Source organism: Lepeophtheirus salmonis, chromosome 13 (genome assembly GCF_016086655.4).
Source record: "Lepeophtheirus salmonis chromosome 13, UVic_Lsal_1.4, whole genome shotgun sequence".
In the NCBI taxonomy this organism is placed as follows: Eukaryota; Metazoa; Arthropoda; class Copepoda; order Siphonostomatoida; family Caligidae; genus Lepeophtheirus; species Lepeophtheirus salmonis.
Genome location: NC_052143.2, coordinates 7,132,212 through 7,276,390, shown reverse-complemented (window position 1 = coordinate 7,276,390; position 144,179 = coordinate 7,132,212). Strand labels below are relative to the sequence as shown.

General features: G+C 31.5%; 10 protein-coding genes across 14 annotated transcripts; 5 read left to right on the top strand and 5 right to left on the bottom strand.

The window, feature by feature from the left end:
* Positions 1 to 22,593: 22,593 nt before the first annotated feature.
* LOC121128056 (protein lifeguard 4) lies at positions 22,594 to 24,181 on the bottom strand. The gene is made up of 6 exons (XM_040723625.2): positions 23,946 to 24,181; positions 23,571 to 23,801; positions 23,253 to 23,467; positions 23,050 to 23,201; positions 22,885 to 22,994; positions 22,594 to 22,831 (listed from the first exon to the last, which is right to left on the bottom strand). Exons 2-6 carry the CDS (start codon positions 23,701 to 23,703, stop codon positions 22,695 to 22,697), a joined length of 747 nt encoding a protein of 248 aa, XP_040579559.1. The 5' UTR covers positions 23,704 to 23,801; positions 23,946 to 24,181; the 3' UTR covers positions 22,594 to 22,694.
* A 1,167-nt stretch (positions 24,182 to 25,348) lies between these two features.
* LOC121127892 (vacuolar protein sorting-associated protein 37B) lies at positions 25,349 to 26,621 on the top strand. Its single transcript, XM_040723459.2, has 3 exons — positions 25,349 to 25,635; positions 25,706 to 26,026; positions 26,093 to 26,621. The coding sequence occupies exons 1-3, from the start codon at positions 25,495 to 25,497 to the stop codon at positions 26,360 to 26,362; spliced, it is 732 nt and encodes a 243-aa protein (XP_040579393.1). The 5' UTR covers positions 25,349 to 25,494; the 3' UTR covers positions 26,363 to 26,621.
* Positions 26,622 to 32,794: 6,173 nt separating this feature from the next.
* Positions 32,795 to 38,399, bottom strand: LOC121127845 (protein obstructor-E). Its single transcript, XM_040723387.2, has 7 exons — positions 37,961 to 38,399; positions 36,237 to 36,543; positions 35,333 to 35,460; positions 33,538 to 33,633; positions 33,331 to 33,475; positions 33,102 to 33,266; positions 32,795 to 33,034 (listed from the first exon to the last, which is right to left on the bottom strand). The coding sequence occupies exons 1-7, from the start codon at positions 38,013 to 38,015 to the stop codon at positions 32,983 to 32,985; spliced, it is 948 nt and encodes a 315-aa protein (XP_040579321.1). The 5' UTR covers positions 38,016 to 38,399; the 3' UTR covers positions 32,795 to 32,982.
* A 2,346-nt stretch (positions 38,400 to 40,745) lies between these two features.
* LOC121127909 (nitric oxide-associated protein 1) lies at positions 40,746 to 43,233 on the bottom strand. 2 transcript variants are annotated; one of them, XM_040723484.2, is made up of 4 exons: positions 42,694 to 43,233; positions 42,272 to 42,620; positions 41,494 to 42,213; positions 40,746 to 41,428 (listed from the first exon to the last, which is right to left on the bottom strand). In XM_040723484.2, the coding sequence occupies exons 1-4, from the start codon at positions 43,114 to 43,116 to the stop codon at positions 40,854 to 40,856; spliced, it is 2,067 nt and encodes a 688-aa protein (XP_040579418.1). In that variant the 5' UTR covers positions 43,117 to 43,233; the 3' UTR covers positions 40,746 to 40,853. The 2 variants fall into 2 exon arrangements, with proteins under 2 accessions (XP_040579418.1, XP_040579419.1); XM_040723485.2 differs by having other exon boundaries at positions 42,272 to 42,624; positions 42,694 to 43,183.
* Positions 43,234 to 63,490: 20,257 nt separating this feature from the next.
* Positions 63,491 to 76,345, top strand: LOC121128638 (uncharacterized). Its single transcript, XM_040724226.2, has 6 exons — positions 63,491 to 63,562; positions 64,329 to 64,353; positions 71,874 to 71,951; positions 74,500 to 74,642; positions 74,698 to 75,037; positions 75,099 to 76,345. Exons 2-6 carry the CDS (start codon positions 64,341 to 64,343, stop codon positions 75,695 to 75,697), a joined length of 1,173 nt encoding a protein of 390 aa, XP_040580160.1. The 5' UTR covers positions 63,491 to 63,562; positions 64,329 to 64,340; the 3' UTR covers positions 75,698 to 76,345.
* A 4,641-nt stretch (positions 76,346 to 80,986) lies between these two features.
* Positions 80,987 to 82,973, top strand: LOC121127813 (uncharacterized). Its single transcript, XM_040723336.2, has 4 exons — positions 80,987 to 81,143; positions 81,410 to 81,484; positions 81,543 to 82,280; positions 82,336 to 82,973. The coding sequence occupies exons 1-4, from the start codon at positions 81,041 to 81,043 to the stop codon at positions 82,896 to 82,898; spliced, it is 1,479 nt and encodes a 492-aa protein (XP_040579270.1). The 5' UTR covers positions 80,987 to 81,040; the 3' UTR covers positions 82,899 to 82,973.
* On the bottom strand, positions 82,968 to 84,546 carry Tapdelta (Translocon-associated protein delta). The gene is made up of 3 exons (XM_040723338.2): positions 84,248 to 84,546; positions 83,799 to 84,166; positions 82,968 to 83,306 (listed from the first exon to the last, which is right to left on the bottom strand). The coding sequence occupies exons 1-3, from the start codon at positions 84,303 to 84,305 to the stop codon at positions 83,202 to 83,204; spliced, it is 531 nt and encodes a 176-aa protein (XP_040579272.1). The 5' UTR covers positions 84,306 to 84,546; the 3' UTR covers positions 82,968 to 83,201.
* A 3,119-nt stretch (positions 84,547 to 87,665) lies between these two features.
* Positions 87,666 to 94,866, top strand: LOC121127865 (SOSS complex subunit B2). 3 transcript variants are annotated; one of them, XM_040723422.2, is made up of 3 exons: positions 87,666 to 87,890; positions 87,952 to 88,450; positions 93,933 to 94,866. In XM_040723422.2, exons 1-3 carry the CDS (start codon positions 87,780 to 87,782, stop codon positions 93,956 to 93,958), a joined length of 636 nt encoding a protein of 211 aa, XP_040579356.1. In that variant the 5' UTR covers positions 87,666 to 87,779; the 3' UTR covers positions 93,959 to 94,866. The 3 variants fall into 3 exon arrangements, with proteins under 3 accessions (XP_040579356.1, XP_040579357.1, XP_040579358.1); XM_040723423.2 differs by lacking the exons at positions 87,666 to 87,890; positions 87,952 to 88,450 and adding an exon at positions 90,377 to 92,682; XM_040723424.2 differs by lacking the exons at positions 87,666 to 87,890; positions 87,952 to 88,450 and adding an exon at positions 92,011 to 92,678 and having other exon boundaries at positions 93,933 to 94,010.
* Positions 94,867 to 96,654: 1,788 nt separating this feature from the next.
* Positions 96,655 to 102,515, top strand: LOC121127870 (sodium/glucose cotransporter 4). 2 transcript variants are annotated; one of them, XM_040723437.2, is made up of 14 exons: positions 96,655 to 96,915; positions 98,522 to 98,637; positions 98,704 to 98,775; positions 98,831 to 98,935; positions 98,992 to 99,156; positions 99,213 to 99,411; positions 99,469 to 99,836; positions 99,905 to 100,158; positions 100,227 to 100,395; positions 100,452 to 100,552; positions 100,602 to 100,728; positions 101,846 to 101,906; positions 101,970 to 102,135; positions 102,196 to 102,515. In XM_040723437.2, exons 2-14 carry the CDS (start codon positions 98,542 to 98,544, stop codon positions 102,260 to 102,262), a joined length of 1,950 nt encoding a protein of 649 aa, XP_040579371.1. In that variant the 5' UTR covers positions 96,655 to 96,915; positions 98,522 to 98,541; the 3' UTR covers positions 102,263 to 102,515. The 2 variants fall into 2 exon arrangements, with proteins under 2 accessions (XP_040579371.1, XP_071748862.1); XM_071892761.1 differs by lacking the exon at positions 96,655 to 96,915 and adding an exon at positions 98,398 to 98,442.
* A 20,461-nt stretch (positions 102,516 to 122,976) lies between these two features.
* On the bottom strand, positions 122,977 to 125,363 carry LOC121127774 (GTP-binding protein 2). The gene is made up of 2 exons (XM_040723258.2): positions 123,670 to 125,363; positions 122,977 to 123,608 (listed from the first exon to the last, which is right to left on the bottom strand). The coding sequence occupies exons 1-2, from the start codon at positions 125,143 to 125,145 to the stop codon at positions 123,336 to 123,338; spliced, it is 1,749 nt and encodes a 582-aa protein (XP_040579192.1). The 5' UTR covers positions 125,146 to 125,363; the 3' UTR covers positions 122,977 to 123,335.
* Between the last annotated feature and the right edge of the window lie 18,816 nt (positions 125,364 to 144,179).

The window sequence follows — 144,179 nt, the reverse complement described above, 5'->3', positions numbered from 1 at the left end:
TTAATAAATATTTGAAGGAATATTTGGACAGAAGAATATTAATAAATTCAATTTACTTAAATATCAAATGTATTCTTGATATTTTATTATTAATACACTTTTTTTTTTTTTTAAACAAAATCCTCTGTAACAAAAGAAAAAAAAATCGATCATTTTATAAACCATTCTTTTTTTTAATGGAAAATTAAAAAAATATTACAAAACAGCTTTTGGGATCAATCAAATATTATATGGGTTAAAAGAGTTATTACTACGCTTAGGATTTTTGGATTTTTTTTTCTGCCAAAATGAACAACAAAAAAAGAGCACTAAATTTTGGAAAATGAGCACCTAAAATATCAAAAATGAGCGATTTGTATTTAAAGGAAAATACTTTCTTATAAGAATAAAGTTAAGTAATTAGTGTGTTTAATATTTATCATAATTCATTCATAAATTTTGCAATATTATAGCGAGAACTTAAGTTTTTTGAAAGATTTTCTTTCATAAATTTTTGTCTTCTATCGGTATTTGTAGTTTTAAACATACTAAAAGACCGTTCAACGTCCACATTAGTGATTGGAGCAAATTTGAAGTTTGCGAGATCTTCAGGAGTCTTGTTAGACAGAGGCATCTTACCATCACCATCACTGATATTAGGTACATCCTTTTACATAAATGGAAGAACAATTTGGCGTAGTTCTCATTTGTTGCAAAATTCAATAGGGATTATTCAAAACTCAATTTAGTGCCAAATTTGTCCTTCCTCTAATTGGTTGTTGTTGGAATATACGATTATTTAATCATAACCTTGATTTCATTTTATAGATATTTTAACTCCAAAAAGAGAGCCTAATGAAGGAGAATTTTGGAAGATTGATTTTTCCTTGGATAAATATGATAAAATAATCATCAAAAGCTGTTGTGTAATCTAATAAGAACCCAATTCCTTTATATTTATTTCATACTAGTTTATAAAAATGAGCCATTTTCCAGAAAAAAAAGTCAAATTTTTGAGCGATTGAGCGATCGTTCACAAATTTCAAGTTCTAATTATTACTCTATTGCGAAGTAAATCTTATGATTCAGCGATTTTAAGAAGTAAAGCTACATGTATTTATATTCCATAGACTGGATGGTAATTTTGTTATATTTTCATCGCCGTGTTTTTGTTTAATAATGTCCCTTTAATTGGTCAGATGGGGTTGCACTGATTGATTATAAGTATTACATTTACTTTATATGACGTAGGAATTGTATTTCGAAGTCCATATACATAAAGTAACGATCGGGCGCAAATCTACCCACATTGAGTTCAAGAGAATCCGTGTTTGTATGCATAATTTACCTTATTTCAATTCAAAGACTTTTTTTTTAAATCCAAATTATCATTAACCTACCAAAAGTATTGAATAAAATAAAATAAAATTTTCCTATTGAGTCCGGAAAGATATATTTTAGTTTATAAATTTAAGATAAAATTATAACTTAGCATAACCTTTTGTGGTTTTTTTTATATAACTTTTGTTAAAAATAGCTACCCTTTGCTCGGATTACATGGCGTAGACTTAGGTAAAGGTAGAAAGGTAAAAGTTGTTCACCGTCGAAGCCATCCACAACATCCAAAATGACCGTGTTTAAGGCAATACCTTAGACAGCATCCCTGTCAGCTGCTGGCACCAGGTGCCAGTATCCTCCCAGTGTCATGGTTTGGGCCGGAATTATGTATCATTTTCATTTAGGAGGGTGTAAACATAAACCAACACGTCTAAAAGACCACGTTGGTCGACAATATCTTTTCCTGGCTTAAAGATACATATGGTGATGCCCTTTACATCTTCAGCCAAGACGGGCACCCACTCACATTGAAAAAAGTGTCCAGGATTGGTAAAAAAAATTTAAGGCTTTTGGGAAAACAAGATGTGACCTCCTAGCACCCATTACCAAAATCCCATGGACTTTTCTATATAATCCATTCTTTAGGCCAGCACCGATTTTTTTTTTTTTTTTTTGGTTCAGTCTTAAATCATTTTTTCTAGACCGATCTGGACCGACTTTTCGGTCCAGACCGCGGTCTCAGATTGTGGACCGATTTTTTTGGTCTCACTTTGTACACCAATTTTGTTCGATCTCATATTATGAGAGACCATTTTTTTCTAGATCAACTGTCATTCATTTTTTTTTTAGAACAAATATTGTATAGATATAATCTGTTTAAACTTTGTATAACGTCATTGTACTTGAAAAAACATATGATGTAATGTTATAAACAAATTATCTGTAAAATCGATCTAGTCCGATTTTTGGGACCGAACTAGACCGAATTTTTCTTTGGAACCGATTTAGACAGGATTTTTATATGAGAGCGGTCCAAACCAAGCTTTTTAGTTGTACTGAACTAATTCGGTAGAACAAAAAATATAACGGTATCAGACCGATCTAGAATTTTCAAGACCAACCCCAATACTAATATACAGAGTGCTTTTTTTTTTTTAAATTTTAAATCTAGAACATTTAAGGATAATGTATAATATAATGGATAATTTATTTCCCAAAATTAATTCAGCAACTTACAAATATTAAATGGTATACATTCTTTCTAGAATTCATTTTTTAACGAAACTCTCTATTTGTAAAAGGATTGAGAGGTTTTAATTTTAAAGTTATGACAATTTTTCACTAAAGTTACTTTTGTAAATTGATTTAATTTAAAAAAAAAAAAAAATGTAGCCCAATGAAGTAATTCTGATTCCCAAACAATAATAACACTATACTGACTTACTAATGTAATAAAATAAGTATAAGAGGTGACTTAAATTTTATTGAATGTAGCTAAAGTAATCGAAATTATTGGAGTGTCAAAATCAAAGATGCATATACATAGTTGGACAACCGATCATACGATAAACTGCTGCAAATTCAAAACTATTTTTTATAGAATTAAGGACATGTTCTTTCGTTTGAAAATTTGATTTATAATTGCTATTGATTAATGTGCCGATTCAGTCTCTGTTCAAATTATCCGATAATTTTTGTATCACAAATTATTTTATTACAATAAAAACGGAAATATTGCATAATTATTTTTTATACTCTAAAAAAGTGATAAATAGTTATATAGCATTAATTAATAATCATATACAAGAATTGGACATTATAGCCAAGTTTCCCAACACCAATTCCGATTTTAGAAAATCACTCCATTCCCGATTTTGATTAATCGTTCCATCAGTAGTTTTTACTTTAAACTTGGATGTTCTGTCTTTAAGAATTAAATAATAATGATATCAGCTAAAAAAACCTTGCTCAGATTGCCAAATAGAAACGCTTGAAAGCGAAGTATTTTCTTAGCTAAAGATGTGAAAATTGTCGACATCCTGGCGAGTGGTTTTTTTTAATACTGATGTTAGTTTTCTGCAAGATATTAGTGCTTTTATTAAACTTGTTTGAATTCAAACGTATAGTGAGTAAGGAACAGTATATGTAATTTACTTGTATTCCGTTTGTCCTCTTTTCGAAAATATGACCTTAATTTGTTTTGGCAAATCTGCCAAAATATTCATTTTTCCAGTATATTTTTTTTCATTTTTCATTATATGGCCATGTATTTTTCCAACAAATGCATCATTTGATAAATTTACCAATAGGTACATACTTCTTTTTTTTTCAATTTAAACTGGTAAAGATTTTGAAAACTTTCACATATCCCCTCGTAACTAATTCAGTTTGAAAAAATGATTAACCCCGTGGTCATCGTTTGACATCTTAGTTTTATAACTTAAAGTGAAACTCTGACAAAATAGGTGAAATATTGAAGAAAGCAAAAAAAGAACATTTACCCAAATTAAGATCATCAACATCGATAAAAAAAAACATTGAATAAGGATGGAGCTTGTATAAGGCACAAGGTGAACACTGTAATTTTTCAGTTACGGGTAATTGATCTTGCAATTGTAATGGAGACTACAAACTATAATCCAAAATATTTCCCATTTATAAGTAATTGATTTATAATTAAAACGAATATTCTAAAGAAAACTCTAACAATCAAAACCCAAACTTATCGAATCCGGATTAAATGGAATATGCTTCATCATATTTTATCCAATAAATACAGTTCCTTGGAACGCAGTTTTTTTGTTTATTTTTTTTAAACATATTCCCAATTTTCCCTTTGAAATTACCTTAATTTGCCAAAATATTCATTTTTCCCATATTCTTTTTTTATTAAATTACAGATTTTGGGCTCTCATCGCACAAGATGATCTATTGATGGGAAGGGGGTAAAAATGTACATACACATGCAATCAAGGACATCCGCAGGATTATATTTTGGGAAAGGCTTGGTTTTTGGATTTTTTTTGCAAAAAAAAAATCAAATATATTTTTTTTTTGAAAAAAATTTGAGAAATTAAATTATTTTGGAATCCCTTTTTAAAAAATTAACTAAATATCAATTTTTTAATTTGGTATTAGTAAGCAATAATTTCTTAATTTGAGGTCTGCCCTCTGATAAAAAAAAATAAATAAGAAATTGTTCTCTTTAAAAGAAGATACGAAAAATATATCATTTTCAAAAATAAAGCCTCAAAATCAATTTGTCGCACCGTGATCCCTCACGTTCTGAACATTGTTGATTGCTCGAATTTGAATTAGCTTTTGTTAAGGTTCTGTTCAGAAATCCTTCAAGTCATTGAATAATAAATCTATAGCTCGGAGGAATGGGTTAACTATCAAACAATATCTGGCCTTTTTTTATGTTTTATTATGAAGGAAGGGTTGCAAGATACAATAAAGGCATTCTACATAATAATTTTTCCCCCCATTGATATATTAGTCTCCACTTTTTCTGAGTCTTTTTAGTTATTAATTAGGTGAAACAGCTGAAAAAAGAGAGGGTATATAAATAAAACGGGATTCAGAGGCCTTAAATATATAGTAACATAGAGTTTAACTATTGCATCATTACATTTTCATTAAAAAATGTTTTCTTCACAATTTCTAGTATAAATATAATCTTCATATAATTCCTATTTTTCTCTTTTTGTCCTATGACAACGTAGTTGTGCTTTCTTATTCTGGTCTTCTTATCAGGTATTTACCTTGATTGTATCTTGCAACCTTTCCTCCAAAAAGAAACAGAAAATGTCTTAGTTAGCTAATGGGTATGAGCGTTGTTTACTTATATTAGTTTTGTAAACGAAGAGACTTTGAGTGGTGCCGTCTTGTGATGAAATAATACAACTCATTAATAATAATATTATTTATCAAAAAAATAACATATACATCAAGGTTATCTAATCATGTAATCGGACTTACCAGAATTTTCAATTTGATATACCCTACCAACTAGGCGGCAAAACAGACAAATATGACGTTATAGCGTTACTCTAGCATTAACAGTCAAGGAAGGCGATATATAGCTACTCTTGATAACAGTTATACTCTTTGACGTCACTATTAAAAAGCGTGGTGGAAGTGGAACATTTGCAGGGAAAGCGTTATGGTAATACCTTGTATTTCTATTAAACTTAGGTATAAGCTACTCACATAGGTAGCGCTGTGAAAATTATTCTAAGCCTGCGCCATCTTTTTTCAAACAGCAATTTCCCTCACCACCTTGGTTAGACTATATATTTATTTTAGTTTGCTCATGCCCTATTTTTCCGTATAACTAATTATAATGGTTTGTTCACGGATAAATAAGAAATAATTATAATTCAACCAACAATGATATAGATAAAAGATGAAGAAACATCAACAGCAAACAATAGAATACAGTGTAAATTTTCGTGTTTGGTAGGTAACGTCATGTCTTAGATTATTTTGTATCTGGTCAATTAAGTGATTAAGTTATTTTGATCTCCACGTCAAAGAGTATTGCTTTGATTTATTTCCTTAATTACTAAAGATAAATTAGTTTCACGTCAAATCATGGAGTTCCTCCTATGCAAAAGATAAAACATTTATAGAAGCATGTATTTATGTGCATATAAATTATAATTTTTTCTTGTTAACATGAAATTATCTCTGTTTATAAAAGACTCTTTAAATCCTGTAATTTATCATTCAAAATAAAGATAGCTGGAGATTTATAAGTTTGAAGGAGTTTATAGATCCTAAGATCTCGATCTTTCCCTCGGTCTAATTGTACACCGTCAAGGTGAGACCATATTAATGAACATATGTATGCATTAAGGTGAAAAATGTGCTTAAATTCAATGCAAAATGCACTGCTTACAATCATTAAATTAAGTGTTAAAAATCAATTTTCCGTAAATTATTATTAAATAAATAGATTGTACCTACAAAAATAACCTTACAAAGATAATGCAATAGTTTAAAGCAATAGCGATACATCTTTCAGTCGATGATTCAACATCATTGTAAATCCTAGTTAACTTATTAACCCTTGGCGAATAAATACATATGTACTAACATATTTTGCCATTAATTTTATTACCTAGATAAATTGTTTGTTTTGACTCGCATAATCTAATTGCAATTAGATGCATCCTCACATAGACATTGAGTAATGTTGTTCCTCAGGCAAATCGATGTGCGTAGTTGATGAATGCATCCCTGGCCGGGATTCCCTAGATATTAACTCTTAATTATATTATTTTTAACAAATCAGGAAGAGTCTTAAAGTGTTTTAATTGTATATTTTAATGGTAGGATAGAAGGGGCTGAGAGAATGTATCCAATGCAGTTCTTAATACATCCATGAAATGAAACATATGTTTAAATCTTTACAAAAAGATTGAGTTATTAAAACTAAAGTTTTTCATATCAATCACTTTTTTTTCGTATCTAACAGGAAGTCATCTGCAACACAATCTATTCCAAATGGCCGTCAGTATATCATTTAAAGAATGAAGATATACGTTAGTGTGTACTTAAGTGTACTCTTAGATATGCAATATAAATGCAAATCATACGTATACACTTATTGAGTGTATGTGCTTTTATATCTTTAATATTGATTAATGGATACGAATATGAGTTTCTGCCTACAACTACATGGGCAACTTTAGCTTTTGATTCCAACGCATAAGATTTTTTTACAATCGTACTCATGTCAAATTTGTCAAGCAAAGTATAAATATAGATTATATTATTGAGGTATAGAAAAATAAAATAAAACCAAATATAAAATCCTGAAATTTTGAAGAATGTTTGGGAGGAAAGACGCTTAACTGTCATAACGTTTTATTAAATCAGCTGCAAGCAGTTGCAGGGCAAAGAAATAAACAGAAATCCTACTCTGTATCAAGGATAATATAAATACAAGATTAGGTCATAATATGGAATTTTAAATACAAGATTAACTGCTGGGTAAGACAGACATATATGACGTCATAGCGTATAATATCAGTACTCCAACAGTAACAGTCAAGGAAGGTGATATATGGCGACTCTTGGTAACAATTATACTCAGTGTTGAAAATACGGTGCATTCTCAGGTGGGCCGTTTTTTTTTTGGAATTGGTAGTCTGAAGAATGAATTTTCTTTTCCTGAGCAGTTGTCATTATTATTTAATTCCTGAGTAGTGAACATCCTTTCCTAAATAGTTTATATTATATTCCAAAGCTGAATGAACGTTCTTGTGTGCTCATAAATGATGGAGCATAATCCTGGGGATTTGTTGTGGAGTTATCATTTCAAGTCCTTGTTGGGCTCAGAGTAGAATTGGGGATCGTCATTGGAGTAATTATAATTTTAGCAAATATCCTTGTTTATATCTCTTTCTCCTTCCTTCCTTGACACAGCTGATTGTAGCTGATCTAATAGAACGTCATGAGTATTATTCTTTCTCTTCTCTAAAACATTCTTCAAATTGTGAAGGTTAACATGTAGATTTTCGGTTTCTTTTTTTTTTTTTTTACATGCCCATTCTACAGAGGACGTCACAATTAAAAAGCGTGGTGGAAGTCAGATATTTGTAGGAAAAGCGTTATACTAAATATAACCTTGTATTTCTATTAACCTTGATCCGTACATGGCAAGCCTGTAATTACTCGGACAATGAAATCGCAATCCTTGCTGACACCCCTGTATTAGTTACTATGCTATCCGTTGATATAATATTATTCAATTCAAAACTCATTCAGTAAGAAGAAAATTGAGATATTGTAACTCTCAGTACAAAAGGGAGAGTTGTAAAAAGTACTGTATCTGGCGGATGGAGCAAAGCTCACATTTGGAAACTTTTCCTTGAGAAAATTTGCCGTGGGATTACTTACCCTGGGAAAATTCGCTTTGGAAGGTGAATCATTTTTCTTTATTTAATGTAAATGAAGGTGATATATTTTATCAATTGTAATTCTTAAAAATTTACAGGAAAATTTTATTTTTTATGTACTAATTAAAATATTAAAGAATCGGCATCGGGAATTTTTACAAGAATCGCATCAGCATTTTTTTGTAATCGTCCCATCACTAGAATTTAACCAATTTATAGTATAAATTTGATTATTTATTTATACACTTTAATATATTGAAAGTTAATTATTCAATATCTTGAAAGGTTTACATAGTAATGTATTCATTAAAAAATATTTTTGACAGGTTGAGGACTCAAAAATTTGAAAATTTGAAAAACCACTTCTCCATAGCCTTCAGGGCATCGCCATTCCAGTGAGATATCTTGCTCTTCCTGCCTTCCAAGACGCACCAAACAGCGAAGTACAGGGGGTTCACGTTGGAAGAGTACAAAAGCCAGAAGTCTACCAGCCCGAAGGTAGCCATGTTCTCCCTGCAGAAATGATGCACCTTCTTGGACGTGTGTGCTGGAGCGCTGTCTTGGGTAAACCCATAGTTGTCCATACGGAACGTGTTCTTCAACCATTGGAATACATCGTACCTGAAGGTTCATTCGACCGGAGCTCTTGATTCAGACAAGAAGCAATCATTTCTCATTTTCAGAGGAATTTCATTGGGATCGACTTTGTGTGAGGAGGAGATTGCACCCCCTCTGTTGTTTTGCATGTTGCTTGTTCATTTTTGATCGCAAAAAAAAAAAAAAAAAAAAAAAATTTTAACTTTTTGTCATCTCTTTCGAATGAATTGAGGATACAAGGTCTCGAAGAAGATTTCAACTTTTGAGTCCTCATCCTGTAGTCAAAGGTTCTAAATTAATAACCCAAATCTGATGAAAGCAGTTGCAACGGTCCCTGGGCTAGGAGCTTAATTACAGCATTAGACAAGTGGCATTTAATTGCAATTGACAAATATAACCTTTAAATAGATTTAACAAATAACAGACGTATGTTAATGGGCTCTGTTACAATTTGGACATAATTAGTCATTTCACCTTTTGTCGTTACAATAAAAAACCGATAAGAATCGGTCCTAAGACTGACTAATCTTATTAGAACAGGACTGATAGTAGAATTGCAGTCTATTTAGCTTTTTTAGACCAATCCAACACTAATCTTGACTTTAGAATCAGTGTGGCCTTAAATGCAAGTTTATTTATTAATAAAACTAAATGATTTTCATATCTTAACATATATAAAAAAATATCCATATACGATAAATAAAATACTATAAATAAATTAAGAATAATAATTTCCTTCCCAGCTAGGTTGAGTGAGAAGAAAGAAATGGAAATAATTTCCGTAGATTTTTATAAAATATTTTACTCTATAAGGTATCTGCATAATATAAGAAATTATTTCGTTTGTCCGCTGCGTACAAATAAAATATATTTTTAAGCATTGGATGGATAAGGTGTAATTATATTTCAAACTGCAAATAATTTCACAATGTGGGGTAAAAGAAAATCTATTTTGACCTTTTTCATATTTGCAAATAATACATTCATATTTTTAAATCCATCTTATTATTATCTAACTGATTATACGTTTTGATGGTTTTAAAAGGCTATTTGTGTAACGTAATGAGTAATCTTAGATAATGTTGTCCAAGCAGAAGGATTTTAAAGAGAAGGCCTTTCTTACAGATTAAAATAAAAACATAAATATATTCAGAGATGGGTTTAATCAGGTTGACAAATGTATTTAATGATAAAAAAGGTTTATTAGAAGTACTAATAAACGTTTTTAAATCAATTTATTTGACTGAAAAATAGTTGTTTTTAAATATCCATGTAAAATATTCATACTGATTTATTTTTTTAATTACATAAACCAAAGGGCCATTTCAATCCCAATTGAATAAAAAGTTATCTAGATTAATAAAACAACTTTTGTCGATCAGTATATTTGCTTGATTGTTGTAAAAAGATAACTCAATTTAACAACGAGCCTATACTAAAAAAGATTGAAGTACATCTAGATTAATAAAAAAAAGTTTGTTTACATTTATAAATGTAAGAAAATAGTCACCGTGTGCACTGTATATATTGTGCTCCCTGATGTATAGCATATGACTATTTATGATATTATGAGAAATAATACTGCAGTCGTATTAATGAAATATTGCAGGCGTGTGTATGTATAAAATGTGCTCTATTTCTGTTTGTTATTGGTCTCTAATGTATGCATTCATAATTCATGTGGGTGTATGTAAAAATCTCAATAAAATATAAACGCTGGTATGTTAAAATAAATTTTGTTTGATTTTATTACTTAACGCTCTTTTAGACGAAAATACTCATCCGCCCGAACAACATATTATTTTTTTTCCTCAAACTTTTCTATTATTGTTTCATTTGGAGGACAGAACACATATTGATTGATATAAGTATTGAGTAGTTACGTGAGAGGGTGTTCATGAAATACGGATAATAACACTGAGGATATCTTGAGAGTTATCAAGGTTAATAGAAATAAAAAGTTAGACCATCAGGTCATTGGGCTTGCTAGAATTTTAAGTTTGATGTATCGTACCGACTGCTGGACAAGGTATACAGATTTTGACAATGCACGCGACCAATCATATTCTATGACGTTATTATTGCTAAAACTTTCAATTTGATGTATTGTAACAACTGCTGGGCAAGAAAGACAGATTTTGACAAAACATGCAACCACTCATACACTATGACGTCAATGTTAAAAGCGTGGTGGAAGCTGAAAATCAGTTATACACACGCCTTGTTATAATCTTGTATTGCTACTAACCTTTGGGAGTTATTTTCAATATTATAAAGCAAAAATTGTTTTATAGCCAATGCCTAATTACTCTGGGCAATACCGGGTACCACCATTAGTGATATATTCAATGAGGTTTAGCAAAGAGCGTGTGTAGGAAAAGCACAGCTTGTAAGCGCACTAGAGACTAAATTAGTGGCTGGCTCATCCTTTCATTTTTTTTTTCAAACTGTTATTATTATTCTTTCAATCTTGAGGGGAGAACATTCAAATATTAGGTAGCTCCGTATGACTGTTCTCATGAAAAACGGAGAATAATGAGGTTTGGAGAGTTGTTTGTCTCTTCTTTAACGCCTAATAACTCTGGCCAATGCGGGTACTCCGGCTGGTTTAGGGACAAACTTATCCCATTATTATTTCATGGGATATGCCCTTTTTGTTATTATGCTATGTACAATGTGCGTTCTCATGTTGGAGGAGGAAGGGGTTTGAAATTGCAAAATACATATATATATGGAAGGACATATTTCAATGGACAACGCGCTTGGAAGAAATTATTCTTTTGAACTCAATGTGTTCGCTTCTGAGTCGTTTCTAGAGAAGGAAATATACATTTATGTAAATAGACCTCAAAGAAGATTCCTAACTCAGACAGAGTAATTGTAATACTATAATATTTATAATTACTTTATCAGTGAAACACCATCTCACGAATTAAAAGAACATTATTGTTAAAATATATATATACATATATTACGGACAATGTGTCAGAGCGGTCAATGTGAAAAATACCCGGACAATCTATAAAATTTCCAATAGAGTTGTCAATGGTCATTTTAACTTCATTTTCATATACCTGGGTACACAGGTTGTGGAGGTGGACAGCTGGTCCCTTAGGGAGATCAACCCCTATAGAAACCACTATCCTGAGTATCAAGGACCCCTTCTAATATATTATAATACACCCAAGCCCACGGTTAATGCAGGTGAACCGCTTGTCGACAAGGGGGATCAAAACCTCTCACCGCGGCTATCCTGAGTATCAAGGACCCCTTCTAATATATTATAATACATCCCACCCACGGGTTGTGCAAGTGAACTACTGGTCCAAAAGTTGGATCATAAGCCACCACCACCGCTTCCCTGAGTATCAAGAACCCCCTTTGATATCCTATAATACACACCCCAATGGTTTACAGGAACCATTTGGCCACAAGACGGATCTAAACCTATCACTGCTACTATCATGAGCATCAAGGGCCCCTTTTGATATCCTATAATTCACCCTAACCACAGGTTGTGCAAAAGAACCATAGGTTTAAGAAGTGGATCATTAAACACCGCAACCACTTCCTTGAGCATCATGGATGCCTTTGAATAACTTAGAATACACCCCAGCCCAAGGGTTGTTCAAGTGAATCGCTGGTCATAAAGGTGGGTCATTAGCAGATTTGCATAAATAAAATGATATTTAAAAATACGGTCCGGCTTTTTGCAGTTGTTACCTGATTCAAGGAGAGCGTTCCCTACCTTAATATATGTTTCTGTTTACAAAAGCTGCCCTCGTTATTCTTTTTTATCTCCCCCAATCCAAAGCCAATGGAGTCCAAAAGTAAATTAGTGTCGTCAAAGATTAAGGAAAAACTTGTGGGATATGATATCTTGTCTTAGACAAGACTACAGGTAGATCCAGGCATTACTTATTATTCAATGGGCGCGGAGCATGAGGACTTGTACTTATAACTAGAAAAATCCGCAGTATGAGGACTTGGGACCAGAAAGACCCCGAGTGGGATGACTCGGACTTGACCTAAACACTGAAAAAATGGACTCAAATACAGCTTTGAATATTGGACCTTTTTTCTTTAATTATATTTAGTATTTACTATTTAGAAGGAGTAATTAATAATCATTTATGGAGTTTGGAGAGGACCTATAATGAAGATGCAAAATAACAAATGAGAATTATGAATATACGAGTATAATATTAAAAATATATCTTCATATTTGGTTTCGTATATTGATTGTACTATGTAGGTTTTATTGATGATAACCTCTACGAAAATTCAAAGTGATTCGAAGAGAGCGTTGCTATTCTGTTCATACCTTGAGCGAGCCAAGTGACATGCAATATTATTGGGAAATTTTGCTTATGGCTTTTGACTGATTTTATACAACAAGCTGTACCATCGATAATAAAAACTTTTAGTCTCATGCCACAGAAATCTGAGCAAGAACCATACACAAGACCAACCAATACTGCTGTCATTGATCATAGTTTCGTCCAAGAAAAGAGGACTATTACTGTCTACAAGTTATTTCGTAATATTTGACCACACAACTTAGCTCAGGCCATCACAATTAATTTGAATGACTTTGTCATTATAAAGTTTCATAAATTTTACAAGATTCAGATGGTTATCAATATGGAGTGAGGCATTAACGCATCTTGTTCCTATCAGATATAAAATTAGAAGCTTCAAGGGCTTGATTCAATTATATCCATTGAATAAAGCCTCAAATTATTAGCTCAATACAGTTTTTTATACTGCTGAAGTGCAAATTTTTGAAATCCCAAAACCACAAAGGCCACGTGAAAAAAAATCTTTAAGCCTTCACATAAATCTATACTTTTTCTCCTTCTTTATAGGAGAAAAAAGGAATTAAAATTATATATAATAATTATTCAATTAAAATTAATGTTTTTTAATGTTAAAAAATAAAATATAATGTTTCTTTTTTCTTGTTATATGCATAATATTAAATATAAAACATGTTAGAATTCTTCATAAGAAAAGTATGTAATATTGGAATTGTAGTTCTAATGCATGTCAGAATAAATACTTGGTGTATATATTTGAAAATATTCGGACTACCCGGTAGTAAATTTCATAGAAATTTTATTATTTTCTTCAAAATAGGCAATAACAAAAAAAAAAAAATATTTAAATATGCTTTTCCACATCAAATGTAATTATTTCAAATATCTATTTTTCAGCATAGCTAATATAACCTAATCTTTCACCTTCATATTTTTACTTACTCTATCCTAAACGTTAACACATTCAACAAATAGACTACTTTTGCAGCTTATGATATTTTCTATTTCAGAGGAGTCCCTTTCTTTGCAGATGAACTTATTTTCTTTCTTTTCTTTTCTTTTGAGTCTGTGTACTACTTAAAGCCCTGTTCATTTCCAGGATTGATGCGGTCAGTCGCAATGTAACTTCCTTCTCTCTGGGAACTTTATCAACACTGAGGAATAACTTCTTGCAAGGCTCAAACTGCTTTCTTACATTGAGCCGTTTTAAGACATCATTTAGTGTCCCTCATCTATAATATATGTTCACAATATCCAAGACATGGTGGGGATCTCTTTTTCCACGGTCGATACTTGGAACTTGGACATTTACTTACTGTCCTACCTCAGTCTCCTTAAGCTACCTTAAGGAGAGTTCCATGATCCTGTTTGCTGGTTTTCTTGCTTGTGATTAGCTCTTCTGTGTTGCAATTGGCCGTCCTGAGCAGATTGTCGATGTGAGCACTTCAGATATGTCCAATTATCCTCATTTTCCCCATAGGAACTCTGGAAGGTTCTGAAGCGTAGCATTTAAGGTCGCAGATGGAAAAAATTTGTTCTCCGGATACAGACTGTTGACGAAATACCCATTTCTTGTCATAAAGTGGTGTTCTCTCTATGCTTTCCACTTTGGGCCTTTTATGTTCTATATTTTGACACATCTCTATTAGATGCTACTCCGTGGTTATATCACACTCTTTGGATAAATGTTAGCCCTCAAGTTCCACCTTTATCAGATGAGCATACATTGATCGGTATAAAGTTCGCCAATACCAGAGTGAAACCTGTGAGTATTGACATACTGAACAAACCACTGTCCATTAGCCAACTTACTTGTCTTGTTTTGGCTTTGCCACATCATAAGAATGTCTTAAAATTCTCCATTTTATCTCTCATATGAGTCCTGAGATTGTGAGTGATGGGGATTAACATACACAAGTATAATTGCACAAACCGTAGGCCGATGTATTATTATAGACTATTAGAAGGGTCCTTAATGTTCAATGAAGCGGTGGCGATGGCTAATGACCCACCTTTTCAACCAGTGGTTCACTTGGAGAACCCATCAGCTAGGGTGCATTATATGATATTGAAAGGGGTCCTTGATCCTCAAGGAAGTGGTGCCGGTGGGTAATGAGCCACTTCTTAAACCTGTGGTTCTTTTGCACAACCCCTGGATAGGGTGGGGTGTATTATAGTATATCAAATGGAGTCCTTGATACTCAGGGAAGCGGTGTCAATGGATTTTGATCCCCTTTGTGGGCAAGTGGTTAAATAGCGTAACCCGTGGGCTGGGGCTTATTATCATATATTCGAAAAGATCCTTGATACTCAGGATAGTGGTGGCGTTAGGTTTTCATCCACCTGCATAACCTGTTGGCTGATGTATGTTTTGCAAAATAAAATGGAGTCGTTTGGACAATTTATTATAATTCTATAGTTTGATTTTCTGAATAAAATTTAAATTTTAATGTAAATGTAGTATCCTTTTAATGTAATGGCCTATATTGCCACTTGAAATATTAAGTTAAATTTCTTGAAAAATGGCTATATAAAACAAAACTATTAAACAGAAAATAATTTCAAATTTTGACCAAAAATAAATAAATGCCAAATTTAATTTTGAAGGCCAAACTGAATAAAAAAGCTAAACTGGCAACCCTTTCAGAGTCTCAGAAAATACGAGATATTGTCAAATATTTTCAATATTTGTACGTATTATAAGCGTTCTATTCATCTTGATGATATTGCGACAATTTTGCTATAAAATACTACTTGAAATAAGAATGAGCCACACACAAACATTCGGCAGGTCACTATGTTTCCCGTTATCCACAGGTTGGACATCTCTGCACAAGATTATCAAACTAATAGCAATGAAATATTCTCTTAATCAAACCCTTAATAATCAAATTGCTTTCAATGAATTGATTAGTAATCAAATTACTCACTATCATTTTACCTGAGAATGTAAATTAATTTAAAATGACCATTGACCACTCTATCGGAAATTGCATAGATTGCCAGAGTATTTTGCAAATTTTCCGTAACACATATCTATACAAGTTGTATACGTAATAAAGTACGCCCATTATTTGTACAAAATGTGAACATAAAATGCCAGAACTTACGTAAGAACTTTGTACAATGTACAGTACACATTAGGATATATTAATTTTAAATCAATCAAATTGCTGTTTAATGTTTATCCTATTGGTTTTGCCATAGAAGATAAAATAATGGCACTGACTTCATGGGATCTAATCAACTAATATTGTGACATTAAAAATATATGTAAAATTATCATGTATCTTAATCATTGGGTTATCTTCATTTACATTCAATTGTATTTATTTATCCTATTTAAGTTTTGCAGAATGAAACAAAAATGACTATATGTACTATCTAACAAAATTCATGTCTTGGAATGCTTCTATCGAAGTAAAAGTCTAGAAATGATTACCTCTAAGCTATTTAAATTTAAAGCTCACGCAAGATACAACATATCCTTATTAAATTAAATATATTGCAAGTACGAGTGTGGTGTACGATTTGTGAGAACCACACATTATTTGAAATAGCTTATAATAAACCAAATGACTGTTTTAATTAAAATAGGTGTTTCAAGAATTTTTGTTTGTCTTTTGGTGTGGAGTGGTTTACAAAAAGTTTGGGAACCATTCTCTTAGGGGCTTGTTTTTACGGGATTTCGTGCCCTATCATCCAATTAAAACTGATAATTAGCTTGAGCTTAGACAAATGTTTCTCAACTTTTTGAACTTAAGCTTCCATCATATTTTAAGATCTTATATCAATTTACTATATAAAAATATTAGAAAATTGGATTTCAGTTGGTAAAATTCGTTTACAAAATTAAAGATTTATTTTCCTATGCTATCTCCGCACACGAAGGAGTTGGCGTTGTCTCTGAGAGAACCAATGAGAACTGGCCTTAGAATGGCCAGCTACATGAGAGGCCAACTCGTCAACCGAAACAGCAGAGAGTCACAAATACAGCATAGAAAAAAAGGTTCTTGCTTATCTTGAGACATATCTTCAATCGTCTATTCTTTCAATCTTTAAAATTATTATTTATCTCTCAAATTTTTGATCTCATAAGAGGTAGAAACAGAAAAAATAATACGAACTTATGTAAATGAACGAAAATTTGAGCGATTTAATCGCTCTTCTAAAATGATCGCTCTCGCTAAATAATTTTGAGCGCCACTTAATAATGCTTTGAATATTTGTTTGGTTTTTAGAGCCTTTATTTAAAAAAAAAAATCATGTTTTAGAGTATAACCACTATTCAGAGTCATATTTCGAATTAAAAAAACTACTACATAGGTAAATGAAAATCAAAATGAATAAGAACTGATAAAAACATTGCAGTGATTGAAATATTAATGATTTATTACGTTATCTTGGTTAGAATTCCTAATAAATGTCTCTAATAAAAAAAATCAATTAAAATGAAGTGAACTTATAGCTTCTTCTTCTTTTTTTTTTTTTAAATTGCATTTGCTTTCATCGCTAAAATTAAAGAATAAATCTTCCATTACATGACAAGAGATAAAAAAAAATCCTCAAAAAAGGTCAATTTTGATTGATTTTTTAAGTTTAGTTCTTAACTTTCTTATGGAATATTTAACACATAACTTAGGACATGAATAGTTGAGAAATCCTTGCTCAGCAGCGCTCATAAAAGACTGGGATATAATATCCCAGTATAACATAAGAAATGCAAGTTTGGGTTGAATACAGTACCAAGATTTAAAATAATTAAGTCAATTATTTGTAGTGATTTAAATCGTGTGTATTTTTGGGGAGGGCCATTTTTTTGGAATTGGTAATCTGAAGCATTAATTTTACTTTCCGTAGCTTAGCTGTTGTCATTATTATTAAACTTTTGAGTAGTGAACTTCCTTTCCAACTACATTAAATTATTTTCCAAATCTGATTGACAAATTAGTGTGTGCTCCTAAAAGACGGAGAGTAACTTTGTCTGAGGACTTGTTGCGTAGTTATAAATGTAAGTATTTGTTGTACTCAAAGTAGAATTGAGGATCGATACGGAGCCATATGTGCCAATGTCCTTGTTTATTTCCTTAGGTCTTCCTCCTTTGTCAGAAACGTTATGACAGCTAAGCTGTATTCCTTGTCTTTCCCGAAACATTCTTGAAATTGTCAGGTTTACCATGTTAATTTTCGGGGTTTTTTAACATGGCCAAAATACAAGGCAAGATTTTCATCAATAGCATAAAGGGTGGTTCATCTAAACGTTCGCAAGCCCAGAAAAAGGAGTAAAACGCTGCTGTGCCTTGGTTTCTTAACCTATTTTATTAAAATTTTCATAAAAATCAATATTATAACATAAATTTGACATTCAATCAATAAAATAGCCGTTAGCTAGGACCACATGTTCACAACGTCCCTGGAAACGTCCAAATACCTTCTTTACCAACCCACTCGGTAAAGTCCAGTATGCTCTGTTTATACCAGCTCTCAGGGATCTTGTGGTATTGTGATGACCTTTATTAGAAATCTGTTCAAAATTGATAAAGGTAAAATAGTCTAAAGAGTTATATTCTCATGAGTTAGGAGGACAAGAACTCGGCTGAACATAAATCGCATTCTCATAATTGAGAAAATCGAGTGTTCCTATGCTGTTTTCCCATGTCGGTTTTCACTCAACCTTCATTAATTATTAAATTAGTAAGTGTTCAGGTTTCAATGGACTTCCGGTACAATACATCAAACTTGCTTTTTGATCAACTTTAATAATAAGTATTTTAATTAGTAGTATACTTGGTTGGAGCTACATATATATATGTAAAGATATTACACATACCCCTGTCCCCTATGTTCCTTGGCCCATGGGTACATACTAAGTCATACATATATATAAATCTGATCTCCTTACAAATAGGGCCTCTTAAATACCCATTCTTATATAATGTACTTAAGTATTATAACTATTTTATTATATAGAAGATAATTCCCTAAAAAATCTTCTGTGTTAATCTACATTTTGTATCGGCACACTCACACGTAGTTACTCAATTCATAGTTCTTCTCTAGTAAATAATTAGAAAATGATATTTTTTTAAATAAGAGGTGATGAGGTACATTAATCTAGAGACTAAATTACTCCCTGGCTGTGTTTTAGCTACAACCACTCGATGCTTAACCTCATTTAAAGTCATATATATTATTTTTAATGTTATATAATGTACTTCCCTATTTTTTCTTTTTTTAAATGAGCTTTAGCTATACAAGCTACTTGTTCAACATTAGTTTTCAATCCATATTTTAAAGTATAGAGTTTCATAAAATATAATTTGATCATAAATCCTATGAAATTTTATTTATTTTTAATTACTGTTTTTTACAACTCTATCGGGGGAATCAACACAGGAGGGAGGTCTGAAAGAGACTGTAGTATCTCCCCAAATATAACCCTGCACACTCCCTTTTCTATACATATATCATGTTACCTCGCTAACACAAAAATATATTATGTATTTAGTTGTCACCTCTCGATTCCCACGTCTTCCTTGATATGTCATGGCTATTTCATAATTGATTATTTTTGATAAATAACCCGAGTTATTTTTTACGATACGTTACATAATCCCGATTTATAGAGAGGGAAAACCTTGCAAAAGGCATGCGTGGAAGTACAGAAGGCCATGCAAGAGTTGATGACAAACTCATCTGACAGGTTGTCCCATGCAGACACTATGGAGGACTTCAGTGAGCCCAAATTTGGGTGTGAGGTCATCTTGGTTTCCCTCTCTAAAGTGTTCCATATAGAAAAGTACAGTGGGTTCAAATCTAGTGAGGAAGGTGGCCATATGTCTTTGAACTGTGAAAATGTTCTTGTTTGAGAAAATTTTCAGAATTGACCCATTTGCCTTGATCAATGTGAGGATTTTCTTGCACATCTCGAGCCTCTGGGCTTTCATGCCCTCTGCCAGAAGGTGGTGTTAGTCCTTGAAAAAGAAACTAATCCAAAGTTGTGCTTGATAGCCCATACTGATGGTCCTAGGAGCCACATAGAAGTCGTTGGTGAGGCAATTCATTGACTTATTGGGATCCATCTTTATGTTCATCTCCAAAACTTAACATATCTCTCTTTAAATTATGCCCTCCACTTCCTGACATCCCGGAAAGGTCTTCTACATTTTTTTTTTTCATTTTGTCCGTAATCTTTATCGCATCAACTCTAACATCTAGGATATCTTAAATGCGCTGCATTTTTGCTTGTTGCTGGTTTATGATGATGAAATGACTAAATGAATTGTATAGTTTGTTTATGCAAAAGGGACAGCAGAAACAGAATATCAAAAATAATCACTAAACCTTTTCATTGTAATGGGAAAATAAACATCAATTAACAGTTCACGTTTTGCTGCCCTACCCCTGTATATTGACTATTTTATTATTTTTATGAATAAAATTTGGCCACTATACACAAAACATATATATCACTACATTTTAAATAAAATATTACTAAGCAATATTATAATAAAGTATCGAGTTAAGAACTATGTAGGTTTTAATCATATGTCATATCATTAAAAGAAGAAATAATATGACGGTGATGGTCTGGATGTACATTAGAATTATATGGTAATTGGTATGATTGACTTATTTGGCTAACTACCAGATAATTTCGGCCCTTTTTTAATGAAAGGTTGCGTGATACAATAAAGGTAACGACGTGATATACTCCCTTGTCTTTTTTAATATGACGCGCACGCTATCTTGGATTGTTTTTTCTTTTAAAAAAATATGTACGGATTTCATACATACAGGCAGACTTTCCTTTATTAATATAAATGATTGGTATCTGATAATCACAACTTATGCACTCAAGTCATTTCTAGGGTTTCCTCTTTTAGGAAATTGTCATTCAGCTCTATCCCAGAAAACTAATTTTTCATTAGCAAAGAATCTATATATTATGAAATTTGCTAATTTATATTAAATTTTAAGGGGGAAACATACATTCTAAGCTAATATTATCCCTACATTCGTGAAATATTTGCAATTAATCTTGTTATCCTACATTAAAAGGTGAAGCTCTAATTAAATATTGATTTGTGGGTGTGTTAAAGTTGGTTCGTTGTACATCTTTTTTAAGCATTAATCATTAAATACTATATCTCGAATTAATCTTTAAAATGTAGGCATATAACTTTTTTTTATAAGTATTATTTACAAATGGCCTATTTTAGAAAATATCAATTATTTTTCCAAACTTACATTGTAAATAAATATCTCCAGAACATGGCCCCCAATCGAGAGCAAAGCTTGAGACAAATGCGCCATAAAATCGACTCCTATTGTATGAAATAGTTGCATACAAGATTTCCTAGAAAATATTTTTTTCTTAGATATTTCTCATTTCTCCTAATCTTCTGAGAGAACCCCTAGTATTCCTATTTATTAATCAACGTGCCCGGATAATGCCTGTTCTTAAGGAAATGGAAAGGTCAGTTGCCAAAAATGGGACCTCAGTCTAAAAATTTATTAAATTGTACTATATTGTACAAAAACAGCGGTTCTTGTCAAAATTGATAATCTTTTTTTAAGAAAAAATGTTGTTTATAATATTTAAACAAATATCATCTGGCTTTTTACAAAGACATTTTCTACCTCAGGACATGAATGCTAAATATAAATGCCAGTATTTATTGAGTAGCAGCATGTATATAAAACTATGTACTGTACGAGGTAGAAGAACAGTGGCGGCGATAGGGGGGTAGGGTGTGTTCAAGCCCCCCCCCGAATTGAAAAAGCACCCTTTCAAAAGAAAAACATTTCTTAACACGTTCGCAAAAAAGTCAATAAAATTTAATTATGAAGCATTATGGAATCAATGAAGAAATTTGGCTATGGAACTTCATCAAGTGCGACGGCTAATAGAAAGAACTCCCTTCGACAATGTATTCACAGTTCGAAAGATTTTTTCCATATCATACCCCCCTTACAGAGATGCTTTTATAGATTTATTTAACCTAATTGGCATTTCTCTAACCCTTCCTGTAACATCGATTAGCTTATTAAAGCAATGTTATATTGAAATAAAAACTTAATACGTTTATATATTTTCTTATTGTTGCTTTACTTGACAAATATAAAATGTTTATTAGCAAAACATCTCACTTATAATAAGAATCCCCAAATATTTCATAGCACCCCCATCAAAATTTCCTATCACCGCCACTGGTGAAGAAATTTCTACATTTCACATAGTATTAGTACAGTAAAAAATTTATATAATTTGGGGAAGAGATGCGAAAATACTTTCCCCCCAACTTATATAAATTTTTAATAAGGTACACCAATCTAAAATAAACATTACATTTTTTACTCAAATAATTATTTAAATGTATTTTAAAATCCAAAAAAAAAATAACAAAAAACATTAATTCTTCTTGTGACCTTCACATCACAAATATATGTCAATGGATATTTATATGTATTTAATCATACTTTATGATAGAACAATAATTAAAATATTTCAAGATTAGAGTAAAATAAATTACATTCATTTCTCTGATTTTTAATTTCCTCTATCCACCAATTTTAAAATTTCAATGAAAAGATTGATAATATCCAAGTATAGGTTGATGGTAGCGCTAATATATTCCTCAGGAGACACTTTAGTCATGATCATTTGAGTGTCAAAGACAATAAATGCTAAGAAATTATAAGTAATAACATTAAGAATATCTATGATTAATGATACCTACCTGAAAATAAAATAGTCCCGCCAATGGTCAGAAGAAGATCAAAGCCAGTTCCTCCCATAAATAAATTAAGTATTCCTCCAATAATCAAAACCCAAAGTCCAATAAAGAGTCTGTAAGATTCACACATGATACAATTGAAGCAAGATGTTAATGACAAATACTCACGCAGAGCCCCATTTGGTGAAATCCCTGCTCGTATTGAATGTAAAAATGGTCAATCCAACAACGACGGTAGCGGTGATGAAAAAAGCTTCAATGACGACCAATTTGTCAAAGAAAGACACTATGACACCAACCGTATATGCTTCAACCACAGTCTAAAACAAATACAACTAAGATAAAGATACAATAAAAGACATAGTACGTACGAAAGCAGCCAAAAGGATCAAATTGAGTGGTGTTTTATGTCTGTTGATGTGAAGAGCAAGAAGAATACCAATGCTCAGGATAAAAGCTACCATGACAAGCCATGAGTTTTCTTGAACAGCCACTTTGACAGCAGGAGTGAATAGACAGACGCTTGCAATCACAGTGGTGAGACATAGTTGCACAGCAAGAAGCCCATATACCTTCCTTAAAAATCCTGAAATGAAGAAAGGATTTAAAAATTCAAGTATTTTACGGGATGGGATCCTTATTATTGATTTATTTTGTATCATGTATATTATAATATGAATATTCAGTACCCATTCGGATCTTTTTGGGTGCTCCAGCAACATTGTTATGATACGCAAAATCATCCTTGATAGAAGCTGATCCTCCATCATCGACATCATCGCCGATTTCGATATCATCCATTAACGGAACTGTAGCAGTCATTTTTATAAGGAAATAGGATCCAATCCACTGAAAAGGGAGTGCAGTTCAATCAAGAGGTTCGGACCTCGGACTTGTGTGACGAATAAGTCAATAACAATCTGAAAGATTTAATGCACAATACATTACAAGTCAATTCTTTTTCAATCGTAGGAATAGTAGAGTACTACACCTAACCAAGGCTAATAATTAATTAACTAATTAATATATACAATAGACTAAGGTTGTTACTTCACTCCTCTTACTTTTCAATGTATTTTCCCTTCCTCTTCCCAGATGGAGTCTTATAGCACCTAATTTCGCTGCTTTATGTATAATTAATTTTGCTTCAACCAGAATTTATTGTAGAGAGATTGTCTCAATTTAGCCACAACATACAATGTACAACATGAAGAATTCTTCTCTTCTTTTCCCCCTCTTCTAGTAGCTAGGCTCTCTGCTCACTCGATCGTATTCAGTTTCTTCTGGTTTTTTGACGTTTCTTAAATATGACGTCATTATTCACGTCTATATAAATTTAGGGGGGACGGAGAAGAATAGGATTAACTATTGTTTTCGGCTCAATCAATGTAAGGCATCCCAAAATTGAACATACTCAGGGACTTTTCTCAGATCATTAATACTCAGTACATATCTAAGAATTATAATTTCACTTATAATGCGCTCACACTTTCACAATAGCCTCAGCCCTTCCTCAAGGCCGTTTTTATGGCCCTTTCCCCAGACATATTCCTTTGTCTGAGGGTCCTGCGTTGGATATAATTTTCATAAAAATTTTAATAGCAAGATGAATTTTTAATAAAACGACCATAAAAATAGAAAAAATATATTTTTAAAGTAGAAAGAAATATTATTGCGCTAAATAAAATAAGGATATAATTTATTTAAAAAGGCCATGAAAAATCTTTTCTTTTTCTAAAGTAGTACAGTAGTACAGTTTCAACAATTCTTTCAACTCACCCTCTACTGAGCGTACACAAAATCTCAAATTTCTCATCAATGAGTACGTTTTGAATTTTGATAAAATCCTATCGACGGATAGCAAAAATTAAAAAATTAAATTTTTTGGAGAAAAATTTCAAAAATGCTTAGTTATTTATACGAATTTAAATTTTTTGGAGAAAATTTTTATTTAAAATATTAAATTTTTAGTAGAAATGCGTAGTTGTTTACAGGAAATTAATTTTTTTCTGTTCTGGGTATCCCCTAAATTAATATTATCTCCCTTTTGAATATTATTTTTTATACTTAAAAAGCTGAGAAAAGCGTACTTCTAATTATTTTGTTTAATAATAATTACATCGATTGATTGGCCTGTGTGTATTTTGATAAGGTCAAATTCTTATCTAATCACTAAGAATATCAAGTCGAAATATTATACATGTTCAAATCTTTTTAAATGTATAACTCATATCATTCAATATGAAGAAGAAATTCTCGTAATAATTAAGAATAAATCAAAATATGCACAAATAAAATATTGCTGAACATTACATAAGATTTAAAATAATTATTAATGTTATAAGTAATACTAAAGTATAATAAAATATTCAAGATTTTATGCTTTTTTATCTAGCTGAACTTATGGCCAGAATGTTATTTGTACAAAATAGGGTTTGTACAAAAACACTCATTCTCTCATCAAACGGAAGAAAAGTGAAGAGAGATCATGCGGATATCCAATGAGTCATTTCATCCTGTAAATTGTCTTTTGCCCTTAGTATGAGGCAAATAAAGAAAAACTAGGAAGAATTAACTTTTGTAAATTCTGCAACGACATTGGATTGGTAACTCATGATGTATGGACCACATCGTCAACCTGACTATCCAGCTGCCATTGCACAGCTTGGATCTCTTTCATCTGAAGAATTGGAGGAGTATTTAAATGAGGAGGGAGATGAAAAGTTGGATGAATTTGTGAAGTCACTGAACCAGGTAAAAACTAAGAAGAAATGAAATGGACTCGGAACTCAATTGGGGAGTTATTTACGTGTTACAATTTTAGGTCAAAGAACTTTATCGTGAAAAGGAAATGCTGTTAGCGAGTAACAAGAGCCTGGCGGAATATAATTTATCGCAAAAGCCCATCCTTGAGAGTGAATATGAGGCTCTTGTTACTAAAAGGAATGAGGCCGTGGAATTAGCCAAAAATGTCAAAGTTGTACGATCTGAACTTGATGAAACATCCAAAAAAGTCCAACCTGATGTCCTTTTGTCACTCCTTGAAGCTGCTTATGCTGAAGCAGAAGAATTCTCAGAAAAACTCGCGGATGGATTCTTGGACGGAAGTGAAGAAAGTTTAGATGATTTTCTGGAAAAGTTTCAGGTTTGTATCTTTTGTGTAGTTGTCTGCATTGACAAAGTCCCAATTTTGACGGATGTCTTGATTTAGGAGGCAAGGAACCTCTCTCACAGTCGGAGAGTCAAAGTTGATAAAATGAAAGAAATCATAGCTAAGGAATCTTCAATGCCTTCTTCAAGGATTCCAGAGCCAGTTGGAGCTCTACCCCCACCTTCCATTCAAATTCCTTATCCACATTATAGCAATTGGAACGCTTCAAGTTGTAACCCGTCTGTTCCACCGTTATCTGCACTTCCTTATCCTACACAGCCTACTTCAATGATATATCCATTTATGCCTGCATACCCACCTATTCCTTAAGGACCTCGAAAAATGTTAACCATCTGGCATTAGTTGAATTGATCCCATCGTCAGGGAATGTGAATATATATATATAAATATTAATTTTTAATCGAATGATTCAGATGCTTTTTGAAGCATTCTTATTTTTTCTTAACTGCTTTGTTTCAATATGAACATAAGAAGTTATAGGTAAACAATTACAAAAACAAAGATTCTGGTGTAAGTCGATATTATGTGAATCTATGTATGTTTACTAATAAATATAATTTTACCATTACATTACAATAATCTTCTTTGTATTCAATACAAAGTGCTTGCATATTTATTTTCATACTAGAAACTTGTAAGTGTTGATTTGTCCATTGCATGCGCTATATCCACATTGAGGCTCTTTTCTTAAATTTAACGCCAATAAATTGTTAATTCATCATAATCCATATTATGGTATTATTTCTCTTGTTTGTATGTTGTGGCGTCACTAATGACTTAAATAAGTCACAATTTTAATTTTATGAACCAGTAGTTCAACAAATTTCGCTATTAGGGAGGGACACAGCTCCTTCAGCCAAAAAAATAGTTTCTGAAGCCCTACCCGGCTAAAATGTTTATATGTGTATATAATATTTATTTAAAAAATAACTATAGGGTAAGTCACGCATTGTCGGATACATCACGTTCATGTACTTTATACAGGATTGTTTTTATTCAGTGGTACACATTTTATTATTTTCAATCCGGAATGACATTGGTACAAAATCACGGAGGACAACATTTGCGCTATTCTGATGAAACATTTTTTACCGTCGATCCCAACGTGAATTAGCAGAATAAGCGCTACATCACCAAATATCCAGACAATGTCTCAAATTCAGTGAGACATACATGTCTTTAGAACAAAAATCCAACCGGAACCATGGTCTTGGGCGTTGTGGAGTCTGCCCTCCCATTTTTGTGGAGAGGAAGGAGCGGCTCAATGCAGATGGTGACATCGAACTTCTGGATAAGAAAGTCCTACCTGGGGCTAAAAAAAAGTTCGGGGACAACTCTGTTTTCACTCAAGATGGAGATAAAATCCAAGCATTCTTGGGAGACAACTTTAGGGAACACAACATGTGTGCCAACCTCTTCTCCAGACAAAAAACACTTAAATTTCCAGGTGCGTCTAGAGGAGAGGATGTGTGCTACTCCTCGCATGAGTGTCCAGTCTCTAGATGCTTTTACCATGAAGGAGTGGATCAAGCTCGAGCCTTACTACATACTCAAGATCTGCCAAGGGATTTAGGCAATTATTAGAGCTGAGAGCTCACATATTCAATAAAAGTTGTGTCGAGCACTATTTTCGAAAGATTTTCTTAATTCAATGTTCCCACAAAACCTCTCATTTAAATTTTACAATTAAAAAAATAATATGTGTACCACTAGATAAGATCAACCCTGTACATACATCGCGCGTTATATTAGATTGGGGAAAGTAATTTCATATTTCGCGCTTTATTTCAATGTTATCAGAGTGAACTGAAGCAACATAGTTTTACAAAAACATGCCATCAAAATAACACTCCAAACTCAAAAGCTGTGCCATCTGGGGTTCAGAGTCTTTTGAGAATAAAATATTATAGATAAGGAACCATAGTTTTGAACTTTGTAATTTCTAAATTTCGGCAAAAACATGACTTTAAACCACATAAAAATGGGATTTCCAATTTGTTGAAGCTTCAGTAGCCATATGATTATATATTTTTCCCATATCATAATCTTATCTTGTAGATATCAGCTCTCAGTATGTGAATAAAATCTCACATGTGTTGTGGGGTTATATAATAATTCCAAAAAATAAATAAAAAGGATACATTTAGTATCCTTCGTTCATTTATTATTACATTATCGATTAACAATGTCATCTCCAGCCATCCTATTGCGTAGTTGATGTGCATTGAAAGTAAAAGAACGTGACATTTTAAATGCATAGATAGGCGAATGACACGCCATGTTATTTGATTGTTTTTCGGGGAATGTAGTATGCACTCAAGGTTAATAGAAATATAAGGTTATAGCATAACACGTGTACGACTATGTTTAACTTATACCACACTTTTAAAAATAGACGTCATAGTGTATGAGTGATTGTGTGTTTTCTCAAAATTTGTTGCCCAGCAGGCGGTAGGACAGAGTAAGTTGAAAATTCTAGCAATAGTGACGTCGGAGACTATGAGTAGTTGCGTGTTTTCTCAAAATCTGCCTATCTTGTCCAGCAGCCGGTACGATACATCTAATTGAAAATTCTAGCAAGCCCGATTACATGATGGTTTATCTTGTATTTCTATTAACCTTGGTATGCACTAAACAACAAGATGCCTTCAAGAGGATGCTTCACGAGGCACATTGTGCCAACATTTGTATGGTGCGTTGGAGAAGAGCTAGTTTGAGGCCATTCTCAGAGGAGCAAAAGCTAAAAGTCAACGGTTTTCAATGTTTTCAGTGGGTACATGGACAATCAAAATTTCTCAAAATCAAAAAGGACTGTCTTCCATCTTAGATCTGTAATTCCTGCCGTTTCTTCCCGAGGAAACGTGATGAGTGGGGAAGGTTTACCTCAAAGCCACAATCAACGCAAGCGGCTTTTAAGGTCTTGGTAATTGTAGATTACTTCAACAACCTTCCCATCCCCACAAGGGCCAACCCTAACCCCAATGTTGACTATTACTGTTGCATTTGTAAGGTCGGTAAGTCGTGATATGTATTGATTCCCCTGTCCCTTTAGGCAGACCCAAAATACTCCCTAAAAAAACTCCCAAGGTTCTCCAGACCTGTCCTAAATGCAAACAGGAGGTCGGAAAAGGATAAGACATACATGCTATCTGATGGCAAGTTCTTCTAACATCTCACGAAAATGTCACCAAAAGGAAAATGCCAACTTCAAAATGCTGCACTGAGTGACCTGAGCCCATCTTGTTCTGGTGATGTTGTCCTGTCAAACGTCACCGGACGCCCATCCACCTTCAGATGTACGGAAGCTTACTTTAAGCTAACTCAAGCCATTTCTCTGCTCATACTTTCCTCTCCACTCTGCATTCTGCCAATCTGTCAAGGCCTCAGACCCTCCAGGTTGCCAAATCTTTGAGGGCAGATCTCAGTAGGCTTTTCGGTCAGTCAAATCTTCAGAGGATCTTGACAGAAAGAGGAGTTGAATGCCATGAGTTTTTTCACTTGAGAGAGCTGGAGTTCAGGAAAGAACAGAAGGATGAATCTACTGAGCTTGAGAAAAGGCTTGTTCCAACCCGCAAGGATGTCGAGAGCTTCATTCAGTTCATTGTCAGTAGTAGGAAAATTTGACCACATTTAGAAAATTCAAAGTTGACAACTATGGTTCCTTAACTGCAATATGTTATTCTCAACAGATTCTGAAACCCAGATGTCAGAGTTTTGTTATGAGTTTGGAGGGGGGCATTTTTTGATAGTATTTTTTTTTTTTTTTTGCAAAACTTTGCTGCTGCAGCTCACTGTGCTATAAGAAGTGATACAATTGTATGCATAAGAACATCTCATCCGAGCTCCCGGTGCTTCTGGCTCGTCAACAAAAATTTAATTGGCCTGGCATTGTCTTCAATATGTCTGGTTATCTCTTATTCACCAATGCTGACAGCTTTTGTTCTATCGCCAGCTTCAAACTGCCAAGTTTTTCACAGTATAGGGGATAATTGAGAGAAAAAAAGAAAGAAGAAAAATTGTTCTAGCCACTGCTGTACAACTCGAACAGAAAGAGTATCGGCCCAGTATACATCGCAAATTTTCTGGGTCGCTTTCTTCTTCCTTTGAGACCTCCATATTCGATGCATGATAATTCACGACTGAAGTGCAATACTGTTATGTATTTAATATCTCCTTACATGTTTTTATCTTCTTCGTCTATGTATTATAAGTACTGTGTTTTACGTGTTATAAATAGTATCGTCTTTTGTAAATATATTAGAGTATAGTTAAAATACACATGATCTAGTGTTACATTATTCCTCCACGTGAATTCTTCTCCTCATGTCTCTTGGTCATCCTGGATCTCTCCTATTATAAATAAGCTTGTGTCTCTCCCTCGTCAAGACGCAACAAATACTAAACGAAACTCATTTGCTGTTAAACTCTCACCTTTACAACTCCTTAACGTATGATCCGATGTGACCAATAATGAACAAGATTAGATATATATAACTGATATATTTGGGTGTTGATAATTTTAGGGGCTAAGCTTCCCCCTCCCCAGACGATAGCAAGCATTGTCCCCGTTTGTATCTACATATTTTGTATTATTTTACCAAAAAAAATGTCTCATTGGCCCAGATCAGCGATTTTTCCTTATGACGGTACGTAAATACCTTATACTTAACTCCCTTTCTAACGAGATCCTTTTTTTATATGACCTCAGAAAATTAATGTATAAAATTTGCTTACATATTGGCTATCAGTCTCACAAGCGATGGAAATATATTTATATGGAGATACCGGAGTTGTTCAATTACTTTAATTGAACAAATAAAATTAAGTTGGTCGGTTGTTAGTGTTTATGGGTACTCTCATTGTTATTATGTAACTTTTTTTTAAATGTTCCTTTAATTGAGATGCACTCATTGAATATATGTAAACATTATAGCATTACATTTACTACTTCTGACCTAGGAATCTTCTTTGAAGCCCATATACTTAGAATATATTACTTTCTCTAGGAACGACCGGGCTGCAAACCTAACCACAATCAAGGTTAATAGAAATACAAGGTTAGACTATCATGGAATCGGGATTGCTAGAATTTCCAATCTGATGTATTGTACTGACTGCTGGCAAGACAGACAGATTTTGAGAAAACACACAACCACTCATAGTCTATGACATCACCACTGATACAATTTTCAATTTATTGTATCGTACCGATTGCTGGGAAAGAAAAACAGATAATGAAGAAACACGCAACCACTCATCCACTATGACATCACTGTTAAAAGCGTGGTGAAAGTCAAACATCAGTCGTACCGGGCCGTGCAAAATTATTTACCGATGATGTAAATATACTTTTTAAGAGGTTTTGTGGCAGCCAATCTGATTGTTTCGTATTTTTACTGTTAAAATAAACAAAAATCCTTCCTGTGAGAGCGTAACAACTTCCACACGTGAGACTATGTCCAATCAGGAAACAAAGAGGATCGAAATTGCAGCCCTCCTCCGAGCGGGAGTGCCTCATAACAACATTAAGGAACAGGTTGGGGCCTCGTTGAAGACAATTTACAACGTTTCCAAGCGCTTGGAGGCTGGGGGTGATCTCAAGCATTCCCTGGGGCTGGCAGGAAGCCCACTGTCTCAACAAGGCAAGTAAAGGCAGTGTTCAAGAGGACTCCCAACAGGCCCATTGCCGACATTGCCAGAAAGATGGGAACGTCGAGATCTACTGTTTCAATGGCATTGAAAAGGGCTGGAGGAAAGCCCCTGAGGCGTACTGAACGCCCTCTACTAACTGAACGTCAGCGAGAAGTCAGACTTGAGTGTACCAAGAAAATCTTGAATGATATCAAGAGCTCATCTAGACGCATATTAATTTATTCAGATGAGAAAACTTTTTCAGTCGATCCTGTTTTCAACAGGCAAAATGACCGTGTTGTGAGCTTTGGACATGTGCAAGATAAGCACCGCCATGTGGCAACAACAAAGCACCCTGCTTCGGTGATGATGTTGGGTCTCGTGGCCTCCAACGGGAAGGCCATGAAACCGGTATGGTTCCCCACTGGCTACAGATTAACAGCGGAGGATTATGTGAAGATTCTGGCGTCCAAGGTCCTTCCGTGGATCAAATCCATAGTCAGCAACTCTCCTTCGGTTTTTCAACAAGATAGAGCACCCACCCACACTTCCAAGAAAGCTCAGGAGTGGCTCAAGGACAACATGAACTTTTGGCCCAAGGACTACTGGCCCCCTCAGAGCCCAGATCTGAACCCACTAGACTTCTCTATCTAGGCGCACGTGGAGACCAAGGCCTACAAAAACGACACAAGAACATAAATGCCTTAAAGGCTGCTGTCAACAAGGCCTGGGCCTCCATGGACGCCGATTACATCCAGCAAGTCTGTGGCAGCTTCAGACGTCGCCTGACCAGTGTGATTGAGTCAAATGGTGGCTACATTGATTAAATTTGATCACAAACTATTTTATTATTCTAAAAATGTATGAATAAATTGTTTCTCAAGTCATTCGAAATTTCATTATTGTCTGCGATATATTCTGAACAAAAATCGGTAAATAATTCTGCACGGCCCAGTAAACGCGTTATGGTATAACCTTGTATTTCTATTAACCTTGCGCACAATGATTTCTAGAGAATAATTTTTCCATAGCACGTTGTCCAATGAGCTACATCGTTCCATTAACTTAATTATAATTTTTTAAGATCATGAATAATGAAACATTCTTAAATAAAATAAAATGGATATGCTTGTATTTTTTTTATCGTTGTTATTGTCGGAATACATTAACTACGTACACTGTGTAACTTAAATTATGACAAAACTGTGCGTTTTTATAATGGATATACATATTTTTGAGTATGAACACCCAGATATACATATTACTATTTATTTATGTATATCAAATTAATAAGAACTTTAGTAATAATAATCATATTCGTCTTCACTCTTTTTCTTCCAAAAGTCTTCACTATAAAACAAGAAGAAATACTCTCATTTACATAAAATTATTTAAATAATGTCAAATAATAACTCACCATCCAGGAACACCAGCAGGCTCTCCACAATGACCAGTTTCATTATTAAATACAGTATTCTTGGGACATGCAGCTAAACGTGGACTTCCTTCTCGTAAGCAAGAGTAAAATTTTTGACAATCATCCGGATGAGCAAGACGATCATGATTACCAAACCTTAGTTTTCTACAATAAAAACAAACAAATGATTTTCATTATATTGAAGAAAATATAAAAAAAAAAAAATTACTGTTCGGGTGTGTAGGAAGGACAGTCATATCCAAAAAATTTCCCATTTGTACATTCCTTGCGTGCAGACTGATCTGGTGTGACACAAGCATCAATTTTAGGATCGAAAATGACTCCTTCAGGACAAGTTTGTAGATATCCTTTTCCTAAAATGCGATTAAGCAAATTTAAAAAAAAAATTCTGCATTTTTTTTTAAGTTTGGCTAACCTTCACGACAATCCCAAAATTTTTGGCAAGATAATTCAGATGGCCAAGGGAAGAAGCCATTTTGACGAGGGCAGTTTTCAGACGGTGTTGCTTCCTCTGTAAATAAAAATTTGGTAAAAATGGTATTTAAAGGACAATTTACATTAGCAATTATTGTTATTTCATTTGGAAAATATCTAAAGCAATCAACCGTTGACAAATGCTTCATAATCATTCCTTTATTTATAGTCTTTAGAAAAACCCTACTCCAATAGATCACGCATTTTAGAGGTATAAAAATACACTGTGTAACCTACAAATAGAGTAAGATGGATAAAAAAACTGGTCAATTGATTAATTCTTATCAAAATTAATGAAAACCTTCAGGAGCCTTCTTTGATATTTTTTATAGCTACATATTAGCTAAGTTAAATTAATAGATCGTCTTTGATCCAAGGTTGAAAGAATTGCTGTTAATTCGTTGAAATATAAATTTATAATTTTGTGTTATACTCTATAGTATATGTATATAATATTTCTTATAAATATTATATTTGTGCAAAAATAGACTTTTTCTAGGTATGGATTAACCATTGTAACAACGTTGGTATCAACGATACATTCATAAAAAATATTTTTATAAAAAACCTTGAATTTTTTTTATAAAGGTGATTGTTTATTGGAGAACCAACTCCAATAACTGGTTCTGTTGTTCCTCATTTTAATTGTAGTTATTATTATATTTTTTTTCATCCATGATTTTTTTTTTTTTTTAAATGTCAACTTGTCCAATATTAGAACGACAATGAAGTGTCGTCAATCACTATGCAAGTAAGAAGTTAGTTTGAAAATAGTTACAAATTCAAACTAAATTATGTGTATGCATATTTTACTTCCAAATCAAGAGTGAATAACTCAAGAGTATGAGTTATTCATTGAATTGAATCTTTGATGATAAACGCTCTGACCAAAGGATACTTATATTCATGTTGGTCGAACAAAGAGTCCAGTTTCATTTATTTGGTTAGTTGCATGGAACAAACAATCATACAAACTTACACAATGGCAGTAACTCAATTGAAAGGTGAGATAGTGACTTTTAAGAGAGTATTCCAGTTATTGGGATAACCGTTGTATTTTATATTAGTGCCTAGCATTTCTAGAAAATACAGAAAAGAAAGCCTACGCATTAATAATCAAAAAGTAATATTTTCTACACACAAACATCCATTCATTAAAATTATAACCATTGTTACCATACACTACTAAGAAGCTGTTTGTTTGTTTGTTTTAAAATGGTTTGTATTTATAAATAATGGTAGATAAATGGATAGCTATCCTATGGCCTGGAGCTGGGAGGCAAAGAAAGAGAGCTAGCAAACAAACAAAAAGTTATAATATATGAGAATCATGGGTCATTGACACTTATCAGTCACTCAATTTAATTAGCACTATTTTGTGGGCTCAAGATGCCTAAATATCTAGTCACCATGATCGAATAAAGACTTTCAATTCCATCAAATTGATGATGTGTAACAATAATTCCATGTAATTTAATTCAAAAATAAAACACAGAGGAGACGACGTTGCAGAGAGCAAATAACCTTTTTCATGGTCATGAGCTAGAGTGCTACTCTTTTTTCAAATATATAAATCTTGAAGCATATCATCAATCACTTATCAAAGTAGAGATGTTTCACATAATTTTGAAATAAGCATATTATGTGTACATAGTTGTATAAGATATATGCATAAGATAGTCTCACTTTCTAAACATACAAATTAGTTCAACTAAAGGTAATTGTGTCCAACTTACGTAATTCGGTTCTGTTTGCACAATCCACTTTGGCTGGATAATCACATCTTTCTTGTTTGAGATCAAAGACGAGACCATCAAGACACAGCTTCTCCTTGACTTCACCCTTAATATTACATTCATAGTATCTAGGGTCAAAAATGTATTCGTAAATTTAAATGAATTAAACTTTCAAAGGTCAGAGGGATTATCATTATTATTATTATTGCATAAAAAAATAAGGATAGTTAGTTGAGAGCTTCGAGGACTCCGCTCCAGGTATACTCTAATACAAGGGCGTCCACAGGGGGAGGAGATGTAGCCCCCCCCCAATATTAAGGAACTTTTGATTCTTACTAGAAAAGGTATTATTTGAAATTTTCTTCCGAAAAATTTAATTGTCTGTGAATAGCTATGAATTTTATATAATTTATTTTCCCCAAAAATTTTATAGAATTTTTTTTTTCCAAAAAATTTTACATAATTTATTTTTTCCCAAAAAAATTTATAAATAAAATTTAATTTTAGAATATTTTTTGGATAAAACTCTGTATGTTGGAATTTTTTTTTTAAATTTAACTTTTTGAGAATAGCTATAGATTTTTGATTTTTTCCCCGAAAAATTTAATTGTCTTTGAATAACTATGAATTTTTGAAAAAATTTAAAATTTTATAAAAGTTTTTATCTATGAAAAGTTTTATAACTTAAATTTAATTTAGAAATTTTTTTGTAAACAACTCTGGATTTCGGAATTTTTTTTTTGAAAATAGCTACAAAATTTTGAAATTTGTTTCCTACAAATTTTATGTTTATTTATTTTTATTTTTTTCAAAAATTGTAATTTTTCAAAAAAAAAAATCGAAAAACCAAGCCCCCAATACAATCCTGCTTACGCCCCTTTGATATCAATTATTATATACTCACTTATCACATTGTTTCTCATCAGGGGTATTGTAGGAGTTATCTCTTGGAACACAGGACTCCTTGTCATCCTCCTCTACAGGTTCTTCCTCAATTCGATGTTTTTTATTTTTAGATATGGAGGGATAGGATGCTTTATTTGAGGATGGGGATGGCTTTCGTGAAGGTCCTTTTTTATCTTTTACATAGTCTCTCCATGCTGATACCAAGGCCTCCAAATTGAAATCATTGTCTTTACTATTGTCACTATTCGATGATGTTTCATACTCATCATAGTCATAATAGTAGTCATCATCCGAGGGAAAACCGACTGAAACATAAATATTGCATATTATATTAATCATAGGTCACAAATGATGCAAATTAGTATTTTATTAATACACTAAGCAGAGTAACATTACTCAAAAGGATTACAAAGGATCTGATAGTTTGAAACATATATAAATTTACGTATCAAGGATATGCAAGAAGGAAAATACATATTGCATTTCTTTGCACTTGTCCACTATTCCGTACTTTTCTCACTTTCAAATGTATTGTAAATTATATATATATATATAAGTCTGTATAGTTAGGATACTACTACAAAGGTACATAATATTCCAATATATTATAAGCATTTATTGTACATACATATAAGTTAAAACAACTTGAAAAACGGCGGTTTGATTGAGGTTTATGAATTACGAGAATCTAATAACATTGGTTTTCAAAAATTATAAGAGCAAATAGAAATATTTCATTCGCTGATCATGAGTCATCCATCAATTTAGAAGGAATTCGCTCAAAAAAGAAGAACCATGCATATATATATATATCCCCTCTGATTAAAATTTTGGTCAACCATTAAAATATCCCCTCAATAATAACAATACATTAAAGTTGGGACTTATTTCCTATTGTGTTTGTACAGATATTAAAAAGTGCTAATGATTCATTTCATTTACGTAGAATTGAATCAATGTGTTTTTAAAGTAGTATAAATTACCACAACAAAACAAGTTTTTAAAGAATTAAAACATAACAAAGTGAATCTTTATAAAACAAAGACAAGGTTGTTTTTTGTTTTTGATAGGATTTGGCAATGACGTTATTTCATACATCTCATGAGTTAAAGAAAGTGTACGCATATAAATGTAGGTACATCTAAAAGTCTTTGCAATATGATTTCTACATTCTAAAAATATATATGTAGGATATTTCTTTATCTACAAAAAGATGAAGAAGAGATATGTGACGCTATGTCTTACAAGTTACAAGTCATTCCCTTGACAAATTGACATTTTTAAAGTTGGGATAAACTGATTCAAATGAATTCGGAAAAATATATTTTTTGAGCTAAAAATTTGTCAATAAAATGTTTGTTTTTTGTACTCATATAATAAAAATGGATCACAAAACTTTTTGAATAGCATTCTATGAATAAGCCGGTGGGGATATAATAAGCTAATTAGTAAAAACTTCTATGACACCACATATTTAGTTCATATTACAAATTCATAGCCCATCATGACTTAAATTTAAATGCGACTCTGAAAAAAATAATCATTAATTAACCATGAATAACATAAAAAGTTCAAGGTGCTTTCCTATTTTTAACGATGATATTGTACATATTAGAAGCATGTTCTTTTAATTTATATATTATGTACATAAAACACAGAATAAACTATTATAATAAGCAAAATGAAGCAATACCAATTAATTGATATCAAAATAAAACTCACCTGTGAAGGAAATTGATAAAATACTAATGACGAAGATGTATGTTTTGATATACATAATAAATGTTGAACGATCCGTACAACCAGCTCAATTTAATTAATAGCTCGAGAGTATGTATTTCAGGTGGCTTTTCAAATTTAGAATGATGATGATAAAGAATGGATCACATACATATGTAAATCATATTAATAATGGTTTGTTTAAATATTTATTGTGTTTTTATTCTTCAAAAGGGCGTTCCAAATGGTAATATCAGTTCGACTACTATGTCTTTCAAGAATCAAATATCAACTGACTTTAAATTTTAAAAAAACACTTATGATGTACTTTTTTTTTTTCTCTTCTCTCCAAGTAAGTACTATGTGTAGTCTATAATAAAATAATATTTCGATGCACTCGAGAAGAAGTACAAAAACCATCCATAGGATAAGTTTAATGTATACAGGTAAACATGTTCTGTCAAAAAAACATTGGTACTCTAAGTGTTTGCTTCTTTTGAAAAAAAGAGCGCACTCCTTTCCAAATTACCTTCCTTTCGACCTTTCGAACTTATCATCAGTCATCACTACTCAAAATAATGAAAAAGGATGTGTGTTGCTATGGGTATTTATATTTCATATTAGTTATTACTAACAATAAGTAAAACATCCTTTTTACTTATTGTAAATACCAATAATATATAATTCAAATTTGTCAAGAACAAGTCAATCCACACTACTAAAAACTATGGTACAGGTCATTCATCAAAAAGTAGTATTTATATAATAGCTGATAATTATATATATATCTCTTCAGGGGCGTCCGTAGGATATATATATATATATATATAGATTTTTGATTTTTTTTTTTCAAAAAATTTCAGATATTAAACTTTTTTGAAACAAATTTCAAAGATCACCAGATATTCAAAATGAAAGTTATATTTTTTTGTAACAAATTTCAAAGATCCATAGATTTTCACAAAAGATTAAACTTTAAGTATTAAATTTGAAAACTCTATACATATGCCAACTTGATCACAATTTAGGTTTCAAGATGCTTCTTCTCCAGTGATTGAGGAATTTATTTTATTTCACGATATTATTATAATTTGCCTTGGGTTAATTTTGGTGTCTCTGTAAGTGTGGGGGATTATACTAAGTGTTGCTTTTGTTGAAGGGCCGTATGTTGGAGAACTAATTGATGGGGGGGTTGTTTAAGTGGATTTGAACAGCTTGCCTGGTTTGGTTCTATTTGGCGTTGCTATATCCTCTTTGTCTTCATTATATATATATATGTATATGACGAAATAACACATTTTGATTTAGGCATGAAAGTAAACGGTTATCAGTGAAATGCTTCAACCCGAAGATCTAGTTCTAGATTGTTCTAAATTCCCTAGCAAAGATACGGCTTTTGGTCAAATACGTTTATTTATAGCGACATGTGGCTCATACTCTACCCATTAAAAGTATATTATGGCTGATAGTATCATCAAAAGATACTCTATCGGGCTATACCGAGGCTTGGGGTTAAAATAAATGCTGTCCCTGGGTCAATTAATACTCTATCCATGTATAGGTTCCATGAAAAATTCAAAAATCCACAGTAATACATAAAAAATTAAATGTTTCGAAAAAAAATTGAAGAATTAAATTTAATTTTATGAAAAAAAGTTTCAAATATTAAATTTTCTAGTAAAAAGCAAAATTTCCTTAATTAGGGGGCTACAATCCCTCTAGCCCACCCCCTCCGGAGGTGCCTGATATTTGAAATATTTCTAGTCTACGTTCTATGTAATATTAAGGTTGAATAACATCATTAATTATGATTTAAATAGTGTGTAGTTTATTTCTTTTCCTTAAAGACCTATAGGATTGTTCTTTCAATTCATTGCATTCTCAGCCTTGAATTTTTATTTTATTTTTAATATGGACTCTCCCAATATCATTGACTAACTGAATAATCTTTTTCTTTTTTTTTACTTCCGCAAAATGGTAAATATTCAAGACAGAGTCTTAGATAATATATGCGAATGGCATAGACGTATAGGCTATAGCTATACTTATAGGAAGACAAGTTTTTTTGTTTTTTTTAATATGACAGTCGAACGTGTCATATTTTTAGAAACATGACATTTTAGTACATTGAACGATTGCCTATGAACTACCAGAGGTGTCCACAGGTGTAAGATGGTGGGTTATGTAGCCCCCCCCCCCTCAAATGGATAAACTTAAAAAAATCCCTTCTATGGAGAAAAAAAAATTAGTCCTCCCAAAATCAATTTAAGGATTTGTTTTCTAAAAATTTATTTTCAAAACATTTAATTTTCTGTGAATAGCTATGGATTTTGAAATTTTTCTCCAAAAAATGTAATATTTGAAATTTTTTCCCAAAAATTTAACTTTCCGTGAATATCTATGATTTTCTCCAAAAAATGCTATATTAAATTTTTTTTTTTCTAAATTGTATATTTGATGTTTAAAGTTTTTTTCGAACAAATCTAATATTTAATTTTTCAAAAAATTTAATTTTCTGCAAATAGCTATAGATTTTTGAAATTTTTTGTGAACAGTTTTTTTGATTTTTTTTACAAGAAGTTTAATATTTGAAATTTTTTGAGAATCACTACGGATTTTTGAAATTTTTTTCCACAAAATTTAATATTTGTAATTAGTTTTTCTTTCAAAAAATTAATCTATATATATTAATATAGTATATTTATAATCCTGTGGACGTCTCCTTACTGCTATACATATACTGATCAAAATATATAAATTCATTTTATAAATGAAATAGACAGGGTAATTATTCTGTAATAATTGTATTTAAATTTTATTCATCATAGTATAAGTAATACATATACTTCAATGAATGAACTTTGAATAAAAACTTTACTGGTAGAAATTATAAACATCATTTGGGTAGAAAGATATCTTCGTTTTTAAAGGTAGGCGTTCCATTAATCCGATTTCCTCGAAGATAATAAGCGTAAGGTAAAAGAGCTGGATTCCTTAAGTCAAGTCCTTTGGCACCAGGAGTCCATGCTTTTAAATCAAAAGCATATTGACGCATTGGAAAACAAGAGATCCATCCAATGGAACTGAGAACAATGTCCACACAAGTTTCTTGCTTTGATGAATCAGCAACAAACTCCTTAAAATCCATTTTGGGTAGCTTAGCCAAACGAGATTTGTTTGCAGAAGGTACTTTTAGCTGATGGGAATATTTTTGTATAAATTTTTCAACATAACATGTCTCAAGGATATTAATTGGTAAAGCTGATGAGCAAAATACAGTTATTCGAAGAGGATGACGAAACTTTGTAATATCAGGCCCTTGAACGACATCTAATCTCGCAATGCCTCCCAATAACACACTCTGGCCAATGCGTATAAGAAAAGAACGAGGTTGAATAGTATGTTGCGGTAAAATAGTTTGCAATTCTTCTTGAGTTAATAAATTAATGACTTGATCATGTGAGACTGTACCTATTTACACATTTAAAAAAAATATCAAATATAACATATATTTGATATAGGTGAATTGCACATACCTGGAGTATCATAGAACCATCTACCATCAGCAAAATCATGACTTTTTGGATTTAGTCTTTTCGGTAAAATTTCTTCCACTTTATTTCCACCAGTGAAGCTAAAGTCCATAACATTTATGCTTTTGTCCTGACCAAAAGTTCGTCCGACTAAACCTACAGGCGCAGCATATTTCAAGTCTTTGGATACAATTAATTCTTGCATTCGCTGTTTTTCAATTACTGAAAGAATACTAGCATCCCTTGCAAGACGAGAAGTCCTTTCATTCATTCTAGAAGGATCGGGTCTCGTAATGGGGAATTTGAGGAGATTTAGAGTAGTTCCTGGAACAGGAGTAACAGAAGCTTTCTCGACTTTATCATGAGCCTGTACTTTACAGAGATCCGAATCCATAAGCATATTAAAAATTGAGCTTTTCCCTACATTTGTTGAGCCTATCAAGTATATTTTTTTTATGCTGGCCTGTCTAGTCTCCTTAGATAATATTTTATTCCGTGGAGAATAAATATTTTTAAATATTTTATCAATTAGCGTCTCAACATTATATCCCGTCATTGCACTAATGAGTACTTTGTCAACAATATTAAAAGTAAGATCATTTTTACTACACTTTGTCCTAAAACCATTTACCATGCAATGTTCTACATGCTGTAGGTAATTTGTACTGTCTTGAGGGAGAAGATCAATCTTATTACCAACCAAAATAATAGGTTTATTCGAACCTAAAGCACAAGTAAATGTTTCATCATACAAAAAAAAAAAAAATATTGCGAGAGCTACCTATGATATCCAGAATCCCAGGCCATACGGATGATGGATAATCAGCCATGTCCACAACTAAAACAATAAGAGCCTCTTTTTCATTTTTTATGTGCTCTATCGTTTTTGGATAATCTTCCGGGCTTACATTTAGTTTTAATGCCACATTGTATCGTTTAAGAACATAGCATCTTTGACAAACAGTCAATATTCTTTTTTCAAATAACTCTGAGGGAAGATATCCTGGCATTTTAGAATCAGAACAGTGTAAGTGAGCTCCACATCCTCCACATGGGATTTTAGATGGACGAATAGAAGGATTAGGAGTTCCAAACCGAAACATTTCATCTTCCTTCAACAGATTTTCAGTCTGTCTAAGAAAATAAGATAGATTTTTCAATTCCTTCACTGTAGAATATATATATATATTAATATAAAATAACCTTCAAGCGATCAGAATTAGGATCGAATAAATCAAACTCTTGATCAGAATCGTTCTTCTCTAAATTATATATTTCATTGTGAGCATTAAAGGGCATAATAGAATCATCAACTTCTTCCTCAGAATCCATTTCCTTTCTGGATCCTACATCATCTTCCAATTCTCCTTGCCGAGTTCCCAGGCCATCATAGACATAACTTAGTGAAATTGGTACATTATTCAAATCATTCATTTGAATTTTTCTACTCCGAATTTCATTTTCATGGATCAAATTACGATGAAATACTTTTTGCTCCAGGGAACGGTATTTACCTATTGTTTCATTAATTGAACTATATAGGACTTTGTCGTCAAACTCAATACCGTACGAATAACGTCGTTTTATACTAAGTGATCCACGGAAATACCGTAACATTGAAAACATTTTATTTACAAATTAACTCGCATGAAGAATATTATAACTTTGTTTACGTTGAATATTTGTTTATTTTGAAATATAGCATCGACACAAGGTAATGAAGCACATCGTTATCCTTTTATTACCACGCAACCTTCCATCCAAAAAGAAGCCGAAAAAAGGCCAATTGTTATTTATCTCTTATATACTCCTAGACTAGCACTGTCATATTATTTATTATATTCTATTTTAAAATGAATTAAACATTACTAAAATCTACATTAGTATCTTATTCGATACTATATTATAATATTGCTTTATAATATTTTATTAAAAGTGAAGTTATACATTAGTAATTGTGCGTGATAGCCAAAATTTCTTCATAGAAATAATAAAATGGCCAAAATATATATTAAATTAACGACGAGGATTCAACAAGAGATTGTATTCCTGTTCTTTTGGAAACGGAGCATAAGTAAAGAATAACTTATTACTTTTTGTATTTATCAAAAATAATAAATTATGAAATAGCCATGATGTATCTTAGAAGATGGAAACGACAGTTGACAACAAAATACAAAGGGTACTTTTGTGTTAGCAAGATAACGCCGTAAATGTATACCCAATGAGTTCTACTAATATCTGGAGTGAACTTAAGGTGAATCAGAGCCCTATAAGACTTATTGGGCTCTGGAGGAATCACTTAGCCTCATGTAGGGGCAGAGGTATTTTTTATGGTTAAAAATCAAATGGCAAAACCCAATTGACTTTGTACAAGATTACTCCATTTTTATTTCATCAGCATCAGAGAATATATGGGAAGTCAAGTGCTACAGTCAATATATCTTCCACCAAGGCAACATTTTTGAACTGAAATAAAAATGTTTTTGATTAAAAAAAACTAGCTTAGAGTAAGTGTTTCAATCGGAAAGTGATACATATATTGCTTTGAAAATTTTTCTACAAGTTAGTTGCAAAAAAATTAACACAAGTAAAGTTTAAATCGAACATTCTATCTGTTAAAATTAGGAGTTTTTTTTTGTTTTGTTTTTTGCAAAGGATGTACAGTATATATAAAGTAAATCTTAATAGAGAATTAAGAAAGAGAGAGGGGATCAAAGGGTTAAATGACGATTAATAATATAAATATTATAGTAGACATTATTGTGTGCGTGCCATTTTCATTTAATCACTAACAATTATTATTAATTTTGTTTTATATAATAATAGCATAATTAGTAGTGTAGTTGCAAAAATACATTCTATTTGTGATAACTGTGAAAAAGTAATTTATAATTACCTATTCACACTAAGATGTAGCTAGTTTAATTGTTTTATATTGCTGAGGTTAATATAATTTATTAACCTTGGTTCTTACCTTATGATTTTGCTATTTTGTTCTAATACACTTAAAAAAATTTAAGGCAATAATCATTGAAATATTTGCATAAAAATTATATTTTAAGAAGTAAATCCTGGAAGATATTTTTGTTAGAAGATGTCCCCCATCATTTTGTATGGCGGTAATTGAATTGCAATTATTTTACATATAAAAACAACAAACCATTTTTGAAAACTTAATAAAATCTTTTTATTGCTTAGGTAATGATACTTATTAAAAAAATTTAATTTGTTAAATCATATGCAAAATGGAGTTGCACCTATAAAAAGTAATAAATTTTCCGGCATAAATATACAATGAATAATTGTAATGTAATTATTTTATTTTTTAAATGGCCTTTTGGTTTATCATATATTCAAAAAATATACAAAATACTGTGATGTTTACATTTCATAATTTAATTAGAAATACAAGTAATGATGAATATCTTACAATCAGCCCTAAAAAACACATTGAAAATATGCTATGAGGCAAAATTAATTCATAATATTAAATGAAAATGGCACGCTCAACATACTATCTAATATAATATTAATATTATTAAAATAATCATCGTTCAACCCTTAGATCCTCTCTTTGTTTCTTAATTATCTACTTAAGATTTACGATATATATTTTATACATCCTTCACCAAAAAGATTACTCCTAACTTTAACGGACAAAATGATCAATTTAAACTTGACTTTTGGTATTTTTTTTGTAATTGACTTGTACATAAATGTTAAAGGTTATATTTGTATCACTCTCCGATTGAAATCTTTACTCTACGCCAAGTTTTTTTTTAATCAAAACATTTATATTTCAGTTCGAAAATGTTGTCTGGGTGGAAGATACATTAATTGTACCCTGTGACTTTGCATATGTTCTCTGATGCTGATGAAATAAAAATGTATTAATATTGTACAAAGTCAATTAGGTTCTTTGGCATCCATTGCTCTCAATGACGGTCTTCAAGCGGGCACGGAAGGTGGAACTCACTCTGGTAATGTAGTTCCTTCTCAAGAGCTTCCACTCCTTCTCCATGGAGTACTTCAGGTTCAACAAAATTATTTCAAAGTATCAAGGATAATGGAATGAAATTCCTTTTGACCACTCATCTATATCAAGATTTTCTGGAGAATGTATTCTCATAGATTCGCCCCATCACAGGAAACAATACTCATCCATCCCCAGTGGAAGCCCTCAGAAGCCTAAAAGTAATTTTATTTGTAATAAATTATGAACTTGTCTTAAGAAATCCAGGTGTTGAAGAGGAGTTAAATGATGAGGATGATGGCAAAATAGTCATTAAATCCACAACGAGCCACTTCTTTTTGTCAGATATACAAGAAAATGAGCATGATAAAGATGCAATTGAATCATAGGAAACTTAAGAAGATTCTGGAGTTCTTGAAGCCGAAAAAGTAATTATAGCAGATACAGAAGAATCATCTCAAGTTTTCAATTATTGTTTAGATCAAGATCTGGCTTATATTGCAGGATTTTGGTAAAAAATTTAAAGAGCTTTATCCAAATCTAAGGGAAAAGACGTGTGACTTTGGATTTTATGGAGAAACGTCTAGCCCTTGGATTGAATTGGTCTCTAAGGGAGGCCTTGCGATCCCATCGTCTGAGTTTTTAAAATCTTTTCATTGACTGGAAAAATAGTTCAATACTTTTCATTGTAACTATGAAGACACAATTGACAAAAACCCATACGTATTTGAAAATAATCCTCCAATTGAATTATATCCTAACTGGCCTAAAGGAGTCGTCATATCCTTTGTGAAAACAAGAACAAGAACTAGAGTAAATAACCATAATAAAAAGCTCAAACTGAAAAATGCAAGTGATAATCTGAGAAAACTTAAGACAGATTGGTCAATTTAGAAATTAATATTTATCATTCATGTATGTATGTAAAAAATATGTATGCTATAATCTTTACTTATTGCTATTCTTTTATTCCCCACTCTTATATTATGTAATAAAATAGCAAATTAGATCATATACATAAAGCATACATACAGATAGTTCATCATTATTAATCTGCAAATTAATGTTTTTCTTTTTAAATAATTAGCTCTGAAATTGATTTTATTATTCTATAAAGTATCAAGCAAGGATATCGTAAGTATTGGAAAGGACTTACGTTTGTAGATAATAATATCAATATATGTTAAATATTTATGTTTTTTATACTTTTTCGCATGGTTCTAAGTTCACCATTTTGTACCATAAATGAATTGTAATTATATTTATTTACTTAATTTGTGTTGGTTTTCAATGAATTCAGTCTGGATTTTAAAATTATTACTTTACAAATATATAAGACAGAGTGATATGTGCCTCAACAGTGACGCCATTAAATTTTCCTTCTGCCCTTGCTAATGAAAAAAACACAAACGTAGAATTACCTTGCTGCCTCACCTTTTATATATAGTCACCTTGGATTTAGGACTCTCTCAATAACCAAGGATAATGAAATTAATGGATTGTATTACTCACTCTATAACAAAACAAAAGACAATAATAACACACGTGTAATGGTATATAGTCTATCTTTGAGTTATATATTTTGAATTAATAATATTATTAAAAAAACCAGAAAAATCCACCTTACTTTTTGAAGGGAAAAAACAGGTGAATATATTCAGGGTTGCGAGTAAGTGATTATATGGCCAGATATACGAAAGACTCAATTTCCAAAGGAAGTTGATACTTTATTTTTGAAGGATAAATTGATAAGTTAATATAATTAATTCAATAATTTTTTTTGAAAATTTATGCTAGAAAAACCTTTTTACATAAATCCATTTTGATTTTTGAGTTGTAAACCTTAACTCAATCCATATTTTTTGGGTCAAAAATAATTTTTTAGGATTTCAAATATTACCTCAAAATGGAAGAGTTTCTTGGAATAATATGTGTTTTTCAAATAAAATTACAGTGAGGACAAAATGTAATATAACATTATAATTGTATAAAGCTCATATGAGTTACCAAGTCGAATTTCTCGAAAAAAATGTTGTTTTTCACCACAATAGCTTGCATGGTTGGAGCTTGTACTCCTCCAGATAGTATTAGAAATTATTGGTTCAGCCATAAATAGTATAGTCATTCATGGTTGAGCTCAACGTAACTCAAATTTGTATCAATTTGCCAAGGTTACTTTGGAGGTTGTGTGATTTCTATCCAATATCTTTCCGCCATTTAAATAGAGTTCATAAATCATCATATAAACTATACTTTATAACTTCAGGTATAAGTAAGATTGTACCCTTATTGCTCTAGCAGTTCCAATAATTAAAACTGCTAGAACCGACAAAGTCGAACTGAGACTGCAATATATTGCTTTCGGTCTCGGATCTAGTGCTTATTTTCATTTGTTGCATTTTTTTGGTATATTTATAACCTTTTAATATAATTGCAGCGTTTTCAATGATTTTTTTACATTGCTAGGGTAATACAGTTGTATCTGAGCTCCAAATAGTTAAGGTCTTCTCATGGATGTAGAAAAGTGGTTTTAGGCATCAGACGTTGTAAATAAAAGATGGAAGGGTTGGGGTAGATTATAGATCCAGGTCCGCTACTAAGCATGTTTTGGAGGTAATTTTAAGTTATTAAATGAAGCTGTATTTTGCAATTTTTTTCTTGAATTTTTGTAATGCCAATATAGTTTAAACCATTTACAACATTATTAGGGTAATTTTTTTGTAATGCCTTTAAGAAAAAGTCATCAAATTTATGATTTAAAAGAGGTACATATTTATGGCATTTTATGTGTCACAAAACTTCTCATCGATCAGCTATTCGAGCAACTTAATACGTGGGGGAGATAACTCTCTCTTTTGTAAAATATCTATATAATATTTCTAAACACAGGTTTTGCCAAACTTAACTATGCCAAGGCCTCCCTACACTAATATATTTATAGCTGAAAGATACGAAATAAGAAATAAAGTACTTTTATACGAAGCATGTGTACTATGTATTTGTAGACTGAAATCTATCCCCCATTCTTCATCTTCTGCCCCCTAGCCTCCCCTTAGGGCCCCATTTTGAAAACCATTGTCTTAAGCAATCTTAGTTTTTGGGACCCTTCAAGAACTTGAAGAACCCTACACTCTGCGTATAAGGTAGCTGCTGCCCTGTTTGTATCTAATATAATTTCTTGGGATGAATTTTCAAGCGATACTCCTTGTTTTAAGTGCCTGTTTCCAAACTGAGCCTATATAAAAATAATCGAGACCGGAAGCAATACTGATGAATTTTTACTGAGACTGAAACCGTTGAAATGAAAGAAACGAGCCTGAACCGATAGAACAGCTGAACTTAAACCGGCCACAACCTTGTGTATAAGGTTGATAACTTTGGTAAGAATACAAAAGCGTGCGAGGAGAAGGGAAGAAATACTTATGGCATCATTGACTAAATAATGTACATCTTCTTCTATCTAGAATGTTATCATTCCTGAATAAAATACCTAAAATAACGTCTCCTTCTGTCTGGATTTCTGAAAATGGAGGCCCAGGAATTTGGAAAATACTCGGAGTTGCATTGGGTGTAGCATTATAATTAGGAATTGTGTGTATCCTTCATGATATGTTGTTATATAAGCTTAAATAACGGGGATTTTTTTTTATGCTCTTAATAAGGATTAATATCGCCAGACATTATTACATAATTAGCTGTTGCTCTAAATCTTTACGATGAATTTAATTCTAACATTTTTTTATTAGTATATTTATTGTCTAATTTTATGATTTTGACATTTACTTTCTTACTCATAATTATTTAGATCTCATCGGTAGAGATATGTCATAACTTTAGGTTGCAAAACACAAGCCAGACGTGGAGTTTAAACAATAAGATAATCACCCCCTTTTCTTCATGTGGAAGTTGTTATATACAATTTTGCACAGGATAGATATATCTCTACCGATGAGATTGACGAAGATTGTTTTAAGTGGGAGCTGCTACATTTTTTTCTCCTTCTGTGGAATGATTCATTGCTACAGGGATTTCGCTGGCAGGATTATGAACGTAATCCAAGGTATTGTATTGCACTGTGCACTGTGAAGTGTTGTTTGGGTTTTTTAAACTTTTTTAGTGAACCTGTCGTAGTCTTATTCAACTTATGTCCTGGGAGTTTAATTTGCAGCTTTTGCAAGGGATATATAATTTTTGCTTTGTGAAGCAGCGGTGGTAGTTTTTAACCTGCATGGTCTACCGGCTGTATTCTTAAACAACCCATGGGCTTGGGGTGCATTTTGAAGTATTTGGAGGAAGCTTAGATGCTTTGTGAAGTGGAGACAGTGGTTTGTAACCTGCAAAGTATTCCTCCCATTGCACAAATCAAGTTTTGGGGCGAGTTCTTGGGATTTTGTTAGTAAATGACGGGAAATTTTCCCCATGGCAATTTTCCAAACTGGTAATTTTCTCCAGGCCAATTTTTCAGAATGGCCATTTTCTCAACAGTAATTTTTTACTCGCAATTTTCCTAGACCCCATAAATATTGCAGGCGTGTTCGTATAACCTGCAATATTTCATTAATACAACTACATTTTTATTTCTTAGATAAAAATACGTTTATAATATACATCATGGAGCACTATTTTCAGACATAATGACAACACTCGTGTGTAAAATGAAAATTCAAACCCAAAACTTAAGCAATTAGGTTCATAGGCCCAATGAAGGGCTCCTCAGATTTTATCAGAGCAGGGGTATATCACATTTTATAAGTATTTACTTTGCCTTATATAATAAGATATATATTCACTATGACAATTTAAAATATCTTTTTAATAGCTTGAGTATTTTACTTTTTATCTTACCCATCTCAAAATTTAAATTATTTAATTTAAGTAAATAAAAAAGTTCAAATTTTTAAACGGTTTATTTTAATTTAAAAACAATGGAACAAAAAGTTTTTCCATTAAGAAAAAAACAGTAATTGACAGTAATGTTTACTTGGCTTACTCTTAGCTAAGCTGACAGTTAATAAATGCTCTGATCTTGAGAAGTTTTATACAGCTGTTAAATATTAGGTTAAAATCCGGAGAAAAAAAATAAGTCTATAGAAGAATGAGAAAAAAAAGAATATATTTTAAAGGACATATCTAGACACAATTTAGTTTCATAAGTCAAATATATGTTCTAATCCAGTGATACACAATTCTGGGCTAGCAAGCGGCATGCAGCTCTTTTAAGACTAGTTGAAGGCTCTTTATATCTCAGTTAGAAACAATCATAAAACATATTTAAAAAATGGGAAACAGGCAAACAACAGTTATAACTAGTGATGTGTACAATGGGCATTGTTAAAAAAAGACAGAAATAGAAAATCAACATGGTAAGCCTAACAATTTGAAGAATGTTTTGGAGGAGAGAAAGAATAATGCTCATGACGTTTTATGAGATCAGCTACAATCAACTGTTATGGACTGAAGGGAAAAAGGATATAAACAAAAACATTTGGTAGAATTACTCCCATGTGGATCTCCATTTCTACTATGAGTCCAACAAGGACTTACAATTATAATTCTGCAACAAATCCTTAAGGTTATGCTCCCTCTTTTATGAGTACTCACGAATGTTCAATCAAGTTTTGAATGTAATTGAATCTATTTAAGACAGAATGTTCACTACTCAGGAATTAAATTATAGTGACAACTGCTAATGGAAAGAAAATTCATAATCAGATTATCAATTAAAACAAAAAACAAACAAAAACGGGCCTGCAAAAAAAATCACCAGATTTACATCACTGGTTATAACTGAGGATGCCATTTTTGTAAAGAAAAAATACGCATGTGGAGAATGCGGGACAAGACTTATTAGTGAATTATGATCCTCTATACTATCAATTGCCTGTTTATGATTTTGGGGAGATAAAATGAATTACTGCTATGAAGGGAAGAGCCTTCTACATTTAAAAAGGTATAAGTGCAGATTAAGAATTATGTGTATACTTAAATTTAATGTGACATACATAACCTGGCTCCCATCTCTCTGAAGAACCAATTACAAATTATTTCAGGTTTTGCACTCGCTGGTGCACGAGAAAATTTATATGTCACACTAGGAAAACTAGCTTACAGTTACCAATTACCATGCAAAAATGTTAAAATCATATAAATTATAATATAAAGAGAAATATTGAACATTTAAAAAAGACTGAGAACTCGAGTTTTTCTTCGTCTCTACCGGTTCCAAAAAGTGTAAGTGTCTGCATTGTGACAACGTCATTTCACAATTTAAAAGGTCCAATTTTCAAAACTAACAAGTCATATATAGAAGCGTCCACAAGGAGTGTGCTGGAGGGACTGTTGCCCCCTCTTCCCCCCTCCCAAAAAAATAAAGAAATTTTTGCTTTTTACTAATTAATTTAATTTTTCAAATTATTTTTCCAAAAAATTTAATTTTTCAAAAAGATTTCAAAAAATTTTAATTTTATGTGAATGGCTATTGGTGTTTTTGAAATTTTTCTGAGAAAAACTTAATAATTAATTTTTTTTTAAATTTTGAATTAAAAAATTAATTTTAAAAAAAATTTCGATTTTTTTTTTTGTGAACAGCTGTATATTTAATTTGAAATTTTTGCCAAATAGCTTTAGATTTTTATAACTTTTTCTCAAAAAAAATTTAGTTTTTAAAATCTAATTTTTGAAATTTTTTCCAAAAACTTTATTTTCATTTTTTTAAAATAGTTTTTGTATTTCAAAAATTAAAATTCAAAAAATTAGCCCCCCTCCTCCTAAAAAAAAATATACAATTATATATATAATTCTGCGGACGCCCCTTGGCCCTAATATTAGCCCTACAGTTCAGTAACGACTTTTTGATATAAAAAAATAGAATGCACATCAATATAAAAGAATTGTATTTAATTTTTTGTGAAAATTGGTCAGTAAGGTAAAATGATCGATTAATTTATGTGCTTTTAACCATTTTTTGATTTTTTTATGTGGAATCCCTGCTTTTTAAGATAAAATTTGAAAGCTTAATTCAAAATTATATCGCTAAAAAATCGATAAAATGACTTTTTCATATGACTGGAAAAATATTGTTCTTGAACATATGAGATTATAATCTATAATTTTATTATGATAACATCCTAGATTATTGATTTAAACTATCATTAATTCGTGTCTCCCTCCAAACTCGTGACTATGAAGGGTTTGGGTTTTTTTAATGTATCAATTTCAATGATTTTTGTCAAATTTTATTAAAAAAAACTTTAAATTTCTGCGTTGGGTCCTTTCCAAAAAATAATCTTGGACACGGCTATTTCCCCTCCCCTGAGTGTCACTCCTTGGATAAGGCCAGGCTACGGGATCAGAAAGGAAGAATAATTAGTATAAAGGTGGAATTGTAACAATCAAAGTGCATGGATTGAGAACTGAGCCTGTATGTATACCTCAAAGAGGACATGATGGGATATGAGGTATGTCCCTCTGTTATACACTTTTTATGTAGTGAAATAACCTTGTGAGGGTAGAGAGGCCACATTTGACATCAGCAATGAAAGGAACCAATCTCCTCCTTTGCAAAACTCTTTTGCTCCCATCCCTATATCTCTGATACCAACCCCCAGGACATGCATCCAAAAGGTGCACGTCGAGGGGAAGTCCTACAGTGTCCGCCTTACAAACACCAAGGCCCTCAAAGTCACTGTCAGCCAGCACTGGGACGCCATGACAGAGGACCACATCCGCAGCGAGTGTCAGGACTTCCACCGCCGCCCGGAAGCCATCATCACCGCTAAAGGTGTTTACATTAATGATAAAGAGAGCTCAGACGCACAACTATTTATAGTATTAATTTTCTTGAAATTTTATTGTTAATGAATAAATTATTCTCGCATCTTGTTCAAACTGCAATGAACTACTCGTTATTGAGCTCTAAATACTTATTATACCTAATTATTCTATGAGCAAAATCAATATATCCTTAAGTTATTCAATGAAGAATAATCCAATAGTTGGATTGAGTGACGTAATTGGTTCACAAGCTATGAATTTGAAGGCTATTCTCTATCTTAATTAACGCAATCGTTAAGAAGTGTAATTGAAAATTACTTTGTATATGACATAGGTAGTTTATTATGTATCTCGTAAGTCATCAAGAGTATATCAAGAATAATATTTGTACTCACTTCCTTTTGTTAGTTTACAAACAATTGCTATTTGTTGCTACTTGCTGGTAGTTTGGATCATTTGGATGGAGTGAGGGTGATGATATGCAAAGATCTTCATTACAACGAATTGATCTACCCTTTTGCATTGATGTATGTAGTTAGAGTGTAGACGTAAACGATGGAGATAAGAAGAGTACTTGACGCTTCCAACTCTGTCCCCTTTTTTCTTCCCTAACCATCGCTTCTTTTTGACGTCTATAACAAAAAGGTTTACAAAGTTAAATAAAACGAAAGCATTCATGTGAAAATATCCAGCCATTTTCACTTACATATATGTGAGTGAGTACGTATATTTTTTTTATACTTTTTCTTTAAATGAATTAGTTGATGTTGGTATCAGCAACAACCATACTTTTTCTCGAGGGAATTCCTTTCTTTTCTATTTATATGATACGTACACATATTTTATTCTATTTCGTTTTTGATTTGAGGAAGGCTTTATCAATTTATAGTTGTTATAATTCTGTCTGTAGTTGACGAATATTTCCACTTCATTTTTAATATTTTTTTTTTTTGTACTCTATTATGAAATATTCAACAATGATAATTAAATTGTGCTAAATGAAATTATAGACAATAAATAATATTAGCTCATATTTAAGTCGTTGTGGGTGTCTTTACTCAGTAGACAAGTTTAACCTAACAACTCCAACGATTCCATTTTGGTCATCTGTTTATTTACTGTTTGTTTACCCATCCTAAATAATATGTGCATTGTCCCATGGTGTTTAAATGCAGACTCAAAGATAAATATATCATGTCTAAGTAATGAGAAAATGATATCAACTAGGACAAAAGTTCATTGTGACCATGAATAGGAGTCTGAATGAGTGACTATCTCTTCTTTGTAATCATGAGGGATCAAAAATTATACAGATGGTCAGATTATTATTATTATTGCTATTATCATTTTGAGGATTGACAAAGAGTTATTTGGAGGAAAGGTGCCTTATCTCATCGAAACATTCATTTCATTGTGTTTGTGTGTATCGTCAATATACGAATTCATAGTAGGAAGTCCATAAATTGCTTTTCATGAAAAAGAAAGGAATAAATGAGCCGGTTGTTTGGAAGGTAGGGATTTTTCAGATGCAAAACGTTTTGTCTTATAATTAGACTTATGATTTGTGAGCAATCACTCAATCGCACCAAAAATTGTTCATTTCCCCTGTTTTTGTCTGGAAAATGGTCATTTTTTTAAGTGGTACAAAATAAATAAAGGAAATTTGGAATCAAATTAGATTACACAACAGCTTTTGATGATTCTTTGATGATAATTTTCGAATAAAATCCCCCTCCAAATCCCCTCCTTCATTAGACTCTATTTTTTGGAGATAAATTATGTATATCAGACTACAGGTCGGATATGTGAGGGATTCCGACAACAGCCAATTAGAGTAAGGGGAAATTTGGCCCAAAATTGACTGTTGAATATACCCTTTGAATCTTACAACAAAGGATATATACTTTTGCACCAAATTACAAAGTCCTGATTTTCCATTTATGCAAAAGGTTGAACGTATAATTAGTAGTTGTGATGATCAAATGCCTCCATTTAACAAGAATCCTGAAGATCTCGCCAACTTCAAATTTCCTTCAACTACAAATGTGGACGTCTTTAACTATGTTTAAAACTATCAATACTCATCGAAGGCAAAAATTAACAGAAGAAAATCTTTTACAAAATCTTGATTTGTCCATAAAATGTAGCAAAATGTATGAATAGATTATGGTAAATTTAAAACAACACTCATTACCTTAAATTATCCTTATAAAACTGTATTTTTCTTTCATTACGAATTGCTCCATTTTGATATTCTGACTGCTCATTTTTCATAATTTAGCGCTCTTTTTATGCTCATTTTGAATAATAAAAATTCTCTAAAATAGTAAGTCTACTCAAAATAAATATTATACTATACATCTTTATATTTTTTAAAGACAAAATGAAAAGTTTCAAACATTGAGCAATAATTTGTCTATATAAGATACACCAGTGTTTCCCAAACTATGGTACGCAGTAGATTGAGTAAGGGGAGGAGAGTGAAAAAACAAAAAAAAAAAAAAAAAACAAACGAAAACAACAGCTATAAAAACACATTCAAAACTTTTTCAAAACAATCTTGCAACGAAGGAGATGGGTTTCTTTCATGGCTGGTGTCAAAAGTGGCCTCTTCACAGTCACGAGTCTCTTTCCACCGACTTTTTGATAGGTCTTTGGACAGTCTGGTGTAAAACCCTGAGATCCCTTGCATGGATCTCCATGGACTTGAGGGGATAGGCCTGGGCTGTTTTCTTTAACTCCACCGGCTCCAGTTTGGCCTTTTTAACATTTCCCTTCTTCCTCTCAATGTTTCGGATTTGCTAACGTTATAGACAGTGATCCAGAAGACGTCCAACTACTTTGAGTGTCGAATGGAAAATCGTGGATCACGTTCAAGTGTCATTTTCTTGACTTGTACGTAAGCTAGAGAGCTCAGGTTTGTTTTGTTTGGTAACTAATTGTTTATGCTTTAATATATTGATATTTAAACTCAACCTTTATTAATTATTGAAGGAGTAAGTGTTCAGATTTCAATGGATCCTTCGGTAGTCGGATGCCTAATGATGTCAGGCATTTGTTTGATTGACATATTTATGTAATAAAAGCTGGCTCAGATATATAAAATAGTACTTGCACCTGTTTTTTATTTCATAATGATCATATTTAATGATTTTTAACCGCCGTGTTTAAATTGTCGCTGATTTTCATTCCAAAAATCTATGTTGATAGGATGACGCAATCACAGTGGGAAACCACCATTTTATAGTAAATGTGGATATTTTATTTTGTAAAACTTTCATATAATAATTTTTTTTATAGATTTAATTGACTTTTAATTTGCATTCTTGGTTTTTTTAATACAAGGCATTTGGATTTTAGGACTGAGGGACAGAAAAACAGGGAACATGGAGGATGTAGGTTTTAGGGAATTGTGGATTTTTGCCCAATCAGACCGTATTTTTATTAAGCAAATTACAAATATACATTTATATAAATATACTGAGTCAATAATATATTTTTATGGCTGTACAATGGTTATATCTGGCCAAAGAAATATAATTTATGCTCTAATGTATACTATTTGTTGAAAATATGTACGTAGCCATAAAAACTTCAGTTGATAAATGTCAAATGAGTTTAAAAGCCTCCCATCAAAAAGAAAATAAGAAAAAATCTAGGTGATGCAATAATCCTCACTTTCCGATTGAATACTTTTGAGTAATCCGTTATGATATAAGTCTAATATTATTTAGAAAGAACTCTACTTATCACCTATTACACATGAATTAAACGATTAAACTCTTTGTTCCTTGTACAAGGTGCGTGGCTCGTCTTAACTTTGAGTGACAAGAGTCAAAAGGACTGAGTGTAATACGTACATAATATGTAGATTTGAAAATAAATGAAATGAATGGGAAAATCTCCTCATCCAGACAGAAACAAATACAAGTACAATTTTAAAGTTGTATAATTGGTTATCCTATGAGTTACAAGTACATCTATTCAGATTGAGTTTTTTTTTCTTTTTAAAGCCAAAATAGACATACCTTAACTTATCATTTGACAAACAAAAACAAACATTCTAACTGAATATAACACAATCCCTACACATAACTGATTTAGGTTAAAGACAAAACAATAATAAGTAAAACGACAAAAAAAAATCACAGCTTTTTTTTCATTTTTTATACAAGCATCTAAAAGTCCGAATTAATTACCATTGTTGGAGAAATTTGCTGTCTCGATTACACCTTTCAAGTTTGTTGGTATGGGTTTCTTGTTACATCTGCAATAATATATTATAACTTGAACTATACGGATGATGGCCTCCACCTTAAAAGCCCAGGGAAGATTCGGATCGGTCCCCACTACCCAATCAGTTTTTGACGTCGAGACTTGAGGTTTTTCCTTTAGTTTTACTTCACACTTTCTTACCAAAGGACTCACCCCCTATTACACTCGTAGAAAATATGTGCTGACGTTTTTATTTTTTCGCTAGAGAATGTGTAGTTCATACTCTCATCCTCGTTATTCGATTTATTTGTATAAATTGATGAGGTAGCGATACACAGATTCACTTTTAAATGCGGGTTACCTGCACGTAAAAGCTTTTGCATCCACTCGTAACCTCGGTTGACATTTTTGTGACTCAAGGAAAAGGAAAAAAGATGGAGAAAAAGCAAATGGAAAGGTCACTCCAAGCCAAATCAATCCCCCCAAAAAAAAAAAAAAAAAAAAAAAAAAAAAAAAAGTCAATCTTCGATTTTTTCCAAATTTGGCACATATTTTAATATTAGTTAATATGTCAAAAATCCAAAATTTTAGATTTTTTGTCCTCCAGTTTAGGATTTAGTGGTTTCTAAATTTTTGGGCTTGACCCCCCTACCCTATTTTTAAATCGCTGTAGGTAGAGCAAATTTCTAAATATAAATCATTAATTTACATATATTCACATTTTCATCTATAGTATTTAAGTGGAAGTGGAAATGCATCTCTAAAAATTCATTTAAATGGTTTTTAAAGTAGATCGATATCTTTAAAAACATTCAAAATACAGCGATTTAAAAATAAAGTAGGTGGCGTTGAGGCCGCCCAAACTTTGGAAGTTTCTAAATCCTGAACTGAAGGACAAAAAAGGCTGAAATTTTGTATTCTTGAGATTTTAACAAATATTAAAATATTGGCCAAATTTGAAAAAAATGAAGATGGTTCTAAGAAAAATGTCCTTTTTTTGATTGATTAAAAAAAAAAAAATTACACGGTAGTTAGTCTTCTATAGTGTTGTATCAGTTCTTATTTATTCGGGCCAGTTCAATGTTTAGGACCGATGCCATCATTCCGTGGCACCGGCCCTTAAGACTTTCGGATTGTCAGTAGGACAAGAATTGATTAGAAAAAAAAAGAAGATATAAAGTTGAGTTACATCATCAAAGATCGAACTTTATAAGTTTTATGAATTATATGCCGGACTGAACTGGACCAGGCCGAGACTGAGATGGACGGGGCTGCAGTTTTCAACCTAATTAAGGAAGGGCGTACCACTAGTCATCTATATTTTCCTTATAGTCAACTGTTCATTAATACGAGCGAATTTATTATGCAGATATAATCAAATACATTGTATTTGAAAAGTATGTAAAGCAAGAAATAATGTATTCGGCGCGTTTGTCTTATTTTCTACAGATAGTAGTCAAATTAGATATATACTGCGGGTCGATTGGGCCAGGTTACAGTTGCAGAACCCGCGACATCAAAAAAATCCTACTCGTATTTGACTAATTTCTATTATATAGAGGAACAATTAGAGGGTAAAAGCTTCTACCAATAAAATGAAGCCAAGAATATAATTTATCTTTAAGCGCAGATTCCAAAACTGATCTCAGTTTTTTTCTGGATTGTTAGGTTTCAAAAATATTTGAGATCATAGTAACCGGGGACTATTATCATTCAGAGTCATTTTTCATCATTAAGACAATTACCAAATTGAAGTAGAATGAATAAAACTGATGAAAAAGATTTTTTCATGATTATAAAAGTGTTTTTATTGATTCTGTATCTTGTTCTGGACTCGACGTATTTCCATTTTTAGTCTGGAAAATGACACTTATATTTAGACACCTATAATTTATTCATAATTCATAGTGATAAGGAATATCATAGCTTGCTTATATTATAGAAAAATATTACATATTTTATTTTAAAAAATCTGCATATCCAAGGATTTTGGTTCGATTTTGTTGATTTTGAGTGATCCTATTTTTTTATGAGGCTGTACAAGCAAATATGGAACATTCTCTTAATAATGTTTACCATTTCAATGTAACGATAACTACTTCATACCCATAATAAATAGTAATAATAATTAATATAAATATCACAATCAAACAATTTCATTACAGTACTAAACTTCCCACAAAATTTCAATAAAGGAATTACTAATTATCTTTGAAATATTGAAATTTCCTACTCATTATGAATGGATCTCCATATTGTTGTAAGCCAGGAATTTTCTTCCCAATAAAAAAAAATATATATTATGTAAAAGGAGATGAATTAATTTTCCTATATAACATACATAAGATATGAACTATACCTTTTTATCATAATAACATTTTAAATTGAACTCAAATATACCTATAATCGTATATTTATATCAATATTATAAATATTATCTTCGGCCAAATGTCCCGAATTTTTCTTTAGCCATATGTCCTTCGGCCCATGGTAATAATATATTTCTTAAGAAATATTAATTAAGTAAACAATTTAGGCCTTAAAAATCCATTAACAAAAATAAATAAATAAAAACATCATCTCAAGTTTGATTACAGGGCTGACAGGAGCCTCATGCCGTTCATTCTTTTCGTATAAAACACAACTTGCTACGAATGCTACGACAACTGTACAGACTTTTGGAACCTTAACATGTAGCCACACTCCTCTCCAGGTGCAAACCCCATTAACTACTCTGTCTAGGTGCGCCTGGAGGAGAGTTTGTGTTCTACTCATCAGAGGAGTGTCCAGTACCTAGAGTTTTTCATCATGTAAGAGTGGACCAAGCTTGAGTCTGACTGCATAGTCAAGGTTTAAAAGGGATTTAGTCCTCAATTTGAAGTAATTATTAGAGTGGAGGCCTCACATCATGAATAAAAGTTGTCCCGTTATACATTTTATTATTTAAAAGTAATATTTAAACAAGATGTATTGTGAGGAGATTTAATTTAACCAAATCATCTGAAAATAGTGTCTGCCTTAACTTTGTAGGTTTTTTTTACTCATGTGTTTTATAGGCAATATAAGTACATTCGAGTCTATATACTTTAAATATATATTTAATTTAAAGCTATAGGTAGTTAGTAGTTATATGTATTCTGACTCCACAAGTCCAACTTCGCAGCCATGATATCAACCCTCTAATATTACCCAAATGTACTATATAATGTAATTTCCCGATTATTAATAGTTTTCCCTCATTTGTGGGAGGGGGATTGAGAGGGTAATTGTCCCCCTCCCCCTCCCTCTGTATCTTAGGTGCATGCATTCTATAGGTTTATAGAGAATACCTACTATTTACTGCATAGTTCCCAACATTCACTGTAGGTACCAATGGCCAATATGTATGCAAATGGTTTTGATTTGAACTGAGCTTTTTAAGAACATACAATAAGTGGAGAAAAGAAAGGGAGAGAGAGAAACGCGAAATACTGTAAAGTGTAGAATGTATATACATAGGTAAGTACATACCTACATCTCATGACATGCTATTTATCGTGTAAGGATCACTTAATAATATTCTCCCGGAAATAAAGAGAAAAAGTTCAGCAGATGTTTGGTTTTTTTGTTTTTTGAAAAAAAAAAAAAAAAAGTTAGATTAAGTTTCCCCGCATGGTACATCAAAGAGTAGTTTATAAAACGCAGATATTGTTCATACTAACTACTGCTACCACTACAGTGGCGCCCCCCATTGAGAACCATTCATCATTATGCTTCATCACTTTTTCAAATCATTGTTGAAAAGTCAATATATTTACATTTGTGATGGATTCATTCTAACTCCCTGCTTTTGGAAGGACGATGGTGGATAGTAGGAATTCATCCCCGGGATCCTGTATTGCTAGTTCATAGTTTGAATAAAAGAAAGGAATAATAACAAAAATAATAATTGCAAGGGATCGAGAGAGTCAAATACATAAATGTTATTAATCTTCTATTTTGGGGCTTTCAAGTGGAAAAATATGCGGGGTAGACCACAACTCCTGTTTCATTGTATTATGCTCTTTTTTTTTCCTTCTTTTTAACTAGGATGGAGCTGAAATAACGACCGTATTTTTATTGCTTCTACACATAATAAATCCTTGAGGTTGAATACACACAACTGGATATGTGTTTAATGGGGTTCTAGATCCTTGTTATTACTCTTACAAACAATGAAGGGAGTTCATTGTGTTTGTGTCTCAATGGAACACTCACCACTGCTCCTAGGATATTCTTGTGTACATACATACATATCAATATGGAACACCCGTTTGTGAGAAACTGCAATCACTCAATCTACTTTGACTATTCCTTACTTCATATTATAATTGCTAGGAATGAAGAGTAGAGGATACATCTTTTAATAATGATTCTGTTTTTCTTGGGATTTGTCCTCAGGGCATTATTCCCAACAATAATTTAATAATTATTTCACAGTTGCTAAGAATTGGCTAACTACCAACTGATTTTGGGACTTTTCCCCCCGGTTTCTTAGCGGAAGAAAGGTCGCAATATCTAATAAATTGAGAAATACAAGATGTGTTCAAAAAGTAAGGTGACTTTGTATTTTGAGAAAAAACTATTAATTTATTCATCAACATTTACGTTGTCCTCTTCAAAGTAGTCCCCATGAGATACAATACACATGTCCCTACCCTTTTTCCAGTCCTGGAAGCACTTCTTAAAAGCTTTTTTCGCTATGGCCTTGAGCTGTTCCAGCGAGGAAGTCACTATGTCCTTAATTATTGCAATCTCCGAACTTTCATAGGTTGTTTTTTTAGTTTTTGGAGCATGAAAAAGTTATATGGGGCCAAATCCGGTGAATGTGGATTTGTTTTGGCAAAAAATCTCTTACAAGCAAATATGAGTGAGCAAAGGCGTTATCGTGGTGCAAAATCCATAATTGTTTGTTTTTTTCACAATTCCGGACGTTTTGTCGTATTGCTTCTTGCAAGTGGCATATAACTTCAAGATAATACTCTTTATTGAACCTACAAACAAATTGAAAAAAGTCCTTATGAACTACGCCACGGTAGTCCAAAAAAAAAAAAAAAAAAAAAACAGTGAGCAAAACTTTGGCATTTAAGGCTCTTGATTGTCATCTTCCCAGTCATTTTGGAAGAGTTTTCTCAGAACAGTTTCACAGTATGTTACTGTAAACATTTCAAGTGTTTTGGTGCAATATACTTTTTGATCACACCTCATATATTTAATAAAATTATTTTTTTAAAGTAGCCAAAAACAGACATTTATACAAAATGATCAATTAGAAAGTACATTTATATGTTAGATACAAGAACTGTCTTCATCATTAGGGACTTTCGTGATGACATTTAATCAACCCTTCACTATTGCTTTTGATGGGAAAGTAATGGTTTATATAAGATACTTACATACATACATATATCTGATCTACAAGATAAAATAAAATGTCAGTTTGAGATCAATATATATATATATATATATGTATAGATATACGACCAAAAAAACAAACATTTAATGAAAGCACCTGTTATAAGCAAGATTGATTAACGTTTAATTCAATTAAGAATGATCTGAGATAATACTTTGTGTCATGAGAACAACGTTCAGTAAGGTCCAGGAAATGAATTTGGTCATTAATTGGCATAATTTAATTTATTCAAAAGGCATTGGATAATTGATATATATATATATATATTCATTTTACGACATGGGTTGACGAATTTATTATATTTATTAAATTCACGATTAATTAGTCAAAATAATCAAATGAAAGACCAATTGTATGTATTCTTAGAATATAAGAAGGCTTTTTAAAGGACCTGCCTTTTGACTCCACCTCCTCCTCCAACTGAAAATAAAAACCATTCGTCGGAAAGTAAGGGAAATGGTTTTTAAAAGGACTTAACAGCCAATAGAAAACGTCCCCTTAGAGGGAGCATGTACATTGTACACACAAGAAGAGAGATTCACTCTACGCCCGTCATATTTAGTCCTTAGTGGTTGATCCTTTGCGATAACTTATTTGGAATCATTTCGTAGATATTTCTTGTTGTGAAAGTTTGTTCAGGAAGAAGGTTTTGTTTCTTTGGACTGGTTTGAAGAGTAAGTAGATTTTACTTCAGTAGTTAGTTCTAGGGTTCATATTGTAGATTGCCCACCATGTTTGAGTATCACTTTAAAAAATTAACCCATTTTTTAAAGAAATATTTCACATAATGATGATACAATCAGTGGAGTAGATTTGATGGGATATTTGACTCTCCTGAAGTGATTAATTATCCACTTAAAATGGAGAAGTAAACCATATGTAATGTTGATTATCATAAAATTCAATTAATGATGGATTTGTCATTAGTTTTATCTGCGTTTTATCCAATGTAAGACTTCAACTGTATTTTTATGAGGACACACATTTGTACAAAGCCATTTTTAATTTCTTTTATTTAATTTTTTCAAGATGGAGTTCAACCAAATTCAACTCTATACTAATAGATCCACTAATATTTGAAAAAAATATATATTATATCAGCAAAATATTGAAGACATGACTTTACGTCCATGAAATCAACCTTATTAAACTATTTTATTTTTGGATCATTTGCAAAAACAAAGGGAAAAAAAACCAAAAATAAGTTCTTAAATGATGATTATATTAAGGAGTATAGTTCTTCAATTGCAACTCTCAATTCCCGTAAAAAGTTAAGAAATACTTTTATTAGAAAAAGCCACTTATAGGATATAGATTCCTAGACAAAAAAAAACTCTCATTTTACTATTTGATCACATTATGATTGATTCATTTCCTTAAATTAGGATAAAGGGATCCCTATTTATTTTACTATTTAAACATTTTCATTTACTATTTCAGGTTTATAACTTAATGCCACATACAGGTAAGTGTTCTAACTTAGATTTTGACTCCTTTGTGTGATATATAGCATATCCTTAGTAATTACTCAATTTGCCGTATTCTTGATTACAATACTCAAAAAAATTCTTATTTTATCTACTAGCATATATAATTTGCCTATCCACTCAACAATTATTCAAACTTTGAAAATGTATAACAATTTGAATATTAATCATATATTGTCAAATAAGGGGATCCTTGTTGAAATACTGTTTGATTAAAATTTAATTAAATTGAATAGGAATTATATTCTTAAAGTTTTCTAATATGTCTTTGATGTGATATTTTTTCAAAGTCTAGTATATTCTAGTGTTAGCAATATTTTTACACTGCTTTCAATACTGAAATAGTTCTTAGTATTTCGATATTTTTTGACCAAATATGTTAAAAAGAATGTTAGGTAATTTCACTCTTCAGTTATATATTTTCCCTTAAAAAATTAGGTAGAAATGGATCTTATGGAATTTATTAATCTATGAAAATAATCATTTAAATTTAAAATAACAGGGGAAATAAAAAGTTCTGAGCATTTTTTCACTTTATTTTGACAATAAAATTGATATAGAAGGATTATTTGATTTAGGAGGTTCCAAATGGTTTTTTGGATAAATTTCACTTCCTTGACAACGGAATAAGTGCTCAAATACCATTCCAACTCGACGATTACCATTATTTTATCGAGATTTTCGACGCCCATATTACCATAATTGAATAATTAGAACCACTGTTTTGCTGTTGCATTCGATACTGTATTGGTTTACAATAAACAGCAGGGTTTCTTTTGGCCGTCTGCTCTGCCTTTTCACATTGGTCGTAGTGATACTGAAGAATGTATCGAATTTTCTCTTTTTTTACTTCCATTTTGGAACGCTCTAACACACAAATGGCTTTACAAAACACAAAAATGTTAATACACTTTTTTAATTGTACACTTTAAGCATACTTTAAGCTTTTTTTTTGATGCAATGTGATAATTGTGAGATATAGCTCATTTAAAAATCTCTAGTAAAAAATGGTCATCATTTTGTGTTTAACCTAATATATAAAATATTTTCTTAGTCCTATTGAAATAATATTTTGCATATTTGCAGAAATGCTTTTTGTTCATCATTTTTTAAATAATGATCTGTATTAAACTGTAATATAAGAGAAAGGATAACCATACATCATTTTTTAATTGTTCATATCTACAATGACAATGTCAATGAACTAAAAAATTAACACAATTTATTTTTCATACCGCTTGAATTTTACGTGACATATAAAAGATTACGGGAAATTGACTTACAGGGGCGCCCGCGGATTGGTTTGTTTCGTTTGCCAACAGATTAATATCCCAAGGATACGATATTTAAACAAAATCAAAACTACATAATTATTTACAGCTGACTAAAAGTTAATTCGAATAAAAATATTTGAGCTATAAAAGTACGGCTTCATCAATTTGATCCCAGTTTAGTAATGTTAGTCAAATTTTTATTGAAGACAAATTTGGTATATAATCCAAACTCTTATCTTGAATTTTTTACCTAATTTAATGATCAGGGGGACAAACCCTTTTTAAGAAGTACATAAGTAGACTTAGAATTTTTGAGCTATTTATTTGGCCAAAATGTTCAAAAAATGATATATAAGTTTTTGAACAATAAGCACCCGAATATCAAAATTGATCAATTTGTATTGAAAGAAAAATAGAGTTTTATAAGAATTAAAAGAAGTTGCTTTGTATTTATCATAATTTATTTATAAATTATATCGACAAATCAAGATTTTATAAAGATTTTCTTCCCTTAATGTTTGTCTTCAATCCGTATTGGTATTTTTAAACAGACTCAAAGACGTCCACATTATTATTTGAAGGAAATTTAAAGATGTCTCAGGAGTCTTGCTAGACGGAGGCATCTCATCATCGCCACTACCAATATTAGTTCCATCCTTTTACATAAATGGAAGATCAATTTTGTGTATTTCTCATTTGTTGCAAAGTTCAATAGGAATTATTCAATAGTCAATTTTGCGCTAAATTTATCCTTCCTCTAATTGGTTGATGTCAAAATATGGCTCCCTTGTATATCCGATCATTTAATCATAACCTTGATTTCATTTTATACATATCTTACCTCCAAAAAGAGAGCCTAATGAAGGAGAATTTTGGAAGGTAGATTTTTCCTTAGAAAAATATGACAAAATCACCTGTTGTGTAATCTAACAAAAACCCAAACTTTCTATATTCATTTCATACCAGTTTAGAAAAATGAGCCCTTTTCAAGCAAGAAAAAAAAGAGGTAAAATGAGCATTTTTTCCAAAAGCTTAGTTTAAGTACGTTCTGTATTAAGCATTAAGCCCTGTCAACAAAAATTGAACAACAATTATTTTTCCATTCCCTTCATTTTTCTGATTGAATCATAGAATCATATATCAGAGCAAATATCAAAATTTCTAAGAAATTTCTCCTACACCTACAGAATGGAAATAATGGATATTTTGCCGGATATATCAATCTTCCGATTGATATCCGAACTATCAACCCACGCCACTCAGTACCCTGGTACAACACTAGTATATAGTTAATTTTTACATTTCAGTACGAATATGATCTCTTTTTTGAAGCCAGAACAATTTTTTATGCATTTTGATTTCCTTTTCCGTAATAATATGGTTCAATGAGGTATTGAAAGGTCTTCAATTGATGTTCATATCGTTGTTTATACATGTAGATTGAGATTATAAGTGTATATAAGCTATACATATTAAAGAGTGTTAAAGAAATAAAATAAAATTTCCCTTTTAACTTTCAAAGTTTAGCAGAATTTATAAATATAAATTGTAAAACACAAAAATTGCTAGTAGGATTTTCATCAAATATGTAACTAAAATCTAACAATCAATATTAATTCTATCCTTTTCAAATATATATGTAGTTGTATCCAATGGTATTATTAATATAAGGTAGTACCTTAACGCTCTTTCGACAGATGTTTGGTATCCCCCACGCTTTTTAAAAATGATGTCAAATCGTATATACTGTTACTAATATAACTTCTAGTATTACATATATGCTGTTAATAATAATATACCGTTGTTATACTCTATGACGTCAAAATCTGTCTGTTTTTCCTACCAGTTGGTGCGGTTCATCAAATTAAAAATTCTGGCGAATCCGATTACATGTTGGTATAACCTGGTATTTTATTAATCTTGGTCTATCCATAAATTACGTATAATGATAACTCAAAAACGCTCCTAAGGGTAACAAATTAATATATTTTACTATAAACATAAAGTATGATTCTCAGTAGAGACTCTTTTTATGATCTTATAACTTTGCTTATAAATTTAAAAAAATATTATACCAATAGTACTGTTAGACTAGCGTCTATTATCAGGTAAACCCCAGAGAAAAATAATAGTTTTAAGATTAGAAAAAGAAAAAAGTTGGTGCAGACTATCTTTTTAGTTAATACTTTAATAGATCATTGAAATGCTACCGTCTCTCTCTCTCTCTGAATGACGATTTTTCACCAATTTTTCGTATATATATTTTTTCCAATCTATAATAAAATAATAATATATGTGTTTTAAAATAAATTTTAAAAAATTTCCGGGCAAAAATTATATTTCAAATGTTTAATCGTTATAGCAATGATATATTTTCCCCTCCAAAATCATACATATAGCAGGCAGATGATGTTAACAAATGTATTAATTCAGTTGTACAATAAGTTTCGCTCTAGCCTTTTCCTTGCGCACCTATAAATACTGGGCATATGCGTGAACATATGGTAAAGGGTGATTCAAAACGAGCGGTTTTTCCAGTAGGGATTTTTTGACAGGCGCGCGCGAGTTTTGTCAAATTCATACGTTATTTTTACTCAGTATTGTTTTACAATTCTTCATGGAAAGATATAGGCCACAACAACGTGTACAAATTGTTCAATTGTACTATGGAAATCAGCGTTCTGTGAAAGAAGTTTTTCACAAATTACGCCCAACTTATGGTCCACATAATCGACCTTCAGAATCCACAATTTGCAGAATAACCGAGAAATTTGAAGGGCAGCAACTTTCTGGGATGTCCCGTTGTCTGGTAGGCCATGTACAGCTCGCAGCGTAGAAAATATTGAGGCCGTAGCCGAGAGTGTAGCCGAAGATCGTGAAGAATCGATTCGCCACCTTTAACAGACTTTTTGGTACCTCAAATTGAAGCACATGGTCTCCACAATATTTGGTTCCATCAAGACAGTTCCACTTGCCACACAGCGCGCGTAACAATGGACATATTGGGACATCATTTTGGTGACCAATTAATTTCACGTTTTGGCCTGGTAAATTGGCCACCAAGACCGTGTGATATCACACCTTTGGACTTTTTTCTTTAGGGCTACGTAAAAGCAAAAGTCTATGTGGATAAACCAGCGACGATTGAAGGGAAGCAAATATTGAGCGAGTTATTTCTGAGATTCCGGTCACAATGCTCGAACGCGTCATCAAAAATTGGCGCGAAAGAATGGACCATTTAAAGGCCAGTTGCGGTCAACATATAAAGGGGATTTTTTTCCAGAAATAATTGTAAAGGATTGTTTTTTCGGTTCATAATAAAGTTTTGACCATAATATAATATTTGATGTGTTTTTTTTCCCAATCCAAAAACCGCTCGTTTTGAATTACCCTTTACTATTGATCAAAGTTTATTTTTAGATTTCAGATGCCTATTATGTTATGATTTGGGAGGATAGAATGTGAGCTGTTTCTGCTCTAGAAATGAGAATCTTCTATATTTCAAATAATACTAGAGGAGAATTAATATAAAAAAAGATTATTTTTTTTGGGCATATCACTAGTAGTTGTAGTTATGTTGCACAAAGGAAGGCGGCAAATTATAGATTCTTTATTAGAAGGAGATGTTATCACAACAATAATTCGGCAAAGAATGAACAAAAAAAAAAAAAAAGAGCAGACGCAACAACTGTTTTTCTTATTTGAACATCAAAACAATTATTTATCCTTATTTTTTGATCAGCTATAGTAATACCGAATGTTAGGTTGATCCCAAAATATTCGATATAGTCTAAAAAAGAGAAGTTACTGATACTATACATACTATTTGTCATAGTCGGAGAAGACGGGATGCAGGAGTGAGGGGGGGGGAGGCAATTGCCTCCCCAAATGTGGGGAACTTACATGATGCAGCCAAATTCCGGTCTTGGAACCCCCACAGACTAAAACCCACATTTATTAATATTTAAGCCACTGAACACGGAAATGATCTGTAATATTTTCAATTGCAGAAGGTTTGGCTTTTAAAGCTTTTTACTAAAAATCACGTTTTTAGAGTATCATTTCGATTCGAAAGCATATTTAGAATTGAAATAACTTAAATAAGTTATCTTGAATAATTTTCTATAAAATTAATCCAATCCTACAAAAATCCAGTAAAATGATGAATTATATATGTAAATTAATATTTTTTTAATTGCTTTATTAGTATAAAGCAATTTGCTTAAACTAAAGAATAAACCTTAAATTAATACTTAAAAGGGTTTGCCGTAAAAAAATAGTTTGATTTTATATATGTAATACTTTTTATATATCCTATCCTTCTGCAAACTCCCCCCAATTAAGGAAAGATTGCTTTTTACTAGACAATTTAATAATTTTTTTTTCGAAAAATTTAATTTTTGGAAAAAAAATTTCCAAAAATGTAATGTTTGAATTATTTTTCTCGAAAAATTTAATGTTCAAATTTTGTTTAAGAAAAATTTAATGTTCGAATTTTTTTTTGGAAAATTTTATATTTGATTTTTTTTTTTTTTTGAAAAATTTAATATTTAAATTTTTTTTTCAAAAAAATAATGACAACAGCTCAAAAAAAGAAAATGCATTCTTCAGATTACCAACTAAAAAAAAAAAAAAAAAAGGATACACCCGATTTTTATCACTAATTGCTGACATCCTGTATTTTAAGGCCTTTTCGAATGTTGTCTCTCACATCAATAAAAATTTAACTATTAAAAAATAATTGGCAATTTTGAAAGCAATCCTCTGATATAAATTAGAATGCACGAAAATTGTCTTTTTAAATTTTATACTCCCATCTTTGAAATAACCACAATGCGTATACAGCAAATCGATTTGATAATCCACAAAATATGTCTTTCGTTAATTGAAATTCATCATTTGTTTCGATAGTCTATATGTTTATTGTATATAAGATTATAAATAGTTATGAATCCATGGAACGGTAAATTGGTACATTTTCATCTTTCAAAGCCATAAGATAAAATGCATTTTAAATTGCAATCTATATATTGAATGCCTGTGTGTCCAAGAAACACGGTAACCCAAATGAATGGATGTTGCTGTAATTTTTTACGTACCTTCTGAAGGCTTCAGAGACGGTTCTGGTCAACATTTATTTTTTTGGCTTGAAGGCCATGCTGCTCTTAAAATAGTATTTTTCTAAAAACGATTTTTTAAAAATAAAATTAGTATTAATCTTTGCACACTTTTAAAAAAAGGAGATTATAAGGTTTAGAGGCGAAAAAATATTCCAGCGTCAACTGTTGAATTGTAGTTTGCTCAACTGTCATGTTATGGTCAAAAATCCTTTTTTTCTTCTCTTAAACGTGCGCAAAGATACAATACTAGTGATGTAAATCGTATGATTTTTTTAACTGGCAGTTTTCATCAAGGTTAATAGAAATACAAGGTTGTATCATAACGCGTGCACGTCTGATGTTTGACTTCCACCACGCTTTTTAATATTAACGTCACATTAGATGAGTGGTTGCGTGTTTTTTCAAAATCTGTTTTTCTTTCTCAGCAGGCGGTACGATATATTAAATTGAAAATTCTAGCAATAGTGATGTCATTGACTATGAGTGGTTGCTTGTTTTGTCAAAATCTACCTGTCTTGCAGGAGTCGTGACAATACATCCAATTGAAAATTGTAGCAAGCACGATTATATGATGATCTAACCTTGTATTTATAAAGCCTTGATTGTCATTATATAATTCCGGAGACTTTCCTTTCTTAAATAGATTCCGTTATATTCAAACCCTGATTGAACATTTGGGTATGCTCCACGGAGCTTAACCCTGAGGATTTGTTGCGGAGTCGTAATTGTAAATCCTTGTTCGACTCAAAGTAGAATTGGGGAACGACATTGGAGTAACTCTTGCCAATGTCCTTGCTTCCTCCTCCACCTCCTTCCTCGTCAAAGCGGATTGTAGCTAATCTCCAGCAAAACATTCTTTAAATTGTCAGGGTTACCATGTTGATTTTTTTTAACAACCCCGTTATTCACACGATTTTCATCACTAGTCATCACAACATGGAACGAGAATAATTCTTAAAATTTTACAGCCTTTATTTTTTTATTTATATGAAGTGGAAGAGTTCATAATTAATTTTAATTTCTTAAGGTCAACGGGGGGGGAAACCTACTGTAGTAATTTTATAAAGTCAACTTATGATATATATATATTTTTTTTTGCTTTAGGACAAGCTGGAGTTAATCAACTTGGGGGCGTTTTTGTAAACGGAAGACCACTTCCAGACTATGTTCGAAGACGGATAGGTAATTTATTACTCCTTTTGATTCACTACTAGGATTGGAAATCTATATACGTTTCCAAAAATATGAACAACACATTTATAACCACTGTTAATGACTTGATTTTACTTCAAGGGTACTAATGAGGTGTTAGTCAATGTACAGGGTCGTTCAAGTAAATCAGGACCAACTTTAACTGCATCCTGATCAATAAGTGAAGCAAGTAGAGGTTTGAAATTTTATTTACAAGTTCTAATAATACAGAAAAAAAATCCATTCAATGTGCCCACTATCTTCACCAATCATTTGGCGAATCCTGTCAGCCCCCATCTTCTCTTTTGGCTCAAAGAAGAGGGAGCCATGATACTACAATTACTCCAGTGGACTCAAGGTTCATGATACTGGTCTAATCTGTCTATCATAATGCTGTGGGATCTGTTGGTAATCCATTGTTTCTTATCTGATAAAAGATGATTCGGTTACCATGGGACTTCAAATCGTTCAGCAATTTTCTTATGTGGGCAGCCGTGCTGCCTTCATTTTGTCTATAAGGATATGTCTTTAGTAGAGGCAGTATTACTTCATCCTTAGGTCAGTGTTAATGGCCCTGGAGACTCTTGCCTTCTTACTTGGCGCTTGTTGTCAAGAACGTTAATCGGAGTACACTGGGATCGTGCGCGGAAAACTGCCCTGGGCAAAATTGCCTGCTCAAGATTGCCATGGAGAAAACTGCCATATAGAAAAATTGCCCGTATTTTGATCAAACTTCATGATGAACAATAGCACATTATAAATTCACAAACATTATTTATGATAAATATCTAAATTTTTGTTTGTTCCATCCGCCAGGGGAGTACCTTCAAGTGTGAGTAATATTATTGCAATACAAGCGCATTGCATTTTTTGCAATTCAATTCAATTTTCTAATAAATGGACCGAGATGATTAGTAAGGGTGGATAAATAGCTTATGGCCTCTTAAAATAGGGTTGAATACTCTCCGCCCTTGGATTGGCCAATGTCTCGGGGGTAGTGTGGGATGGTTAAAAACCAACGCCAATTCATTCAATTCATCCAAGAAACCCGTCTAACACCACAAACTAGTTCAAAGCTCTCGGGTTGACTAGAGTCCTGGGGGTAGTGTGGGATAGTTAAAAACTACCGCCAATCCTCTAATGTCAAAAAATAGTACTAATTCATCGGGTTGTACGGGGTACTTGACGGTACCCCTGGATATATATAGTGTGAGTAACATTACTCACGCTTGAATGTACTCCCTTGGGGGATGGAACAAACTAATATATTTAGATATTTGTAATAAATAATACTAAACAGATTTATAATGTGTTATTATTCATCATAAAGTTTTATCAAAATACGGGCAATTTTCTCCTTGGCAATTTTCCCATATGCCAATTTTCTCCATGGCAATTTTCCACATTATAGTTTTCCTAGTATCCACTGGGATGTACACCACGCAAGTAAATTCGATAATGGTGTTCTTTTGGGTCTTCTCCATCGTAAATACTTGTTTTGGATTAAAAGTTGTGCAACTAACTTAAGGTTAACGCTTAACCTTTATGTTTAAAATTAGAATAACCGTGTTAAATTTTTTCCTCATTATTCAGGATGTAGTTAAAGATAGTCTGGATTTACTTGAACGACCTTGTGTATAGAATATTGACTTTGGCATGGTTTGATACCCCACAACCAATTTTTGCCTTAGTACGTGCCATTTAAATGGAATAAATAGGATTTTTGGTCAAATTGGCCATTTTTAGGCATCTTGTACCGTTCCAAATATGGTAGAATAACAAGTTATAGAATGTACCATTTATATTTATAGTATTTGGTATATGAGTAAAAAAATGTTGTGCATCTTTTCTTAAATAATGTAGGATATGCTCAATGATTTGCAATTTCCTTGTTTTATCAGTGTAGTCAAATATCACTTCGACTAGGGTTAAATGTTACTATGTTTTGTTTGCATAATTTATAATAAAAATTTTAACCTATGGAGTCCTCAAATTGATTGAAGATAATTATTATTGCATACAAACTTTAACTCCAATTATATTTTTATATTATATTCATAAGAGTTTAGGACTCATGAAATATAAATTGCATATTTAAGAACATAAGTGTTTCTATGGCATTGACCTTGTTGAAATTCAAAGTGATCAATAATTTGATTTGTGCTATTTCAAAACTTATATCATTAGATAGCAATGATGCACTCAACTCTACTTAGATTTAATTATTTACACTAAAAAACAAATAATTTAATTTATTACATTTTCTTTTTTTTAAGGAGATTAAAAACTGTGATTAATTATTAATCCCTTGAAAAAAATTACACAACAAAGTTAATAAGCTAATTAATTAATCTTAAAATAGAGGAATAGGTTTAATTGAAAAGGTTGGCATAGATTATTACAAGAATCTATCTACGGATATCATTTCATTCAATCTGAATTTAGAATGAATTCAAATTCTACGATTAATTTTAATAATATTGTAAAAATAAAAGATTCATGTTGTAGTATGTTTATATTACATACATAATATTTTCAGTTGAATTAGCCATGATGGGAGTACGTCCTTGTGACATCTCTAGGCAACTTTTAGTATCCCATGGGTGTGTATCTAAAATATTAACAAGATTTTATGAAACTGGGTCTGTCAAACCTGGATCCATAGGAGGTACCAGACCAAAGGTATGATTGATTTAATAAACAATTAAGAATGCCCAACTCATATACAAATTTATAGCAAGTGACGACTCCTTCGATTGTCAAAAGAATTCTTAGGATCAAATTGGAAAATCCTGGACTTTTTGCATGGGAAATACGAGATCAACTTATTTCTCAACGCTTATGCGATCCCAATAATATTCCTTCAATTTCCTCGATTAATCGCATACTCCGGAATGCAGGGCATTTAGATGATACTCCAAGAATTGGGCAGACTTCCGCCTCTTCAACCTCTAGTCAAATCAGCAATATTTCACTCAATGCAACTCCATTAACTGGACAGCAAGCACCCCATGAGAGTAATGAGGCAACAAAAATCACCTTGGATTCTAATGTAAAGATAATCGAATCTTCAAAAGGTATTTTATATAAATATACATATTTATAACGTTTTAATAATTTGCAAATGCATATACCTAGAAAAAATCCCTACGGATATTCCTCAGACATCCAATATAGCGGCAGATGTTCTATCCTCCTTCCCTCATATCTGGAATCGGGGAGCTCTTATGTCAATGTACCCATACATTTGGCCCGGATATCCTCTGGATTCTTCATCCCTTTTGTCAGAAAGATACTATAATCATGTAGAACAGCCAAATGGAATTGTAGCAGCAGCAGCCGCCGCTGCAGCTGCTGCAGTTTGTGCTGCAAATGTGTCAAATTCGGGAAATAGGTCTTTAAATCATGCAAGGATTCAAGAATCAAAATCTAACACAACGAATCCCTCTTTTACATCCACCATTTTTCAAAATGTTACATCAACAACCTCCTTTGGAGGGAATGCACAGGATATGTCTGAGATGAATGAACCTTCTTCAACAACACAAGAGCCATCTTCCAGTGGGAGTAAAAAGGGTAGTCCTTCCTTTCACTCCATCGATGAAATCCTCAACAAGAATTTTGACAAAGGCTCCAAGAAATTAAAGAGCTCAGTAATACACGTGGAAGAGGATGAAGATACTGATAATATCATTGATCCCGTTTGCATAACAAGCTTAAAAACATCACCAATTTAACTCCCGTACAATTCTTGCGTGTGTATGTATATGTGCAATATTCCTTATTCATTAACCAAATTAGTTTATTACTATTGATTCTTGCAATGCACTTAGTCAATTTTGCAGATTTTATTACTAATTCACTTTGTGTGTATGTAAATTCCCAACTTTACCATTTTTGTTTTTATTTGTTACACACCAAATACTCCCAAAGAAATTCATAATAAATCATAAGATATTGTAGTGACATATTATAATTTCATTTACATCTTCGTAACCGAATATTTTAGACTGATTGTAGGTTCTTGGTTAATATTTATCCAATAAAACATTTCATTCAAATAAAACTATTATTCTTCGAAAGAGGAACTAATTTAGATTAAGTGTGAGAACAAAAATTGGCACGTGAGTAACAGAACAGTAGAACAGTTAATATAAAAAGTAGTCGAAATTGTCAAATTCAGGAATACTTAATTTACTTCGTAAAACTCATCAAAATAACTTTCATATTTCCATATTATAGATCTATTAATATTGAGAAATCCTAAATGTCTTCCCTTAAAGTCGCTAATTTTATATGTTATACAATGAGTAGTCAAAAACTAATGGCTAAAACTTAGAAATAAAATCCGTTTTCATCCTCTCATATTCCAAATACACTAAAAAGACTTAAAATTGTCTTAAATATATTCCACATCTAAATGGCCAAATCCACGGAGAACCCAAGTGTTTACCCAAAGAAACGGATGTTAGAAAAACACCTTGTACACCATTTGACACTATGACCCCCTTTGAGACCATTGAGGCAGTTGTTCTTCATTGTTCATAAATTTAGATACAACTTAACTTACAACTGCAAAAATCAGGGCTTGAATTTTTGATGAGACGAAAATACGAAAACTCTTCAGATATGGTCTCCAAGAGATAGGACCAAAGCCAGAAATAGGAAATTGCAAAAAGATACTTCTAACTTGATTATCCATCTCAAGAGAGTAGATTCGACTCCTTCCTTGCAAAGGAGATTAAAAGATTTCAACATTGAAGAGATGCATTCACGATGAGTAGGGAATTTCAATATTTCAAATATATTCATTTTTTTTCTTTATTTGAATTTGTACCAAGTACGGTAATATACAGAAGTATTCATTATTACGAGGTATGACGTCTTTATCGTTACATTGAAATAGTGAACATTATTAAGATAATTTATTAAAGTATTATAACGTATGCTTATAATAGTAAGTTGTATGGGTAAATGTATGGGCAAAGTATGGGTAAATCTAAACAAAAACAGTTATACTAATTGTAACTAGAAGTCATAAGCAAAGAATAAGACAAATTTTAAAGGACAAATGATACGATATAGAAGTTATTAACATAAAATAAAATAAACAGATGCAACAAATTATTAGCAACACTATACATATACAAATGAAATGAGATATTTTTTATTCAGAAATAAATATACTTCGTAGCAAAATAGAATGTGCATTAGCAATGCAGACAAACTACCGAGAAAAGAGAGGCATATTACCTTTAGGAGTCTAGAATTATTGATTTGACTTAAGAACAAAAAAAATCCACAATTTCAACGAAGGAGCAGTAGATGGACGATGAGAATTCTTTCTGTTCCTCACTTTGGCTTTCAGTGGATTATTCAGTATTTTTATGGAACTCATCCGTTCTTATAGCAGTATAAGATTATTCCTGGGAAGATTTGAAGGAATTTATGTATTTTTGAAAATAGAGGCAATGATTCGCGAGGTCAGAAATCACTATAACAGACCTTGAAAGGGAAGGGGCATCTGCACAATGAACGATCCTGAAATTAAAGAAAATGAGATCCACCGAGTGAGGAACACAGAGACGAGATCTCTTGAACAGAACATGAAGAGAGGATCAGAAGGGGTGTTGCTAAGTTATCCAAGTGGGAAAAATATGAGCTCTGAGGGAAAATGGATAGATAAAGATCCAATTAAATACAATCCAGGCGAAGGTGGAATTTTTTAAAGTCATTTGAATAATAAAATTAATTATATTCAATATTACTAAGGTAAGCTAATAACTATAAGTATAATATTTATTAAAGGGAGATGTTGTACAAGAAATATTAATAAATAATGAAGGAAAAAAGAAGAAATGGAAAATCTACCAACTGTTTTCCAATTTGTGCAAATTCATAAGGATTTTTTGAAATACAATACTTCGTTATCGGAGATTAGACAAATGCCAAATGACAGTATCATAATAGAAAAAATAAACTAAAAATAAGCGAAGGCTTTATTTATAACAACAGATACCTAAACTCCAAAAATAAAAATATATACTTATCCTGGATGAAAATATTAGGCGTTGGATAAAATAACTAACACATATATTTTAAACGCTTCACTTTGTAAGAAAAAGCCATAGAGTCAACAAAAGAAGACAGAATGCAGATGCGCTATTGCTATGATTTTGGTAAACAACGATCTGGATATTAGTAACGTTGAGGTCTCAAAGATGACAAGTATCGATAGGAGAAGACCAGGGACCCCAAAATTGGCTCCACAGTCACTTCTACTACATAGTGTCTGTCAAGGATACTTGGCTTCCTAGCTGCCTCAACGCGAATCGAGACCTTTATTGAGCCCAACGGAGCCTATACTGAGTGAGATTTATTCTAAATCATTGTATCTGCTGATCAGCTTTTGTTTTTTGAATAAATTCTAAAAATGAGCATTTATGATCATTTAAAGTATAAAAAAAAGCGCCTGATTTCGGTGTTATACTCTGTAGGTAAGAATTATAACGATCCTCAATTTTACTCCGAATCCAACAAGGGCTTACAGTTATTACTCCGTAACAGATCGTCAGTGTTATTCTTCATGTCTTTTTCATACTAGTAATTACTTTATATTTATATTCTCTCTTCAAGAACAATGATAACAGCTTTGGAAAGTAAAAAAATCTGTTCAAGCTGCAATTATAAAAAGAACGTGGCCTTCTATTTTCATTTTTTTTAACTTATATCAATTCTCCTGCAATATTGAATTGCTATATTCAGTGATGAAAATCTGGTGTGTTTTCTAGATGCCCCGTTTTTAAAAAAAATTTGTAATCTTAAAAATGAATTTTCTTTTCCTTGGCAGTTGTCAATTTTATTTAATTCCTGAGTAGTGAACATCCTTTCTTAAATAGATTCAATTATCATTAAACCCTGATTGAAATTTTTGTGCTCCTAAAAAAACACCACATAATCCTGAGGATTTGTTGCAAAGTTATAATTGTAAGTCCCTTTTAGACTCAGAGTATAGTTGGGGAACGATATCGGAGTAATTCAAGTAAATATCCTTGTTCAGGTACATCCTTTTCTCCTTCGTCCCTTGTCACAGCTGAGTGTAGCTGATCTAATGCATAAAACGTCATGAGCATTGTTCATTCTCTCCTTTAAAACATTCTTCAAATTATCAGGGGTACCATGTTGATTTTCGTTTTTTCATCATGCCCATTGTACTCAGGATTTTCATCACTGGCTATATTTATTAGATTATTTGGCCAATCTATTTGCTTTATTTAGTCTTATAAATTGAAGTTGCCCCTTAATTTTTTTTCCATATCCTACGCTTGTGGTCTTTAGCATCCATGTAATTAACCAATGACGTGGTGTAGTTAGATTTTCAGACCTGAGGGAATAATTACCTATTTAGAATTAAGATCTTAATTCACAATGTTTCCTTTAATATATTACTTATTAGAGAACCTTTCTTCTATAAAATATAAACGAAAAAGAGCCAAAAATCAGTTGGTACTTAGTCAATTATTTATTTCAAGCTGTAGGACAACTCTTCAATAATAATTATCCATAGATAATCGTTCATGGCTTAACCAGACATAATTCGAGTTCAACCAATCAATGTTCAAAACGATAAGAAGTAAGATTAGTAGAAAAATTAACAGCTGCCGAAATAATACAGTGTAAATTTTTATATTAGTTGGTTAACGCCGTGATCAATAAAGTTTCTTTATATATTTAAGTGGTATTGGGACCTCAAATTCCCACCCTTAAATGTTATCTACTTTTTATTTAATAGAAATAATTAGGACGCTAGTATTTCTAAAATCTAGACGATAACATATAAGTTACAACTAAAAACCAGTGCTACTTTTCACAACAGGCTTGCTGCGCATTGTAAAATAAATAACAGCAAAGTAAGATACTTTACTTCACGCTATAAATTTAAATTTTTTTTTTTAAATTTTATCAGAGGTGGGGCACTTGCACTCGAACCAATTTGAAGAATTGTAACTCAACTAGATCACACAATCAAAGGTCTTGACTTGGTCTTCCAGTATAAGGACTTTTTCTATCTCTGGATATTATTAAAGACAAACAATACAGGATAAAATCCTAGTAATACGACTGTCTTGTATTTAATGAATAAAAATCAGCTTAAATTCAAATCAGTTAGATCATTTTAAATATTAAAGTCTTGGGGGGGGATGAGGATAATTTGGATAAAATTATGTGAGAGATGTTAGATGTATTTTTTTCATCTGCCATTTTAAAATAATTTTAATAGTTTATTGAGTATTATGTAATTTAAAGAAAAATTATTTTTATGAAAGACTCACACATTTCAATTGATTTTATAAAGCCCTCTTAAACAGGGCTAGGGGAGAAGACCAGGTCATTGGTTTCTCTTGAAACAAATTAAAATTGATACACGCATATATATATATGTAAATTTGTGCTCTCTCAATAATAGTTCAAGTTCTATGCAGGTTGTGCTGGTTTTACAATGAGTGGGGCATGAGGAAAGAATAAATGTGAGCTATTTATTTCGTTTTCTTTTTAATTTGAATTTAATTACGAATTTTGTTTTTGGATGATGTTTTTTTTTCTTCACATGACCTATAAAAAAAATATCAGATCTTTATTTTTTACATCAAGCTCTCCCAATGCCCTTTACAACTGTCATTGCATGCAGAGGGAGTCTGAAGGTCTAAAACTTTGGGGGTACAAATTGCATTGTTGAAGGCACACTTAATTTTAGCCTTAAATAATATCTTTTTATTTAAAAAAAAAAGAAAAGAAATACACTAATTGGAGGGACATTTGTTTTGTCCAGTGCCCCGCTCAATTTCGATAGTACTGTTCATACAAGAGTTGTTTTTATAAAATTTTAATTCAAGTACTTACTACATGATCTAATTTATGCGAGTTTTATTGTTATTATTTTATCGAAAGCCTGATTGAATTATTCATTCTTAATTATTTGTTTATTATCTTACAGAGTTATTAAACAATTTTTATTTACTTTACGAAGAAAAAACAATTAATTCCTAGCATAAATTAATTTAAGATCCATCTAAGAGCATATGTATAATTGTATCTATACGAAAATGGAAATGTTTTGGGTCGTATATTTAATCTTGCAATTTGGTTTTTACACGTGGACCTCCAGTGCAAATAGTATTCCAAGTAAGATGAAATAAACTTTATTCATTATAACATTATTTGATATGAAGAGGGGCTTAAAATATATCCTACCAAATATAGGCAATTTTTTACAACAAACTACTAATTTAATTTTTGTATTAAAAAGTGATATTATCAAACTAAAAGCTTTCATTAATAATATTAATGCTTTTTAGACCTACCTTATGTTTAGGAACGGGCAGTTGCATATATTAAATCCCAGTGATATATATTATATAAAGAATGTTCAATATTTCTACGCTTAATAGGTAAAGATGTAATGCTTCTTGACTACCTTCCAGTTGCAATGTCCGTAAGAGCGATAGATGAAAATTTGGAAAAGGGTAAAGTATATTCATATAACATGATTATATCTATTAGTGAATGATATATTATATAAAGATGATAATCTTCATGATGAAGAAGTATTAAAAATGTCCTTTACAAAAATTCCGGATGCCAAAAAATCATTGACGGATAAGGCCATACTTAGCTTAGATGATGAACCAGCCAAGAGCGACCAACTACTCCCAAATTCTGATTCATTGAAAGGATTGAATAAAGAAAAGATAGATGACCTTGAAATTATCGGAAAAACCGATACAAAAAAAAGTTTTACCGGGAAAGAATTTATGGACAAAACTATACAATCAGTAGCAACTTTGGGCTATAAAACAACTATGATGATGTTGAATAAAAATACGACAAATTGTCCACAGAATGCTAGTCAACCACAATCTCCAGAAGCAAATAATCCAACAAATGCCTCATCTCCTCTATTAAGTGGAAGTGCTGAAAATTCTTCTTCTCAAGGAGGAGGAAATGGTTCAGATGCGAGTGGCAATAGCTCAAGTCCTGATGGAAGTAATGGGACAGATGTGGGTGGCAATAGCTCAAGTCCTGGTGGAGGTAATGGAACTGATGCGGGTGGAAATAGCTCAAGCCCTGATGGAGGTAATGGAACTGATGCGGGTGGAAATAGCTCAAGTCCTGATGGAGGTAATGGAACTGATGCAGGAGGTAATGCTTCCAGTGCAGGAGAAGCAAATGGGACCGCAGCTTTATTTTATAATAATTTGAATCCGACTAATGGATCTATTCAACTACTACCAGATACTATTGAAGATCCTGTATTATTAAGTATCAATCATATATTTTGGTTTATAATGCGATATTCATTAAAATAATTTCTTAGATGCAACTAAGTATATGAAGATGTCAGCATCGAATAAAACGGCCAATTCTAGCTCAATATCCTATTCCATGATGTCACCATCGAATAAAACGGCAAATTCTAGCTCAATATCCTATTCCATGATGTCACCATCGAATAAAACGGCAAATTCTAGCTCAATATCCTATTCCATGATGTCACCATCGAATAAAACGGCAAATTCAAGCTCAATATCCTATTCCATGATGTCACCATCAAATAAAACGGCAAATTCTAGCTCAATATCATATTTAAAGATGTCACCATCAAATAAAACAGAAAATTCTAGCTCAATATCATATTCGAAGATGTCGCCGTCGAATGAAAAAGCAAATAAGAGTTCAATCTTTTACTCAGGACTATCTTCAGTGAACAGATCTCCCAAGCTTTACTCCACCAATTCGACTTACTACAGTAAATCCAAAGGAGTCATGGGCATGGGTAACATCACAGAGAGTCAATCAAGTGAAGCAGCCAATAGGAGTTTATACGCTCAAATACCAATATCTGAACAAACCGAAGGAGATGGATCGATTATATTCTAATTGTTCTAGAGAGATATCCATATGTGTACATAAATATAAATTTTTCAATCAATAAAACAAATATATATATATAGATATAGGTGAAAATAACTCGTCTATTCTTTTTTTAAAATGAACGAAACTAGCATAAAAATAAATAATTATCACCAAAGTAAGTTTTCAAAATCAAAGAAAATGAAACATAAAAAGACCTTAGATTTGTAAATATTCATAGGCTCGAGTATTCCACCCTATATGGGATGTTTTTGTATAAAAATCCAATAAAAACAACAAAAGTCTTTTTATCCTTCGAGAAATAATTTCTCATGAAAGGAGAGAGGTTTTTGACGTATAAGCCACGTAAAAGATAACAACAGATAAAATCGTAGCTAGAAGCTCCGAATTGATGTAATGTCCATTAAATGCACCCTACAAAAAAAAAAAAAAAAAAGAGGTTATGATAACTCGATAATAGTTCTGTGAGATATGGATTACAAGTTTGTACTCACGTCATATTTTATCTTTCTATCTCGAAATTGGAGACAGCATACTCAGTAAGTTGAAATTCAAATTACCGCAACCTTTTAATAATACACTTCCCTAAGCGAAGTTAATCATATATTATTTATTGTCATTGAAACTCTTTCGGGTTATTTGGACAATTACCACTTTGGACAATCTTGAGAGATGGATTTAGAGGAGTTGTGAATTCGTCTCTTAATGAGCAGAGGTGAGGGCTCAGAGTACTAATTGTCCTAACAACACCACTTAGCAAAGTTATTTTGCTATTATTAAAAGATGGCAATCATTGAATTTCAACTTTCTGCTGTCGTTGCCTCCGATTTTGAGATGGAAAGAGGAAACATGACGTTCAGGCAAATTTGTAGACTGTAGCCGTTTTGTAAGAAAAGAGATAATTACCGCGTGAGTCACAACAACTGTAGCGAGGGGCTTGATAGCGTCCACATCCTCGTTGTGATCCATAGCTCTTTTGATGGCCTTGTAGCCCTCCTCATCAAAGAGCTGAACTTGATAATTCCCGGATTTGGCTTTCTTGGTCTCAAGGGTCCAAGAGACTTGATGTCTGTTGGGGGTGGACGAAGAGTGAATCACGGGAAGAATGACAACGGGTCCTGTTGAGGTTGGGATGCGAGCGTAGAGATTCGAGGGAACGGCTCCCTTAGAGCATTTCAGACTGAAATCCGCAACGAAAGGCACATGGGTCAGTGCGGAGGAGTCGGAGGAAGTGTAGGATGTGGATTTCACTTCCGGATCCACACACTTCTCGCCTTCAAAGAATTCAATAATTAATCAGCATAAAGCCGCAAAGTCATCCATAGTGTCATGGAATCCATCACACTTCAACTTACCTCCCACTACAGAAGAGAAAAGGCCCAATAATCCAATTAACATCACAAGTTTACCCATTTTGACGAGATCAAAGACTTTGAGTCAATGGACACAGTTTATGAAGTAGAATAGTCGAATAGCAATAAAAATACTACTCCTGATTGTCAATAGAGAAAGAGAGAGAAAGAGCGAAAGTAAAAAAAAAGAAGTAGTAGATCTGAGATTCTCGTCCACGTCACTTCTACAATCTCAATCCAAGAGGAAACACTAAATATTCTTAAACAAAGTTTCCTATTGGCCACTTATTCTCCTTTCCTGCGTTCTGATTCACAATGACGTCACTACACCTCTCTTTGATATCATACTCATACAGCATACTCTGTCTCTGCTTCCGCATTACATCATCAGTTATCACTTAACATATTTTGCTAAGTAGAAAAAATGGAAATTTGAATTTGAACACTCACAGTTATCGGTAATAACTTTTCACATTGAATGAGGAATAAATATATATATATTAGTTGTGTATGAATGTTAATATCAGATTAATTAAAGCTTGAAAATTTAAAATATTGTATAAGACCAAATTAATCAATTAAACTTTCCTGATTTCCGTCTCTACTAATGGAAATAACTTGCATCCATAAATGTTGACTTACAGTCTTCCACATACACTTATGGTTAGTGATTACATATTATTATATTGAGCAATAAATGGCGGAAAGTAAGAAAATAAATCACGGACTCTCGTAGTGTTTCAATTGGATATCAAATAATTCTAGCTCATAATTATGAAGGACCAAAATCATCGAAATGCCGTGGGCCCATTAAATTATGTCCTTTTTAACACTTGAATATGGGGAAATGATATAAGTCTTTATATCTTATTTCCATAGATAATATTATTTTTATTTGAAATCGAATGTATATTGGCTTGACCCACACAAATCCGGATATATCATAAATTTATAAAAAAAAAAAAGTGGCAGAACGCTTCACACAGTATGTAAAATGAGGATATGTCCGGGGATTTGAGGTGGTTAGGTCACCCTAATTTGGGATATAATGAAGAGGGAGAAGCACAGAGATTGAAATTACACAGCCTCGTTTTTGCTGAGGGGAAACCTTCAATAAATAAATCTTTGATATTTGTCATGATTTGGAGACAAGCCAGAACAAAGTGAAGTATCTTGATATAAATGGAGATTATTTTCTTTCTACAAGTAAAGGACTTCAATAAAACAACATCTATAATGTAGAAAACAATTTATTAGCATTAAATAAGCCAATTTAAACCAATAATAGTACAATCATGACTCTAGTTAAAAAAAAAAAAAAATATGCATATGATTTTTTTAAATACAGTCACAGAATTTTTTTTAGTGCGGTATATATAATATTTCACCCTGACTATAGAAATGAAATGCACATATACTTGCTACAATATTGTAGATACAATTATTATATTAAATGCAATAATTTTGGATTTAGACACATACAATTTAAGATGCATTTAACAGTTTATTCACTCTTATATTGTCTCCAGGATCACTATGTCTCTTGCGTTTCTTATTTTCTTGCACATTAACAGAGGGACCATAGCTTTTAACTATGAAATTTGACGTTTCTAAGGTATTAATTCAATCAATTTAGAAATCATATAACTCTACTACGCATATAGCACTTATAAACAAGGTCCATGTTATAAATTAGTCATGCTCTGATTTATTCATGGTGAAGAGAGCAAAATTCACAAATTTTAACTTTTTGGTATAAGAGTCATTAGAAGAAATCATAATCGTCTCATTTGGTACCACATTATAGTCTTCCTATCCACAAAATACACAACCTTTGACACTGAAAGCTTCTTATGATTTTGATAAGGATAAAAAGTCATCTCTTGCTCTAAAAATAACCTTAGAAGGATGTCTGACAAACTGTTCAATTGATTGGAGGAGTCAAATGTGTCTATCTGTTCATTTAATAATTCCAATAATTTACTACGTCTTGCTTCAGAAGATGCTCAATTCCTATTTCACCTTTTGCAAGATTAAGGAGTGTGTTTTGGGTACAAAGACTGATGGTACTATATCTTTTTTAGTTTGCTTCTTTTTAATAGCCCTTGAAATATAGAATGGGAGGATTTGTTATCCGATAGGTTGTCTTGAAAGACCTTATTCAAAAATGTAATGAGTACACACATGAATTATAGTAGGTGTCTATTTCTTTCTACAGACATTTTTAAGCCATAGCCTCCAAAGATTTAGAAATGTCAGTTCCACTCTTGCAGCTTACGACACAGCATTAATTTGAGTAGGGAAGACGTCTTTATACGGTAAGTCCAAGTCGAATCTTCCTTGAATATTCTGATCGAGTCCTCAGATGTCATTCAAGCTCATTTCAAACCCATTACTATAATATGGGGTCCATAGTGTTAACGCTTTTTCTGAGTCCACAATATACTATTTATGGAGTCCATGTCAAGTTTCGAATCTTTGATTTTAATATCTTTTTCAAAATTTGGACTTAAGTCCAACTCGACTCCAAGTTCCCACCTCTGGCAATAATTAACCATCGTATCTTAAATTATGCATTTATTATATAAATCCTAAACGTAGAATTGAAAAATCACCTTATCTAGAGAAGATGATTTTTCAATTATCAAAGAGCTCTTTGGGATATTCAAAAAGGAAAAATGGAAAAACAAAATAATTTTTTCTTGCCCCACAGCAATTTTTGAGTGTGAAGGTTACTTCATCCCTCTTTATTAGATCCCAACCCTAATATAGATCTTGTTCCTGACCTTCTGAGTGTTGTAGTTAGTCCCCAGGGGGAGGATTTGTAGGTTAAATAACATCAAGGTCCTGGTTTCCGGGCCTAGCAATCAGGGTCGGTTTTACGTAAAATGTTGGCGGTATTTACCTGGCCTGCGTTTGATTATAAGACTCAGGTGATTTGAATTGGGTAGATATTTTTAAATATAAAAGCTTAATGTTTTTTTCTATTAAAAAAAATAAGAAATGTATTTTCTAAAAAAATGTTCATTGAAATGTTATATTTCTTTTAAAAAGGTCACGTAAAAAAAATATGATTAAATGTCACCTTCACCATAAAAAAGGATGTCGTATTTTCTTCGAAATTATTTTCTTTAAAAAAAGAAAGAATATAACCGGGATATTAATTTTTCACCTATGACCCGTTCACGGTAAAACCGGCCTTGGAACTCGGAAAATATTGAATCAAAGTACCTTTGTACATAATTATTTATTTCTTAACAGCAAGTTTTATTTTTTTTAAATTTTTAAGTTATTATTATAGATGGTGCATGGCATGAGGTTGAAGTGATTTATTTTGTGAGAGTCAAGTGTAAAAAATAAGTGTTGCCCTGCTAGCTGCTACCGGGAATTGTAGTAAGTTTTTTTATACAGCCTCGATGATCCTCTTCTCTTCTTTAGAGGATGTAAACAAAAGGAAAAGACGAAATCAAAACATTAAATAAAATAAAATAACTAAGGAGTCTGATCTCAAATCTGGGAGTCTCATCTCAGAATCATGGTTGAGTTCATTTCTGTTCGTAGTTTAAAGCCTGGGCTCAAGGATTTACAGCTTAAATGTATTGTTCTTGAGATAGGACGCCCAAATTTGACCAAAGATGGGCATGAAGTGAGCTAAAAGTTCAAACTTATTTAAATACAAACTTCGTAAGCCAATCTTTATTTTTCAGGTCCGAACAGTGAAAGTGGCTGATAGAACTGGGTCTGTAAATCTATCCTTATGGGATGAACCGGGTAAATTGATTAATTGCGGTGACATAGTCAGACTATCCAAGGTTTATACAAATGTTTGGAAGAATTGTTTAACGCTCTACATTGGGAAAGGTGGGGAACTCTCCAAGGTGGGGGAGTTTTGTCTCGTTTATAGTGAAACTCCATTTTTAAGTGAGCCAAGCCTAGAGTTGGCTGCCGTGCAGGCTCAAATACAAGCGGACAGAGCAGCAGCAAACAATTCAGGTCCTGGTAAAATGTACTCAAATAATAATGGACCCTCGGGAGGAACTAACAGCAATGTCAATATCCCTAATAACAATAATAACAGTACTTCCAACTCATCTGTCAATAATACTAGTAATCTTGGAACAGATCCCAGAAATTGGCCGAATGGGAATTTTAGGGTTGGTGCTAATAGCAACAACAATATACCCAACGTTAATCGAAATACGCAAGGTACTAATCGTTCAAGATGAAGATTATTTTCTTTGTATATCCAATATTCCTTCTGTTTCTTAACCAGCCGAATCATTATTTTTTTATTTAAAAATCAATCTTTTTTTTACAATTAGTATAAAGAACCTTTTTCAATCACTAGAAATTACATCAATTTTTACGTATGTATATTCCCCATCTCCACTATTACTCTGTTGATTAATGAGAAAGTAATGTTATATAGTTAATTTTGACTTACTATCCATGTTTGTAATACATATGTATGTTAAATATACAACGTATGTTCAACCTTTTTTTCTTTGTTTTTTGTTTAAGTAAACTAATCGTCGTGTTTATGTTTCAAAATCTTAAGACTTAATTCTTTAATCATTACACTTCATGAGCATAAATATCTAAATAGGGTGTCATGAAACATACTATTTAATAAGAATTTGCTAGATTAATATTACAAATTAGTTTTTTTCTATTTAGGCTATTGAAAGTGATAATTGAAAGTGATAAAAGTGCCCCCTTTTTTTTTTGGGTTAATGTCAAACTTATTTAAAATGAAGTTTGGTATGTGTTTAGAAAGGTACATACTATTCCTTCAATTTATTGTTGAGATGAATGAAATGATCTTACTTGAATCATTAATGATATAAACTTTTAAATTGATGAATTGACAACCCGTAATTTGTGATGATCTAAACGAAATTCTGAGAATCATATAATTTTGAATACCTCTGGACTAGCTCAAAAAACTCCGTGCTTAGTTTGAAACAAATTATTCTGTTAAAATTTAACGTTACGGTCACACGTCATCTCTTAACACTAGAACGACGGTGGTACAGCACCTCCCATTACGAACTCCTGGTATCAAAAATAAACCCACCTGTTTTCAAACAGTACAAATTTGCCAACAAAATTATTTCGAAAATATTTAATTAACATTTTTAATATATTTTTAACAAAGAACAGTACCTCCTTTCCCAGACTGCTGGTATCAAAATTGGATGCCCGATAATTATGTCTTAAACTATTTTTCCTAAATAATATTTTGCCTTAAATGAAGTGTTTATACGTCGTTATTGTTTATTTTGGGTTGAAATTAATGTTCCCTTTGATTTTTTTCAATCTAAATATGTCATTTATTAATATAAAATGTATTCAATCTTTGTTTTCTGTTGAAATAATGATGGAATTATACTCTAGCCTCATATTACGCTTCATCAATCCAGAAGTATTTTCAAGTATGAATAATCTATCATGTCTAATGATAATTACTAACGGAAAAGTTGTTAACAATTCTTCTATTCGAATTGTTGCCGTATTTGTTATACTATTTTTATTAGTTATTTTGTCTCTGGTTCGAATTCATTACATCATTACATTTATTGGTGTTTGCATTAAAGTTTTGGAGCATGATTCCATCATTTTTCTAATAGAAAACAACTATTTAATGCATTTAATAGTAATATAGATTACATATTTTGATTAAAAAATTCCGTGGAAGCATTAATTTGAACCAAAAATAACAAAAACGACATATAAATCTCATTTATTTATATAGTGAGGGGAAATATCCTTGAGGAAAAATTGCTTTTAGGCGAAATTATTTAAGGCAAAATGTTCTGTAGCAAAATAATTTAAGGCAAAATTACATAGCGCCTCAAAGTTGATTCCACCAAAGTTTAAAAACTATACAGGAAGAATGATATTTGAGTTTGTTCTTAATGATATAGTTTATATTTACTACAAAAAAATGAAAGGATGAATTCCTATATGTTTTAGTATGTACATGATTAAACAAATCAAAATTGTCTGTTGAGGTAGCATAAGCTGTTTTAGGATAATGTAAAAGACAATGCCTCCGGAAGTTTGTCTATGTGTAATATTTAATAACTTAACAAAATACAATTCATTTTGGAAGGCTTAGGTTTGAACACTAGATATTATTTTACGGCAAAGTCAAATGGTATCAAAAATGAAATCATCGTCGTTTTAGTGGCAGCCTTGTTTTTGTTTTTTTTTTTTGTGGAAAAAATATTTTTTTAGTTTATGGTATGTATTTAACATCAGATATTTTACTTTTCTATTAAAAGATAGTTTCTTAAGAAATCTGAGTTTGAAAATCACGAAGTTACAGAAACAAATAAATGACTATTTTATCTACATTTTCATCATAGTAATTATGTTAGTCAAGTATACAAAATTAGTTATCTTCTACCAATAACAAAATCGTGTGTTGCTAGTGGAGCTAAAACTAAATACTCGAAAAAGTTACTCAAAATGCAATTCCCTGAAAAGAAAGATAGCCCAACTAAAGATTTGTATTACATGGGACAATGGCTATAAAAATGATACAAACATAATATAGGTATATTTTTATCAAAAAATTATCCACCAAATGAGCTCTTTCAAATCTCGTGGAATAAATTTCATCATGGAGTAAATATCAATATTTATACTACGAGTAGTTGGATAATATACAATATATATACATACAGTCCTTTAAAGACGGGCACTACATCCCGTCAAAATTCAAGGGGCACTTGGTTAGGATTTTTCTTTGTTAGTTGACTTAAAATTTTGAATTAGTTTTTTTTTAATCCCCAGAAAATATCATTTCCTTAACATAAATCTTATTACTCCCCCTCCCCCCACAGATCTTAACGGCATATCAAGAGTTGAGGGCGAAGTTGTCGTAACTCAAAAATGACAAATACGATTGTTATTGCCTAAATGTCATCCTAGAAGTATATGAATACTTGGAAACAGAGAAATTCAAACAGTTGAAATCAATTTATCACATCCATTTTATTGGAAAACACAAGCGTTTTCCAAACTTAATTCTGTAAAATAAATATTTGAGTTACGACAACTTGGCTCTCATCCCACGACATGTAAAAATACAGGATTGGTAAGCACAGTAAAAATTATCCAGTTTTATTAGAATAAAGCATAAATTGTGTAAATATTTATATTTCAATTAGGTGTGGGGCACAGCCCCCCCCCCTAACGCCCCATTAGTTGCGGCATTTCATATACAATAGCCTCATTTCTTAATATAATTTATTTTCAATTGTTATTCGTAGTATTTACAATAGAAGGGCAAACTATCCTTTGTTTAATTATTTATGAATACCTCATTCCCTAAATCTACATGTTGATGGAAGCGCTATTATTTTTAGCAATATAAGTATAATAATCTGATTTTAATAAATTACAATGCACGCCCGATGTGATGGCTTTCTATTATTTTTTTTATTATAGACAGTCTCACGGCTCACTTACCTCCAAAAGAAATTTGATAAAAAATATTGTAAGAAATATTCCTTAGAATGGTGAAGGAGTAAAAATACACGCCTTCAATTATAGACATTTAAATACATATATACAAAGAATTGTTTAAGAGTAATATATGTACATATACTATGTATGTTATAGTCTTCTCTCTCATTGAAAGCCAACCTCCCAAGAAGGCTCCTCAAAGTAGAAAGCCACCCCTTTAGAAATTTACAGGCAGGGGCATGAAGGACTTTCTAAAAGAGAACAGAAGGACACTTAACTCAAGAGAGGATAAATTGAAAATTTTACTCGTGTAGCCTTAAACAAAGTGCCATTTATGTATACTACAATGAAGGACTAATTACTATCATTTGAACCGGTGTAATTGTGTGATGAAAGAACCTTGCTAATCCGTCATCCTTATTAATTATATTAACCAAACATGAGTATTAAAATGAAAGGACTACTGAAACACTATGGACTCGTATTGGGAATACTTGTAGGATTTGGAGCCTTTCTTTGGATCTTTTTCCAACTTTACGTCCTCTCCAAAACAGAAAGTGACTCCAATTCCCCTCTCAGATTGGCAAGGTATTTGGATATTGCTTTTGGACTTCTTGGGTTCACATCCAGTTTGGCTCTCATTTATGGATCTGTCGTTGAGAGTAAAACTTGGCTATCCGTTTGGACATTTGGGAGCCTCTGTGTCATTCTGGGAAACTGGAGTTGGTTCTTTTACAGAAAGTATGGTGACGAATCACCAGAATCTTTGAATAAAGCAAGATTGGCTGGTCTAGTCCTAACTTTTTTGTACATTGGAGCCTCAGCACCTGTTTTAATATACTACAAGGCCTTACAGTCTGGAATCAGGGAAAGTTCATCTGTTTATAAACGCAAAAGGAATCCCATGTATTGCCCTTGTAATCATAATCGGAAATCGGATGAGTTGCCCGTTGTACCTGTTGGTGAATATGATTTATATATTTCTAGAAATACCTCTAGTGTACCTCTAGCATTCATTCTTGATCATTATTCGCTATTGAAGAAGTTTTAACAATCATAAGAAATTTGATCCTTCTCTCTCTCTCTTCTTTTCTAGTTTTATCGATGAATAGTAGTGCTATGTTTAATAACACACGCAACAGGAATACAATTTATTAATTTATTGATCCTGATGAAGTAGAGAGATAAGATGTGTTATTCAATCCTTTCCATCAACTCTTTTAGACCATTAGTATATATACATTATACATGGATATGTATGTATTCACTGAACCCTCATTATTTTGAACTCAAATGTATTTGTCTCATATAAAATATTTGACAAAAATAAGTTTCATTTCTATTGGTAATGCGAGTTAAAATAGTTTTTGAATATTTTGAAGTAGAAAAGAGAAGGAAATATGTTTGTCAAGTTCGGAGCTACAGTTTATGCTATTAAAATAAGACATTAAATATCTTAAACAAGGGTTTTTTGTTTTTGTTTTTCAAGTAAGATACTTTATAGTGTTAGCTTAACAGTAATAAATTTGTAACACATTTGTTATATTACTAATTATAAAAAAAAAGTAACGAATTTAATTAGTGATTTGAAGTTGTAGCTCAATGATTGTATGTACTGCTTCATTGTTAGAAAAAGGAATCAAATACTGAGAAATAGAATACACTAACGTTAATCCACATGATTCTTGCCAATTTAGATGTAAGTTTAGTAGGAAAAACTATTTCACCATTTGGTCTTAAATATACTCAATGCATTGTTTATAAATATAATACCTAGAGTTAAGTAATTTAGGGTTTCATTTAACTTCTTATTACTCATTAGTATAGTCCATAAACTATGAATTCTACTATGTATATTTTTTTAAATGGGTGAAAGGTTAGGTAAATAATCTATATATTTGCTAATAAAGACTCTTAAAGTAATTTGCTCTTTGTCAAAAACCATAAATAGCAACAAAAAATATACAAAAACATTTTTTCAATCATATTTGTACCATTGCAAAGTATAAAAAACAAATATAACCTTGTTACCAACATATATTTGAGTGCGTTTTGATACCAAAAGCTGACAATGATCATTGAGTCCAATAATAATAATTGCATAATAGAGATAAGTAAATAATAACGGTTGGTCTGGCACAAGCATAAAACAATTTCTTATATGTACCTTTTACTCTCTTTTTTTAGATCTAATTGAATATTCTATTTTCAGAGAACAATTTATATGCCCCAGTGTGATTGATGATGGTGATAGAGAATTGAAAAACTCAAGAAAAAATATATCTACAAATATATATAAAACCCATCTTCAGTATGAAGACTAAACAAGATATGAAAATCAATAAACTTAACTTTTCTAAGATTATATACATATATAATATGCAATCTAAAATTAGGATTGACTCATTCTAAAATAATAGGCCCAAATAACTTTTATCTTCTGACTGTGAAAGATTGTTATTCAAACAAACAAAGAAAGTCCACCAAGGAAGAAACAATGATGAAAAACACTTATCAAAAAACAAACATGAATCTTATTCCTCTACAGTACAAGCTTGTTAGACTCATTTTATAATTAACCTATGTACTCATTCTGTATTTATATTATATCATTTAATTAGCCAATTTATTTCTTTAGTCACTACTTTAAGAAGAAACAAAAACACATATGTATCATTTATGTATATTCCATTGTTGAAGTCCAGATTTAGGGCCAGAGAACAATTATATAAGTATTCCTTCATTTTGCATTTATGTTTCTAGCTTTTCATAGTTTACATTTAAATATGTATTATTCGGATAATCCGGAGCCTTTCAGAAATGTATTGATATTTTCATTATAGTACTTATTACCTGACTAAAGAATGACATTTTTATTTTGTATATATTCTTCCTTGATTCAATATGTATGCTGCATTTACTTAAACATCCCTTTTATATTCCCATAATATTATACATATTCAAAACAAATTTACATGGACCAATGAAGAAGTAATTTAACTCAAATATGTGTAAAAGGATCCATTCATTACTAAAAAAATACATACATTTTTTTAATTAAATGGTTTCTCAAAATAGAGTTGTTGTCCTAATTATTTCTCAATCTGGCGTTGTTTATTTTTAAATAAATTCTTTTAACTATCTTATTGTTGTTGTCTTTGATTCATTTTGTCATGTCGTCATGGTTATTTTAAATTAACATATTTTTAATTTAATTTAAACACTTTTGTGGTACAAATTAATGACTAGTTATGGGACTACAAGAAAAATCTGTCTTAAATAAGTGATCGTAAATGAAAACTGACGAAAATCTTTCTTCTTGAAAATTATGTTGATCATAATTTATAGTCATTTGACAGAGGTAGGGAGTTGTACTCGACTTGATCTAACAACGAAAGACTAAATACTTCATTTGGAATCCATGAAAATATTGAAGGACTAAGACTTGTGAGCAAAAACTTGATATTCGAGTTGGACTTGCAGTATATGTGATTTTCTCCTCCTTTGTCATTGATGTCAATGGTTAATTTTTCTAGTCACAAGAAGCATACTGGTTTACTTATTAACGCCTCTGAATTGGTATGGGCTCGTCTTTTGAAAGTGACTAAATCATAGAAATATTTCATTGGAAGTGTCGATCATAATTCTTTTTTAATAATTTCTTCCTCTTTTTGAATCATGTGGAAAAAATAAATACAAGGATATAATTTTATCGAATTCATCAATTGAAAATATTATTGAGTCCATTAAAGGATTAATATATTAAATAAAGTTTATAATAGTCACATGGTTGATAAAAGTATGGTCAAATACTTGCTTCTCTTTTATTTATAATTTTCATTAGAAAACCCAGAACATGTATATTTGTCTTTATAAAAACACCAGCTAGACTACCTGTGTTTTACATAGGTATACATATAAATTTTCTGCAGTACATTTTATGCTAAAAATAAAGCAGGGATATATTTTCTCAAAACATTTTTAAATCTCTTTTGTAAGGTATTAAAATAAACATTGCAAATTTTTTTTAATGCAAATCTGCAATCCACATCAAACTCTGAGTCATATTTACGAAGCCCCTTTTGAAATTCCCCCAAAAATAGGAGTGTTTGGTTAGGTGAAACGACGCAAAAAAAAAAAAAAATATATTGGCTAAATATCCCTTTCTGTACCTATGTATAGAAGTATCACTAGTCTCTCTCTTAGAGTTATTTGGTGTGCAAGTGCAGTTTAAATTGTAATTATAGTAATCAGAATAAATAAAAACAGGTGAGAAATTTTCCAATTACGGAATCAATGTGGTTGAGTATGAATAAACTAAATTGAAGTTTCATAAAATAATTTAAAAAAAGATACCGATTTCAATTTGAATAACACTTGTTCAATTTTATGATTATGAATTATCAGTGTATTAGGATGTTTTACGAGTACTTATATAGTATTCATAATTAAGAGGTGTTTATATACCAAACTTTAATGGGTTAATATCTTTTGACAAATACACAAATTTGAGGAAACCATTAAAACGTAATAATAATTCAGTTTTCAAAAGCGTAATAAAACGGCCTATAGCTCATCATTTGTATCATTATACGCTCATAAAGATGCGTATAGATGTGGACAATGAACGAATTCAAGGTCTTTCAATAGTCAACAACCAAAGCATATACTTTTAAATCCTTGTCCTCAATTAAGTCAATCCCTATTCTATGTTCATTTCTCTCTTCCTCCCTAAAGGGATTCAAATAAGGACTTATATTATTTAAATTCAATCTTGAATGTTTAATTCAATAATAATAATACTCTTTAGGTGGTTGACATGATATATAAATATAAGATCAATGGTATCCTTGTAGTAATAGTATTACCTTCTTGGAAAGAAATATAAATTCAAAATTGTTAAATCTACATGAATAATAGGCCCGAGCACAGGTAGTACCTACCTGAAACTCTTATTGAGTAGTTGCTTCATGCTTGATATGTAAAGGCTTGTCATACAGATGATCCTTTAAAAATACAAACTTGTGTTTTTCCCTCCAAAATACCTGCCCGTTGATGACTTCCATAGGACCTCAGTTCTTCATTTCCTATAAGTTAATCGTTTATGTAAATAAATGTCTATCAAAATACTTTACAAGTTAAATGATTAATAGTTATTCGTAACGTAATTGTGGCATTATCTTGGAAATTTATAGGTAATATCTATATCAGAATTAATATGTGCATTTTGTAAAAATTTATTCTATGTATATGTCTGAAATCTAAACTCAAGTCTGATTCAAATCATGAATTTCATTGATGTCATTAAACTCGATTCTCTATATTACTGAGGAACTTCAACATAAATTTATTTGTCATGAAAGTAATTCAAATCATGAAATATCGATTTCCAATATGAAGTAAAATAAAATTTAAAAAATTGTAAGTTCTTATAGGTTTATACCTAATCTCTCCATTAACTATTGATGTAAATACTTGATCTCTTCACCATATTTTTAAAAACCATCTCCATCTTGGTTTTAATGATAAGTATCCATACTAAAATTAAAATAATTATTTTATTTTATGAAGATTATGACATGATATTAGAAATAAGTGACCTTAATTTACTTGACATAACACATTTTGGTTTGTGGCTAGTTTAGGACATGAGCTCAAAGACTTGCAAATAGTAACTTAGTCCAACCATGCTACATATATTTTTTGCGACTAAATAGTTAATTAATATGATTGCCTCAGTTTCGAGTTGTTTATGAATATATTAAATTTATTTTAATGGCATTGTGGTATACAGTCTAATACAGTCTTTTTCATAAACAACAGTGTTTGTCCTAAATTTCTGGAAACATTTGAATTTACAATTTACATATCATTAACTCTGATTCACTTTTTAACTTCAATCCCACTCTATGTGTATGAGTCACACCAGCTTATAACCTATTGCACTTTGTATAATAATTAAAAAATTAACTAGCAAAATAAACAGTAAGAATTTCCTGTTTGTTTACTAATAGATTAAAATGTAAAATAGTAGATATTAACTAAGACGACTGTATTAATTTCATATTTTATTAAAAGTGAAGCTATGTATAGATTTTATACAATTGATTAAATTTTTTAAATAAATTAAAGGGATGTTTTTAATATATTTTTTACTCAATAGCATCAAGTTTAATTATTTGAAACGAATTTCAAACTATGAGAGAATAATTTTTATTAATTTATAGAAGTAAGAGCCATTGAAAAGTACTTGTACATATATATATTAGTATTTTTAAACATTAAATAATTAATTAATATTATGTTTATGAAAGTAGAACAGTCTAGATGAGTTGACGTAAGTTATATGTTTATAATATCACGCAACTTCTTACACCTATAGGGCAGTTTTTGATTATATGCATTATAATAGTACCTATATTAATCTACAATTTACATAGCATGCAGGATATTATGCATATTTGGAATGATTGTCTACTTTGAGATATAATGCAATTGCAGTATTATTGTATCAAAACCTATATTAGATTTAATCTTTATTGGTGTAATCAAATTAGTTAAGCTCATAGAAAGGACCTGGATAAATATACAAATTTAAGTAATAAAGGAACAACACAAGCGAAATAGTAATTATTATACTATAACAGGTGTGTGATAAAGTCAACCCTTCGTTAATCAGTTTGTAGTGAGGATGTTTATGACGAAGAACCTTTAATTCACGAGTATTTACAAAGATTATTTGAAATGAATGTTGTAAATCAAATTACATATTTATGAATCAAAAAATTATTTCTTCCGTAGAGACTATATTTTAATGGTCCATGATGGATGAACTAGACACTGAGAGTAATCTTCATTGGTCAGACAACGCTGTCATAATATGCTATTTTATAGGTGTTATAGGCGTTGGTATTTGGGTAAGATTTTATATATTAAAATTTGAGTCGTTCGTTTTTCTAAATATAACCTCATGATCAAAACAGGCATCATGTAAAAGTAAAGGAAATACAGTTGATGGATACTTTTTGGCCTCAAAAACCATGCATTGGATTCCTGTAAGACTTATATATATTAAGAAAAATATATTTTTTACTTGTATACCTAAATTAGGTTGGAGCTTCTTTATTTGCAAGTAATATAGGGTCTGGACATTTCATTGGTTTAGCAGGCTCTGGGGCTAGTTCTGGAATTATAAATGGAGCTTATGAATTAAACGTATGTCTATAAAAACGCATCCCAATAATATCTACTTTTAAATTTTTAATAATTAGAGCCTTATTGTTCTCATTATTCTGGGATGGTACTTTGTACCCGTGTACACTTCTTCCAGAGTTGTAACAATGCCTGAGTACATGTGTAGCCGCTTTGAAGGACAAAGGATTCGTATTTTTCTCTCATTCCAAGCTTTACTTTTATATATTTTCACTAAAATATCCGTGAGCTATGCAACCCAAAATCTTTAACCATGTAAATAATTCTCTTTTCAAATTAGGCTGATTTATATGCTGGCTCACTCTTCATAAAAGAGTCATTGGGATGGAAGGGAGAGAGTGGATTTTACTTATCAGTATTTGTGCTTCTCATAATTGCATGTATATTTACAATAGCTGGTGGTTTATCTGCTGTGATATGGACAGATTTTGTGCAGACAATTTTGATGCTTGCTGGATCCCTTTATCTCATGGTATTAGGTAAGTTTAATTAAGGATATGTTGTTTATTTATTGATTTTGTTTAAAAAATGGATAGCGTTCGTTAAGGTTGGTGGCTATGAAAGCCTTCTGAATAAGTATTCAGAATCTGAAGCTGATGCAAACTATAGCTCATATAAGTTAGTGGATGGCAATAATGTATCATGTGGTGCAATAGATCCCAACTTCATGCACTTTTTTAGACCTATTGATGATGGAAGCATTCCTTGGACCGGATATTTGGGCATAACAATTTCCTCAATATGGTATTGGTGTGCAGATCAAGTCATTGTTCAAAGAACCCTTTCTGCCAAAAATATAAGTCATGCTAAAGCTGCATGCTTGTTGGCGGGATATATTAAACTTCTCCCCTTGTTCCTTTTGGTTTTTCCAGGAATGGCAGCTCGTGTTCTTTTCAAGAATGAGGTAAGCTCTTAAATGAGAAGACAGATACCTACATAAGTATTCCTGCAATATACACAATCAATTAAAAGGTTGGATGCTCGGATCCGATTGTTTGTAAAAGCATTTGCGATGAAGAAGGTGGATGTTCCAATATTGCCTTCATTCGATTGGTTTTAACTTTAATGCCTAATGGAGCTAGGGGCCTAATGATTGCAGTCATGTTGGCTGCTCTTATGTCTTCATTGACTTCCATTTTCAATTCAGCGTCTACTATTTTCACTATAGATATTTGGAATCGTTTCAGAAAAGATTGTTCAGAGATTGAGCAAGTGATTGTTGGACGGTAAATATAGAATGAGTGAATATTAAAATAAATGTAAATGTCATCCTTCCTTTAAAAAAAAAATACAGATGCTTTGTTATATTTTTGGTTCTAATATCGGTTTTGTGGATGCCTCTCATTTCATTCATTGGAAATGCACAGCTCTTTATATATATTCAAGCTATTTCTGCATATTTAGCTCCTCAAGTGACTGTTATGTTTTTAATGGCCTTATTTTGGAAAAGAATGACTGAATCTGTAAGTTACCATCATTTATCTCAATTGTTACAATACTTAAAAATAATTATTTTCAGGGAGCATTCTGGGGATTGATTACTGGATTCGTATTTGGAATGCTACGTTTGATTTTGGAAATAATATACTCTCCTCCTGCATGTGGAAAGGAGGATACACGGTATCTTTGTATACTATATTAATATATCTACTGTAATTTTGATTTCTAGACCTGCTTTTGTGATACTCTTCGTAGGAAACATCCACTTTCTTCATTACGGGACTTTTTTGTTCTTTTTAACAGGAATAGTCATAATAAGTGTGTCCCTTGCCACAGATCCTATTCCAGAATATAAGGTAAGAATTTTGACTTTTCACTTTATCCATCAATTGAGGAAAAAAAAAAAAAAAATGATATACATATATATATATATTTCTCAATATTTATTTGGTAAAATCATTATCATTATCAAAATATAAATAAAAACATTTCAAAATATGATTTTAATTGATTTTTTACATAATAATAATTATCTTGTCTGAAGTTGATGTGCTACAAGTTTTGAAAATTTAAGGAGAGGATACATTAGTTTTAACTTTATACATGGTTTGGGCATTGATTGTTGGTATTTTGTGTTTTTTTTCAAATGTAAATTTAATGGAGTACTCGACAAAAGATATAGCCTGCACTCGGTTATCAGAAAGTCCTATTGTTTCTATGAGAAATTCGTGCTGGAATGTATATGTCGGGATTGAAAATAATCAACTTGTTGTAAAATCAGACCCAATGTATCTAAAAAAACAATCCTGTTTTGACTTTTCAAATGATCTACTATATACAAGATTATATTCGAAAGGGCAATATATATGTTTTTCAAAAAGAGGACGATTAGTGAGAAAAAAACGGCAAAAAAGTATGTCCAAATATTGTTCTTTTGTAGAACTCTATGAGTCCAATAGTAATTCAGCAGTGTTTATATCGTCTATGAGGCCTAATTGGGCGATAGAAATAAAAAAAAAGCGATCTAGAGATAACAAGACTAAATGGATGGGCAAAAAAACTAAAACTATTTTTAAATTGAGAAGACAATCATTGAATCCTGAATTCCCAGAAGATACTTTTAAAAAATGTGGTACTCAATTTAGATTCATACGTCTTCACGAGCAAAGCTCAACATGGAGAGGTATTTTTAATTATTTCCGATATATGCGATATAATAAAAATAGCCCATTATAACTCCTTCCAAAAATAACGGTTAAAAGATACCTGATTAGTATATAAAAAAATTGGACCATCACGGACATTTTGGAATTATTATGGGGATCAAATTAATTGTTGGGGCAGTGAATTTTTAAAATATTTATACCTGAATGTTTTTATTTATATGTATATTCTATAAAGTGAAATTCAATCAATATTAAGATAATATACTTTATTTTAGATTCTGTTGTAACTCATTTTGATTTATTTCAGTTAAATGGCTTGCTTTATTTTACGCGTAATGAACCAGTGGAGTACAGTGTATCTAAATCAAGTAATTGCTTTCATTTGAATATTTTTTTTCATAGTTTTTACCATTAACTTTTCGATACTACAGATTTAGGTAAATCTAAAAGTTCCTCTCATCAAGAAGTACCAAATGCTTTGAGAATGGCTTGTTGTTTAAAAAAACAGGAAAAAACCATGGAGCCACCATCTCGAAAGAAAACACTATCATACGAAGAGCATGCCAAACTTTTACATGAAAATAAATGCACTAAAGAGTTAGATTTAATTTTTGTCGATTATTTTTTTACAAATGATTAATTCTATTATTATTGCAGGATATTATATATTCAAGCTGCATTCATGGCTGCCGCATGTGGTTTTGTATCTGCATTTTACTTTTGAAGATTATATTAGCTGTATAATTAGTTAAACATTTGGTGATGGAGACGTAGACGAAACATTCGTATAGTTTATATTTAAGATATGAAATTATGTATTTTAGGTGTAATCCATCACTGTTTAGTAATAATTATGGGACATTATAGCGAACTTTCCTTTTCAATCTTCACAAACCTTGGAAATGCTGAAAAATATCAAAACTCATCAAACAAATTATTCATGACTTTCACATAAATACAAATTATATAAATAATTAGATCTAAAAGTTGATTTATTTACCACAAGATTTACATAACATAAATGTACATTTGAGTAAGTATGGTGATCATACTATCAAATTAGTCTATACTGAAAAAAATTACTTTACTTTTCCTTTGCCATTTTGATCTCTTGCGAATGTCATACCTCTAATGAAACCTCTAAAGACTGGACACTCCAGTGAGGAGTAGTATACAGCCTCTCCTCCAGATGCGCCTAAATATAGTACTCCAAGGGGATCAGTATCGCATCTGGAGAGGAAGGAGGCCACATCTTGAGGTCCCAAAAAGTTTGGAAAGTTGTTTCTCAGGAAGGCCTGGTTCTTAGCGATGATACGGAGAAGTTTGATGTGAGCATCTGCATTGAGCTGCTCCTACCTCTCCACAAAAATGGGAGGATAGACTCCACAACGCCCAAGACCATGGTTCTGGGAGTTTTTTTGTTCTGAATGCATGTCTCGCTGAAGCTATGACATCGTTTGGATGTTCGGTTATGATGTCGGCGTTGTTTTGCTTTTTCACATTGGAAAAAATCATCAGAAAAGAGCATGCTTTGCCCGAATTTTTGTTGGCCTTGATAAATTTTAGAATCTTCTATACTCTTTCCAACCGTCTCAGCTTGCTCTCTTCATTGATGAGATGTCTTTTTGTCCTCTTTCTTGATTTTGTACCAATATCATTCCGGATTGAAAATAAAATAATGTGTACCACTAGATAAGATCAACCCTGTATATATTATAAGGCTAGACCTAATTTATCTCCCCTTTAAGAAGGACCAAAATCTCAAATATAATTATTTTGTTACAATAAATGACTTTATTTGTCTTAAGGTAAAATCCATTATTTTCTTATTCATTAAATTGATGGCAACTAGAAAAAATTAAGTATTATTCGAGAGTTTTAGTCAGAAAATGATTTTTTTTTTTAAATTGGCATTGTAGATGTATCTAATATAATATAAAATATAATAAAATTACTGTTTAAGTTAAAATACTTCCACGTAGATATTAAAACTCATTAAAAGTCCATTCATTTCTTAATTGTGAAATGGAAGCAAAAGATATGAAAATTAAACAGCTTTTTAATTTTGTACTTTGCTGAATTAATAAGTTTAAATTATTATAGTAAATAAAAATAATTGGTTCTGACATAAACCTAAGAGCATCTTACTAATTTTTTTTATTTGCTAAGAAACTTAAATTTATCAAAAATTTCAAATGTATGTTTTTGAAAAAGAGGTTTTGTAGGACAAAAGATAAAAAATATCCGACAATTACGTATTATGAACTTTATTTAATTTAAAGCTCGTATAAATAAATAAAATACAAAATGTATGAATGTGCTTTAAAAATAAATTAAAAATAATTCAAGAAATCCTTGATCATAAATCGTTGTATTGAAAATTCGATCTAGTTGTAGCATTTTTCCTACTTTTGTGTTCACAAAACATCATTTTAACTCCATAACATAACTGGGATAAAGTTAAGAGGGATGATTGATGAAACACGGAGATTGAAATTACACAACCTCATTTTTTTAGGGTAAAACTTCAAAAAAGAAATCTTTGATATTTGGCATGATTTGGAGAGAAACCAAGGAACAAAGTGAAGTATTTTGATATACATGGAGATTATGTTCTTAGAACAAGTATAAAACTGGAATAAAACAACATTTATTATTTAAAAAACAAATTATCAGCCTAATATAAAACAATGAAAACCAATTATAATACATTCAGACTCCAGTTTAAATAAAAATATGCATATAATTTTTTTAAATGCCCTCACAAAAAAAAAATTAGTGCAGTAAAAATAATATTTCACTCTGAATACAAAAATGAAATTCACATTTACTTATATCAATATTATAAAATATATAAATATTAAATACAATAATTTTTGGACAATGAATTCAATACATTGCCAGCTTATATTTGCTCCAGAATCACTATGTCTTTTCCGTTTCCTATTTTCTTGCCCACTAACCTAGGGGCCATAGCTTTTAATTATGAAATTAGATGTTTCTAAACTATTAGTGCAATCAATTTAAAATCATTATATAATTTTACTACGTATATAGCATTTATAATGTTATATATTAGTCTTCCTCTGTACTATTTCATGGTGAAAAGAGCAAAATTCTTACATTTTTACTTATTGGTATACGAGACATTAGAAGAAATCAATTTTTCAATTTTCGTAATCATGTCTTTGGTTCCACATTATAGTTTTCCTACCCAAGAATAACTTTCAAATAAGCTATGACGTTATGAATTACATCAACAATCTTAACTTTATTTGAAATCACAAAATACACAACTCTTGACACTGAAAGCTTCTTATGATTTTGATAAGGATAAAAAGTCATCTCTTGCTCTAAAAACAACCTTAAAAGGATGTCTGACAAACTGTTGAATTGATTGGAGGAGTCAAATGTGTCTATCTGTTCATTTAATAATTCCAATTATTTACTGTGTCTTGCTTCAGAAGATGCCCAATTCCTATTTCACCTTTCGCAAGATTAAGGAGTGTGTTTTCGGTACAAAGATTGATGGTACTATTTCTTTTTTAGTTTCCTTCTTTTTAATAGGCCATGACATATAGAATGGGAGTATTTGTTATCCGATAGGTCGTCTTCAAAGTCCTTATTCAAAAATGTAATGAGTCTACCTTTGAGTTATAGTAGGTATCTAATCCTTTTTACAGATATCCTTGATCCATAGCCTCCAAAAATTAAGGAATGTCGTTTCTACTCCTGCAGCTTACGACAAACCATTAATCTGAGTAGGGAATACACTGTTGATAATGTTGAAGAACAGAGTTCTGAAAGACGATCTGCCGAGGAATACAAAGCTATTTGTAAGTCTTTGCGTGGCGGGATTATGTACTAGGACAAAGTTATCATAGCAGAACCACTTTGCAAGGAAGTGTTGAAGATATTGTATGCAGTTCATGAAGGCATCTCAACAATGATATCCCATTTGTGTTTTGGGCAGGAATTACAAACAACATTAGGCGCAAGAGGGACTTATGAAAGTGATACAACTCTATTGCTCATACAAAGCATAGATGTTCCCCTATACTTTCGAACGTTCCAGATACACCATTCGAAACCATTGTTGCCAACTTTCGTGATATCAGAGGTTACAGGTACCTTGTGGTCGCAGATAGATTGTCGGAATGGACAGAGGTGCCCAGTTCATTTGATTCTAAAGGAGTGAAGGGGTTGTTGGCAAGCTTGAGGAGTTTCTTTGCAACATTTGAAATTCCTGAAGAAATCTCAAGAGACGATGGGCCGGAATTTGCATACTACAAAACGGCAGAATTTTAAAGAAAATGGGGGATTACCCGTGGCTCGTCCTTTGCTTATTTTCGCAGTCTAATGGAAAAGCAGAGGTAGCAATTAAAAAAAGTTAAGATAATACTGCAAGACAACATTGATTGTAATAGAACGTTGAATAGTGATGAATTTGTTAATGCTATCTCAACTTTGAGAAATACAACATACCCTGAAATAGGAAATTCTCAAGCAAGAATAATTTTTGGTACACATAGGAAAAAATGAGAGCCTCGGTCGGACAAAAAAGAACATACAAAAATTAATTCCTAAAGTTGACCCTAAATGGTGAGAAGCGTAGGAACTAAAGGAAAAAGCGATGAGAGTTAGGACAATAAGGGTTTATGAAGACTTAGTGGCGGGATCTAAAAGAAGGGAACTCTTGAGAATACATGACCGTAGTTGGTAATTTAAGAGTTAATTTTATTTTCAAAGGCTGTTATCATGATTCTTTAATTCCCAAACATTATTCTAATATTCAAAGTTATGATGTCATTTTTCGGGTTTTTTTTACCATCCTAAAACCGACACAGAATGTATCCCTTTTAAAATTTTTAACATTTATCTAATGATACACATGAATTGTACCTTTAATTAGAAAATCCACACTCAACCACATTTATAAATGTACTATATATGCACATTATTAGTTTTAAGGCTGTCAAGTATATTTTTGGGTATGAGTAATGTTAAATTTTAAATTTGCTACTAAGATTGTAAAGCTTTATTTGAAACCATAACGATGTCTTATTAAATTGAAGTACAAATACGGGGAAAAAGAGGACGTCTTGAGACGAAATCAATTTCATAAAAATTTTAGGCTTCGAATGAAAACACACAAAATTATATGTTTTTTGAATAAAAAGTGGGGCGTTGTCAAGTTGTGAACCCCAAAGACAATGGGCAAACCTTTAAGTACTTTATTTTATTCCTTTGTCATTATTAAAAAGGTATGCCTCCTTCTCCAATCAAAATCCCCAAATGGAAGGGCCAAGGGGGGAATATCAGAAAAGATACTATATTAACCGAAAATTAATCAAGGAGCTCAATTAATTTATTCGCAATGTTTACTTGGTGAAGTCCCAGGAAAAATGATGTGAATTGAATTTGAGTATATTAAGATATCTTTCTAAAGAGATTACCTGAAGACAAAGTCTTCAAAAGCTCACCTCCATTAAAAAAAAGAGAGAGATCCGAAGACCTTGATTGCCTTTTTACGACAGAAGTTATTTAAATATTAAATCGACTTTTGGTGAATCAAGGGGCAAAGTAGAATGATCCATTAATGTCCTATGGAATCTTCCCGTATGTCGGAAAAATTACCTAATTAATATTTCTTCATTTCATTTCATTTTCTACAAATTATAATTTCATAATTGTTTTGTTTGTTAAAATGGAATTTTTATACTTAAATACATTTAATGTACGAATATTTAAGAAAATATGTTTGTATGGAGATTATATGCAAATTATATTATATTGTATATCTATGATTAATGTGCTTATCCTTATATCTGCTCATTCCTTGCAGCTCAGGCAGTAAACCAATTTGAGCCTGGATTCTGACACATACATGAAAAATGATCAAGCTTTGAAAAATAAAAATTAATCTGCAGATTGAATTACAAAAACAGCGTTATCTTCAATTTTGATATTTTTTAACTTATATATAGTATAATCACACAACGTTGATGTAAATATTCTTATTGAGCAATAGAGTATTTAAGTACTTGATGATGCGTGTAGAGAAAACTCATTTGGATTCATTTTAATACCAAAAAAAAAAAAAAAAAAAGGAAAAAAAAAGATCATGAGCAGATGTCGTTTTTCTAAGGGTTGTTATTCTCTTAACGAATAAGTACCTACAAGCTAAATAGGATGTGACAGATGCACTAGGAATGAACTCCTGGAATGTTATGATTTCTTAATAAAGTTGAACATGATCGAAAGCATTTTATTGGAACTGGAAAGATTTGAGAGCATTTATTACGTACTTGGGTGAGAAAGTCAATTCGAGGGCAAAATTGTCGTTACTTAAAAATTACAAATATTAGTCTTATTGTCTATAAGTCATCTATAAATTTATTTTTTAAGGTTAGTACTTAAAAACAGATAAGTTTTATACTCCCTACCCAATGTCTTAGAAATTTACCCGATATCTTGGCTGGCTGTGTTTTACGTGCACAACCAGACACTCACATGCTTTACCGTTCTCTTGCTCGATTTAAAGCATTGAACTCGATCACGGAGACACAAGAGTAGGGGGAGGTATTTCAGACAGCGCAAGGAGAAGGCAGAGCGATACATATGGTACTACTGAATTATGTAGTCTATATCAACTCCCAGATTATGATTTTGGGAGGATAAAATGTATAACTCCCATTGTGAGGATCACTTTCCACATTTATAGTATTCTCTGTATGTTTTGACCAAGCTTAGTTTTAGGAATTAATTTTTTAGGAAACAAATTTGAAAAATTTAATTTTTGGGGAAAAAAATTTAAAAAATTGAAATATTCAATTTTTAAATTCTTTTTTTTTAAATTCACAAAAAATAATTTCTTTTAGTGAAAAAATCATTTCAAATATCGTAATAATTAGTGATGGGACGATTAATCGGAATCGGATAATCAAGTGTTTTTGCTAGAATCGGCATAAGGAAAATAATGTTTAATTTTCAATTCTTACAAAGTTATGAAAAAAAATAGAACCCACCCCGCAAAACAAAGGAATTTTTGCTTTTTCTAGAAAATTTAATATTTGAAAATAATTTTAATTATCTGTGATTAACTATGTATTTTTGAAATTTTTCTCCAAAAAAATTATTTCTTTGAACATCTCTGGATTTTTGAATTTTTTTTCAAAATTTTAATTAATTTTAATTTCAAAAACCAAGCCGAATTTAGTTTAATTTATCAAATTTTTTCACAAAAAAATTAATTTTCTGTGATAACTATGTATTTTTGAAATTATTTTCAAAAACTAATTTAAAAAACCAAGCCAAATTTAGTTTAATTTTACAAAAAATCTAATTTTACGAAGTTTTTCAAAAAAAAAATAATTCCCTGTGATATACTAAGTATTTTTGATTATTTTAATTATTTTGAACGTCTGTGGATTTTTGAAATTTTCTTCAATAAAAATTTTAATTTTTGAATCTGTTTTCAAAAAAATTCAAAAACCAAGCCCACTCCCCCAAAAAAAAAAAAAATAGATAGATATATATATAATCCTGTTTACGCCCCTGATAGCAAAATAGTATTTCTTTACTATTATTTAAAATATTAAAGAATTGGAATTGGCATCCGTATTTTTTGCTAGAATTACCTCAGAATCGGCATTTGGATTTTTTTTTAAGTCGTTGCATGACTTGTCTTAATTAAGTGATAGCTTAAATTTTGCTCGCACTTTCTCCTTGAACTCTCCAAAAATTATTTCCTTCAAATGAGACTGTATCCTCTACAATAAATGGATAATTTTAATTTGCCAGAATAATCCATTTTCTGTCTTGTTCTGTGTTAATAGTTGTTCCAAATGTGAATGTTAGTTATGCCAAATGTGTTACTATTTGGATTAAAACTTTTTAGAAAATGCCCAGTTCATTTCATTTTGGGCTACCTAATCTGAAGATTGCCTGCTTGAAGTGCTACATTGAATTTGGAAATTTTGCAAACCCTGTAACTGATATGCTGTTTAGTTTTAAATAAGGTAATTTCCATGTACCAGCTATCATTATTTTGAAGTTTTATCCCAGAACACTCTTCATTGGCGTCAAGGTATATATAATCAGGTATGTTCTTCTGAACTTTTCAAGCGTGCCTACCAGAAATACGGCTTGGCATGGATTGTGACGTCATTGGATTTACAATATCAATTATAGTGTACTTCTAGTAGGTTGACGTTTTGCAAGAATTATGGGATGTAAGGGTTCATATATCCATCTGTTTATGTAATAATTATCATAATTACGATAGTAGCGACAAGGGTTTATATACCGTTAACGAGTCAGACCGTTGCGTAGCAGAAGGAGTAATTTTTTTATCGGAAGATAATTAAGAGTTCTGAGGATCTCCAAACCTAGATTATCAAAGTTTTTATAGGTAATTGGCCAATTTATGAGTTTATATCTCTTAATAAATTTATACTTAGTTGTTCGTGGATATTAGTTATTCTAATTTTTGGAAATAAAAAAAAGATAGAGTTTAATTAATGTAGTTTTATTAGTATCATTTCATAACAAAGAGAGTCCTACAGAGTTAAACGAATTAAAGGGTTTTTATTATAACAAAAAAAAATTAAATATTATGGGATAATTTCTTTAATTTTCTACAAATTTCATTATTTTTTTGATAATTTAGACTAATATTCACCCCCTTAATTGTTATGAATGTTCTTAGACGAACGTACTTTCTAATAACGTCTTGGTAGAAATCTAGGGCTGAACTTTGAAGAATAGATATTAAAGTCTCAATAACATTAGGTTGGCTCGATATTTCCTATTCTAAATAAATATCTTTAATCTTATAAGCCATTTTTAGTTTGACTCTTTTGTCATCAATGCTAGAAAATCATTTTTTTTTTGTGATTAGATCCGTCCGGCAAGATAAATCCATTATCCAAGAGATGGTTCCTTAATAATTTGATGAGGTGAGGTGATTCAAACAAGACGTAAATATTTTTGGATGTGTTGAATGGACTCCAAAAGTAAGGATATTCTTCGGATATTCCCAATGTCTTTTGCATTTTAGGGACCCAAATCAGATACCATGACCACTAAAGATATTCCGCTTTCTTCTATTTTTTTTTAATAATACCGAATATATTTTCAATAGTAATTGCTTTGTCAAAATCAAGATAAACATGCATCTTCCAAGAATCACAAAAACCACGAATCATTGCCACCTGAATCTTCTTGTTGGAGCCAAAAACTTAATCAAAAGATCGAGAATAGTCATAACTTTGTTTTCAACACTCTAAGACGGCTTAAATGGACATCCATTTGAGAGAGCTCTGAAAAGGAAAACAATCCGAAATTATTAATTATAATTAACCATAACAATAATGTATTCCTATATTTACCATCTATTTGTTTATTTAAAATGTCAAAAAGTTTGTACTGAATTCCAGGATCACATTTAAATTTAGAAATCCATGTCCTTAATGTGGATAAAGCTGGCAAGGGAAGTGGGAATTTCTTCTGAATATATTTATAAGCTTCTCCTCCAGTCATTGATCTCAGAATGAGGGACCTCTGAATATCTTCCTCTGTCTATTTTTTAGGTCTGGTGTTAACATTCTCATTCATTAGAACATTGACTTGACTTGGTGAAAATATTTTACTTAATTTACATTACAACTGTAGTAGCCGTCGTTGGTTGAAGTAATTAGGTGCCGGCAAATAGGCAAACCTTTCTTTATTGATATAGAAGCAAATTCATCAAAAAATCATTTGTGATACTGCCCGTTTTTTATAAGGGCGCTCACACATAGCTACTCAAAATACATATGTGATCTCTTCAAGAATAATGATTACAGCTTGAGAAAATGAAAACAAACAAAACAAAAAAAAATGTTCAGGTTTCCAACAACTACAAAACTCGCACACTAAGAAATGCTTAGAAATTAGAATCCTAGATATATTTACTCTACTTCTCTCTTTTATTATGACGAACTGTAAAAAAACTATACACCCAAGGTTAATAGAAATACAAGATTGGACCATCATGTAATCGGGCTTGCTAGAAATTTCAATTGAATGTATCGTACCGACTACTGGGCAAGACGGACAGATTTTGACAAAAAACACAACCAATCATATTCTATGACGTCAATATAGAAAAGCGTGGTGGAAGTCAAACATCAGTCGTACACGCGTTATGGCATAACCTTGTATTTCTATTAACCTTGCACATGCCCATTGCTATATTATTATTTCTGAAACACGCAAAAATGAGGTATCAACAAACAGTGCTTTATTAGGAATTATTAAATAAACATAACATAAATTTACAATTTTTTATCTAAAATAGAACCCAACTATATATAGATATATAAATCATATTTTATTTCAAGTGTAGAGCATTTGGAAGTATCCCTTGATTTAGATGCTCATAAACCCTATACAAATATATATGTATCTACTTAATTATAAATCCTTTAAGCACCAATAATGAACATAACTACTTTGTTTGTTGAGATTTATGTCTTACTTTTAATTGAATTCTCTATATCTAAGAAATATTATGAAATATATCTGTAGGAAACATTCATATCATATTTAAATGGAATTATTTTAAACTACTCACAACTTATAATTTTAGAATGTAAGAAAAACAAAGATCAACTTTTTGAAGTTTTGTAAGTTTCAATCTTCATTTTTGTGCTATACGGCTTAAACAGCGAAAATAAATATGGATTTGGCATTCAGAGACATCTTTTAGGATACTTAAATCTTATATATAAATCATCTTTCAAATGAATTCAGACCATCATGTGAATATGTTGGAGGATTTTTTTTCTTACACGAACTGATGAATATAACTTAAGAAAAATTTGGTTTCAACAAGACCGAGCAACTTCTCACAATGTAAGAGCATTGATGGCTGTTTTGACAGAACACTCTCAAAACTACAAAAACACTTTTCTGTGCGCCTCATTTCAGTAAAGGGCGATTAAGAGTGGCTACTTCGTTTCCTTCGATTTGATCCCTTGCGATTTTTATTTGTAGGAATATTTGAAATCCCGTGCTTATGTCAACATTAAAGGTAGGGAGAAATTGGGCGAACCTAAGGTTAATAGAAATAAAAGGTTATGCCATCATGTAATCGGGCCTGCTAGAATTTTCAATTTGATGTACCGTACCAACTTCTGGGCAAGGCAGACATATTTTGACATCATAGAGTATAACATCTGTACTCTAACAGTAAAATTCAAGGAAGGTGATAGCTGGGTACTCTTGGTAGAAGTTATACACTTTAACGTCACTATTGAAAAGCGTGGTGGAAGTCAAACATCAGTCGGAAAAACGGTTATGGTATAACCTTGTATTTCTATTAACCTTGGATGAACGTGAGAAAAGTAATGCTATAGGAGTGGAAACGACGGAGAAAGAAAAAATAATTTCAATATCTAGCCAATCTCCTCCCCCCCTCTACCCCGAAAATTACTTATATTTTATAAATGCTAATTTCATCAAATCTTGCTGCATTTTTTCGTTGACTTATTTATAAATTATCTATACAGTCAATTTTATATATTCGTGGAATCAAGATGCAATTTATACAACAGGCTCCATCCAACTGGTGGGGTCATGCGAAGTATGACTAATTTTCAATGAATAGAGTATAGCTATAATTAATTTTTGATATATATTCTTTTATAGGCTATACAAGTATAATAGGTTGGTATTTTATTTTTATTTTTTTCGTATTTTTGGCTTTATGTTATTGCTTTATAAGAAGAGTTACAATCAACCAATTTAAGTAAGTATACATATTTCCGTTTGATAACTTGTTTCCAATGATAATCCAACTTCATAATGCCCTTCTCGTAGAAGCCCTTGTCCTTATTGGCTGGCAAAAAACCTTACAACCAATTTTCGGAGGCCTCTATTGATGCCAAACTTATACCCCTAAGCGCGTTGGCCATATAGAGAAATAGGTAGTAGTCACTTGATACCAGTTCAGATAGTAGGGTGGAAGCATAAGAACTTCACATTCTAGCCCTTGTAGCTTCTGGCGCGTCATCGAAGATATGTACAGCCTGGTGTTGACTTGATGTCTCCTATTGTCCAATGCTGGCCACTTTTGTTCGATCTACAGCTTCAAATGGTATAGAGTCTTCAAATAGTTGATTATGCGTGTAGAACAAACTCATTTGCATTCTTTTTAATACAAGAAAAAAGGGTTACGAGCAGATGTTGTTTTTCCAGGGGCTGTTGTTCTCTTATCTAATATGTACCTTCAAGCTAGATAGGATGTGACAGATGCACTAGGAATGAAATGAACTCCTGGGATGTTATGTTTTCCTATTAAAGTTAAACATGATCGAAAGCACTTTTATTAGAATGGGAAAGGTTTGATTGAAAGCATGTATTATGTACTTGGTTGAGAAAGTCAATTCGAAGGTTAGGGCCAAGTTGTCGTAACTCACAAATTAAAAGTATTAGTGTTATTATCTATAAGTCATCTATAAGTTTATTTTTTAAGGTTAATACTTAAAAACACAGAAATTCCGACTGTTGAAATGAATTAATCAGATCAATTTAAAGGTAAAAATTTGAAATTAATCAGGCATTCCCTGAATAAAATTGGAGATTTTGTGAGGACACCAGTAAATTGTTAATAAATGTAAGACAACTTTCAGTAGAGGAAAGAAAAAAATCCTTCGAATAACAATGTTTCCGTTGAAAATTATCATTTATTTTAACAATTTTTTTAAAGGAATTAATGTCTAATAGTTAGATCAAATAAATAGATCCCAAAAATTCGAATGTAGGGGGTAAATGGATGAAAACAGTTCTTTACTCTACCATAATGAAATATTATTTGAGTATCATAAAATTGTTATAGATGCGGGCAGTGGCTTCAAAACGATGTTCCACCTTTTATTTTTTTAATGTTCCTTTAATTGATCCGATTTTAGTAATACTTTTACTCCATCTGACCTAAGAATCTTTTTTGAAGTCCATATATATAAAGTATATTCCCTTTTCTTAGAAAGACCGGAGCGCGAACCTACACACATTGAGTTCAAGAGAATAATATATCCAGCGAGTTGTCCATTGAGCTACGTCCTTCAATAAATAAAGTACTTTGAAGTAATTTGACATTGATAAAAACAAGAGTTTTTTTTTATGAAAATGTTTAAAAGGCAAACATCCCCCCCTCCCCTAAATAAAGAAAAATACTAGTCACGCCCCTGCTCTGCCCCCCTCCCCAAGTCAATGATGACTTCACCATTATATAATTTATCTATATACTATAGGCACTGTTCAATTGTTCTTTTCACCTGATTTTTGAAACTATAGTTAGGAATGAAAACACTTTGAAACGTGAAAACTCTAGGCTTAAAGCAAAGTTTATGACACAAGAAAATGATGCAACGGAGTAAATAGAATTTTTGCCAGAATCTCCGACTTCCTAGTAATTAAATATGTTTAAGGATTAAATTGTCCTCTTCACATCGCATACGTAAAATTACGTTATTACGTAACAAATTGTCCTCTTCACATCGCATACGTAAAATTACGTAATTAAATATGTTAAAGGATTTAAAAAAAAAGATTTGAAGAAAATAATTAACTTTATTTGATGTAGATTTTTCTCTTGATTTTACGTATGCCAGTATTTTGAATATTTATTCGATAGGATTTAATTTTATGGGTTTGATTGGAAATTTCCTCTCCTACTTCCGCGTTTTTATTCACAATTCTATCGTTTGTTTATTGGCTATGAAGTATGTCTTATGTTAATTTAATTCTAATTAATTAATAATTATAATATGTATGAAATATTAAATTAATTCTAATTAATTAATAATTATGAATATGAAATAAGAATAAAAGTTATTTAATATTTTTACGTATGCGATGTGAAGATGACAATTTGTTCTAAGATAATATAATTGGAATAATATTTCATACATATCATAATTATTAATTAATTTAATATTTCCTACATATTATAATTATTAATTAATTAGAAATGATAGAATATTTCATACATATCATTATTGTCAATTAATTAAAATGAATAACAAACTGTTTATTTTATTATGTATTAAGATTTTAAATAAGGGACATTGTTTATATTAAAATTTCCACACATTTTGGGTGCCTGCAGTGTCCGTCATCTAAACACTGAGGCGCTCAAAGCTACTGGCAGCCAGCACTTATACACAATGATAGAGGACTACATCTGCAGCAGTTCTTAGCTCTTCCGGCACCACCTAGAAGCCATTACCGCTAAGGGCGGCTACTTTAATGATTAATAGAGCTCGGACACACATCTGTTTATAGTATTAATTTTGATGAAAGTCTATTGTTAATTTATATCTTGTTGAAATTTATAATTCTAAGTGTTCAGCATAATTTGGTACATATTCAAAAACTTTGAGTTATACCCCCATAAGTAATGTAATAACGATTGTGTAGACCTATCTGAAATGGATTGCATGGGGCTCATTTCCCAATCTGTGCAGGGATGTTTATAAAATCTGAGGCCATGGACAGTTTTAAGCATGAGCTAGGCTTATAAATGTGCTGGATTTTTTTTTTTTTTTTCATTTTGAAAATTTTAGTTTATTTTTGAATCTTATTCAGGGGCGTCGAAAGGGAGGGGCTGCATTCTTGCTTTTTAGTAGAAAATGTAATATTTAATTTTTTTTCCAAAAAATTAAATTAAATTTTTCATTTTATTTTCCAAAAAATTAATACTTTATAGATTTTTCTCTTTAAAATTTAATTTTGCATTTTTTCCCCCCTTTAAATTTGATTTTTTTTAAAATAAAATTTAATTTTAATATTTTTTTGAGAAAATAATTTTTTTTGAACAGCTGTTGATTTTTGAAATTTTTTGAGAATAGCTATAGATTTTTTTCATCAAGTTAATTTTCCGATTTTCTTTTCTATAAAATTTAATTTTTCAAATTTAAAAAAATAAAATAAATTTGTGAAATTGTTTTCAAAAAAATTTTTTTTTTTTAAACAAATTGTATTTTTGAAATTTTTCCCACAAAATTTAGGATATTGTGAACATCTGTATATTATTGGACTTTTTCCCCCAAATTTTCTAATTTTGAATTTTTTTACAACAAAACTTAATTTTTTGATTATTTTTCCAAAAATTCCAAAAACCAAGCCCTTCCCAATATATAATCCTTTAGATGACCCTGTCATTTGTTTGGAAATACAATTGATGTGGGGTCTAACTTGGTTGATTTATTGTTACAAAAAATAAAATGTTCATTAACAATCTTGTACCCACATAATATGTAGGCTCACTCTATCCCCTTCCATTTCTTTGAAGATATATAATTTGATTTAAAATTGGTTTATACGTTTTCCATCCTATTTATGTACATAAATTGTACAGCTCTAATTGCTAATATATATCTCGTATTTTCATTCTAATAAATTCTAATTATCTACTACTATAATATGTAATGTATACCATCAAATCCCTTTAGTTTCCTAATATTCCCTAATTAAATACTAAGAATAAAAAAAAGATTTAGGGGTTGGTTAGTGGTGTGGGCTCACACTTCCCTTTTAGAATAGATCTCGAGAAATTCAATCTAGATTAATAAACAATCCTAAATACAGGATGAAAATCAGCTTTTACGATAACTAGAGGCAAAAAAGCAAATCCAAGTGACCACGACATCATGGGGCTATGTACTTTTTCAGTCGGGCTACTAAATTTTATACTCCTTGCACGATGTGCTACCTGTAAATATACTCATTATATTGGCTGGCTTAGGATGAGTAGTGTGCTTCTATTTGTTAAGTGTGCAGCCAGAGATCCACACGCTATCCTGCTCTCTTTTTGGCTCAAGGAGACACGAGAGAAAATTACTTATGACTGTAGGGTTGTGGGAATCGTAAATTTACGCAAGGCAAAATATATTCTGAGTTAGAGAACATCAAACCCATCATTACAGGAAGTGTACTTATAACTTCTTAACCAAATGATGAATAGATAACTTTGGCACGAAATCTAAAGAATAGAAATGAAGCAATAAAGTAACAAATTATTTAAAAAATATTAACGCGTTGACAATTAAATGATAACAAAACATTCATTCCATTTGGTGATCAACAATTCCCTCAATTTCTTAGTACTTTGTTTGTGCCTCCTTTTCGTATTGATGATATTCATCATACTAAAGACTCTCTCAGCATCACAATTGACAATTGGAGTATTTTTGTATACAAGGTTTTCACTTGTTGAGAGTTGTTCCTTTAGTTTTGTGTAGTCAGGATTCTTTTGAAGCACTTCTTTTAACTTGGTCTTGAATGGTTTTTCCTTCAAATCTTGAGTCAGATTTTCTACTATGGTTAGGCCGGTAAGAAGAGGCAATCTTTGTATTTTACGAAATTTTTCCTGAATAAATACGACTTCTTCTCTTAAGGAATCATTATTAATTACTTCTTGTGCTCTTCTGGTTGCTGCCAAATCTTCATCAAGGCTGTTTAAATATTCTCTGAAGACGTAAAAGTAACTGTATTAGTACTCCACTGCTTTTAACCAAGTTCCTTATCTTGTTATAATTGATGATGGAGGAAGGAGAATTTCGTGCGAAGCAGTACTCTCTTTCTTCTTCCAGAATTCAAAACCATCTTCTTCACATTAGAAAAAGGTCGTTCGTTAGATGAAACTTTTGTTGAACCATATCTGTAACTCTATGTAATCCATGAGCAATACATGTAATGTTAATCAATTCTGGGAATTTTTTTGGAAGATCTTCTCCTGCTTTGAGACAATTAGATGCGCTTTCAGTGATGAAAACTTGAAGTCTACACGGGACAAAATCTTCTCCCAATAACTTGTAAACTGAGCTTATGACGATGTTCTTTACATTGTTTGCGTTTGCAATCTCAATATCAATCAAGTCAATAAGATAAGGTCTCCCACAGGAATGCCCGTCCAAAGGCCAATCAAAATTGCCGTCATTGACCCCCTAGATGATCTCTTGTCTCATTTAGTGCAACGAAAATATCGTTTTCTTCCACCTATTCTTTTATTCTATTCAAAACTCCTTAACATACTTCCCAAACAAGTTGTTAACGACCCATCGACCTGGGGAAGTATATTTTTCAATAAACTTGGAGAAATTGGGATGATCCAGAACATTAAAAGGGATGATACAGAACACAAAAAACTTTGCTACGTGCAAATTGAATGATGAACCGTTTAATTATCCTTCGTCTCCTTAAATCTTGTGTTTCTTGCAGACTTTTAAGTTGTTGATGTGATGAGAGGTTTTGGAGTGGCGGATTACTTGCCATAAAGAAGGAGATGGGCACGAGAAACCACAAAAATGGCAAGATATACTTTTATTTTCCAAATCATAATTCTACACATCAGTACCTCCGTTGTTAGAAACCCATGGAAAAAGGCACATTTTCTTCGGCATGATGATGATGCACGTGAGAGAGCAGCAAGGGGAAGTTGATTTGCTGATGATTAGTTGAATACTGAGGAAAAGTTGTTTAGAAGATGCAAGTATACCAACGTGTTTCATTCCTTTTTTTATATAATCTCTTTTCACAAATCAAATTCGTTCTTTTTCAACGATTCCAACAACCCTACTTATGAGATTAAACAGGAGACCGCAAGATGGTAGGAGTGAAACATATGGTACAACTAAATTAAGTCCCATGCTCTATCAATAGTGTTGTCTTGTCAACTTTAATTGGACACGTCGTTACGTTTATTGCAGGGATTCTCAAGCTTTTTTTAGTGATGTACAAGTACCCCCTTACCAGCACAAAATATTTTTAACTTCAGGGTCCGTAGGATTATATATTGGAGGGAGGAAAAAAGTCTAGAAGAATTTTTTTAAAAAATTTTGTAGTTATTCACAAAAAAATTTTTTTTTTCAAACATTTTCAAAAAAAATGATGAAAAAGCTATTCTCTATATTAGAAGAATTGTTAGAATTTTTTCTGTATTAAGCCCATAAACAGCACTATTTTTTGTACTTTTAAAATTCCGTATCTGTTTTTTTTGAACTTTTTTTAAGTGTATGCTTTCTTTTTTATGCAATGTATTAATAAGTAAAGACATACTCAGAACTTTTTATTTAACCTAATTTATATATGTATATAGTTGTAATTCCTAAGGATTTTTGGCGTACGAAATGTTTGCTGTTGTTGGCAACCTGAGCAATGTTTTTTATTTCCTAAAGATGATATAACTATTCTTTCATTCTTGAGTAGAAAACATCTAGGTACATATAAAGTTTAACCACGAGTGTGTGTGCTCACTGCTCATGAATAACCAAGAGTAAGGCTGAGGAATAGTTAGGGAGTCATAAATCCCTGTCGGACTGAGTGTAAAACTCAGGATCGAAAACGAAGTAACTTTTGCCTATGTCCTTGCTTGAAATGGAGTAGTACTTGTGTTTATTTCTTTCATCTTACAGCTAAATGAATGAAACGTCAAAACAACGACACGGCTTTTCTCTCGAAAATTCTTCAAATCGTCAGGATTACCATGCTAATTTTCGTTTTTTTTTTAGATTCCGAATATTTTTACGATTTACAATCCTATATATAAAGATATCAACGTCACTTTCGTACTATTTTAGTATTTATTTCTTGATTTACAAATAAATATGTGTATAAAAGTCTTCCTCATTAAAGAAGTGGAGAGAATCAAGGTTAATATATCCCTCTACAAGTTACCAAGGTCTTTTCCCATAATCTTGTTTTTTTGAAAGAATTTTATGTAGGCATATGTAATAAACGCCTTTGCCTCAAAAATGAATACGTAACAAGAAATTTTTTAGTTGTCAGACCTCACTATCTACATATTATTATAATTAAATAAGAACGGATTATATCAAATCGACTCAAATTTAAAGTGGAACTAATAATGTCACTATATTTAAACTAACTTACATATATTAAACTCAACCGGTGCAACCAGGTTACTTATCTATTTAATATATTTTGATTAATGGAATTGTAATATTTTAAATATTAATCACTATAAGTTCATAATCTAGAACAAAATGTCTCCCAACTCCCAGCTAATCCATCATACAAGACAATCATATATGGGTAAATACTACCATAGATGTAATTCCATAAAACACTTGACCACCGAGAACCCCCAATGCCACGGATTTGAATATAACTAGAAACAGAGTTAAATATATATCTAATTAGCAAAAAAATATCCCTCGATAACTGGTTCATTTCTGCAAATATTGGAAAAATTAAGTAATAAAATCTTACGGAAATTGAAAATACTACTTAGTACAATTAAAATCCAAAATATATCGTTTTATGACACTTCTTTAAAAAAATTGATGTTCAAGGAAAAAATTATTCAGAAAATGTAAGATAATTAAGTTAAACATCAATTTTTATGTGTCAAATTTATATGCAAACAAATCTCGAGACAAATTTTTACAAACATTATTATTTACTAATCCGATATTTCATTTGAACTTCATTTTTTTTGCACATGAAAAAACCCAAGTCATTTCTTTTTTGTCCACAACTTTTTTTGTTTTTGCATAAATTTAGAAAACGTTGTTATTTGTTTAGTTGTTTTTTGAAACACCAATCACTTTTTGAATTATAAATCAACCCCCTATGTGTTTCCTTGAGCTCCAAAAACGTTTTTGTGTTTTGGGTAAAGCAATCCCCTTATATGACCCCACCCAAAAAAAAAAAATCGACATCTCCGTCTTAGTCTGATCATGTACAAAAGGGGGACTCATGCAAAATTTCAGCCTCCTAATAGGTCAAACGGTGTCGACACCCATAAAGGACACACACACACACTGCGCTTAATTAATATCATTTAGCACTTTACTATTTATAAAATGTATACAAATTACAAATGCATAGCTACGATTTTAATAAAATATGACATTAATACAGTAGATTTGGTTAATCTTTACTAATTATATGACTTTGTAAACAAGAGCATAATCGTGTCTCATATCGGCTGAAATAAAACAGAATGATCAATTTTTTAACTGTAATATTTTAATAGTGGATGTACGGTCCATTGATATTTATTCCAATGATGCATCTGGATCAATAAAATTGCAATTTTCAGAAAAATCTAATAGCACAACAACGTCATCTTCTTTTAGATTTTCTTTTAACGAATAAGATACAATGATTGATAATTTGCGATAGATGAATGACTTAATATCTCCATTGAAGAGTTTTTGATAAATGTTAAATGATTACAAAAAATTCTTTAAACCGTAATTAAATGGTACCTAATTACATTATAAGCCAGTTTAATTTATAGCAATTTATTACCAAACATTAGAGAGGTTTTAAAACTCCTGAAAAAAAATAAGGACACATTGAAATTATTCTACATATGATCATACTAAATTTTAACTGCCATTATCTTCCTTTATACAAAATTTACCAGCAAATAAAATTTTATATATGAAAATCCATAAACTGTACTTCACAATGATACCTTATACCAATTTTGACACCCAGGGAGACTATTGATATAAACGTTCAAATAAATAGATAGATAATCAGGGAAAAATATATTAAATCATATTTATTTTGATTCATTTAAATTAATTATTATTATATTTCATCTTATAGCTTAAGAGTTAAGTTTTTGTAAAATCGGAACGCGCTTTGAGGTGCATCTTCGGCAGAACGTCATGGCTGAATTTAAGATGCTATAAATCAATTTTAACCCCAGAATTTAAAGCTTAAGCTAATTTGATACCTATATGAAAATCTAGGGTGAAAAATTATTATTTTGTTATTTTAATTACCCTAAGACTAGATCTATGTTCGATAGTGCAAACAAATCCTAAAATATAAATGAATATTCTAAAATTAAAACTGTTATCAAAATAACTAAAGAAATATTTAATCTTGCTTTAAATTTATGATAATCTCTTAATCCATTCGGAATTATAACCAAAAGGTATGAAGTTTGAACTTATGATTTGATTGCACAACATGTGAATAATTCAAAAAATTTTAACAATTGCAATTACGTATCAAATTACACAAGATGACTATGCTAATAATTTATTAACCATCTTGCGTACATTGAAATAATAAATATCTTGATAAGCCGTGGATATAATCTACATGAATCTTAAATATTAAAGGTTTAATATTTTTTAATGGCATTTCTTCTGCTAGGCTGTACTGAGAGAGGAAACAATATCCTTTACCCAGAAATAATATACCTAAAAAAAATGCCAGCTAGGGATCATATTTGTCAAAAAAGTCAAGCAATACATATTTTTGTCAATAAAAATTACTACATAAAATGTTATGGTGAATGGCATTGCAGCAATACAACTAAATGAAATGTTGTGGAGTTCTTTTTTAATGCATATTGAACCAGAAAATGGTGTCTTCATATTATAAATAAGGCAATATTTGAGATTAGGATAGTGTAATGAATATATTTGTATATTCGATAACAAAGTACATAATACTAAATAATATAACTTAGTCAAGTTTCATATAACTATGAAAAATTAAAATAATATCTTCTTTTCGAATAGAGGTAAATAAAATCATTTGTTTGATAGACTATTATATAAGTAATTATATAAATAAATATTTCTTTGCGAACAGTAAATCATGATTTAAACAATTTTCTGTTACACTTTTCATCAAGGTTTAGTTTTATAAATTTGCGAAATAGTTGAATCCAATAACTAAAAAGAAACTTTTAAAACTAAATATGTTTATAGTTTTCTTTGCCAATGTCATATTAGGACAAAGAATTTAAGATTTTTTTAACGAGAAAATTGAACTTGATCAAGGGGAAAGATTTTTCTTATCTTTCCCGTACCTTTCATTGATCCCTCAACAAATAGAATGCGTGACCCTACTTGAATAAACTCGGGGTTTCTCATAAACCTCCAAAGGGCTAAAATACAATCATCGTTTGCGTTGTTATTATTTTGAAGTCCTACAACAATAGCAGTTTGACGAACATTATCGATGTGAACTGTACACCTGAATCCTTTGTATATGACCATGGAATGCGATAACATATGCACTTTTGCCTAACATGAACAAAATTTCATGAAATAAGCGTATTTACTGTACAACCTCAAAAATAAATACCTGAAAGTATTGACATGGTTGAGCCTCAGTTTTTTGATCTAATAGGACCATTCCTTTCCGTAGTGAGCTACACGATATATCCAAAGCAAGAGTTGCACTTTGAGTTGCTCTAACAAGACGACAACCAGTATGAGAACGCTTAATAGATGTAACTTTAACAGGAGCAAAGCTACCATCTTGGAAGGGGCCCACTTTTAGGATCATGTCCTCTGTAATGAGACCTCGATATACATGACCTCCAACCACTGTTCCAACATCCGGAACATTAAAGATATCATCAATATGAAACTCAATTGGCTGAAGCTCCAACTTACTTCTCTCTTTTATACTTATTTCAACTGGGAGGAGGTAAAAGAAATTTTTGATCAAATCTAGACCAGCCCCAGTTACGGAACTTGTTGCAAAGATTGAAATGGTATTACCAGCAGACATATTTGAAGCTGCAGTAATATAATCATCTTGAGATTTAACAAAGAAGGGTATTTTCTTGATACCAACAGAAGTCAAAAGTGAAGAAAGAGCATCAACTATGGCCTGAAGAGCCTTTGGTGAAACAGAGTCTGCCTTACTTATGACAATAAAAAACGGCAATTCTAGAGCAGTGATGATACCCAGGCATTCTTTTGTCTTTTTAACAGACCCAGGTCCCACCACGAGCATGATGTAATTAGGCAGATGACTAGTTAGACCAGTTATGGTTGTTTGAAAATACTTTTTGTGACCCGCAAGATCGATAAAGGTAAGGAGTTTAGTTGACTTTTCACAGATTTCTTCAGTGCTGTTACATGTACCATAATCCACAGCATTACCACTTGAATCAAATCCCAAAACCTCATGCGAAATGGATGACGTTCTTCCTGATTGTATTTCATGGAGATGACGAAACATGTTGAGCCTCGCACTTCCTCTCCCATTGTCCAATTGACCTTTCGTAAGTACACCCAACAATGTAGACTTTCCTACATCTACGCATCCAAGAACAGAAATCCTCAAATCAATGCATTGACGATCATCCGGTACTTTTCGTACCAGAATTTCACAGACTGAGTGCCCATTATCTAAAGTACGGGTTCGTAGGATTTGAATGTTGGCATTTAAATTCGTAGCCATTTGACGAAGTGTATCAAGACTTCCTTCCATATCTTTCTTAGAGAGTCCCGTCATTATTCCGTTATCCTCAACTCCCATCTCATAAATGGCTTCACCTTCTCCCTCCCGGAGCCTCCATTTCATTTGTGTTATTAAATGTTTGAGACGATCCGAACTTGGGTTCAGCAACTTGAGCTTGTATTCAATGTTTCCCTCCTGAGGTTCGGGTGGGAGAGATGAGAAATCCCCTTCGGACAAGGATAGAGGTAATCTTCCTTGATGATAGTGCTGAAGGTCTATTGAAGTATGACTTCGAGGAGTCATTCGGCTCTTTGGAGCCTTCTCCTCACAGGGTCCAAAAAGATCTAGACAACTTAATGCTTCCATAACTCCAGTTGTTGTTGCATCACAATCAATAATAATCCAACTGTCAAAAACTTGAGGTACAAAACCTAATGAGCAAGTGGAATTTTATCTTTTATTATTAAAATTCTATTTTTCTCTCTCTTCTTTTCTTTGTTATATGAATATCATTGAACAACCTGGCGTAATTTGTTCTATCCTCAGTAGCCAAAAAGTATGAGAGGAGGGCGCTCAAAGATAAAATAATGTTGAAAGGAGAAAAAAAGGGGACAACACTTCAACAGAAATACACACACACATGCGTTATACAACAGCGATTCAAGCTTAAAACAAGGTTACCAGACATGTTGGAATCGAGGGGAAAAAATACAATACATATTAGATATAATTATGTAACGGCTTCTATTATGTTGTTGCTAAGTGCAAAGGGATGTATTAAAGAAATACTTTCTGTTTGACATGTGTACGTACATAGACTATGCAAAATGCAGCATATTTTAAAATACATAACTAATAGATTATATGCACCATTGTTTTATCAAAAAATTAAATTTATTTTCCAAATTACTTAGTTGATATGGAAGATGAATACTCCGCTCAAATATGTCCCACCCATAAAAACGTAGAATTAAGAGAATCTCATATTTTCTGTTCAATTGTAATTATAAGTTTTATTCGTTAACTAATATTTTTTTTTTAAAAGAAACATTGTTTTATATTTCAATTTCTGAATGTGTGTCTGTATGTTTGTCCTTCAATCACGGCCAAACCAATGGATGGATTTTGATAAAATTATTAATGTAGGTTCTAAAGGCTCTAGAATTGGTTCTGGTAACAATTTCATTGGTCTTCAAGGGCATGGGGGCATTTAAATAGCATTTTTTAAGCACCCAACGTGAGGGCCGGGGTGTATTTTAGATATTAAAAGGGTACTTTGATGCTTAGGGGAAGCGGCTTTGGAAGATTTTAACTTGACTCAGGGACCAGCACCCCAAAGCTTGTGAGCGAGAGGTGTATTCTAGAATATTAGAAGGGGTTCTGAGTGCGTATAAATACGGGGGAGGTTCATTATAAAATGCATTGAGGCTCAGTACTTCACCTGTACAATCTGAGAGCCGGAGTGTATTTTGGGATATTAGGAGGGTTCGCAGCTGACCCAGAATAAAGTTACCACTCCCTCATTACGTAAAAGAAGAGTACCTAATTAGTATAAAGCCAATATGAGAATAATTTTTAAAAATTTAGGGTCTTATACTATTTTATATTAAACAGAAGAGTTCTAAATTAATTTTAATTGCTTAATGTCCCGGGCAACGACGGGGAAACCTACTCCAGCATATATCTTAATTCAATCCCAAAACATAAAATGGATGCATCATTACCAGAGAAAAAACTATTTAATAAGACTAGACTCAACCATAAAATAAGTAAAAAGTGACAGTTGCGCAGTTATCAGGGTAACAAGATAATAATTAACATGAGGATGATATTTAGACACGAATTCGAGTATAATTTAAAAAAAGTAAATAATGAAAATGTCAGGATATAATATGTTATTAAACATTAATCATCTAATTTTAATCATGTTTTCTCACTTTGATAAGTTGTATGACCTAGTTTCTTGCCATACTCAATGCATTACTAAATATAATCGATAACAACTAATAAAGGGCTCGGATCATGCTACCGTAATGTGGCTCATTTCCTAAAATGGTCAAATAAATAAAAACAAAACATCAACATACACAAGATGCTGTAATAAACAAATAAGCATTCAAACTGCTATTAAACAATAATAAACGTAAAATGGGAGCTTTATTAATTGCCTTGATACGAGGATAAAATTGTCCAAAGAGTTCGCGTCTTAAGAGGAGGACCGCCACATGTTGAGTTCCCAAAAGTCCAGAAAGTAATCTCTAGGAAGGCTTGAGTCTTAGCAGTGCGATGATACAGATCCGTCTTAAATGAGAAAAACGTTGCCCTCGAAACCTCTCTTTGACTCAAGGTAGCACTTTTTTATCCAGAAGTTTGATGTAAGCATCTGTATTGATTCCTTCCTTCCTCACCACAAGAATAGTAGGGCAGACTCCACTAAGCCCAAGACCATGGCTCAGACTGGATTTTATGTTCTGAAGACATGTCTAACTGAATTTGAGACATTTTCTGTTGTGATGTAGCGGCTGTTCTGCTTATTAACTGTGGCATCAACGGTGACAATTACTTGTTGGCCTTTAGAAAATTTAAAATCTTCTTTGCTCTTTCCAACTGCCTTGGTTTGTTCTGTTCAGAGATATGATGTCTTGTTGTCTTCATCCGTGATTTTGCACCAATGTAATTCTGGATTGAAAATAATACAATGTGTACCACTAGATAAGATCAACCCTGTAGTTACTCAAAATAATATTTTCATTTTAAACCAATTCAGGTGTAATATTAATTCCCATAAATGGTTATTGTTCTAATTTATTTTTAGAATAAACCAATGGCTTAACTAACGAATATTTCTCCTAGGCAGGTGTATATTTTTTAATTCTGTTTGTTTTATATGATTTAAGCAACCTTCATCTTTGTTTGTTGTTACATAAACTTTTTTCTAAATCGTGTTCTTGAGCCTCTAACGACGACATCATGAACTCGAAGCGAGCCATCATTTCCCTTCATTTGGAAGGGAAGAGCTGTAAGGTCATTACCAAGGCCCTGAAATACCTTAATGTGTTCAAGTCAATTATCCACTTCACGATCAAGTCGTATAAGGAGATATGGAGTGTCGATGACAGTCCCAAGAGTGGCCACCCGAGGTCCACGAGGATACCCAAACTGATCTAGGCAACCAGGTCGAAGATCAACGGCAAAAAGAATTGCTCCATGAGAAAGATGGCTCATGGGGTTGAATGTATCTCGAGAAACCTTGCGTAGGTTGGTCAGGGATGATCTTGAGGATTAATCTGATTTGTCTTCAAATCCAAAATGCAAGGGTCTTCAAGACGATTTTTGATCAAGTTTATTATGAAAAGGACTTGGAACGAGTAACAGATCTAAAATGTCATTTTTAAATATATGAGGGTTGACATATCCAATTTCATTTAAATCGGATGAAAAAAAAGGTGTACAGTTTTCATGGCATAACCCATATGGATAGTGATGACAATCCTCTATACAATGGCATGTTAAAAAAGAAGAAGTCAAAAATCATCACCCTGAAAATTTGAAAAATGCTTTGAAAGAGATAAAGAATAATACTCATGACGTTTCATTAGATCAGCTACAATCATCTATGACAAGGGAGGAAGGAGAAAAGGATATAAATATGAACATGAGGGTGATGCAGTTCCCACAACATTATCTAAATCAGCAGAAACTAATTTTGGTACTGTACCTACGTAAGTAAAACTCGACTACAAAATTTTAGCAAATTTGGTTGAGATTTACTTCTAGCACAATTGCAATTTCTAAAATTGTATGAAACACAAATTTTTTATTATGGTTATTATAAAAAAAATGCTGGAAAGAAACATATTTCTATAATCAAATAAAGGTTATCTTGTTTAATAATTTTTTTGTCACTTCACTTATTGCTTGATATAATCAAGCAATAAGTGATTACGCCTAGACCATATATTAAATAAAGAAGACATAATTAAACTTCATTAAGAAAAGAAAAGCTATAATAGTTTTTCTTTTTTTAGTTATTTTCTTATTTACTAATTATCATCCTTATATAATATATAATTATACTTAAATTATTAACTACTTTACAAATATAAATACATAGATAATTCGTCCATTTTTAAATACTAACTACTTTTTTTTTTTGCTTTCTGTTTCTTTGATTTGGAAGGGAATATCTTTAGCTATGGCTATTGCTACAGAGTCTTTGTCTTAAAGTCAGTAATTTTGATACCACGTATGTTTTGATGTCTTTTCTAACTCTGATTCGTTTTGTAAAAAAATAATGGTAATGTTCCTTCATATGTGACTTAGGCTAAATAATAGTTTCTTCAGTACCAAGGTACCAACAAATGTGCAGAAAATTTAAAAATAAACAAAAGTATATATTATACAACATCATAATCTTTTTTTGTTCATAGAAATATTTTATTTAAAAAATAAACAAAAGTATATATTATACAACAAAACATAGAAATATTTTTTATGGTTTTTATTTTTGCTTCATACGTACATAGAAATTGCAATTGTACTAGAGGTAAACGTTTGCCAAATTTGCTAAAATGTTGTATTTGTGTTCTATTAACCTTGCTGTAGTAACAAAATTAGGTCCGCGGATTCCGACAAGTTTATAAATTTCTCAACTGCATCACCCTAATGGACATCGATCCCTAATTCTACTCTGAGTCCAACAAGTACTCTCAATTATAACTTTGCAACAAATCCGAAGGGTTACGCTCTTTCTTTTATGAGAACGCACAAATCGCATCTCAGGAATTAAATAATAATAACAACTTCTAAGGGGGAAAAAAATCATTCTTCAGATGACCAATTCCAAAAGTGCAGGCCAGCTAAAAAAGTCACCGGATTTACATCACTGCATATGGAACGCACAATTTCTTGCCTTTCCATTTTTTGACAAGAATAGTTATAAAAAAATGCATTATAACAATCATCTTATGAAATTAATTAAAATTGGTTAATTAATTAATCATTATTCTGAGAACACAAAATAAATAGATTGATGAAAAAAAATCATATAACTTCTTAAGACATTCATTTGTCATTGAACGATTGTTTTAATTCAATTTCCCTATTTATTTCAGAACTACAAAATAGTCTTTGTGTGGGAAATAACGGAAGGGGAAAAAATAGCACGTTCTATGCATATAAATTATAATACCAGAAACTTTTATGCAAAGGCTCAAGCGCGCCCACTACAAATTGGCTAGAAAAATGGAGAAGTTAAAACAATGCCTTTTTTAAAGATGGGATGTATGTAAAGAAAAAACTAAGTATAGTGATTAGAAAAGAAAAAACGGTTGATCGAGTGCCTTTTTTCTTCATTATTTAATCAGTCGTGGTGTAATATATTTTAAAATACCTGTAGTTGTTCTTACCCTTACTTCTTTACTTGTTCCTTTATGTACATTGTAAATAATTATAAAATAGAATAAAGTAACTCGTAAGCTGTTCCCAATGGGAATCTAATGTACTAAGACCTTCAATAATTGCTCATAATCCTTCATTCGGCATTCCCGTGTTTTCCTATGGTAATCCCTCATCTTCCTTCCAGTATCACTTGCGTACCAGGTGCCGTTTTGGGCATACCCTTTTGGCGACGAGGAATATAATTAATAAGTTGTTTATTACTCATAAATAAGTAAATCACATCACGTGGATGCGTTAACCTCTCCTTCTCGTCTATCAATTTTATAAATTGTTTTTCAAATGCATAATAAATTAAATATATATGGCAAGAATAAATGGTATATGTTTTTAAATATAATCATGATATTTTCTCTGCACTAATGCTATTTTAAATGTAGAAGGTTCTCAGTAATTAATTTACTCCCCCCCCAAAATAATATAAATGGTAGCTGATATTAACAACGGTCTTAAGTCATTACTACCCTATGTCTCGCCAAAAATAATACTTTTTTTTAACCACAAGTGACATACTTCACATTTGCTCTAGACTCATAACAATAATTATCATATCTTTTATCATCTATCAATTATCATATTATTCATATCTTTATTAATCTGATATCTATAATAATTTAGTAAAGTTCCTCAGTGAGCCTGAATCTTTGTAAACACCTCATTTTTGAGTGTGCACTAAATATATAAGAACATTATTACTAGATATAAGAGATATCATTCTAGCATCGAACACGTAAATGTTTGTGTAGCTTTGTGTGTTTATATTTCATATAAGTGCTTATTCATTTAGTCTTTGGTGTTTTATCCTAGGTTGGTTACGAAATAAATGATCTTCAAGTTAAATTACATTCGATGGTTGATTGTTCCCATAAATAAATAGTAAACATTAACAAAAGTGTATAAAATGGTTATAAGACAATTGCTCGAAAACATTTTTGCCAAACAGACATTTCACTGAAGAACCATTTGGGACTTTTGTCCAAAAAATGATACTGTAATTCAATTTAAAATTGTTGTATGATAAATAGATATTCTTCATTTGTTCTATTAACTATTAAATGAATTAATTAGTTCTCTTTTGCAGAAAAAATATATATTTTTTAAATAGTTATATTAATTAATGATCATTATATTAACACAGTACAGTAGTATGTGGTTTGAATATAGTTCGAACTTTTACTGTTGTTGTACTTTGAATAAATTAAATAATATAGAAACACAGCGGCAACTCGAATGGAAGAATTGCTATTCACTTTTCCCATATCAATTATCATTCGACATGATTGATTATTCATATTGGAAAGTACTCATGGATTAACGAACAAGCATAATGTTAGGGACGTAATTCACACTCTTAGATATACAATTCCATGGATTCGAGTCCCTTAAGTACGACATAATGCAGATTATTTCGTACTCTGTACAAACTGTAAGGCTCATGAAGAAACAAATACCATGTTTCGCATCTTTCTTTTCAAATTCAAAATTGCTCAAACTGTACTTTGATTTACAATTTTTACTCGCTTACGTCTCTCACTTCCTCGTACTTTCCTACGTCTCGACTTTTGAGTGTCTCCTTGAATCTTCTCAGGGGGTTGCCTCACTACAGGCCTCAGCCTCTATTTCTGAAACATTATGAATCATAACGAAGTGTAACTCACAACCCTTGCCCGATGCTTGTAAATGATAATTAATTGATAACAGAGAAATGATTATCAACTTATTCCATTCGAATCGCTGCCGTGTTTATTCATTACTTAAAGTACTACAATAGTAAAGATTCGAACAACATACTACCAGGCTTGTACCCTTCACCCCTTTCCCGTTCAATCATTCATATTGTAAGAACTTTTCCGTTCGTCGTTCATTTTTTCCGTTCATTTTCCCGTTCAAATGAACGTTCATTTTTGAATTTTTATTTATTAATTTAATATTTATGTTGTATAAAAAGTACTTTTAATCAAAGCAACCTCCATTTTATTTTCAAATGCTTCCCCCTGAAAAATAGCTAAACCGACATATTTTTTAAAGCGTTATCTTATTTACTGGAAAACTTACCCGTGACATAGACAATATAGGCAAATGCTATTTGGGCCGTTTATTCAGGGGTGCCATAACGGGTGCGAAGAAAAAAAAGGTGACCCCGAACCTTACCCGACTTTCGGGCCGCCCTCAATTTTTCCAACATGATAGTTGGGCCAAGTTAAACCTATAAAACTAAGGTTTAGCCGTTCTTTGGTTTTTAGTTGCTTTGCTCATTTTTTCAAAAGGTTGTAAATTCCTCCAGTGAGTTCATCTATGAACCCACAGTGGTCTTAGTTTATTTATAGTGTTAGCCTATACAAACAGGTTGGTTCTGTTTTCATTATTATGATTTATTGTTAGATACATTAATGCGAATTAATTTGGTGTGGAGAAGGGGGGAGTCATTTTATCATCATGAGCGAGCAAGAAGCCAAAAGTTAGCGCATCTCAGACCTCTTAGATGCTGGAGTTGATATGATGAAGATTACGGACATTGTTAAGTGTTTTCGTAGGCTGGTTTTTAAATTGGCCAGATGAAAAAAAAAGAAGAAGAAAAATAAAGAGAATCCCTTTCTAGGATGTCAGGAAGGGGAGTACATAATTTAAATAGGGATACGAAGTTCTTGTAATGATTGGAGAAGAATATAAAGGAGGATCCCATTAAGTCGATTACTCCCCTCGCCAACGACTTCTTTGTAGCTCTTAGGACCGTCAGGAGGGCTATAAAGCACAAATTGGGATCATTTTTTTTCCACAAGGATACTACATCACCTTCTAACAAAGGGCATGAAAGCCAGTATGCTCGAGAGGTGAAAGAAAATCCTTACGTAGATCAAGGCAAATGGGTCAATGGTGAAAATTTTATCAGACTAGAAGATTTTCACAGTTGATCAATTCCACAACCCCTGGAACGACCACTGGCTAGTGGAAACAAAAGAAAAGGTACAAAGGGCTTACCACACCAAAAATATGGCCCAGAAAATTGTCCTCGGCATTGTGGCATCTCATGGAAATAAGATGCCTCCGTTCTTTTGATAGAAAATCGGCCTGGAGGGCTACTATAAGATGCTTTGGTACACCATCTTGTCATGGCTGAAGGCAAACTACCTGGAGGCTAACTACGTGTAGATTCAGGACGGTGCTCCCTCTCATACCTCCGCCAAGTGCCAAAAGTTAAATAAAGATAACGTGATTCGATTCTGATGCATAGAGATATAGCCCCGTTCCTCGCCAGATTTGAACCCAATGGACTTTTTTATATGGGACACTTTGGAGAAGGAAACCAACAGGGCCTCACACCAAAACGTAGACTCACTAAAGTCTTTCATAGAGGCTGCACGGGACAACTTGTCAGAGGTGTTTGTTATCAACTCCTGCATGACCTTCAGGCGACGTGTGAAGGCTGTGATTGATAATGAAGGTGGCCATATTGAGTGAAAAAGTTGATCGACATGTTTTGTAAACATTATTTTTTTGCCAATATTGAAATTATAAAATTATTGATGTATTTCTAATTCCATCTCTTGTGTCCCCGTTTTTGCTGCCTACTCTGTATACAGAGAGGGATTGGTGTTTATTTCATTCTTGTTATAGTTGCTTTCAGCTGATCTAATAAAAAGTCATGACAGTTAAGCTGCTCGCCTACCACTGGACATCAACTAAGAATACTGCATTGATGGTATATTTTATTAAGAGTCGTGCTATACCTTTGAGTTATTGATTGAATATAATACAAAGGTTCACCTTAGTTACAGTAGAAGTTTCTGATAATGATACTGTTTATATAAACGAACAATTACGTATATTTTAATACACTATAAATACCTTATCAAATATAATGATTTTATCAAAGTAGTTTCTTTAAATAGAACCAATGATTAACAGCCTTTATGAATAATCTTCTAACATTGAGGAAGATTGTGAAATAGTAAATTAACAGTTACGCACTTCCATTCCATCAATGTAAATATTTTATGGATAGTCATTTATAAAAAAAATGATTGTCTCTTAATTATTGAATATGTCATGAAGAGAAACTTCGGTATACTCGTAGGTAATGATGTGCTACTTTTATGCCTTACTATCACACTTGCTCATAATCAAATAACTAAATACTGTTTGATATCCTATAATCGCCTACTTTTACTATAGCGTAGAATACGTTGTCTGGTTGGATATAGATATAGACTAGTGCTGGGGTTTAGTCTGGTAATCATAGACCGGTCTAAATCCGTTACTATTTTCGTAAGATCTTGATTGGTAACCAAAAAAAAAAAAAAAAGAAGAAAACTTTTCTCCAAAATAAATTTAGAACTTATCTTTCTTTAATGTAATTTTGGTAGTTTGAAGCCCCGGTAAAACTACTACACTCACCTATAACTATTGTGCTTATCGGATAGTCTATTAATTTCACTTTGAATTTTCCCTATTTACTAAACTTGACCAAGGGACATGGGTGAGCATCTCACAGAACTACGGAAGAGTTTTACTTCCAAATGACTCCTTAAAAAAGGTTAATTTCTAAAAAAAAATCAATTTTTAAATATGTGATTTTGATTCAATTATTCATGCAAATTCTAAAAAAAATTGATATATTACTGCTTTCATAAAAGTAGATACGGATACATAAACCTACAAATGAGGCCATTTTTAATAAATTCATAAATGAGACTTCCAAAATGTCCGAATAATAGTTATAATTTGAAGAGTAGTTCTGAACTGTCCTCAGCAATGAGTTGATAAGTATAAAAGATAAGTAATATCAGTGCAATCATGAAACTATGCATGTACAATATTGCAAGACCCATAGACCTTATAAGACATTTGATAACAATCCCTTTGGGCCCCCAGAATGTTGATACCTTAGATATTTACAAGCATCTACCTGCATTTGGTTGTTTTAACATTCATGTTGTAATTATTAAGTAATAAAAGTAATAGATGAATAGGTATATGTAAAATTGCACTCTTACCTAACCTAGAATACCTATTTTATACACGACCATTCCATAGCCCAGTGATTTGAAAATGATGTGCTATGAGGCATTTAATAATGAAAAGTACACAGTAATTGATAATTTAAAAAAATCATATATATTTTAATCTTAGACACTCTCAAAGACATCAATAATTTTACCTATAAAAAAAGATGCTTTAATTATATTCTACTTTCGTCGCTTAACAATAGCCTATTTGCAATAGATTTTTATGTACCCATACAGTATGTATATGTCGATAATACATTAATAAGGATTGTATTTTATTATCTTGTCAGCTGTCGATGTGTTTGCTTCTCTTCTCCTAGTCAGTGTTCTGAACGTTAATTGGTTGAATTAGAATTAGCTTATTTTCAGCTGTAAACAATTTTCAACAATTATAGAATATTTCCATATTTGGTGGAAAAAAGGCTAATTAACAATGGACTTTTGGCATCTTATCCTGTTTCTTTTTGAAGGAAAGGTTGTGTGATACAATAAATGCAAGGTCATGCCACATTATATAAACATTGTCGTTGTAGCTCTTTGAAAAACGACCTACCAAATATTCTAGAAACAAAAAAATAATTAAATCAACACAATTGTACAACGGGTCTTAAGTATATTTGGTTAGTTATAAATATTCGTCATATCTAATCAATTTTCTTATCAGTTGACTAAAATTATAATTAGAATGACGCAAGAATTCCATATTTTACTTCATTTTTATATTATTATTAATTATTAGTCATTTACTCACGTCATAGACGTCTTATATTTGTATGACTGCATGATAATCCTTTAATGTCAAGTAAATTGTTATCATGCAGTCAAGGTACATTGCACTCCCAACGAAGCTACAGCCACTCCTTTTCTTCATATCCAAATATTTTAAACGCCCTTTTTTTTTAACAAGTAAGTCTGAACATCAATCCTGCACATAAACTATAAGAAATTAAAATATTAATAAACTAATACATATATAAATTTATACCGTATATTTTCAGTTGTGGATTTTTTTATTTCTCTTGTTATTAGTAGTGCTATGAACCCTGATTGGTTGAATTTGAATTAGCTCTTGTTAAGTTATGAACTACTCCCAATAGTGATTGAATAATGATTTAATTGTTGAAAAGAATAAGCAACTGTTTTTGAGACTTTTATTCTGTTTAATTTTGGAGGAAAGATTGCGTGATACGATAAAGGTAACAACGGTGAGAATAAATGGAGTCAAAACAAAGTCTTTTTTAATTAATAAACATAAAAATAAAGGATTTTCATCGATATTTGTATAATAAATTTAAACGCAAACTAAATTAAGAAATTGTTAAACAGATTGAGCGTTATTATACAAAATTGAATAGAGCTTAAGTAGCCAAATAAATAGGTTAAGAAGAAGAAAAAAAAGTTGAGAGATACAATGAGGTTTATATGATGCCCTCCTCAGGCTTTTCTCTTTCCTTTTTTAGAGAGTTGCTGCGTGTTTTAACTTAAATTGTTAGCAACACTTTCATCTCAGATGTATAACGTTGTGTTAGAACCAACACTCCAGAGTGGGTGCAATTTTAGGTAAAGTCGGAGTTGGAATTTTTTGACTGACTCCGGGTACAATAATACATGTAAATAAAACTAATTTATAATCTAAGGATTACATGGAGTGTCCGTAAAGTGTTTTTCTAAATGGTTATGCATTATTGGTATTAAGAAGTATTAGTTTATGAAACTTGAGTCTTTAGTCTATACAATACCCTTCCAAACATTTCTACAGTCTAAATTATTATGTTGGGCAGAGCATAGCTAATAACTATGTCCTGCCCATTACTTGGTCTTGTGATTAGTCAATGTCGACAGAGTAAAGTGTAACGGTGCAATGAGAGGTTGTTTCTATTATTGTTCCTTTGTTTACGAGTGCATAAATTATGTTCAGAAACTTATGAATGTATAAACAATAAATAGATTTTGATCCATTCCATTTATTGTTCATCTTGTTATATATCAAATATTCCAAATATTTTCTTTTTACCTGGCAATAATTATTTACTATAATTAGTTAATACCTATAGTTCACGTCATTACCTTTATTCTATCACGTAATCTTTTCTCCAAAAAATAAACAAAAAAGTCCCCAAATCATCTGCTAGTTGGCCAAATAAGTTAATCATACCAACTGCTATTTATCCCTTATATACTCTCAGACGTTCACTGCCATATTATTTATTCACCATTTTTAAAATTATCATTTTTAACATATTATTAAAATTATCATTTTTAACATATTATTAAAATCTACAAAGTATTTTATTTAATACTGCATTATAATATGTTATTAAAAGAGTAGTTAATATTATTTCTATGAAGAAATAGCCTGAGACCGTTATAATTTGTGTAAGACTGTCCAAGTTAGGTCTGGGCGGGTTCTTAGTCAAATTCAGGGCTACAAAATAAAAATGCCGATATTTTGTGAAAAAAAATAGATTTTTTATGTATGACTTTTTTTTAGAAAATAAAATTTCAGTCCAGAATGATCTATAATAAATCCTTTCCAACGGAATATATATATAAAAAAATCGTCTTGGAACGAGTCTCAACATTAATTCGAACATATTTCCCCTCTTTCATTCTAAAAAAAGATATTATATATATTTTTGGTAGAGCAACAGGTAAGGTAAAACTCTGGCGTATTGGCCAACGGATCCTTCCTTATTGTACGTAATGTTTTTTTCCTGGATTTTGTGGAGTATAAATTTCATAAATCTACTTTAAAAAAATCGACTGAACAACTCAACAAAAAACAATCAAGGAATTTGGAGGGCTCTATAGGCAAATGAGGCATAGTTCTGCTTTGCCGGTTGCACCCCCAAAAATCGACCTATTATCAACTTCCATTTTTTGAATTAAGATCATTTTTTTTACTATCCAAAAAAAAGTTCATAACCTTAATTTTTGAAAATATTTTCAGTTTGAGAAGGACTGAGAAGATGAAAGAAATATAAATCAATATCAATTGTAATATGATTCATTCCAAATTTCCATGAATCTGTAGAGTTCATAGCTTGAAAACTAAAATATTTTATGAATTGTCTTGTTGGATGATATTTCATGGATATCATTTCATAGTTATTAGTTAATGCATGGATTCGTTAAGTCATCCATAATTGATCTTAATAATTAATAACGAATACATTCTTGATGGTGCGACTACTTCCCAATTATTTTTAGATAATCCCTCTGCCTTCACTGTATATATTTTTTGATGGAGAAAATCTACGTCAATTCGACATTTCCTAATTTTTTTTTTGAGTATATTTTTGAAATTCATAAGCTTCTGTTCAGTTGAAATCATATTGTTTGCCTTTGAGAGAAATTATAACCTTCCATTAAAAAAAACCACCTTTATTCATTTCCTATATAAATCAATACCCTCAATATTTTCCATATATTTGTTACATCATTAATTACACCGCATGTTCCTAGCTGATAAAATTATAATAGGGTAAAATATTTACTTTTGTAAAATTTTTTTGGGCGATTTATAAATTTGATTTTTTTTCAATCTCTGTAGTATAAACAGTCATGGAAGCATAATAACTATATGTACTTGTCAAATAAAAATAAAGCAGGCTGTAAGTTTGAACCAGGGCTGCATAGTTGGTAAATAAGTTGCCTGACTCCGACAAACAATTTTATTAATAACATATTTTATAGCCTGTATTAGTATTATTGAGACATTTGAGTCTCAAGACTATAAAAATAGACATAATTTATAGCTATACATTGTTATAAGTAGCAAATAATTGTCCCATGTATAAAGAAATTATTTGAAATATAAGATATTTAACTAGATGAACAAGAAATGAAAAGCATCAAAGTCTATCCATTGCTAATATATTCATAAGTTTCTGATATTGAGGTTTAAGATTAGAGCCTGTCAAAAATAAAAACGAATAGTATGTATACAAGGAAGTTAAAAAATAGTACTACAAAATGAAAGGAATTGAAAACCAATAAGAGTAGATTCTATGTTGAATAAAATCATTTTGCATTGGAAAGATTTAATCAATAAAAACCTTTTCTTTCCTTAAATTTCACATTACAGTTTTTCGATGTCATATGTAGCTCCTTCGGGGTAAATGAATATTCGAATAAATAATGATCGTATGAGCGACCCAGGTGTTATAAAATGTGATGGGGAGCTTAGGAGAGAAAAGCAATCAAGTTATATAGACCAATTATATTGGTCTACATAACTCGAGAGTTGCTCCATATCCTATCGAAGTAACTGTAAAAAAAAGTGTAAAATATTTACTTATATCTTAATCAAGTCAAAAGAATTGATTAAAATGACTCAAGTTCTCTTGAATCAAATACTAAAGTCACATTAAAGGAAAGAAAATACTTGTTTTATGCTGTTTGAATCGAGACTCAAGTCAAACACAAGAGTATACATACCTACACAATGTTATCTATGTACTATAAAGCTTCTGTAAATTAATCAAATTAAGGAATATATTATTAATTTCTCTCTAAAGTAAATCATTAAACGGAGCAAGGTTATTTATAAGACTTTTATCTGATTTTTCTTACTCAAAGAAAAACTTCTCTTTCATAAAAAAAAAGAATAATTTTGTAGATATATAATTGTTGATTAAAAACAACTTTAGTAATAAAAAATCGTGGAAACCTTAGAAAGCAAGTGTCTAAGTGCCTCTTAAATTTCCGTTATAAAAACAAACAAATGAACTAATATTCATTCAAATATAGATACAGAAGTAGTAAAAAAAAAACTTTCAACCATTACCAATATTTATTATTGTACGAGCCTTATCAGCTCTAAAAAATGAACACACTCAATCCATTAAATTTGTTTCCTTTCTTTTTATTAAAAAGCCAATAGCTTGTTAAAAACATAACTGCGTTACAGACACTGTTTATGGATGTAGAATCTACATATTTATAGGTATATAATATGAATCATTTTATTTCATGTGTTTATACACTAGCGGAGGGGAGCAAAATGTGGACTCGAGAGACGGGTTTAAAAATACATCAATAGTTTTATATTTTCGATAAGAGGGGAAAAAATAATCTTAACAAAACATGTAGACAAGATTTTTGCAAAACTTTCTTTTTACTCAATATGCCCACCTTCATTATCAATCACAGCCTTTACTCGTCATCTGAAGGCCATGCAGGAGTTGATGACAAACACCTCTGACAAGTTGTCCCGTGCAGCCACTATGAAATACTTTAGTGAGTCTACGTTTTGGTGTGAGGCCCTGTTGGTTTCCTTCTCCAAAGTACCCCTTATAAAAAAGTCAATTGGGTTCAAATCTAGTGAGGAACAGGGCTCTATCTCTATGGATCAGAATCGAACCACGTTATCTTCGTATAACTTTTGATACGGGACGGACGTTTGAAAGGGAGCGCCGTCCTGTGTCCACACGTAGTTACTCTCATAGTGGTTGGTCTCTTCAGCCATGGTAAGATGGTGTACTGAATCACCTTATAGTAGCCCTCCTGGCCAATTTTCTGTATAGAGAACGGATGCATCTTCTTTCCATGAGATTCTTCAACGCCGAGACCCATTGGCTTGGCCAGATTTTTGGTGTGGTAAGCCCTTTGGACCTCTTCTTTTATTTCTGAAAGCCAGTGGTCGTTCCAATGGTTGTGGAATTGATCAACTGTGAAAATCTTCTAGTACGATAAAATTTTCACCATTGACCCATTTGCTTTGATCTATGAAAGGATTTTCTTACATCTCTCGAGCCTCCTGGCTTTCATGCCCTTTAATAGAAGGTAGGTGATGTAGTATCCTTGTGAAAGAAACTAATCCCAAGTTGTGATTTATAGGCCTCCTGATGGCCCTAAGAGCTGCAAACTATGTCTCCATGTACAATACACCACATATTGTTTAAACATTTGGTTATTTAGGTCCTGATTTAAATTAACTTCTATAGAAGAACAAGGATTGCTGGATATTTTCTATTTTTATTGTATGAATCTATTTGAAAGCATGGATCTCTGCTCATACAGCCTCAGATGCTTCATTTAATTATTTGAATTTGATGAAATTACTAAACAATTTATCCGGAATCAATATTCTAATTTCAAAAACGGCATCTCAAAAAATTTCAAGCCATTTATTGTATCAATCTGAAGAGGTTGTTGGCATGGCTCAATTTGATCGTCCAGTGAGTTTGGCAAACAAAAAAGAAATATTATGTGGAATGAAAAATATGGAAAAACAAGATCAAAATTCAACGAAAAAAGTTATCAATACATTTTTTGAAGACTTTTTTTTACAAAAAAGACAAATAAAATCATTGACATGCTGAAACTCCTTGAAGAGTTTTTTAAATGTTGATTCAAAATTGTATTTAAGTCACGACGATTATAAGAAATTCCTTGAAATAATTGATGCTGTTCAAGTTGTCAAAGACCTAGCAAAACGAGGAGTGGCAATTATTAAAGAGTACAGTTGCTCATTAAATACTGACGAATCGTAGCTTCAATTCTTATTACAAGTTGTTGAAGAGCATCAAAAGATGTATCCAGACTCGAAAAAAAAAAATCTGTAAACAGGATACCTTAGTATATTTAACATGTTACTCAGAAAAAAGTATAACCATTTATTAATACTCACATACGCTCTATATACATTATTTTTCTCTGCAACTATTTTTCATTATAACTCATATTAAAAATATTTTTACCCATATTATATAAATAATAGATCTTATATTAAATTAAATCATCTTTAATAAATTATAGATTAAAAAAGCTGTATCTTAAACTGTTTTCATTATAATTGAAGAACAAGTCACTTTTTTTGAAAAAATCGGCAATTTTCAAAACTTTGAGACCGTTGATCTAACTCCAAACATTTTTCAATTTTGCTGAGACTTTACCGATTGTATTTTTTTATCAATAGGAAGGGATTTTGCCCGGCGATTCGGACATTTTAACAAAATGAAAAATAAGAAACACCTTATTGAGTATAAATTAACGCGAATTCGAAACGAAGGCCCCCGATTGATATTAATTCCAAAATTATGTAATATCTTTTTTGAGTTTATAATACATCAAGTCAGGTGCTTTAACTTATGAGAATTAATGAAAAATGCTGAAAGGAAAATCCACTTCAAATTTGTTGATTTCAAAAAGCGAGCCGTGCAGAGTGAACTTCTTTAAAGTACCGAATTAGTCCGGTTCACTAAAACCAATAACGGTCCCAGACCGGCCTATGGTTTTCAGACCGCAACTCAACCCTAATATGTCTTTGTATACCTAGTATACAAAGACATTTTCAATTTCCTTAGAAGCAAATGAGTAAAGTCATCCATAGGATTCTTTTTATCCTACTTTATTTTTTGAGAATCTATTTGTATTCGTAAATAATATTTATCTTTCAGGAAGATTTTATTATTATTTCTTATAGTTCATTATTTACTCTAGTTCTTCATTACTTTCATTTCTTTGAAGAAATCATTTTGTGGAAAGAGTTAAACAAGTTGTGTAGACCCCATTGTATAAATGCAAATCTGCAAATACACGGATATATATTATATGTAAATATAAGAATATTAATGCATCAAATAGATGATTAATAATGTATACAGTATTGTAGATGTACACTCTGTTAGTTGTATAACATATGACTTGCCGGGATGTAAACAGATATGCAACGACGTAGCTCATCGGACAACGCACTAGGGAGAAATTAATCTCTAGAAAGTGGCTCTCAAATAGAAGCAGGCGTACCCAAGGGGTACTTGGAGGCACTCCAAGGGGTACTTGAGATTTTGAAATAATATTTTACAAGGGGTACATTGCTCAGGGCGTCCACAAATCAAGGGATTTTTGTTTTTTACTAGAAAATTTAACCTTTGAATTTTTTTTTTTCAAAAAATATAAATTATATTTTTTTGTGAATAACTCTGGATTTTTAAACTTTTCTCCTTTGTGTCTTTTATGGGTGCCTACACATTTGGACATAGGAGGCTGAAATTTTTCATGGGTACTTCTTTTGAACCTGGTCAGGTTTAAGACCGGGGTGCCGATCTTAAGAAGGGCGTGATATAAGGGGAGCTTATTCTGTACCCATCAAAAAGTAACTGGCGTCTAAAAAAACCTATAAGAATAATGGCGTTTTCTAAATTTATTTAAATACCAAAAGTTCTGTTCAAAATACGAAATCGATAAAAATTGACCATTCTTTTTTTGTTCAGGTGCAAAAAATATATTTCTAATGGAATATTGGATTCGTAGATAAAATAAAGTTAGTAGAAATTTGTCTTTAAATTCATATGCATGTAAATTTGACAAATAAACATTGATATTTAACTGAAATAACTGTCAGTTTCTGAATATTTTTTCAATTTTCTAATGTTTTTTTTTTCGATGGATAATTTCTTTTTCAATTCCTTTCATTTTTCTTCACTTTTTTTTTTTAAATTTTCGATTTAAAAAAAGAAATGCCTCAAAAAGAGGCATTTTGTAAATAATATTGGTAAGTTTGTATTCCTTTTTTTCCAAAATTATTGCATAACAGTTTTTCCAATTTTTTTTGCAAATTTCGTTTTGACAATTTATTGACAAAAATAAATGATTCACTAGTTATCTGGACAACTTTTTTCATACATGTATGTTGGTATGCTATTTGAATTTTATAACACAATTTATTTTTAAATTCATCTTATACATACAAAAATAAACTTTTGAATCTTCCTCCTCCTCTTCCGTTTTTTCTGACTAAAATAATATTCTAGTCAGAAAACACTATACTATTAAAAATGAGAAGGGAAATGAAGATTGCATTATCCAGTTGAGTCCTTTGGGATTGCTGCAATTCAAATGAACACTTATGTAAATTCAATCTGTTCAATAAACCCAAATAGTGACATTCTATAACTAATTTGACATATTACTTGATTACTTAAGATAACA

Bases quoted from the DNA above. Each gene is read 5' to 3' on its own strand.
- LOC121128056 (XM_040723625.2), bottom strand. From the start codon at position 23,703: ATGACTGCTACAGTTCCGTTAATGGATGATATCGAAATCGGCGATGAT. The intron at 23,468-23,570 runs GTACTGAATATT...TCTTCATTTCAG, and splicing joins ACCCAAAAAGATCCGAATGG to GATTTTTAAGGAAGGTATAT. The intron at 23,202-23,252 runs GTACGTACTATG...TATTTGTTTTAG, and splicing joins TGATCCTTTTGGCTGCTTTC to ACTGTGGTTGAAGCATATAC.
- LOC121127892 (XM_040723459.2), top strand. From the start codon at position 25,495: ATGATGTATGGACCACATCGTCAACCTGACTATCCAGCTGCCATTGCA. The intron at 25,636-25,705 runs GTAAAAACTAAG...TTACAATTTTAG, and splicing joins TTGTGAAGTCACTGAACCAG to GTCAAAGAACTTTATCGTGA. The intron at 26,027-26,092 runs GTTTGTATCTTT...GTCTTGATTTAG, and splicing joins ATTTTCTGGAAAAGTTTCAG to GAGGCAAGGAACCTCTCTCA.
- LOC121127845 (XM_040723387.2), bottom strand. From the start codon at position 38,015: ATGTATATCAAAACATACATCTTCGTCATTAGTATTTTATCAATTTCC. The intron at 36,544-37,960 runs GTGAGTTTTATT...TTTATGTTTCAG, and splicing joins TTTATCAATTTCCTTCACAG to TCGGTTTTCCCTCGGATGAT. The intron at 33,634-35,332 runs GTAAGTTGGACA...TTTTATTTACAG, and splicing joins TGCAAACAGAACCGAATTAC to AGGAAGCAACACCGTCTGAA.
- LOC121127909 (XM_040723484.2), bottom strand. From the start codon at position 43,116: ATGTTTTCAATGTTACGGTATTTCCGTGGATCACTTAGTATAAAACGA. The intron at 42,621-42,693 runs GTTATTTTATAT...TTTCTTAGACAG, and splicing joins CTAATTCTGATCGCTTGAAG to ACTGAAAATCTGTTGAAGGA. The intron at 41,429-41,493 runs GTATGTGCAATT...ATGTGTAAATAG, and splicing joins ATGGTTCTATGATACTCCAG to GTACAGTCTCACATGATCAA.
- LOC121128638 (XM_040724226.2), top strand. The intron at 71,952-74,499 runs GTAATTTATTAC...TAATATTTTCAG, and splicing joins CTATGTTCGAAGACGGATAG to TTGAATTAGCCATGATGGGA. The intron at 75,038-75,098 runs GTATTTTATATA...GCATATACCTAG, and splicing joins GATAATCGAATCTTCAAAAG to AAAAAATCCCTACGGATATT.
- LOC121127813 (XM_040723336.2), top strand. From the start codon at position 81,041: ATGTATAATTGTATCTATACGAAAATGGAAATGTTTTGGGTCGTATAT. The intron at 81,144-81,409 runs GTAAGATGAAAT...TACGCTTAATAG, and splicing joins CAGTGCAAATAGTATTCCAA to GTAAAGATGTAATGCTTCTT. The intron at 82,281-82,335 runs GTATCAATCATA...ATAATTTCTTAG, and splicing joins TGAAGATCCTGTATTATTAA to ATGCAACTAAGTATATGAAG.
- Tapdelta (XM_040723338.2), bottom strand. From the start codon at position 84,305: ATGGGTAAACTTGTGATGTTAATTGGATTATTGGGCCTTTTCTCTTCT. The intron at 84,167-84,247 runs GTAAGTTGAAGT...AATTCTTTGAAG, and splicing joins TTTCTCTTCTGTAGTGGGAG to GCGAGAAGTGTGTGGATCCG. The intron at 83,307-83,798 runs GTAATTATCTCT...TTTTTTTTGTAG, and splicing joins CAGTTGTTGTGACTCACGCG to GGTGCATTTAATGGACATTA.
- LOC121127865 (XM_040723422.2), top strand. From the start codon at position 87,780: ATGGTTGAGTTCATTTCTGTTCGTAGTTTAAAGCCTGGGCTCAAGGAT. The intron at 87,891-87,951 runs GTGAGCTAAAAG...TTTATTTTTCAG, and splicing joins TGACCAAAGATGGGCATGAA to GTCCGAACAGTGAAAGTGGC. The intron at 88,451-93,932 runs GTACTAATCGTT...TTCTATTTTCAG, and splicing joins CGTTAATCGAAATACGCAAG to AGAACAATTTATATGCCCCA.
- LOC121127870 (XM_040723437.2), top strand. From the start codon at position 98,542: ATGATGGATGAACTAGACACTGAGAGTAATCTTCATTGGTCAGACAAC. The intron at 100,159-100,226 runs GTAAATATAGAA...AAAAAAATACAG, and splicing joins GAGCAAGTGATTGTTGGACG to ATGCTTTGTTATATTTTTGG. The intron at 100,396-100,451 runs GTAAGTTACCAT...AATTATTTTCAG, and splicing joins GGAAAAGAATGACTGAATCT to GGAGCATTCTGGGGATTGAT.
- LOC121127774 (XM_040723258.2), bottom strand. From the start codon at position 125,145: ATGGAAGCATTAAGTTGTCTAGATCTTTTTGGACCCTGTGAGGAGAAG. The intron at 123,609-123,669 runs GTATTTATTTTT...TGTTCATGTTAG, and splicing joins AACCATGTCAATACTTTCAG to GCAAAAGTGCATATGTTATC.